The 144,179-nt window shown below is 45.3% G+C and overlaps 2 non-coding genes and 2 pseudogenes across 2 annotated transcripts; 3 read left to right on the plus strand and 1 right to left on the minus strand.

Moving 5' to 3' along the window:
- Window positions 1-32,913: 32,913 nt before the first annotated feature.
- LOC148143629 (uncharacterized) lies at window positions 32,914-33,810 on the plus strand (annotated as a pseudogene).
- Window positions 33,811-45,205: 11,395 nt separating this feature from the next.
- LOC148143630 (uncharacterized) lies at window positions 45,206-114,361 on the minus strand (annotated as a pseudogene).
- Window positions 46,423-46,496, plus strand: trnan-guu (transfer RNA asparagine (anticodon GUU)). The gene has a single exon. It is a non-coding gene; the product is annotated as a tRNA-Asn (tRNA).
- Window positions 53,085-53,156, plus strand: trnae-cuc (transfer RNA glutamic acid (anticodon CUC)). The gene has a single exon. It is a non-coding gene; the product is annotated as a tRNA-Glu (tRNA).
- Window positions 114,362-144,179: the final 29,818 nt, after the last annotated feature.

Below are 144,179 nucleotides of genomic sequence, written 5' to 3' on the forward strand. Positions count from 1 at the left end.
CAAAAGCTGGAAAATTATACACCGATTAGCCTAATCTCAATTGTAGATAAAATTCTAAAATCTATCGTTAAGGATGAGATTTCTAAATTCTTGGAAGTGCATGGTTGGATTAAAATAAGTCAACATGGATTTCGTCATGGGAGGTCGTGCCTGACAAACTTGAAGAGTTAACAAGTAGGTTAGACTTGGGAAACCCAGAGGATGTTATCTACCTAGATTTCCAAAAGGCCTTTGATAAGGTGCCTCATAGGAGGCTGCTGAGTAAAGTGAGGGTCCATGGTATTGGAGTTGAGCTACTGGCATGGATTGAGGATAGGCTGCCTGAGAGAAGGCAGAGAGTTGGGATAAAAGTTCCTTTTCGGAATGGCAGCTATTGACAAGTGGTGTCCCGCAGGACTCAGTGTTGGGGCTGCAGCTGTTCACTTTATATATTAATGATCTGGATAAAGGGACTGGAGGCATTCCCACGAAGTTCGCTGATGATATAAAGTTAGGCCGACAGGCAGGTAGTTCTGAGGAGGTGGGGAGTCTGCAGAAAGATTTGGACAGTTTAGGAGTGTGGTCCAGGAAATGGCTGATGAAATTTAATGTAAGCAAATGTGAGATCTTGCACTTCAGAAAAATGAATACAGTATGGACTACTTTCTAAACAGCGAGAAAATTCATAAAGCCAAAGTACAAAGGGATCTGGGACTGTTAGTCCAGGATTCTCTAAAGGTTGACTTGCGGGTTGAGTCCGTGCTTAAGAAAGCAAATATAATGTTGTCATTTATCTCAAGAGAGTTGGAATGTAAAAGCAGCGATGTGCTACTGAGACTTTATAAAGCTCTGGTTAGGCTCCATTGAGAATACTGTGTCCAATTTTGGGCCCTACACCTCAGTAAGGACATAGTGGCACTGGAGCGTGTCCAGCAGAGATTCACACGATGATCGCTGGTATCATAGGCCTAACAGACGATGAATAGCTGAGGATCCTTGAATTATATTCATTAGTGTTTAGAAAGTTGAGGGGAGATATAATAGAAACTTACAAGATAGTGCATGGCTTAAAAAGCGTGGATGCTGGTAAGTTTTCTTTCCATTAGGCAGGGAGACTAGGACCCATGGCCACAGCCTGATACCTAGAGGGGGTCAATTTAGAATGGAAATGAGGAGGCATTTCTTCAGCCAGAGAGTGGTGGGCCTGTGGAATTCATTGCCATGGAGTGCAGTGGAGACCGGGACATTAAATGTCTTCAAGGCAGAGATTGATAAATTCCTTATCTCAAGGAATCTTGGTATCTCAATGGGGAGAGTATGGTAAGTGGAGTTGAAATGCCCGTCAGCCATGATTAAATGGCGAAGTGGACTTATGACCTTACTTCCACTCCTGTGTCTTATGGTCTTAAGGAAGAGCTCTTTGCTATTCACTTTACCTCCATTCCTAATGATTTTATAAATCTTAGTAAGGTCACCCCTCAACCCCTTACACTCCAATGAAGACAGTCCCAACCTTTCCTTATAACTCAATCCCTCCTGTTCTGGCAACATCCTGGTAAATTTTTACGGAACCCTCTCTAATAGTATTCTTCCTATCACAGAGCCACCAAAACTGTACTCAGTACCCAGAAAGTGGCCTCACCAACATCCTGTACAACCTCAACGTGATGTCCCAACTTCTGTACTCAATGGGGTGGACAGTGAAGGGAATGGTGCGAAATGCCTTCTTTACCACCTGTTTACCAGTGATGCAACTTTCAAAGAACTATATACCTGAACCCCCTAAATCCCACCCCCCCCCCACCCACGCCGCCACCGCCAAAGTGTCTCTGTTCTACAACATGACCCAGGGACCTACCATTATCTGTACATAGCAATGCTGAAAATTCGTGCATTTTTCGCCTGAAGCCCACTGAAGACGTTACCCAGTAGATAACGAAACGTCTGGAAATGAACCTTGCAGCTCAGCAAGCAAACCTACATCCAAAACCTCAACCTGAGCTACAAATCTTCTCAAAACTCACTATGTCTAGCCCTTCCTTGTTTAGCAAAATGCAACCTCTCACTTTTATTCATACCTCTCTCATAGACACACACATACACCTCACAACGCACTCACAAGCTTAAACTCCATCACACTCACACTTCACTCTTACGCATGCACTCAAACACAAACTCACATACACACACACACACACACACAAAACTCGATGGAGTGAATTTGTATTGGCAGAATTATATTTGCAGATACTTTCAATTTTGCTCAAAAAGCATACAATCTGCAGGCAGTCAATCCATGCAATATTTTATAAATTCCTACTTTGGAAATAGAACCAGTCTGATTCAAGATTGGAATACTGACAGACTCGAACCTCACATCTTTAATGTATTTTCTGAGCTGAGATGTCACTTTTTTTTTAACAAAACATTAAGTCATCTCAAGAACGTGACTTTAAAGATGTTCTGGGATTTACATATTAATGAACCCAAACCTGCAACCCATTCTAAAAGATGAAGGACATAACAACAATCTAGGTTTGTTCAATATATCCTATCAGTCGCATGACACTGTGATCTTTTGCTTTCCAATCGGTGTGTTATTCCCCGGCTAACAGCTACCCAATGAAGGAACAGCACTCTGAAAGCTAGTGCTTCCAAACAAATCTGTTGGATTATAACCTGGTGTTGTGTGATTTTTAACTTTATCTACCCCAGTCCAACCCCGGCACCTCCACACCGTTTCCAGTGAACTCAGCCCACATCTCCCGCTGCTGCCAGTAAACTATACAATGCTGATGAAATGGGGCAGTACCTGCACTTCTGAAAAATTTACAATTTCTAACGATACTAGCTACTCATTCACTGCTTCATCTGATACATGGCATTGGAAACTTAGTTCAGGAGGCTGAAATGAAATGAGCAGCTTTAAAACAAAAACCTCTTGGAGCTCAAAGTCTTCAATGAGAGTCTGAGCCCGGCAATATGTTCAGGTAACCTATATTGTGTCCCAATGTTGTTACAGCTTCAGATCCCTCCCAGCATAAAGGTGTAGAAAAAGTAGCTGTTTTTTAAATAGCACAAGGACAAAGCGTGCACCCCCACCCCACACCACCTCACCTTCTTTACTATGGTCACCACCGACTTGTCAGTTTGTAATTGGATCCTTGGTATAGCCTTAACTGTAGGAAGTATTGCCTCACTCAGCAATTTCAACCCATACCCTGTAAACAAGTAAGTCTTTCCCCACTCAATGACCGGTGGCAGTGGTGGGCAATGAAGAGTCAACCATGCTGTTGTGGGTCTGGAGTTACGTGTAGGCCAGACCGGGTAAAGGATGCAGCTGGGACAACAGCAGTTTCCTTCCCTAAAAAGGGATGTGAGTGAATCAGATGGGTGATGTCCCCCAAACAATCATTTCTTCATTAGGTTCTGAACTCCAGATTTCTGACCGAAATCCAATTCCACCATCTGCCACTGCGGGATTCAAACCTGGCAGTCCCCGGAACTGTGTTGAGAGTCCAGTCAATCAGGCAGTTGGCTATCCCTCCTTTAATTCCCCTGCGATGGCACATGAACTCGCTGGTGCCTCTGCAGATGGGAAGCGCGGGTAAAGGCCTTCTCACACTGAGAGCAGGTGAACTACCTCTCCCCAGTGTGCACCTGCCGGTGGGCCAGCAGGATGGAGGAATTGCTGAAGGCCTTCCCACACTCATTGCAGAAGAACGGCCTCTCTTCGGTGTGCCCCTGCCTGTGGGCCAGCAGGGTGGAGGCCTGGGTAAAACCCTTCCCACACTTGGGGCAGCTGAAGGGCCTCTCCCTGTGTGGACTCGCTGGTGCCTCACCAGGTCGGAGGCATAGCTGAAGCCCTTTCCGCACTCGGGGCAGGTGAATGGCCTCTCCCCAGTATGACTGCGCTGATGAGTCTCCAGGACAGAAGGGACATGGAAGCCTTTTCCGCAGTCGCCCCACTTCCACGGTTTCTGCACGGGGCAGGATCCATTGGGTTTCTCCATGGCCAAAGCTTCAGCTGCAGACAAATGCATGTACAGCCCCTCCCTGCCGTGAATTCCTCTTTCCAGGCCGTATAACTGCTTCAGGTTCCACAATCAATGCGCTACAACAGTAGGGTCTCTCATCCAGTCCCATTGATGCTGAAGACGTGCTCCAACAGGAACCAAAAGGCTTTGCTCCTTCTCACAGAATCACAGTCAAAAATTGTTGCAGTCCTGATGGATTGAGTGACAGTCGGACATTGAAGTCGAAGTGAGGACAGCAGAAGCTGGAGAGTCAGAGTTGAACAGTGCGGCGCTGGAAAAGTACAACAGGTCCGGCAGCATCCGAGGAGAAGGAAAGTTGATGTTTCGGGCATCAGCCCTTCATCTGTTGATTTTGAAACTTCCGTCTTCAGATCATCAAATGCTTTGTAAAAAGAGATTACAAAAGTCATGACTGTCAGTGCAAGGAAGAAATTCAGAACAAGCAATTCTACTTTCTGCAGAACATTCTTTTCTTTTGTTATTCCACACTGAAAATTGAAAGCACCATCCCACTCTCCCTTCCCCTCTGTTCTCACACCGCTCTAACTAATTCTCCTCAAGGTGTTGATTCAATATCTTACAGGGGCAGAACAGCAAAACCTTCAAGACTGACATCTTTCTGAATTTTGGATAACTCCACTGCTGAGAGTGAGCAGGTCTGATTTTGGGAAGCTCAAAAAGTAGTGTCAGTTCAGGGTGAACCTGCAATGCAAGTTCTTGAGGAACAACCAGACATGAAGTGGTTAACATCCCTGGAAAGGAGAGAGCAAAATGAGACATCAAAGGCATTAACACCGACACCAGGAAGAAACTGAACATACAGATGTGGCAAGCCAGAGTCAGAGATATACAGCATGGAAACAGTCCAACTCGTCGATGCCAACCAGATATTCTAAATTAATCTAGACCCTTTTGCCAGCATTTGGCCCACATCCCTCTCAACCCTTCCATTTTATATTTCCATCCAGATGCCTTTCAAATGTCAAAATTGTACAAGCATCCACCATTTCCTCTGGCAGCTCATTCCTTACACGCACCACTCTCTTAATGACAGTGAATTGAGCACAGTGAATCCATCTTACCCATAGTGCCCAGGGGTGTGTAGGTTAAGTTAGCGCAGCCAATCCACTCTAACCTGCGCATCCCTCGACGATATGGGGAACAGAACATTGCCAATCCACCTGAACCCGTCCAAAACAGAACACTATGGGTCATTTAACATGGCGAATCCACCCCAACATGGACAAAGTTACATATAACACAATACCAGGTTATAGTCCATCAAGTTATTTCGAGGCACCGGCTTTCGGAGTGCTGCATCTTATTCAGTTGGTTGTGGAGTACAAGATCATAAGACACAGAATTTATGGAAAAACATTACAGTGTTCTGCCACTGAAATTATATACTGAACAAACCTGGATTGTTAAGTCTTTCATCTTTTAGAAAGGGTTGCAGGTACCAATAATATGCAAGTCCCAGAACTTCCTGTCAGACTCCTTCTCGAGATAACTTCAGGTTTTATAAGAAAAGGTGACATCTCAGCTCAGATAATGCATGAAAGGAGTGAGGTCAGAGTCTGTCTGTATCTCAATCTTGAGTCAGCCCGCTTCGATTTGCAAAGTGGAATTTACAAAATATTACATGTATTGGCTGCCTGCATTGTCTGCCAGCACATTGTGCATTTAGAGTTATACAGTCATAGATGGACAGCATGGAAACAGACCCTTCAGTCCAACTCATCCATGACGTCCAGATATCCCAACCCAATCAAGTCCCACCTGCCAGCAGCTTGCCCATATCCCTCCAAACTCTTCCTATTCATATGCCCATCCAGACTAGCCTCCACCACTTCCTCTGGCGGCTCATTCCATACACATACCACCCCCTGAGTGAAGAAGTTGCCTCTTTAGGTCCCTTTCACCCTAAACCAATGCCCTCTAGTTCTGGACTCCCCCACCCCAGGGGGAGTCCATTTGTCCATTTATCCTATCCAAGCCCCTCATGATTTCATAAATCTCTGTAAGATCACCCCTTAGCCTCTGACGCTCCAGGGAAAACAGCCCTAGCCTATTCAACCTCTCCCTATAGCTCAAATCTTCCAATCCAAGCAACATCCTTGTAAATATTTTCTGAACCCTTTCAGGTTTCACAACATCTTTCCGATAGGAAGGAGACCAGAATTGCACGTAATATTCCAACATTGGCCTAACCAATGTCCTGTGCAGCCGCAACATGACCTCCCAATTCCTGTACTCAATACTCTGACTATCAAAGGAAAGCAGACCAAATGCCTTCTTCACTATCCAATCACTATCCTTTTCTTCACTACCTGCGACTCCACTTTCAAGTAGCTATGAAACTGCACTCCAAGACCTCTTTGTTCAGCAAAACTCTCTAGGACCTTACCATTAAGTGTACAAGCACTGCTAAGATTTGCTTTCCCAAAATGCAGCACCTCACATTTATTTGAATTAAACTCCATCTGCCACTTATCAGCCCATTGGCCCATCTGATCAAGATCTCGTTGTAAGCTGAGGTAACCTTCTTCGCTGTCCACTACACCTCCAATTTTAGTGTCATCAGCAAACTTATAGCTGTACCTCTTATGCTCACATCCAAATCATTTATATAAATGATGAAAAGTAGTGGACTCAGCACAGATCCTTGTGGCACTCCACTGGTCACAGGCCTCCTGTCAGAAAAACAACCCTCCACCACCACCTTCTATCTTTGAGCCAGTTCTGTATCCAAATGGCAAGTTCTCCCTGTATTCCATGAGATCTAACCTTGCTCACCAGTCTCCCATGGGGAACCTTGTCGAACACCTTACTGAAGTCCATATAGATCACATGTATTCTCTGCCCTCATCAGTTCCCTTCATTGGTTCTTCAAAAAACCTCATTCAAGTTTGTTAGACATGATTTTCCACAAGTAAAGCCATGTTGACTATCCCTAATCAGTCCTTGCCTTTCCAATACATGTTGTCCCTCAGTTGGATTCCCTCCAACGACACCGACGTCTGGCTATAGTTCCATGGCTTGTCTTTACCACCTTTCTTTAACAGTGGCACAACGTTAATCAACCTCCAGTCTTCCGACACCTCACCTGTGACTATCAATGATACAAATATCTCAGCAAGAGGCCCAGCAATCACTTCTCTAGATTCCCACAGTGTTCTAGGGTACACTTTTTCAGGTCCTGGGGATTTATCCACTTTTATTCATTACAAGGCAGCCAGCACTTGCTCCTCTGTAATATGGACATTTTTCAAGACGTCACTATCTATTTCTCTGCATTCTATATCTTCCATGTCCTTTTCTACAGTAAACTCTGATGCAAAATACCCGTTTAGTATCTCCCCCATCTCCAGCGGTTCCACACAAAGGCCACCTTGCTGATCTTTGAGCGGCCCTATTCTCTCCCTACTTATTCTTTTGTCCTTAATGTATTTGTAAAAACCCTTTGGATTCTCCTTAACTCTAGTTGCCAATGCTATCTCATGTCCCCTGTTTTCCCCTCCTGATTTCTCTCTTAAGTATACTCCTACTGCCTTTATACTGTAAGGCTTCACTCGATCTATCCTGTCTATACCTGACATATGCTTCCTTCATTTTCTGAACCATAGCCTCAATTTCTCCAGTCATCCAGCATCCCCAGTACCTACCAGCATTTCCTTTCACCCTAACAATAATGTACTTTCTCTGGATTCTAGTTATCACAGTTCTGAAGGCTTCCCATTTTCCAGCCGTCCCTTTACCTGCAAACATTGGTGCACAATCAGGTTTTGAAAGTTCTTGCCTAATACCGTCAAATGTGTCCTTCCTCCAATTTAGAATTTTTGAGCAAAATAGAATGTATCTGCAAATGTAATGCTGCAAATACAAATTCATCCCCATGGAAAGTGTGGTTGTGTGTGTGTAATAGAGAAACCCTGTTTCCATGCTGTATATCTATATGTCTATTTGATTACAGATGCTTTATTTCTGTTGGTGCAAGTATGGTTGTAAATCATAGCTGGATATTAATAGTTAGATGTAAGGGAGAGAGAATTCCTCAGGTAGAGCACTATCAGAATCCTGGGAGACCCATACTTCAGATTTACTTGGACTGGTTGACAGTCTGGGAGATTATGGATTGGGTCTCGATTGACTAAATATTTTATTTTTCCCGAACGTGTAAAAGGGGGCGTTAAAGCTTCAGCAGAAATCCAGCAGAGCTGAGAACAGACCAACATCTTACTCTGTGAGAACAGGGAAATCAACAGAGGACAGAGAAATCCGGACCTGAAATCCAAGCTGACACCAGACTACCGTGTGATCAGTGCTTTGATGAGCAGCACCAACCCTCTCCCTTTACTGAGCTTCCCATTTGACTACCCCCTCAATATTCAGGATCCAGTCCTTGCAATCCAGAAGCCATGTCCCTGTAAGGAGTCTCAGATCATAATTATTCTCTTCAATGTGTTCAGTCTATTCATTCACTTCTGTTACAATGCAGCTCACATTCAGTTTTTAGTTTCAGTTTTTGTGATCTTCTGAATCCAGTTTTGATTGCTGGTATATTAACTCTCCTTGTCCCTTTCTATCATTCTCTGATGTTCATTTCCACATCACGACATTGCTCACCAGCCTTGATTTGGATTTGCCAGGCTAAATTGACCATTGTGTCCAGGGATGTGCAGGTTAGTTGGGTTAGCCTTGGGAAATGCAGGGTTATAGGTTCATAGTAATAGAAGCAGGAGTCAGCCATTTGGCCCGTCCTGCCTGCTCTGCCATTCATTAAGATTATGGCTGATCTATCCATCATCTCAACTCCTCCTCCCTGCAGTGTCCCAACTATCCTTAATTCCCCAATTATGCAGAAACCCATCTAATTGTGTCTTGAATATACTTAACGAAGTTGCCTTCTCTGCTTCATTGGGCAGAGACTTCCATAGTTTCACTACTCTCCAGGAAAAGCAGTTCCTCATCATCTCTGTCCTAAATCTACTTCCCTTAATCTTGGGGCCTTGTCTCATCTACCAGCAGAAATGACTGGAATAGGGTAGGGTTTCATCCCCACAGTGCAATGAATTCCCACTTTCCACCAAATCCCAGATGTACTCACTCACTCACTCAGTTGCTGTCTCACAAATGAAAGATTTCATTGTAACTTCTTCAGCTCTGAGTAAGGGCAAAACATTTTTGAGAGCTGCTCTGAAAGTCCAGTCTTCACAACAACATTTCTGCTTTCACTGAAGATGATTAAAGTCATACAGCACAGAAACAGACCGTTTGGCCCAACTCATCCGTGCCAACTATATATCACAAACTAATCTAGTCCCATTTGCCAACATTTGGCTCATCCCTCTAAATCCTTCCTATTCAAGTACCCACCCAGTGGCTTTTAAATGTTGTCATTGTACCAGCCTTCCCACTTCCTCTGGCAGTTCGTTCCATACACGTTCCACCCTCTGTCTGAAAATATGTTGCCCCTCAGGTCCCTTTCCCCACTCACCTTAAGCTTCTGCCTCTTTAGTTCTGGACTCCCTGACCATGGAGAAAAGACCTTGGGTATTCACCCTATCCATGCCCCTTATAAACTTATTTAAAGGTTACCACTCAGCCTCTGATGCTCCAAAGAAAATATCTCCCTGGCCTATTCAGCCTCTTCCTGCAGCTCAAACCCTCCAAATCTGGCAACAGCCTTCTAAATATTTTCTGACCCCTCTGAAAGTTTCATAACATCTTTCCTACATCAGAGAGACCAGAATTGAATGCAGTATTCCAAAAGTGGCCTTACCAATGTCCTGTACAGCAGCAAAATGATCTCCCAGTTCCTATACTGAATGCTCTGGCCAATAAAGGAAAGCATACCAAACGCCTTGTTCACTATACTGTCTATGTAAGACTCCACCTTCAAGGAACTATGAACCTGGACTCCACGGTCTCTTTGTTCTGTGGCACTCCCCTTAACTGTGTCAGTCCTGCCTGGATTGCTGGACCAAAATGCAACATCTCACATTTCTCTGAATTAAACCCCATCTGCCACTCCTTGGCCCATCCGATCAATTCTAATTTATGCTAAACTCTCTTTCCTCTCTTATTCCCTCGAAGCTGAAAATCTCTGTCCCACATACTCTCCCTCCATTTTCTCATTGCTGAACCTAATCCCTGCTGTACCTCATCCTGAAGGGTCTGTTTCATGCTGATTAATAGGCCCACACTCAGGGGGATCTAATGGAAACATACAGAATACTGTATGGCCTGGACAGAGTAGACTTTCAGAGGATGTTTCAATTGGTAGGAGAGACTAGGACCGGACGGCACAACCTTCGAGAAAAGGGAGGGCGTTTTAGAACGCAGGTAAGGAGATACTTCTTCAGTGAAAGAGTGGTGAATCTATGGAATTCATTTCTATAGAAGGTTGTAGAGGCTCGGTCACTGAGGATATTTAAGACTGAGGTCGATAGGTTCCTGAGTATCATGGGGATGGAGAGTTCCAGGGAGAGCGCAGGAGAATGGGGTTGAGAAACCTATTGGCCACGATTGAATGGTATGAACAGACCTGATGGGCTGAATGGCCTAATTTCTGCTCCTATGTCTTATGGTCTCTTGCTGTCCTGGCCACAGTGAGAGAATTGGGAGCAGGAGTTGGCCATTTGGTCTTTCGAGCCTGCACAAGCATTGCACTGATCATTTTTATTTAATAGGTTAGCAGGAAGTCATTCAGCAATTTTACTGCCTTCCTTTTCTCAAGCAGCCTGAACATTTCATTTTCATATCCTTGATTCAGCTCCATTTCCAGCATCTTTGTAGGCAGTTTGTTCCATGTTATTGTCACTGAAATCAACTTTTCCTCCATGCACAGCCCAGGCTATCTGGCTGCATGAATGTTTTCAGGTTTCTGTCGCCTGGATAATATGTGATCAGCAGACATCTCGCAATCTACAGGAATTGCCACCTTTGTTATGTTCATTAACTGTACTGACAGTGATCACTTATTTTGTGATTTTTCTTTGTAGGAAGACGTGCAGAAAGAAATCTTATCGCAAATGACACATCAACTTCTGACAGAGCCACTTGATTCATTGGGACTTGAATATCAGCAATCATTCCAATCAAGAAGGCATGTTTGCTTTTGTTTGTTTGAGAGATTTTGGACAGTCCTGTGGCAGGAAGAATACTGAGACACCGAGTGAGGGAGATTCAGTGCGCTGACTGTGAAAAGTGCTTCAAACCATTTACTCATCTTGGAGGAATCAAAGTCTCACCCCGAAGGTGGGAAAGGCTATGTACCCGTTCTGTTTGTAATTTCAATCCCAGAGCAACACAAGGAAAGCTCCCTCCAAAGGGGAAACCTTGGAAATGTGGGGTCTGTGGGAATGGATTCCCTTCCCCATCCCTGCTGGAAACCCACAGACGCATTCACACCGGGAGAGGCCATTCACCTGCTCGGTGTGCAGGAAGGGTTTCAGTCGGATCAGCCATCTGCAGACGCACGAATGAGTCCCCAAGGGAGAAGCCATTCACGTGCCCCATGTGCGGGAGGGGTCTCACTCAGTCAGCTGCACTGCTGACCCACCAGTGGGTCCACCCTGGAGAGAGGCCATTCACCTGCTGTAAGTGCCGGAAGGGATTCACCTGCTCCTCCCAACTGCTGAGGCACCACCGAGTTCACGCGCCATGGCAGGGGGATTGAAGGAGCGATGGCCGAGTGCCAAGTGCTTATGCACGAAACGTCGATTCTCCTGCTCCTTGGATGCTGCCGGACCTGCTCTGCTTTTCCAACACCACAATCTCGACTCTGATCGCCAGCATCTGCATTTTTCACTTTCTCCTTGAGGGCAATGTTGGACTTGTCTTTTATTCACTCATTCACTCCTTACAGCCTGTCCTTTGTTGTGGCCTAACTGAACATACATCAATGGAAGTTTCAGAAAGATTTCTGCAGCTTTTCTTTTGAAAAAAATAACATTCTCCTGACTTGAACGAAGTTTCTGAATTTATGGTTTTAGTTATTCTCAATTTTAAGAATCAGCTATTTCTCACATGCCGTGTTTCCCAGGTAAAGTCATCACCATCCATTCTCTCTCTTCCCTGAGAAAGACTTCATACAGCGATCAAAGAGGGCTGAGGCACGAGAAAGCACGATTGTGGGGGTGGGGGGTGAGGGGGTCGCTGGTGGTGGTGGAGAAGGGAGGGAAATGGATAGGGGAACAGACTGGTGTTCAGAGGGTTGGGGGAGAGAATAGAGGGTGCAGTGTGTGGAGAGACAATGGGCAGGGGGCAGTGAATGGGGAGAAAATGGACAGGGGGCAGAATGTGAAGAGAGAGACAGCACAATTGCCACCTTCTCCAGGACTGGTGGCAGTGTCCCACGAACTGGAACCCACTCCTCCCACATTTCTCAAAATACGCGTGGCTAAGGCAGTGGAACCATATCATCCCAACAGGCCATTCACACCGACCTTTCCAACAGCATCCCACTTAGACTCACTCGATTACGCTACAGCCCTGCAGTTCCCCATGGCTATTTCCTGACGAAGGGTTTTGCCCGAAACGTCGAGTCTCCTGCTCCTCGGATGCTGCCTGACCTGCTGTGCTTTTCCAGCTTCACACTCTCGACCCTAATCTCCAGCATCTGCAGTCCTCACTTTCGCCCAGTAAGTGGTGAATGTTCTATTCCGAGTCTTTTAGATCTTTTAAAATCTTTCCCCCACACCCTAAACCTTTACCCTCTAGTTTTGGAATACCTCTACCCTGGGGAAAAGATAGAAACGTTGAGCAGCCAGACAAAATGCAAAAGAAATAAAATGTGGAGGCACAGGGAAAAGAAATCGGCAAAATAAAATAGCTTCGGCATTTTTCTCTCGTATTCGCATTTGGACGCTTAATATTTGTCATGATCGGGAGGTGCCCGTGTTGCACTAAGGTGTACGAAGTTAAAAATCACACAACACCAGGTTACAGTCCAATAGGCTTGTTTGGAAGCACTAGCTTTCGGAGCGCTGCTACTTCACCAGGTGGTTGTGGAATATAAGATCGTAAGATCATAAATTTTGTGTCTTACAAATTCCTTCATACTGAGCATGCTCCACGGTGTCAGCAAGTACTGCGCGTGACCGCCAGTGTCAGCAAAGCACTGCGCATACTCTTGGGAGCGCGCGAGCTCCTTTCACGGAGCAATGTAGAACCTTGGAGGACCGGAAGGAGTCTGGTCCTCCTGCCAATCAGAGGCGGCCATTGTCGAAATGCGGAGGTTGGATCATGAGCTCTGAAGATGCTGCTGCTCTTTTCTCTCTGAATAAGGTTAAACTTCACCCCGGATTGTAACTTCCTTCTTCTGTCTAACATTTGTGAGTACAACAGTGTTTTTCTCACCACTTTTTCATTCTGGGGTTCAAGAGTGAACCGAAGGAGGGACCAGACTCTGGAAAAGTTGATCCAGGTCCGTGTGTCAACTTGCAAACACATGGCAAATGCAGTACCACAATGTGAAGTTATAGCCTTTGCAGTGTAAAAAAAAATAGCAGAAAGGAGGTGCATTGTTTAAATGGTGATATGTTGAGATATGGAGAAAGTGAGATGCTGGAGATCAGAGTTGAATATTGTGGCGCTGGAAAACCACAGTTGGTCAGGCAGCAACTGAGGAGGAGGAGAGTCGACGTTTCGGGCACGAGCACTTCATCAGGAGTGATGTGTGGATAGACAAAGGGCCCTCAGTGTCCTTCCACACCAGTCACTGCCAGTTGTCAGAAAGTGCAGCAAGCAATGAGCAAAGCAAGTGGTATATCAGCAAGAGGCATTGAGTTCAGAAGTGGGGATGTCTTCCTGCAGTTAGGTCGGTTATCGAATGTATTCAAGGCTGAGTTCATGTGACTTTGAAGAACAAAGAAGTTATGGGAGAAGGCAAGAAAATGGTTTTAAAACCAGTACAGAACATTTACAGAGTCATACAGCACAGAAACAGACCATTCAGTCGAGCTCGTCCATTCTGGCGGTGTTCTGAAACTAAACTGGTCCCACCTGCCAATGACTAGCCTATATCCCTCCGAACCTTTCCTATTCATGTACTTATCCAAATGTCTTTTAAACATTGTAACTGTACCTGCATCCAGCAACTCCTCTGGACATTGATTCCTCACACGAACTACTCTTTATCTTTAAAAAAAGGTGCCCCTCATGTCTTTTTAAAATATTTATTTCTTCACCTTCAAAATTTGCTCCCTCATCTTGAACCACACTAGGGAAAGAATACCTGTCGTTCACGTCATCAATACCTCTTATGATTTTATAATCCTCTCTAAGGTCACCTCTCAACCTCTGATGCTCCAGTGAAAAAGGTCCTGGCCTATCCATCTAGATGCAGGTATATTTATATCCAGTTATGAACTGTTCAATACTGGTGCCAGCTGGAAAGACAAATGACCTATTCCTGTTTCCAATTCTCTCACTGTGTCCAGGACAGCAAGAGACCATACGACATAGGTGCAGAAATTAAGCCATTTAGCCCATCAGATCTGCTCCACCATTCAATCACGGCTTATACGTTTCTTGACCCCATTTTGAAATATGGATTTTGGAAAGGCAGATCAGGGCAGGATCTACACATTTAATGGGGAGTGTTGTTGAATAAACATACCATGGAGTGCTGATTCATAGTAGAGTCGCAGGTAGACAGGATAGCAAAGAAGGTGTTTGGGAGATTTGCTTTTATAGGTCAGTGCATTTCAATACAGATGTTGGGAGGTCATGTTGCGGCTGTACAGGACATTGATTAGGCCACTTTTGGAATACTTTATTCAGTTCTGGTTTCCCTGCTACAGGAAAAGTGTTACGAACGTTTGGAAAGGATTTGGAAAAGTTTTACAAGGCTATTGCCAGAGTTGGAGGGTTTGATCTATTTGGAGAGGCTGAATAGGCTGGGGCTGTTTTCTCTGGATCATTGGGGGCTGAGGGGTGACTTTATAGAAGTTCATAAGGAACATGGATAGGGTGAATAGCCAAAATCTTTTTCCCCAGAGTAGGGGAGTCCAAAACTAGAGATCACAGGTCTGAGGTGAAGGGGAAACATTTAAAAGGAACTTTACAGGCACCTTTCTCACGCAGAGGGTGTTGTGTGTATAGAATGAGCTGCCAGAGGAAGTGGTGGAGGCTGGTATATTGAAAGCATTTCAAAAGGCATCTGGTAATAGGGAGAATTGAGAGGGGTATGGGTTATGTGCTGACAAATGAGACGATGTTATTTTGGGATATCTGGTCAGCACGGACAATTTGGACTGAAGGAAAGCAGAAGTGTCATTGTGAAGACTGGACTTTCAGAGCAGCTTTCAAAGATGTTTTGTCCTTACTGGGAGCAGAAGCTACAGTGAAATCTTTCATTTGTGAGACAGCAATTGAGTGAGTGAGGACATTCAGGATATTGGTGGAAAGTGGGAATTTGTTGCAATGTGGAGTTGAAGTGACTTAAGTAAAGTGTGCTGAGCAGGAAACCTGTTGAAGGGTTAGATGAGTTTTTGTTTTAAACTGCTCATTTCTTTCAGCCTCCAATGCTGTCCATCAGTGGGAGTGGTGAATCCGTAACTGGTATCGTTAGAAGCCTTATGATTTTCAGTACTGCAGGTATAGCATTGTCTCATCAGCTTTGTAAACGTTGCTGGCAGCAGCGGGAGGCGTGGGCTGGATTCACTGGAAATTATTAAGCAGTTTGATAACCTACGTACAAGAGGGCAGGGTGGGACTTGTCTTTCGATTTGCAGAAGGTGGGAGGTCTGGTGCTGCGGTCCATGGCAAACACAACTGCGGCAAATCATAGAATCACTACAGCGTGGAAGCAGGCCATCCATCCCATCAAGTCCACACTGACCCATCCGACGAGCTTGCCAGCCAGACCCACCCTATCTAGTCGTTTCTGCCGGTGAGTGAGACAAGGTCACAAGATTAGGGGGAGTAGGTTTCAGACAGAGGAGAAGGAACTGCTTTTCCCGGAGAGTGGTGAATCTATGGAACTCTCTGCCCAAGGAAGCAGTAGAAGCAGTCATATTCAAGACATCGTTCGATGGGATTTTGTATGGTAGGTGAATTTAGGATCGTCAGGATAATGCAGGTAAGAGGAGCTGAGACGATGGATAGATGAGCCATGATCTTTATGAATGGTGGAGTAGCTCGATGGACCAAATGACCTACTCCTGCTTCTATTACTGGGAATGTATGAACATGCATTTTTTATGGCCAATCCGAACCAAGGCAGGTGAGCAATGTAGTGGTGTGGAAATGAACATCAGAGAATGATAGAAAGGGACACGGAAAGTAAATGTCCCAGTCCAAAGATGTGCAGGTCAGATCAAATGACCATGCTAAATTGTCCATAGTGTTAGGTTCATTAATCAGAAAGAAATGCGTCTGGGAGGGTTACTCTTCAGGCTGTCGGTGTGGACTTGTTGGGCACATTGTAGGGAATCGAATCTAATCAATCAAATCTGAATTCTACAGAACACAAGAATTGAAACTGAAGACTGTGTGGCTGAATGTATGCTGCAATGTAACACAACTGAATGAATTGACTGCACACATTGAAGAGAACAATTATGATCTGAGACTCTTTACAGGGACGTGGCTTCAGGATGACAAGGATTGGATCTGAATATTGAGGGGGCACGTGGTATTCAAGTTGAATAGGAAGCGAGGTAAAGGTAGAGGGTTGGCACTGCTAATCAAAGCACTAATAACATGGTACTCTGGTGTCAGCTCGGATTTCAGGTCCCGATTTCTCTGTCCTCTTCTCCCTGTTCCCACAGAGTAAGATGTTGTCTGTTCTCAGCTGAGCTGGCTTTTTGCTGAAACTTTAAGCCCCTTTTACACCTTCCAGAGCAATAAAACATTCAGTCAATCAAGGCCCAATCCACAATATTCTCAGCCAGACAAGCATCCAGACTGAGAGAGTCATCGGAGCAGGGAATGAAACAAGACAAATGAAACAAAAGTAGACATAAATGCACATTTGGTGCTTAAAGTGTGTTCATTAGATAGTAAACCAGAATTAGGAGTGTCACAGGATTCTTATCATCCCCTACTTGAGGAATTCTCTCTCCCTAACAATATTTATATCAACAGAAATAAAGCATCTGTTATCAAATAGACATAGAGACATAAAGCACGGAAATAGACTTTTTGATCCAACACATCCATGTTGACAAGATGTCCTATATAAATCTAGTGTCCCATTTGCCAGCATTTGGCCCATATCCCTCCAAACCTTTCCTATTCACACATCCATCCAGATGCCTTTTAAATGTTGTAATTGTACCAGCCTCCACCACTTCCTCTAGCCTATTTACCCTATCCATGCCCCTCATGATTTTATAAATGTCTATAAGATCACCCCTCAGCCCCCGACCCTCCAGGGAAGCAGCCCCATCCGATTCAGGCTATCCTTATACCACAAACTCTCCAACCCTGGCGACATCCTTATCAATTTTTTCTGCACACTTTCAAGTTTCACAACATCGTTCCTATCCTACAGTAGGGAGACCAGAATCGAATGCAATAATCCAAAAGTGGGCGAACCAATGACCTGCACAGCTACAACATGACCTCCCAACTCCTATTACCAATGCATTCAATGTGCCAAATGGCCTCTTTCTGCACTGCAGCGATTTAATGATTTGATTTTGTATCAGAGTCAATTTCAGGCACTATCTCTGGTTTATGGTGTGTCAGGGTGGGATCACTGGTACCAGAATTGCATGCAATACTCCAAACGTGGGCTAACCAATGTCTTCTACAGTCGCAACATGACCTCCCGACTCCTGCACTCAGTGCACTGACCAATAAAGGCAGGTATATCAAACACCTTCTTCACTATGCTGTCTATGTGCGATTCCCCTTTCAAGGAACTATGAACTTACCATCGAGTCATACAGCATGATCATGGACCTTTGGTCCAACCAGTCCATGCCAACCATAATCCCAAACTAAATCAGTCTCTCCTGCCTGCTGTTGGCCTGTAATCCTCCAAACCTTTCCTATTCATGTACTAAAACAAATGTATTTTTAGTGTACACGCATCCACCCCTTCCTGAGGAGGTTCATTCCACACATCAACCACCCTCTGTGTAAAATTAGTATTTGAATGGCAAGGATGAAGTTAAATTGAGATGGTTCATTAAAATAAATAGCTTCTACCAAACCCCTACAGCAGGTATTGTAGAAACTCCAACTCTCGAGTCTCACAAATCGGTATTTCCATGGAGTGGAGGGGGGAGTAAAGTGTTGGATTCACAGAGGTGGGGGTCTTCTGAGAGTGTAAAGCTAAAATTAAACCCGTGCTTTGCTTGAACTCAAACCGCATTGATGTGGAGGAGATCGAAAGGAGTTTGCAAAGTGTCCTCCCCTCCCCATGTGCCTCAGCTGCAGGGCAGCGCAGGGGCAGTGCGTCCCCACCCCATTGTGGACGTCTCAACGTGGAGGTAGCCCTGTCCATTTCAGAGTGAAAGTCCCTCCCTCTGGGCAACATTTGGGAGCAAAGCAATGTCTCCCCCTTTCCATTCCTCAAACTGGGAGGGGGAGAGAGAGAGGTGTGGGGGTGTGTGGGGTGGGGTGGAGACTGTTCACTTGTAGCAACTGGACTGACTCCATGGATTGAGCAGGCTCTCCAAAGGTGCTCAGATGCTCTCTGTCCCTCTCAAAGGTATTTTCCTTGTGTATTCCCTCGGTTTGGCACGTATAGAATTTGCACACTGGAAAAGGTTTACTTCTTTCATCATGTTCAGAATTATAAGGGTAGTTTCTCATGGAACTGAGCAGTATTTAAGGGATTGGCACATTGATTTCAAAGGTAGACATCTATTGCTTCATATGGTGTATATCTGATATTGTTGGCTGTTATAAAAACTTTGTGGCTATGATTTTTCATCTTCTAATGCAGTAATAGAGTTACGTTCTATATCTCTTGTCTCTTTTTTATTTACTAGGACAGCAGGAAGTCATTAAGTAACTTCACTGGCTTTCTTTTCCCAAGCAGCCTTGACATTTCATTATCATATTCTTGATTCAGCTCCATTTCCAGCACCTTTGTCAACAGCTTGTTCCAGGTTATTGCGATCTAAATTAAGTTGTCCTCCATACACACTTAAGGCTATCATGTTGCATGAGGGTTTTCTGCGTCCTGCATAATATATGGTCAGCACTCATCTAGCAATCTACAGGAATTACCATCGATGTTATGTTCATTTAACAGTACTGACAGTGATCACTCAGTTTGTGATTTTTTTTTGCAGAAAGAAATCTGAAAACAAATAATGCGTCATCTTCTGACAGAGCCACTTGAATCAATAGGGCTTGAATATCAGCAGCCATTCAATTCGAGAAGAAATGTTTGCTTTTGTCTGTGTGAGAGATTTTGAACACTGGTATGGCTGGAATAATACTGAATACTGAGACACCCGAGTGATGCAGATTCAGTACGCTGTCTGTGAAAAATGCGTCAAACAATTTACTCAGCTTGGGGGATCAAAATCTCACCCCTCACAGTGGGGAGAGACTATGTATCTATTCTGTTTTTAATTTCAAACCCAGTGCGACACAAAGGATGCTCCCCTCATGGGGAAACCATGGAAACGTGGGGACTGTGGGAAAGGGTTCCCTTCCCCATTGGGGCTAGACACCCACAGATGCGTTCTCACTGGGGAGACGCCATTCTCCTGCTCAGTATGCGGGAAGGGATTCAGTTGGCTGTGCAGCCTGCAGACACACCAGCGAGTTCACACCAGAGAGAGACCTGCCGCCATTGTGGGAAATGATTCATTCAGTCGTCCCACCTGCAAACACACCAGCAGGTTCACATCAGGGAGAGGCCGTTCTGCTCTCTGTGTGGGCAGCGATTCATCAATGCATCCCACCTCCCGAAACGCCAGCGAGTTCACCTGGGGAAGAGGCCGTTCACCTGCTCTGAATGTAGGAAGGGACTTGTCGATTCTTACACCCTGCTGTCCCACCAGTAGGTCCATATCGGAGAGGCGCCGTTCACCTGCCCTAAGTGCGAGAAGAGCTTCAGTCATGTGGGCAACTTGTGGAGGCACCAGCCGATCCACACCAGGGAGAGGCCGTTCACATGCTCTGTGTGCGGGAAGGGGTTCACTCTAAGACATTTACACTGTAATCTACATAAGGGTCCATATCATGGAGAGAGCATTCATCTGTTCTCAGTGTGGAAAGGGCTTCACCCACTCCTCCCACCTGCGGAGCCACCAGCGAGTTCTGGAATTTTTTGAGGACGTAACTCTGAAGATGGACAAGGGAGATCCAGTAGATGTAGTGTACCTGGACTTTCAGAAAGCCTTTGATAAAGTCCCACATAGGAGGTTAGTGAGCGAAATTAGGGCGCATGGTATTGGGGGCAAAGTACTGACTTGGATTGAAAATTGATTGGCTGACAGGAAACAAAGAGTAGTGACAAACGATCCCTTTAGGAATGGCAGGCGGTAACCAGTGGGGTACAGCAGGGATCAATGCTAGGACTGCAGCTTTTTACAATATATATTAATGATATAGAAGATGGTATTAATAGTAATATTAGCAAATTTGCTGATGATACAAAACTGGGTGGCAGGGTGAAATGTGAGGAGGATGTCAGGAGATTACAGGGTGACCTGGACAGGTTAGGTGAGTGGACAGATACATGGCAGAAGCAGTTTAATGTGGATAAATGTATGGTTATCCACTTTGGTGGCAAGAACAGGAAGGCAGATTACTACCTAAATGGAGTCAAGTTAGGTAAAGGGGTAGTACAAAGAGATCTGGGTGTTCTTGAACACAGTCAATGCAGGCAAGCATGCAGGTACAGCAGGTAGTGAAGAAAGCTAATAGCATCCACTTTGGTGGCAAGAACAGGAAGGCAGATTACTACCTAAATGGAGTCAAGTTAGGTAAAGGGCTAGTACAAAGAGATCTGGGTGTTCTTGAACACAGTCAATGAAGGCAAGCATGCAGGTACAGCAGGTAGTGAAGAAACCCCTTGCACTAAGTTTCCAATATCGTATATCAGAAGGAGCAGTGAATGAGTAGCTAATATCGTTAGAAATTGTAAATTTTTCATCTCTGCAGGTATTGCATCGTTTCATCGACATTGTAAGGTTTACTGGCAGCACCGGGAAGTGTGGGATGTATTCACAAGAAACAAAGTTAAAAATCATACAACACCAGGTTATAGTCCAACATGTTTATTTGGAAGCACTAACTTTCGGAACACTGCTTCTTCATCAGGTGTTTGTGGCGCAGGATCATAGGAGAATTTATAGCAAAAGATCGCAGTTTCATGCAACAGAAATAATATATTGAACAAACTTAGATTGTTGTGAATTCTTTCATCTTTTAGAATGGGTTGCAGGTTTTGGTTCATTAATATGTAAATCCCAGAACTTGTTTGAAGACACATTCTCGAGACAACTTAAGGTCTGTATCCCAATCTTGAGTGAGACTGGTTCTATTTCCAAAATAGGAATTTATAAAATCTCACATGGATTGACTGCCTGTAGATTGTATTTGGCTCAAAAAGCGCACAATGTATCTGCAAATACAAAATCACACCTAAGCCTTATATGTAAGTGAGCATGCATGAGAGTATGTGTGAGTGATAGAGTATCAGCCTGTGAGAGGGTGTATATGTGTGTGTGTCTGAGAGAGGGATCTGTGTGAATGTGAGTGTATGTGCTTTGTGTGGGTGTGAGAGCGCGTGACAGTGAAGTGGGGTTACCTGTCATGTGACATGAACCCAAGGTCCTGGTTGATGCCATCCTCTTCTGTTCCGAAATTGGTACCAGCCTCTTCTGGGCCACTAAAACTGAATAAGCAGTTACATAGCACACATTGGAGGGGGCAGGGTGGGACTTGTCTTTCGATATGCAGAAGGTGGGAGGTTTTGGGTGCTGGAAACTCGGGAAAACACATGCTGGAGAAACTTCGGCTCAGAGAGATGCAGCTGGAAGCCAGGGTGCAGACACGTTGGGGGAAATCATCAAACCCCCGACACTGTGGAAACAGGCCCTTGGGCCCATCAATCCATACTGACCACCACTCCCCCACCCTTAGACCATCCCAAACAATAACCTCCACAGCAAATCCCTGAATTTAGAACACCCAATCCACTCTAAGCTGCACACCTTGGGAAGAAATCAGAGCACCCAGAGATGGGGGGGTGGGGGGGGGGGGGTGAGTGCAAACTCCACACAGACAATCACCCTCAGGGTGGGATCGAACTCAGGTCCCTGGCACTGTGAGGCAGCGGTGCTAACCACTGAGCTGCTGCCGCACCACCTACAGTCTTGGATTGAAGGAATCGATTGACTTCATTCCAGGATTGAAGGAATCGATTGGCTTCATGCCAGTCCTGGTGACACTCCAGCCCGTTTGGGGAATTGAATTTGCTTCCACAGAGTTTCCACGGTACAGGGGTCATTGCGTCTCAGCAGCTTCAACGATCCAAAGAAGGGCTCTCTACAGCGAGAACACTAATCCACATTTCGCTACAGAGTTAAAGTTCTCTGCACAGCCAGAACCCTGGAACACTCCCACGCAGGCTGCGTGTAATCACGGGGCTTCTCAAGTCACGTTGATGTTTGAAATAACTTCCCCTCCTGGATTCAAACGCTGCTGATATTCAGACCCTGAGTAAATTTCTTGTGCACGCCTGAACAGCAAATCCTCCTCTGCTAATACCTTGAGAAAACAGATCAGTGCTGTCAGTGCAGGGCAGGAAATAGGATAGGAGAATTCTAGTTTGTACCGAAACGTTTGTACCGAACAGCCTTCCCTATCTCCTACTCGAAATCTCTGTCTCCCATTTCCTCCACCTTTCAATGGATTCCAACTCGAATTCATCCTTCCATCCTACTGATTTTGCCCAGCTCCCCTCACCGGAAAGCGCTGACTCTCGGTTCAGTTTCTTAGTCACTTCTTGCCATTCCCAGTATATTGCCCACATCTTTATTTAGTTTTTAAAACAGAAAGGCAGTGGTTTGCTGATGCCAGGATCTGAGGGTAATTGCGCTCACGCTCCAGATTCTCGTGTCATTCACAAAAATCTGCACTGCACATTTGCAAAGAAGGGGATGCTGGGAGTGGGTGGGACGCATTCACCAACTCCCCATTCAATCAAGACCCAATCATGCCCACAGGGCCCCCTGTCTATTCTCTCTCGCTATCCCTAGCTTCCCCCCTCTCACACACATGCCATCCTCTCCGTCCATTCAATCTCCATACCCTCTTCCCCCTGTCTAGTCCAGTCTCTCGTCCACCCTCTGCCTTCCTCCATCCAGTCCCTCTCCCCACACTCATTCTCTCTCTCCTCCCACTCTCTGCCCCCCTCCATTCTCTCTCTTCCCCCACCCTCTGCTCTCCATCCATTCCCTCTCTTTACCCCACCCTCTCCTAACATTCATTGTTGCTCTCTTTCTCCCTCACCCTCTTCCATTCTCTCCCTCCACACTCTGCACCCCCATTCTCTCTCTCTGACAAACGCTCTGCCCGCCCATCCTGTGCACCCCCAGGGTTTCTTTAACTCCAATGCTCAGTCCCCGTGTCCATTTCTCTCTCTCCATTCCCCCTAGCCTCTGTTTCCCGTCCAATTTCTCTACCCGCACCCCCACTCTCATCCTTTCTTGTGCCTCGAGCCCTCTTTGATCACTGTATTAGCCCTTCTAAGGATAGAGAGAGAGCGGATAGTGATGACTCTACCTGGGAGATGGGAGGGGGTGGTGTGAGAAATGGCTGATCTTTAACATTGAGAATCGCTAAAAAGATATTTTCAAAAACATCAGTAAAGGTTGAAAGCAAAGTCAGTTATTTTTAAAAAAAGCTCCAGACATTTTTCTGAAACTTGCATTGAAATCTGTGCAATTAGGCCACAGTTGAGGACAGGCTGTGAGGATGGAATGGCCAATTCCTCGTCTTGTGAAGTTGGTTCAGATTAATTAGAAATAGAGTCATAGAGTTGCAGAGCAGGGAAACAAACCTTTCGGTGCATGCCAACCACATATTCTAAATTAATCTGGTGATCCATTTGCCACCATTTGGCCCATATCTCTCTCAACCCTTCCTATTCATATACCCATCCAGATGCCTTTTAAATGTTGTAATTGTTCCAGCCTCGACCACTGTCTCTGGCAGCTCATTCCATACATATACCACGCTCTGCATGAAAATGTTACCATGTCGGTCCCATTTAAACCTTTCCCCTCTCACCCTAAACCTATGCCCCTCCAGTATTGGATTTCCTCGACTCTAGGGAAAAGACATTCAAAAATTGAGCAGCCAGACAAAATGCAAAAGGGATAAACTGTTGAGCCCCAGGAAAACAAAAGTGTGGCTCCAGCCTTTTTTTCTCTCCGATTGGCAGTTGGACCAGCATCTCCACTGGGCATACTGCGCATGCTTCTCGATGTCAGGAAGCATTGCGCATGTATGCTGGTGTCAGCAAAATACTGCACATGCTCTTTACTGTCAACGGAAACGGCTCGCAACATTCTTCTGATCGACCAATGGGAAGCTCTGAAGGACGGGAAGGAGTGTGGTCCTCCTGCCATTGAGAGCCTCCCCCCCCTATTGTCGGAATGCGGAAGTTGGACCATGCGCTTGTGAAGGTATTGCTGCTCCTCTCTCTATGAATGAAGATTTAACTTCATCCCAGACTGCAACTTCTTTCCTCTGTCCAACATCTGTGAGTACAACACACTCTTCTCACCCCCTTTTCCATTTTATTTTTTCAATCTGGTGTTCAGTTCTTAACTTGCAGCAAAGTTGGTTCAGGTCTGTGTCTTAATTGGCAACCACATGGTAAATGTAGTAACGCAGTGTGAAGTTATAGCCTTTCCTATGAAATAAAAACAGAAAGGAGGTACATTGTTTAAATGGTGATATATTGGGATGTGGAGTCAGTGAGGACTACAAATACTGAAAATCAGAGTCGAAAATTGTGGCGCTGGAAAAGCACAGCTGGTCAGACAGCATCCGAGGTGCAGAACAGTCAACGTTTTGGGCAAAAGCCCTTCATCAGGAATGATGTGTGGATGTACAAACGTGCCTCAGCTACCTTCTGCTCAGGCTTTCTACTCCAGTCAATGCCAGTTGTCACATAGGTGCAGCAAGCAATCAGCAAGGCAAGTGGTATATTAGCAAGAGGAATTGAGTTCAAAGTGGGGGTGCCTTCCTGCAGTTAGGGAGATATTGAATATATTCAAAGCTGAGTTCATCTGACTTTTGAATGTCAAAAATAGTTTTGGGGGAAGGCAAGAAATTTTGAAAAAAAAATTTATTAGAAACTTTTTCAAATCTCTCACAACACCACTATATACAAAAAAGAACAATAACAAAATACAGAAAAATAGCAGTACAACAATGTCATATTATAATACTATTAATAATGAGCTACCTATTATTCTACTAGAACAAACTTAGCTTAAACTAAACTACAATCAAATTGAATAAAAATAAAATTAAACATAATTTAAGTTAATTTGAATTCTATCACATTACTTTATTCTATTTCACTCACCACACCTCCATTAAGGCTCCTATCCATGGGAGCACCAGTTATTGCACCTGTATTCCTTTCACCCAGCCTTGCCCTCCCAGGGCCCCATGAGCGCCCAGACTGATTCCCACAGTAATACCACGGCTCTAATTAATATTGCTGATCAGTCTGCATCAATATAATTTAGAAAGGGCTGCCACGTCTTGTAAAACTACTGTTTGGTGGTGCACCATATTTGTGAGGTCATCTTGGGGGATGCTCCATCACCAGCATATGCCACCACATAAGCCCTGGGGTTTTTTTCCAACGTCCAATTAATTAAAATGTTCTTCCTTGCACAGTGCATAAGAATGTTACAGTCTGTTCCTGTGTTCTCCGAGAGAAGGCAAATTTGGCAACCCCAGAAGAAGAAATACCGGATTCACTTTAACTTCAATCCCCCAGGATGTCCTTCAGCTCCCTTACTATCGCACTCCAGCATCCCTGGATCTTACAACATGACCAATAGCAGTGTGTGAGTGCCTATACTAATTTTACATTTGGAACACCCTGGTGATACGCCTCTCTTGAACTTAGCTCGCCTCTCTGGCACCACATAAGCCCTGTGTAAACTCTTCAACTGCATGTCCTGTGCTTTGTTACATATTGAAGTTTTCCTTATATTTTCGCATATATCTTGCCATACTTACAATGAAATATCTTATCCTAGCTCCCGATTCCACATCCTAGAGAGTCCCTCCACATCCCCTAAGGTACATCCCTTCTGTAAATGATACAACGTACTAATTGAAAGAGCGCCTGTACAGCAGAGTACTCTTTATTCCACATTTGACCTGTAATGCTGAGCCAGGAGGGTGGTCTTCCTCTGTATATAATCCCTTAGCTGAAAGTACCGGAAAAGGTCCCTATTAGACAATGCATATTTCTGACTTAGCTGGCTAAATGACATCAAGACGTAACCCTCGAATAAATCTTCCCTACAGGAGATTCCCTTCTTCTCCCATGACTTAAAGCCGGAGTCCATTGCCCCAGGTTTAAATCCTTGGGGTGCCACCAGTGGGGTAATCAGTGAGGTCTTCAGCCAATTGCCCTTGTCTTGCCTCATTATCCTCCAGGCTTTCACTGGATTTAAAATGATTGTACTCTTACACTGCTCAGTCTCGGATTTCATCTTATCAATGAATAATAGATTAACTAGGGGACATCTCGACTGCAATGCTTCAACATCAAGCAAAATCGACCCGAGTCCCCTCGTTCCCAGTCACACACATATGCTAAGAAAGTGCTTATTTGATATCTCCAAGTCCAAAAGGTCCACTCCTCCTCACCCTGTCAGAGCTGCAATTTGCTAAACTTAATTAGGGGGAGGCTGCGACACCAAATAAAAGAACCTAGCCAACCATTGAACCTCACTAATACTCATCTGGGTAGCAACAACAGGAGCATTCTCATGGGGTACAACACAAGAGGAAGAACATTCATTTTAATCAGAGCTATTCGCCCTAACCATGATAATGGTAATCCGTCCCACCGCTGCAAATCCTGCTTTATCCTCTCCAGTAATTGTACATAGTTAGCTTTATACAGCTGGTGGAAGGCAGGGGTAATAAAAATTCCCAAATACAAAAACCCTTTGGACGACCATCTAAATAGGAACTGCATTCCATCCTTCAGATCAGGCACCTCCACTAATTCTCCCCCCACATCGGCATGGCTTCTGATTTTGTAAAGTTGATCCTGCAGCCCACAAAAACAGTCAAATAAATTAATTGTTTGAATCAGTCGAGGAACGGACTCCTCCAGATTGGCCAACAGCAAAAGGACATCATCAGCATATAGGGTAATCTTATGTTCCCCCATTCCCACTCCTGGCGCCACTATTTCAGGAATCCTCCTGGTAGCTTCAGCTAATGGCTCAATTGGCAAGGTAAATAGCAGTGGTGAAAGAGGACACCCCTGTTGACTACCTCTCCCAGTATTAAAGTTATCTGACTTAGTGCCATTTGTGATGACTGCTGCTTTAGGATCATTATACAACACCACCACCCACCTAGCAAAGGTTGTACCCAGACCAAAGCGCTTGAGGACCCCAAGCAGGTACAGCCATTCTATCTGGTCAAATGCCTTTTCTGCATCTAGGGAGGTCACCGAACCCAGGATCAACCTTTGCTGGCATACCTGCACCATGTTCAGTACCCTCCTGATATTGTTGGAGGAGCTACGGCCCTTAACAAAACCCATCTGATCTTCTTTCACAATACAGAACAACACCTTTTCCAACCTCAGGGTCAGCGTCTTGGGTAGAATTTTAAAATCTACATTCAACAGTGAAATGGGTCTGTATGAAGCACATTCTTCGGGCTCTTTCCCCTCCTTTAAAATGAGGGAGATATTAGCTTTCCTAAGAGAGGGCGGAAGATAATCCTGTGCATATGAATAGCGATACATCCCCACCAACACATTTATGAATTCCGTATAGAATTCACTTGGGAATCCATCTGACCCCAGTGCTTTGCCACCTTGGAGATGTTTTATTGCATCCTGCACCTCCTGTATCGTCATAGGCCCATTCAACAGGAAACCTGTTCCGCGTTTATACTGGGGAGATGCAGGATCTCAAAAAAGGCCTGTATTCTCGCTGCACCATGTTCATCTCCCTCCGACCGATATAACCCTGCAAAGTATTCCCTAAATCTTCTTTAACTCACGGGTAACTGTACCAGCCTTCTCTCTAACAGACATAATAGATTGGGAAACATTTTTCTTTCTGGCCAGATATCTACTTGGCGTATCTACAAAATCAAACAATCTTTGTTGAGCAAAGCAGACCTTTTTTTTCCCCAGTGTATGCAATGAGTTGGGAGCAGCCCGGAGAGCTGCAGCCTATTGTAATATACTTCCTCAGCTATCTGCAGACGGGTCTCCAACATCTGTTGTTACTCCTTCCTCTGCGTCCTTCTCGTCATTGAATAAAAAATAATCAGGCCTCATAAAGATGCCTTAGTGGCCTCCTACAGTATTTCCGGATTACTGGCCGTACCCGAGTTGATATCCCAGAAGGCTCTGAACTCTTGTGATGTACTCAACAGATTTGCTATCCCTTAACAGGAATGGGTCCATGCACCAGTGCTGTGCATCCATTCCACCACTCTTGATTTTACCATCTAATTACACTGGCACATGGTCCGAGACAGCAATATTGCCAATTTCACAAGCCAATGTTCTGTCCAAGCAATCCAATGGCATTAAAACGTGTCAGTTCCCATGTGGTACTTGTGTGGGTTGGAAGAGAAAGTAAAGTCTCTTCCATTAGGGTGGAGATGCCTCCACACATCCACTAATCCCAACTCCTCACACATGTCCACCAACTGCTTAGGTTGCGCGGGTGTACCTGCCTGGCCCCTTGGCACCCTGTCTACCTCGGGATCTATTAGGCGATTAAAATCCCCTCCAGTGACCATGCGGCGTACCCCAAGACTCATTAATTTAGCAACTGCATCAATTAGAAATTTAAGAGGGTGCACCGGGGGGACAATACACATTCAGGACGCCATACTCTTCACCATGTATGAGAGCTTTAAGAATGACGGACAGTCCATGTTTGTACTTAATTTGCTCAATTACCTGGAAAGGGAGGTTCCTTCTTACCAGTATAGCCACTCCTCTACACTTGGAGCTAAAGGAGGAGAATAATACCCTATCATAACCTCCTTGCTGCAGTTTCAGATGTTCCTTATCAGTTAAATGTGTCCACCCTTTCCTTCCTGAGGCTTGACAGCACCGTCTTTCTTTTTAATGGGGGAATGGCTCCCTTTTACATTCCAGGAGCACCACCTGAATGAATCAGTAGCCATGGTCATCCAGGGCAGCCCGTGGTTTCCTAAGAGGAGGAAGCTTATCTGAGGTGTGGTGAGCAACAAAGACATTAACTCTATAAAGTCTAAAAACTGCTCCTATTCAAAACTACTATAAATAAAAATCTAACCACCACATATAACTTAAGCAAATGCGCAAATAACCCCCAATTATGTAGAGATCTCCCCCCTCAACCCCCCAACCCCACCATTGCCACCATCCTGCCTCCTTCCCACTGAGGCTGTGCCCCAAACTCCAGGCAATTCACAGATTGAAAAAAACATGTTATTTACATTCTGAGAGTTAACAATGGTTGCCCATCTCCCCACACCACTTCTCCATACATCTTAAGCACAGGTATAGCCACCCCCAATCCAAACACAAAAGGACAGCAGTAAAGAAATGGCCTCAGACAATACCTAACTGACTGATATACTATATAATTCCAGTTTTACTTCAAGGCAGTACGTATAAAGCCGATAACCACAAGAAAAGGGGCAAAAAAGTAATGATGTCCCTCCCGCCTTCACCCCGACTCGATTTCTTTAATTCAGAGAATTTGCAAAGTCCTTCGCCTTTTCTGCTGAATCAAAATTATATACCATCCCTCCATGAGAGAAACGCAATACGGTCAGGGACCTCAAAGAATATTTTCTGTTCAGATCCCTTAATTAACTCTTAAATTCATCAAATGCCCTTTTCTTAATCCAGGCTCCCGAGAAGTCCTGAAAATATATTATTCTTGAGCCTTTGTGCATTAAAGCCTGTGGATCTCTTCCCAGTCTTCTTGCTGTTACAATCACTAACTGTTTTTCTCTTTTATGCAGGAGGCCCACTCGGACCACGCGGGGCTGCGGGTCCGACCCGGACGTGCGCATTTCGATCTGGTTGGCCCGCTTCACACTCAACAGGCCCGACTCCAACTCCAGCCCCAGGAATCCAATAAAGTCTTCGCCTCCCTCACATTCCGGAAGACCCACGAGTTGTAAGATATTTCTTCTACTTTAGTTTTCCAGGTCGTCCACTTGCTCCTGAAGGACCCGAACCTGGTCTTCCAGCGTTTAGATCCTTCCTCCTGAGACCTCCGCCACGGTCTTGATGCCACGGTCCTCTTCTCCGCTGCCTATTCTCTTCGGGCCAACATTTGAATTTCCTGCTCCATGCTTTTCCAGTGTGGCAGATAGCGGTTCCACCGCTGCTTCAATCTTATCTCAGAGTTTGGCAAACACCGAGAGTAACTGCTGCTGCCCCATTAAACCCAAAGGGTCTGCCCTGGGAGTTTGAGCAATGGCTCCAGGCGCCCCCGATGCAGTAGGGGAGTGCCCTACCTGCTGCACCCCTGTCGGCCCTTTTCCTTCATTTGCTTTCATTCTGGTCCTAAAGCTGTCAAACCACAATTATAGCAGATCTAGACGTTCAGTAAGTTTATATTAGCGATTGTTTTCTCCTACGGATGGTTAATGAGGTGGGGGGAGGGGGTAAAAGTCCACCTTGCCGGGGGTATGGCACAGAGCCCAGCACAGCAGACCACTCAAACCACCGCCATCTTGGATTTCCAAGAAAACGGTTTTAAGACTAGTACAGAACAGCTGCACGGTCATACAGCACACAAACAGACCCTTCGGACCAACTAGTCTATGCTGACTATGTTCTCAAACCCAACTAGTCCCATCTGCCAGTGATTGGCCCATATCCCTCCGAACCTTTCCTATTCATGTGCATTTCCAAATGTCTTTTAAACATTGTCACTCTACATGCATCCACTACTCCCTTTGGACACCCATTCCACACACAAACCGGAGAAAGAAATGGAGCTCTTCATATCTTTTTAAAATCTTTCTCCTCTCCCCTTCAAAATTTGCTCCCTAATCTTGAACGCCCCACCCTAGGGAAAGGACACCTGCCTTTCACCTCATCTGTACCCTTCATGATATTATAATCCTCTATAAGGTCACCTCTCAGTCTCCTCTGCTCCAGTGAAAGAAAACCCAATCTATCCACCTGGCTGTAGTTATATTCATATTCAGTTATGATGTGTTCAATGTTGGTGCAGGCTCAAATGGCCAACTCCTGCTCCCATTTCTCTCACTCTGTGTCCAGGACAGCATTAGGAGATTGGGAAAGGGGAGGGATAGATATCTCGTTTGTTTTTATTTTTAAAATGCACTTGATTCCCACAAATAAAATCAACAGGTACAAGTACAGCACATGCAGTGTTCCTCATTGCAGCTTCAAGGTTTTGTGTCCTCTTCTTACGCGTTGGCTCCAGCACATTCAGCATACTTCCCCCGCCCACCCACCCCCCCCACCCCTCCCCATCCCCGCCCTGAGCCGTTGATGCTTCCATTGTTTATAAAATCAAGAGAGGAATGGATAGGGTAAATAGACAAGGTCTTTTCTCTGGGAGTGTAGAACTATAGAGTAAAAGATTGAGGGTGAGTTGGCCCGGGGAGGGGGCGAGGAATTTAAAAGGAACCGAAGGGGCAATTCATGCAGAAGATGGCGCGTGTAAGGAAAGAGCTGCCAGAGGAAGTAGTAGATGCTGGTATAATTATGACACATTTAAAAGGCATCTGGATAGGTTTATGAATAGGAAGGGTTTAGAGGGATATGGGCCAAATGCTGGCAAATGAGACCAGATTCAGTGAGGATATCTGGTCAGCATAGACCATTGGACCAAAGGACCTGTTTCTGTGCTGTATATCTAGATGACTCTGGTTTGCCATGCCAGTCTGTTCAATTTCTCTCTGGTGTCATAGCCTTGATGTCTCATTCTAAAACTCCCCTGTGGGGGCACGTTTACCATTTTGTGTCTGATTGGTTGCCAAGAAGCTACATTGCCGGTTCATCCTGAATTTACACACTATATTTTTGCTTCCAAAAATCAGACCTGCTCACTCTCAACAGTATCCCAATGTCGTGGAAGATATTAATTTTCAGGTGGAGATATCCAAAATTCAGAGAGATGTCAGTTGTGACTGTTTTGCTCTTCTGTCCCTGTCAGATCCTGAATCAGCACTTTCAGGAGAATTAGAATGGAGTGAGAACAGAGGGGGAGAGAGAGAGAGAGAGGGATGGTGCTTTCAGTTTTGTGGAATAATAAAAGAAAAGAATGTTCTGCAGAAAGTAGAATTGCATGTTCTGAATTTCTACCCTGGACTGACAGTGTTGACTTTTGTAATCTCTTTTCAGAGTATTTGATCTGAAGATGATGTTTCAAAATCAACACATGAAGGGCTGATGCCTGAACCATTGACTCTCCTGCTCCTCAGATGCTGCCTGACCTGCAGTTTTCTACTCTGATTCTCCAGCATTTGTGAGTCACTCAATCCACCGGGACTGCAACAATTTTCAACTATGATCCAATTGGTTCCTGTTTCAGTACATTTTCAGCATCAGTGGGACTGGAAGAGAGACCCTACTGTTGCAGCAACGCACTGAGTGTGGAGCCTGAAACAGTTATCTGGCCTGGAAAGAGGAATTCGAGGCAGGGAGGGGACATACACGCGTTTGTGTGCAACTGTAGCTTCGGCCATGGAGAAACCATGGAAGTGTGGCGACTGCGGGAAAGGCTTCCGTGTCCCGTCTGCCCTGGGGACACATCGGCGCAGTCACACCAGGGAGAAGCCATTCTCCTGTCCTAAGTGCAGGAAGGCCTTCAGTGATTCCTCCGCCCTGCTGAGGCACCGGCGGGAGCACACTGGGGAGAGGCCCTTCAGCTTCCCTAAGTGCAGGAAGAGCTTCAGTGATTCCTCCGCCCGGCTGAGGCACTTGCGGGTTCACACGGGGGCGAGGCCCTTCAGCTGCCTCAAGTGTGGGAAGGCCTTCAGCGATTCCTCCGCCCTGATGAGGCACCAGCGGGTGCACACAGGGGAGAGGCCCTTCCGCTGCCCCGATTGTAGGAAGGTGTTCACTCGCTCCTCCCACCTCGTGATTCACCGGCGGGTCTACACCGGTGAGAAGCCCTTCCCCTGCCCCAAATGTGGGAAGGCCTTCAGCGATTCCTCTGACCTGCTGGCTCACCAGCGGGTCCACACCGGCGAGAGGCCATTCACCTGCTCTGTCTGCGGGAAGTGCTTTACACGCTCTTCCGACCTGCTGAAGCACCAGCGGGTCCACACTGGGGAAAGGCCCTTCAGCTGCTCTGTGTGCGGGAAGGGCTTTGCTGTCTCCTCCACTCTACTGACGCACCAGCGGGTCCACACTGGGGAGAGGCCGTTTGCCTGCCTCGAGTGCGGGAATGGCTTTGCTGTCTCCTCCACTCTACTGACGCACCAGCGGGTCCACACTGGGGAGAGGCCGTTTGCCTGCCCCAAGTGTGGGCAGAGGTTCACAATGTCCTGCAGCTTGAACAAGCACCAGCGGAGGCACCAATGCTCCTAACAATCAGATTCTGCCGGTAACGCTGCTGAGGGTCACCCCCAGGACTGATCCTCCTGCCCTTTCTAACAGTGGGGGTAGTGGGAGAGTTGGTAGGCTTTTTTGCTTTCTACTGGGGGAGTTGGGGGGGGGGGAGGGAGGGTGGTGGCTCAGTGGTTAGCACTGCTGCCTCATAGCGCCAGGGACCCAGATTTAATTCCATCCTCAGGGTGACTGTCTGTGTGGCGTTTGCATGTAATTCCCCGTTGTGTCTGCGTGGGTTTCCTCTGCGTGTTGCAGTGTCTTCCCAAAGTGCAAACGTGCGCATGTTTGGGCGAATTGGCCAAGCTAAATAGTCCCATAGTGTTCAAATATGTGTAGGTGTGGTGCATTAGTTAGGGGTAAGTGCAGAGTGATAGGGTAGGAAAATGTGTCTGGGTGAGTTACTCTTCAAAGGGTCGCTCTGAACTTGTTGGGCAGAAGGGCCCGTTTCCACACTGTAGTGCCTCTATATTTCTATGAACCTTGCTTCCAGTGGGCGCTGCTGCTCATTGAGCCCAAGACCCGCACAAACCTACGACCGCAAAACCATTGGAGCAGAAGTTAGGATATTTTGACCCATCGAATCTGCTCCACCATTTATTAGAGACAAAATAAAAAACTGCAGATGCTGGAATCTAAAATAGACAAACAGGAGGCTGGGCACAATAAGGCAGGCAGCACCAGGAGGTGGAGAAGTCAGCATTTCAGGTATTATCCCTCAGGACTGAAGAAGGGTTCTACCCGAAACGTTGACATCTCCATCAGAAATGATTTATCAGTATGTTGTTAGAACTAGAGGGCATAGGTTTAGAGTGAGAGGGGAAGGATTTAAAAGGGACCTAAAGGGAAAACTTTTCACGCAGAGTGTGGTGCGTGCATGGAATAAGCTGCCAGAGGAAGTGGAGGAGACTGGTAGAATTACAGAATTTAAAAGACATTTGGTTGGGGACATGAATAGAAAGGGTTAGAGGGATTTGGGCCAAGTGCTGGCAAATGGGACTAGATTAATTAAGAATATCTGGTCCGCGTGGACGAGTTGGACTGAAGGATCTGTTTCTGTGCTGTACCTCTCTATGACTACCGGTCCTGATGTAAGTTTCGAATTTAGTAACTTTGAATAATTCAATCTTGTTGAATTCACCTCCTGGAAGGTTTCAAATGAACCCCTCCAAGCGATATGATTTAACTACGCCGAGTTGGATAAAGTATCCCATCAAGTACAACATGAATGCGCAGTTGAAGAAGTTGAAGTCAGAAGTCACACAATACCAGGTTTCAGTCCAACAGGTTAATTTGAAATCCCAAGCTTTGGGAGCATTGCTCCTTTATCAGTGCTGCTCCTTCATCACTTCACCTGATGAAGGAACAGTGCTTCGAAAGCTCATGAGTTCAAATCAATCTATTGGGATTCTCACCTGGTGTTGTGTGACTTCTGACCTGTCCACCCCCAGCACCTCCACATCAGAGTCGACGAATGAGATCAGACTTTATTCAGCATGATTTAGTGAGATATTCATCTGGATGTCCTTATGCCTCCAACATCGATTCTCCTGCTTCTCGGGTGCTGCCTGACCTGCTGTGCTTTTCCAGCACCACACTCTCAACTCTGAGCTCCAGCATTTGCAGTCCTCACTTTATCTTGGTTCATGTGGATACTCAACACTGTCAGAGTTACAAAGAGATTCCAGTCATAGAGTACTATAGCACAGAGACAGGCCCTTCAGCCCAAACTGGCCCATGCTGACCAAAATGTTTGTCAACACTAACCTCATTTCCCTGCACTTGGCCCATATCTTTCTAAAGCTTTCCTACCCATGTATTTTTGAAACGCCTTTTCAACGTTGTTAATGTACCTGCTTCAACCACTTCCACTGGCAGCTGTTTCCCCAGGCGAACTACACTCTGTAAATATTTTGCCCCACATCTTTTCTTCCATCTTTCTCCTCTCACCATAAAACGCGTCCTTGCTCTTGAAATCCTTCCTCTAGTGAAGAGACAGCTACCATTTAGCCAACTCTACCCCTCATGGTTTGAAAATATTGCCTCTCAACTTCCTCTACTCCAGTGGAAAAACATCCCAGCCTATCCAGCCTAAATTCTAATTTGATAATAATGGCAGTGATGATTTTGGCTGTGTGTGTGTCAAGGATCTCTCCTTTCTAAGCCAATGCTGTGCCTCTTAAGTTCATCTGATCTTAAAACGAATGGCACCCCATTCATTTAAAATGTCCATGTTTTCTGTGTAAAGTCGGTCCTGGTCGGCAAATAGGCAGTGGTGTCTTATATTCCCGTAGACTTCTTTTGACCGGGTTCATATGCTCTGTTTTGAGATGTATGAGTAAATCTTCAGAACAAAAGATTAATGCAGCCTTTATTCATGTCTCATTATTAAAAACACTTTCTCCATTTACAGATGTGATTGAGAAGCTTCTCCCAATGAATCTTTGACTGATAACAGCATTTGTCAGGCTTTTGAAAGTCACTGCAGCTCTGTCATAGCACAGGGGAGGGCTCTTTCAGACACAACGCGTCATGTAGAAAATTCTCCCACATTAGTCGAGCAAAGTAGACGTCTTTTTAAGACATTATGAAACTTGAAAGGGTTCAGAAAAGGTTTGGAAGGTGTTGCCAGGGTTGCAAGGTTTGAGCTACAGGGAGAGGCTGAATACGCTGGTACTATTTTCCCTGAAGCTTTAGAGTCAGCCAGAAACATCTGTTGAATCAGAAAACATGTCTTTCTGCAGCAGCTTCAGACAGACTGCTTGCCAAAACCAAAACCAGGGGAAAAGAATGGGACAACTGCCCTTTCATTGTAGAAGCGTTTTAGAAAAATAAAATGTCAAACCCTTTTCCCGGATTGTTGCCTTAGCCAGTATCTGTTAACCATTAGTGAAAACCTTAATCCTAGATGAATGGGAAGCCTTTTACAACCCCTCCTGAAAATAAACCAACAACGTAATCTTCTTAAAGGAGGAACATGATCACAACAAAAAGCACTTGAACTGAAACATTTGTAACAAAAGGCTGTACAGTTAGCAGGACAAGAAAACGGTTTTCAATTTCACCAATCAATTTAAATCAGCCCCATTGGCTACCAAAACTTTATTAAATTTAAATCCTAAAGTTTTGACAACAGGACCAATCCTATCATAAAGAATTGGCGCTCTCAGTCATCTGTGTATTAGATAAAGCATCATTTAGAAAAACAGAGAAGGGAATTCCTGACAGAGGAATCGGAGGAGGCATCCCCGACAGAAAATGGCGCAGAATATTCCGGAAGACACATAACCTGGTTGTAATCTGAGAGATTAAATTCTATTTTGTGTCATCTGAGTGGGACATGTATTGATTGGAAAAGCATACCAGAAGAATCTTGATTTATTCCAGAATACTCAGTAGTTAAGAAGGATTTATTCAGTTTGTTAGTAGTTTTGTTCATTTGTTCACCGTGAGAGTTGGTGAAATAAATTGCTGATTGTCGGTTGTAAAGTGTCAGGGATTTACTTTTAACACTACAGCAGGTTACACCACTTATCACACTGACTTTACAGATTAAAGGGCAACGTGCCACTCTTTGGACGTTTCAGTTTGAGATCTTGGTGAGGGGGAGGGGGGGATTCAGCCTTCGCTTTGTAACAGTATTGATGACATTCTCTTGAATGCAATGGAGTCAATATTAATCCAAGCCTCTTGTTGTGGTTGTGGGTGAATCACCTTAATTTGGCTCCTGACTCAGAAACCGCACAGACAATCAACTGCTGAAACAATGATTTGCACTTTATTGCACGTCGCAACCACAAATAAAACCTCTCAAGTTCATTCAGCTTCACTCCCCAAACTTGGCTATCACCCAGTTGATGTCTGAAGTTAACTGGTTTTCCACCGACGGTGCCCATCTCTGGAAGTTCCAGGGGTTTGATGCAGTATTATTCTTCTGAGTACTGCTGCGGCTGCATCATTCTGGAGTTGAAGTTTGGTGGCGTTTCCTCAATTTCCAATCTGTGGTGTGACTTTTGTTTTTAAGACTCTAACATCACCTCACATTGCTGGAGACCTCAGGTCTGCAGCTTACCTTCTTATCCTTGAGGGTTAGCTGTCTGTTTGAAACAGCCTGCCCTGCAATTAACCCCTCTATATCAGGGCTTTCCTTCTGCAGGCAGAATTAATTGTTCTTTTGTCACACCATTATTAAACAACATTATCTTGCCTGTCCCAAGAAACAACATATTGTGTTGCCTCCTTCTTCCCATGGATGTTCATTAGCAGAAATTAAGCCATTTATCGTATTGAATCTGCTCTTCCATTCAGTCATGGTTGATATTTTTCTTAATCCCATTCTCCCTGTAACCTTTGTCCCCCTTGATACTCAAGAATGAGTGAATGGTGGAGCAGACTCAATGGGCTGAATGGCCTAATTTCACTTCCTGTGGTGTCACAGTTTCTCGTCGGCCCTTTCGTTTCTTGGTCCAGAAAGAGTTATTGTTGACTCGTGAAGTTTGGGAAGCTCTGGAGTTTACAGGTGCACACCACTCTCCTCTCTGCCTCCTCCCAGAATAACGATTCCTCCTGAGATACTGGCAGTTCTTGAGATCCCTGGATATCCAGGAATACAAATCAGTGTGTCTGGAAGTCTCTGCTGCTACCCTGGAACAGAAGGATTATGGGGAGAAAATTCAGAAATCCGAAGAGCAAAGAGACTTGGGACTTCTAGCCCAGGATTCTCTCAAGGTAAACTTACAGGCTGAGTCAGTAGTTAGGAAGGCAAATGCAACAATGGCATTTATTTTGACAGGACTTGAATATAAAAGCAGGGATGTACTTCTGAGGATCTTTCAGGTTCCAGTCAGGCCACAATTGGAGTACTGTACACAGTTTTGGTCTCCATATCTCAGGAAGGATGTACTGGCCCTGGAACATGTTCAGAACAGGTTGATGAGAAAGGTCCCAGGATTGAAAAGCTTAACATATGAAGAACATTTGAGGACTCTTGGTCTATACTCAATGGAGTTTAGAAGATGACAAGGGAACTAATTGAAACCTACAGCATACTGAATAGCTTAGACAGAGTGGATGTTGGGAAAATGTTTCCATAGGTAGGAGAAACGAGGACCCGAGGGCTCAGCCTTCAAGTAAAGGGAAGACCTTTTGGAACGGAGATAAGGAAAACTTCTTCAGACAGACAGTGGTGTATCTATGGAATTCACTGCCCCAGAAGGCTGTGAAGGCCAGATCGTTGAATACATTTAAGCTGGGGATAACTAGTTTCTTGAGTATCAAGAGGATCAAAGGTTATGGGGAGAATGGGGTTGAGAAACTTATCAGCCATGATTGAATGGTGGAGCAGACTCAATGTGCTGAATGGCATAATTTCTGCTCCTATAATCTTATCATATGCTGATGTGTGGAGGGGTGAGAATGGGGGAAAAGAGATAAAGAGGGGAACACAATTAAAGTGAAGCTGGGTACAGATACATAGGAAATACAATAATTGAACGATAAATTTCAGACCACATAGAAGCACTCGCATACAGAGGGATCTGGCCATATAGATCTCCAAAATTGGCAATACAGGCGGTTAACGTGATCAAGAAGGCACACAGCACGTTTGCCTTGAGTCTAAGAGTTGACGAGTTATGTTACAGCTATTTATTCCGGCCACATTCAGAATATTGCTTGCAGTTCTGGTCCCTACACTCCCAGAAGGACATGGATGCTCTGCGAGAGGGTATAGAGAAGGTTCACTAGGACACTGCCTGGTCTGGAGGTCTCATTATGAGCAGAGAATGTGATAAACCTGGATTATTTTCACTGTGAAGATGGGGCAGAGAGATAACCTCAACAAAATGATGAGACACACAGATTGACTGGACGGGGGTGGCATGGTGGCTCAATCATTAGCACTGATGCCTCACAGCACCAGGGAAACTGGTTCGATTTCAGTCCCAGGTCACTGTCTGTGTGGAGTTTGCACATTCTCCCTGTGTCGATATGGGTTTCCTCCGGATTCCTCTCACAATCCAAATGTGTGGATTCGGGTGGAGTGGCTATGCTAAATTACCCCAATGCCCAGGGATTGGCAGGTTAAGTTGGATTGTCCGTGCTTAAATTGCCCCACAGTGTTCAGGAATGTGAATGTTCGGTACATTAGTCAGGGGTAAATGTCGAGTAATAGGGGTAGGGAAATGGGTCTGTGTGGATTATTCTTTGGATGTTTGGGGTTGGTCCAGATAGTCTGTTAGATAGTCAGAGGCTTCCCCCACCCCACCCCCAGGGTGGAAAAGTCAATTACAAGAGGGCACAAGTTCAAGGCGAGAGGGGGACAGTCAGGGGGAGAATTGAAAGGGAAGATTTTTCACACAGTTGGATGGTGGATGCCTGGAATGCACTGCCAGTGGACGAAGTGGAAAAAGGCACCTTAGCAACACTTAAGGTGTATCTGGACAGACACATGAAGGGGAGGTGAATACAGGGACAGAAACCATGCATCGGCAATAAATAGCAGGTCGAAGTTAGGATTAAGAATTGGCACAGGCTTGGGCGGGGAGGGGGTAGGGGGTAAAGTCAACTTTCCAAAAGCAGGGGATACCTGTATGGTGATGAAGGGGTGGGTGGAGGCTCAGGTGGAGCATAAACACTGACAGAGCCCAATTGGATTGACTGTGGTGGAGACTCAATGGGACAGAGACAAATGTATCTATTTCAGATCTCCCTGCACTTCAGCCGCTTCTGTGGACTGTTTCCGTAGGGAAGGTGCAATCCCAGGCTCAGAGAGCATCAGCCCTCACTGGAAGTAAAGTGGGTGAGAGAGCGGCCATTCAGCATAAAGGAACCCCTTGCCCCTCCCACTTCACCCACTAAACAGGGTTTAAGATGAGACTCTCAGCAGCGGTAACAGCAGAGTCCAACCCGAATCCCTGCGCCATCTAACTTATGAAGTTGCTGGTGTCTCCACAAGTTGCACGACTGGGTGAAGCCCTTTCCATACACTGGACAGGTGAACGGCCGCTCCTTGGTGTGGATGCGCTGGTGTTTACGCAGGGTGGAAGAATCACAGAAGTCATTGCTCCACACGGGACAGGTGAACGGCTTCTCCTCAGTGTGGCAGCGGAAGCTGAGCAGCAGGTGATACGACTGGGTGTAGCCCTTCCCGTGCACAGAGCAGGAAAACGGTTTCTCCCCGGTGTGCATCCGCTGGTGCGGCAGTAGGTGGTGTGACTAAGTGTAGCCCTGCCCACACACGGGGCAGATGAACGGGTTCTTGCTGGTGTGGACCCACTGGTGTGCCAGGAGGTGGTGTAACTGAGTGAAGCCTTTCCTGCACTGAGTGCTGGCGAACAGCCGCTGCCCGGTGTGCAAACGCCGATGAATCTCCAGTGTAGATGGCGAAGGGAAACCATTCCCACACTCCCCACATTTCCACGGTTTCTCCATGGTGCAGGTGCCCTCGTCTGTCTCAGACCATAACAATCAGTTGAAAACTCACTCGCGCTTACAGCATGTGTGTGGTGTTACTGGTGAACACTCTGATAATTGGAACACTCATTCAGTCTGTAAAGCTTGTTCCAGTCCCTACTCTGGTGTGAGGGTATGCGAGACTCTGAGTTTCCAGTCACACTTACGTTTAAAACCTAACTAAGCAGACAGGCCTTTTCCCCTTTGTTTTCACGGCCATCAATATCCACGTCCTCGTGAATCAAGTGACTGTCAGACTTTGATGTGATGTTTGGTCTGAGATTTCTGCCGCCAAATTCTTCTCTTGTAATATTCCAGTGAAGTGCTTGCAAGGGTCATCACAGTCAGTCCATGATAGAAAATCTGAACGTAATTCTAGCTACTGTGAAACATTCTTTCCTCTCAATCCCAAAGATCTTTGTGTCGATCTATATGTAACTGTAAACCGACAGGGTTATGGGGCAGACTGCATACCTCCACGAAGAGTTCACATGGACTCAAGTTGCTGAACGGATATCTTTAGTGCAGTATTGACACTCTTACTGAAGATCTACAATATGCTGCAGTACGATATTACAAGCCCAGGAACAACTGCAAATCAGACAAGGTCTTTTCAGAAGTTGGACCCTGAACTTCTGAATCTGCTGCTGCTCTTCCTCTCTCTCTCTCTCTGAATGAAGATTGATCTTCACCCAGACTGCAACTTCCTTCCTCTGTCAAAATATTTGTGAACAAATCCATTTTTTTGAAGGATGGCCTGTTTCCTGATCATCACAATTAAAAGGGTGTCTCCCCCTGATATGCAAAGGGACAGTCAGTCAGGGGAGGGCAGGGTCACGTCTTGTGTTGTTGTGTGGAATCTGTGACAGCTGCAACAATTCATCCCAACTCCTGTACTCAGTGCTCTGACTGGTGAAAGCAAGCATGCCGAAAGTCTTCTTCACTGCCCTGTCTACCCATGACTCCACTTTCTAGGAGCTATGAACCTGCACCCTTACATCTCTTGGTTTGAAATACTGCATATGAAACAGATTTGGTGTTTGTTGGTATGTGTTATTATTTGGTGCTTATCTCGGCTCCAATTCGGTATTTTATACTGAATGCCATGACTGATGAAGGCCAGTGTGCCAAACGTTTCTACCTGTGACTCCACTTTCAGAGAACTGTGAACATGTACTCCAAGATCCCTCTGTTCCACTACACTCCTTAAGGTCCTGCCATTCACCATGAAATTCCTACCTTGATTTGACTATACAAAATGTAAGACCTCACACTTATCTATATTAAACTCCATTTGCCATTAACCTTCAACCTATGCCCTCTAATTTTGGACTCCCCGAACCCCAAGGGAGAAGACCTTTCCGATTTACCCTACCCATGTCCCTCATGATTTTATAAATGTCTTTAATGTCACCCCTCAACCTCCAAAGCTCCAGAGAAAATAGCTCCAGTCTATTCAACCTCTTCCTGTAGCTCAAACCCTACAACCCTGGCAGCATCCTTGTAAATGTTTTCTGACCCTTTCAAGTTTCACAACACCCTTCCTGCAGCAGAAAGCACAGAATTGCATGCAGTATTGCAACAATGATGGCACCAATGTCCTCTCTGAAGAGGGTTTTAAAACAATATTTATGACTACAAGCAAATCAGGTTAGTTGGGCATGACTTTCCCATAGCAGTTGGTTTTGGTTGTCCTTCATTAACCTATGCTTTATAATATATAAGAAAATATTTTGAGGGATGGGATTGTTGCTCGCACGTCCAACATTTGCTCCCCATCCCTCATGGCCTTTGGACTGAGCAATTGGCTACATGCTAGAAGGCAGTTGAGAGTCAACCACATTGTAGTAGGTCTGGAGTCACGTGATGTGAGCGTGTGCACGCGTGTGTAGGGTTGTGAGTGGTAGATTTCCCTCCCTAAAAGAACACTTTCACAACACTCTATAATGATTGGACAAAAATAACAGTTCTGGTAGCATCTATGAGGAGACGACAGTGTTACTGTTTTGAGTCCGGTGGCCCTTCAAAATTAGGCTGGATTCAAAACATTAACTGTTTTCTTTCCACAGATGCTGCCAGACCTGCTGCATTTCACCAGCAATTGTGCCTTTTGTTGCTGATCTCCAACATCTGCAATTCATTGTCTTAGCCAATAATGGTTTCCTGGTTGCCAGTACAGAGACAAACTCTCACTTCCAGATCTTTTTATTCGTTGAAAATAAAGTCCACTAGCATCCATGATGGGATTTTAATTTTTGTTCTCAGAAGACCGAGATCTCTGGGCTACTTAACCAGTATCACTAGATCACACTCTTCCCTTCACTGACAGTGACATTGACAATCTTGTCCTGAATATTTTTCTTTATTCATTCATGGAACGTGACACTTGGTCTACCAAAAAATAACCAAGTGCCAATTCAGAGGGCAGTTAAGAGTCAACCACATGACTTTCGATTAAGGGTGACACATTCACCAAACTGGGACAGGACTGAAAATTTCCTTCCTTAAAAAAAAGGTTATTAGTGAACAAGATAGGTACTTATGACAATTGATAAGATCACCAAAGCAGCGATAAGTTTATATTCCAGATACATAAATTGATTTCAAATTGCATCGGGGCCATAGCAGCATCAATTTGAAACTCCAGATGTTAAATCCAGTAACAATTCCCAAATGCCACCAACTCACTACAATCTCTAGGCTTCCCAACACTGACTGGTCTGTAATTGCCAGTTGCATCCTTTTCCTCCTTACTATTTACTATTCAATTCAGCCCATTGAGTTGACTCTGCCATTTATTCAGATCACGATAATTCTGGGAAACATTTACTCCATTTTGCTGCCATTTCCCCATAATCCTCAATTCCCTTACTGGTTAAAAAAAATCTATCTCAGCCTTGAATGCACGTAACAACCCAGGCTCAACAGCCCTCTGTAGTATCAAGTTCCACAGATTTACTGCCCTCAGGAGAAATTCCTATCTGTCCTAAACATGCAATCTCTTATTTGGAGGTTACTTCCTCTGGTCCCAGACTCACCCACTTTTCCACGTCTAGCCTGTCAAGTCGCCTCAGAATCTTGTACGTGACAGTAAGGTTACCTCTAATTCTTCTAACTTCTAATAAGCACAGGCCCAACCTATTCAGTTCTCCTCATAAGACATTCTTTCCATCCCTGGTATCATCATGGTCAACCTTCTCTGGACTGCCTCCAATGCCAATATATCTTTCCTCAGGTAAAAGGCCCTAAACTGTTCACAGTATTCAGTTGTGGCCTGACTAATGCCTTACATAGATTCACTATAACCTCCCTACATTTCTACTCTATTGAAAAGGCCAACCTCCAATTAGCCTCCCTATTACTCACTGAAAGTGGATGAAGAGATTCGTGGTTGTGATTCCAAATCCCTCTATCTAATGTCATCCTCACCACCTGCTTTCACATCAACTGTGTCTTCTGCAAATTTAGCAATAGTACCTTCACTTTACTTATCCAAGTAATTCGTATATATATTGTAAATAATGTTGGCGCCAGTGCTGATTCCTGTGGTACACCACTAGTTACAAGTTGTCATCCTGAACATGTCCCTTACCACAACTGTGGTAGTTAGCCAATCCTCTATCCATGCTAACATACAGCCTCCCAACACTGTGGGAGATGTGAATATCATTGGCTGTGCCAACAACTCTTCCCAAACTGACTTTGAAAAGGTGGTGCCGAACTGCCTCTTAAATTGCTTCACAAATATGATGTGGTCTGCAACAATGTTCAGGAGTGATTTCCAGCATTTTGGTCAATAACAAAGAAACAATGCGACATATCTTGCAGTCGGAATCCTGTGTTCACACTTGTCTGTTCTTGGTGGTTGAGGTCATGACTTGGAAGGTGCTTTTGAAGAACCACCACTCATGCAATCAAGCCAAACTAATAGATTGTGGCCCGAGACCCTGCCATTTTGACTTCCCTCATCAATCTACGTTCTTTCCAGCGAAGTTTCAGTCTCAACCCGCCACGCAATGCCATCTGTTACGGCTTAAAAGATAAGAATACACATGATTACCAACCGTATTTTGGGTTGTATAAATATTTGCCTGCCAGAATTATTTTCCAAAAGACTTTAATTAAACTGGGTGACTGCATGAAATGGTTTGTTGGTCAGACTATAATCATCATCATCCAAGGAGACAATGCCAGGAATACGATTGAACCCTTTTTGTTTAAAAAGCACAAGTTCTTGATTTATTTTTACAACTTACTAGCATTCACACCTGCATATTCAATGTCAAACTCAGACAACATAAATGAAATTACACCATTAATTTTGTTTTACAACAATCCAACAGATTAATTAATGATACACAGTGAATACCAAGGCTGATTAATGCGAAATGAAATTTGACTGAAAATGTAAAATCGAAATGAGAGATAACAAATGGAGGAAGGGCAGAAGGCAGGAAATGCAGCATCAGAGAAGGTGCTCCTCCAGGGAGTGTATTTTATAAACTACAACTGCAAAATATAAACAAACACTCTGACATGATCCTCTGGTTTTCATGTAAACCATACTCCCTTACAGTAGGTACTATTTAAATAAGTTAATAGATACAAGCCTTGAGCAAATCCAGCCTCCAGCCGGGCCCGCAGCTTCTTGGAGCTCAGAGAGGGGTTCCCACTCATTCATTCAACAGGAGGCGGCTCAATTTATTGTAATGGGCAAGGAGGGTACAGTGGTCGTGTATCATGTTGAGGAGGAAGCTGTTTCCTCTCATTCAACAGAAGTGGACCTATTTACTAGAGTTTTTTTGTGGTGCAGCTGTAGTCTCCCATAGAGCCCTGAGGCTCAGGTTCAAATCCCACTGGTCCAGTGTGTGTAATAACATTACTGCCCAAGCCACGTGCCAATTGGCAGAGGGATCAGAAATTTAAGGAAGTAAACACGTCAACCTGTTCAATGCTATCTCCAATCATTTCACTTCCTCTCCAATTCGTACTACAGGGAGCCCAGCCTCGTTTGACGGAGGTTCTTTTTGAAAAGTTTAATCGGGCATTTTTGCACAAGTCAAGTTAAGAAAGCCGGGATCTCTCGCAAGACTGCGCGGGAGACAACAATTGTAATTCGAGGCGGGGTGTCTGAATTATGAATTCACTAATAGCCTCATCTAAGCGATGGTGCAGCCCTCGCCAGTGTCTGTCTCTGTGGCGCAATTGGTCAGCGCGTTCGGCTGTTAACCGAAAGGTTGGTGGTTCGAGCCCACCCAGGGGCGGTGTGTTCGCTGTTCTTCACTGGCTTCGAAGCTGAACGCTTTTAATGGGGTCAGGAAAATGTTCCCCAAACGAAAATCCTCTCCACAAAGGGGTTTCTGAATTGAATTAATGTCTAACGGAAGGGACTGCGGATGCTGAGAAGCCGAGACAAAAAGAGAAACTCGGCAGGTTTGACAGTACCTGTCGGAGAAAACAGAATTTTGAAATGTTGTCTCTGATTCTTCCCACAGATGTTGCCTGACCTGCTGAGTTCCTCCTGCAATTTCTCGTGTTGTTTTTAACGGAAAGTTCATTTCACCTTTTGGGATGAAACACCTAGACTCGCCATGTGCAGATATTTATTCCTTTCGAATCACTGTGAAGTGATTGGATTCAAACAAACTCTGCGATGATTCACTCTTTCTCAGCTCCACAGGCAGACAGACCTGGGAAGTGAAGTTGTCAGTGTGGTTCTGTATTCGTGGGCCGAATGGTTCATGCGATGGACTTTAAATCCATTGCGGTTTCCCCACGCAGGTGTGAGTCCTGCCGAGTACAAAATGAGAAATGTCGTCGAAAAGAAAGGGAGCTTGCTCCCCGGCTTCTTCTTTAAGATTCAAATCAGTGGAGGGGGGAAAGTATTTCACTCACATTGGGACTGGTGGGTAACTGCAACCCACTGCCTGTTCGGGTGGAACAAGCAGATACCCGCAGACCTTCTTTTGAGGCGATGAGCCAAGTGTTTGGAAATGAGATTAGAACAGTGAGGGGCTTGAAATCGTGATCGAAATGAAGCAGGCACCTGCGGACAAGGGTATTTCCTTTGCCAGTGAAAGATACTGCTTCACAAAGTTGGGCCTGTGGAAGGGAATCAGTGACGGTGATTATCTTTGGTTGTTCACCTTGTGTAGGTTCCCATTGCTGCGCATGTCCGTGTTAACGTCAGAACTCTGCAGCATGGCGGCGTGAGATACGCACAGGGCCGCGGCGCAATGGATGACGCATCTGACTCCACCGACCTGTTTGAAGTGCAGCTCACAGTTTCTTCACACACCCCAATTAATCTTTCTCATTGTCCTGAAGCCGGCATACGGTTTGAATTCCCGATCTGCGGGAATGAGAATCTTTTCACTGTCTCGCGTCAGTAAATGTCCCTGAGAACATCGGAGTCACGTCACAGCGCTTTCAGATGAGGGGAAGCTGAAATAGCCCCACACGCTGCTCACGGACACACTTTCCTTTCCCCAACTCACCGCCTCAATCACTGCGGCTCCTGGGAGTGGAAAGGAAACAATCACCAAAACCCAGTCTTAGCTTTGTGTATCTTCAGAAAATAAGCAAAGGTTCATCCCTTCGGATTTTCTATCCTGGGATGACAGGGATGGGTTTTGTCACTCTTTTGTAGGACATTGCAAGTGGATGTTTTGCAGAAAAGCACCACAATGCAATCTGATTAATCAGGACTTGGATGTTTTCGGTCTTTGAATGTAAGTGTTGTGCTCCAGAACTTTGTTGTTCACAGTTTATAATACTTATCTTCCCAGTCCCCTGTATCACTTATCGAAAATGTTTAATTTGCATCTTGTAATCCTTTCACTGTCTGCTAATGAGGATAGCGTTTCCGTGTTTTACCTAAATTATCTTGACCTTGCATACCTCAAGCCACAAGCTAATTTCACGAGAATACTTTTCCAGTTCAAAAGCCAACTGTTAATGATGGCTCTGTTTCTTGTCACGTATCCAATTTCAGATCGATGTTGTTAATGTCCCTTTTATTCCTTCAGATCCAGGTTTCGCTCACAGGGCTAGAACAGAACTGTCACCAAATACATTTACCAATCTACGTTCATCCTATCGATTGTATTAGCATCATCAACACTTCTCATCAAAATAACTCGAGAGACTTTCACCACAATTTTCTGTGAACAGTTCCACATTAGCTTTGCTGAATGAACCCCAAATTTCTTGAAGTGGCTCCTTATTTTCGGCCCTGATTATTAATCTCTCTATGCATGGGAATGGATCCTTCCCACCTGTTCTATCACTCATCAATGTGTGTAGTTCAGTTTGATCTCCCATCAGCCTCCTCTGTCCTGATCAAATCCAGGGGAACAGGATACGTTGGGACTATGGCGCGGACAGGAAAAGCCCAATACTCACCTTTCCTGTTAGAACCATTCCATGAGAAATTTTAGACCACAACTTTGGGCGTGTAGTTGTCGCCGAACACTTAAGGTGCTGGCGTAGAGATCCTTTGGGGCTCCCCCGCTCAGGGTGGTAACCTGCTGACTATGCTTTCTTCACTGGCGATTTTAAATGACTTCCTGTTGGCTGCATTATCGCTCAAACTTCACAAAACCCGTCTCGATAAAATCCAGTTTTCTCATGTCTGGGAATTGATTGCCATGCAGGAAAGTCGGGTTGTGAACAAACAACGTACCAGCCTCACAACGTCAGCTCTGTTTACCTTTCCACAGATGCTGCTCGACCTGTTGGCTTTCTGCAGTATTCTCTATGTTTATTAGGCACAAGTGCTGCTTTTCATTCAAGAACTTCAATCCCTGTCCTCTGGTAACTGACTCTGGTCAGTGGCAATTAATTCTTCTGATCATTAATCTGCCCATTCCCACCGCTTCTTCTCCCATCATGATCAACAGCCCCAGGAAATCTCCAGTTAACCTTCTTTGCTCCAAAGCGAACATTCGCAACCTTGGGAATGTCTCTCCAAAATGGAAATTCCTCATCCCTGGAAATGAATCATGGCGTACAATTGGGAAGATGTTTTGGCAAAATATTGTCAGTTACGAAATGGAAAAATGTTCATGAAGCAAAACAGAAATCCCAGTCTCCAGCTTTGTGAACCTTTAGAAACTCTTTGGGAAGCGGATTTCGAGGAGAATGAAAGATGAACTGTCCGACTGAGTAGAGACAGTCCAGACACCGTCCCCTTGTTGAAGAGGCCGGGAGATTGACTCTGATGTTCTCGGGACATGAAATGATCTGAGACATTGAAAGAATTGTCGTTCCTGCACATCAGGAATTCAAACCCCTTCTCGCCTCCGAGCCAATGAGAGAACTCGGGAACAGGCAAAACACGGAAAGGCTCGAAGGGTGACGGCCCGGAGTAAGAAAGCTAGTTCCTCCTGACATGGATGTGTCTCCAGCCTGTCCCCGGTGTCTCCACAATGAATGTCCCAGGCTTTATTATGGAAAAGTAAAACTGATAGACGACAACTGGAATTCGAGGCCAGGAGGCTGAATTATGAATTCACTAATAGCCTCCCCTAAGCGATGGCGCAGCCCACGTCATCGCCTGTCTCTGTGGCGCAATTGGTCAGCGCGTTCGGCTGTTAATCGAAAGGTTGGTGGATCGAGCCCACCCAGAGGCGATGAGCTTCTGGTTGCCTGTCACTTTAACACACCGCCCTGTTTCCTGGCCCACATCTCTGTCTCAGACATGCAGCAGTGTTCTAACAAAGCTCCGCTCCAGATGGAAGACCAGCGCCTCATTTTCCGTTGGGAATCCTCCAGTCTTCAAGATCGAGTTCAATGTTATTTGGACCCGAACTCCCGCATGCCCTTGATCCCTACCACACCCACACGAGGCCGTGTTATCACATCGTCTGCTGTTACACACGACTTATTGTTAGCCAGGAATAGTCTCCATGAACAGTTCGTCACCCTCCGACACAGATCGTTATTCTCTCCTTTGTCCCTCCAATGTTCTCCCTCTGAACTCGTGGCAAAGAGAGCAATGTGGATTGATATCCCTGAGCCAGCTCTTTGTCCCATTTCCAGGAACAGGGTTCTCTCCACTGGCGGTAATTAAACCACTTTGTTGTTGCGTTGACGTGAGGAGATTGTATAAATGTAAACTTTTCTAAATCCCCACCTTCCGTTGATTGAACTGTGAGTTCACTCTTAATCACAATACGTGTCAGCGCAATTTGAGGCCCACATTAGCTCTGCTGGTTCGACACAGCAAGTAAATGAGAGTCTCTATTCGTATCATTCTCTTGCCTTCGCCCTGTAAATCTCCACATTGTTACTTTGGACATGACCACCGAATTCCCTTTGTGTTCTTGAATCTGCCTCCTTGTCACGGTCAGACAGGGACAAGAAAGTCTTCTTCCTAATGTCACTTTTACTTTTTTTTCCAAATGCCTTGAAATCTCTGCCATTTTTTTGGGAAATTGAAAGGATTCTCATTCCTGCACATGAAGCTGAATTGATTTAATATCTAACGTAAATGACTGCGGGTGCTGAGAATCAGAGACACAAAGAGGAGCTGCTGGAGAAACTCAGCAGGTTTGGCAGTACCTGTGGGAGAAAACAGAGTTCTGAAATATTCTCTCTGATTCTCTTTCCACCGATGGTGCCTGACCTGCTGAGTTGCTCCTGCAATTTCTGTTTTTGCTTTTAACTGAAAGTTTATTTCATCTTTCGTAATGAAACAACCAGACTCGCCATGTGCAGATATGTAACCCATTCGAAACCTGTGAAGTGATTGTATTCAAACAAACCCAGCAATAACCCACTATTTCTCAGCTCCACAGGCAGAGAGACCTGGGAAATGAAGCTGTCAGTGTGGTTCTTTATTCGTGGGTCGACTGGTTAATACGATGGATTTGAGATCGATTGCGGTTCCCCACGCAGGTGTGAACCTTGCCGACTACAGTTGAGAAATGTCGTCAAAAAGAAAGGAAGACTGTTCCCCGGTTTCTTATTTAAGATTCAAATCAGTGGAGGGGTTGGAAATCTGCAACCCACTGCCTGTCAGGGTGGAACAAGCAGATACCCACAGAGCTGCTTTTGAGGATATGAGCCAAGTGTTTGGAAATGCGACGAGAACAGTGAGGGGTGTGAAGTCGTGCTCGAAATGAAGCAGGCACCTGAGGACAAAGGTGTTTTATTTGCCATTGAAAGATACTGCTTCACCAAATTGGGACAATGGAAGGGAAGCCATGATGGTGATTATCTTTGGCTGTTCCTCTTGTGAATGTTCCCATTGCTGCGCATGTCCGTGTTAACGTCAGAACTCTGCATCATGGCGGCGTCAGGTACGCACAGTGCCAGGGCGCAATGGATGACGCATCTGACTCCACCTACCTCTTTGAAATGCAGCTCACAGCTTCTTCACACTCCCCAATTAATCTTTCTCATTGTCCTGAAGCCGGCATACAGTTTGAATTCCTGATCTGCAGGAACGAGACTCTTTTCACTGTCTCGCGTCAGTAAGTGTCCCTGAGAACATCAGAGACACGTCACAGCGCTGTCGGAGGAGGGGAAGCTGAAATAGCCCCACACGCTGCTCACGGGCACATTTCACTTTCCCCAACTCAGCAGCACAACCTCTGCGGCTCCTGGGAGTGGAAAGGGAACAAATACCAAAACCTAGTCTCAGGTTTGTAAATCTTCAGGAAATAAGAAATCTGTTCATCCTGTTGGATCTTCCATCCTGGCCTGACAGCGTTGATTGTAAATAGCTGTCCAGTCAGTGCCGATTCGTTTTGGCTGAAAAAAATCTTCCTTATCTCATCCCAGCATTTCTTGCCACAGAGAACTGTGCGGCAGAGTTCATGTATATATTTCCTTGTATGGTATTTTGTAAATAACATTCGTTTGCGGGTTGTTTGTACAGGCTATTCCAGGTTCATTAGCCGCTGTTTAAGTGTATTGGTAGGTTTGTGGGCTACCATGATGCTGAGAGCGTTGAGTTGTCTGGACATAATTTCCCAGATGTCTTTTATGTAAAGTAATGTGGCTAGGGTTTCTGCACACGTTGTGTCTGCTTGTGTCAGTTTGTTGATGTAAAATCGACACACTGGGTTTATTGGGTAGGCAAAAGTGCGGATTGCAGATGCTGGAAACCAGAGTTTAGATCACAGTGGTGCTGGAAAAGCACAGCAGATGAGACAGCTTCCGAGGAGCAGGAAAATCGACTTTTCGGGCAAAAGCCCTTCATCAGGAATGGAAGCAGGACGCCTCCAGGGCGGAGAGATAAATTGGGGGGTGGGGGTGGGGGTGTGCTGGGCCGAAGGTAGCAACGAGTACAATAGGTGAATGGGGGTGGGGATGGAGGTGAAAGGTCAGAGAGGAGGGTGGAGCAGATAGGTGGGAAGGGAGATTGGCAGGTAGGACAGGTCATGAGGATAGCACTGTGCTGGAAGTTTGGAACTGAAGTAAGGTGTAGGGAGGGGAAATGAGGAAACTGGTGAAGTCTACATTAATGTTCTGGGTTTGAATTTATCCGAGGCGGAAGATGGGGCGTTCTTCCTCCAGGCATCGGGTGTGGAGGGAGCGGCGATGGAGGAGGCCCAGGACCTGCATGTCCTCGGCAGAGTGGGAGGGGGGTGTTGAAATGTTGAGCCAAAGGGTGATGGGGTTGATTGTTGCGGGTGTCCTGGAGGTATCCCCTCAAGCGCCGTGACTGGACTCTGGAGGAGTCTCCAGCCTCCCCAATGTAGAGGAGACCGCATCGGGAGCAATGGATACAAGAAATGACATTGGTGGATGCACAGGTGAAAGCCTTCGATCTCCCGCGGCCCGGGTTCGTTTTTCGGGCAGGTAAGTCATTTTCAGTAGATCTGACATCATGCATTTACATCTCCCTGGTGGTCTAGTGGTTAGGATACGGCGCTCTCACCGCCGCGGCTCGGGTTCGATTCCCGGTCAGGGAAACCTTTTTCAGGGGTGCAGGCTACCCATTCTTCTTAAATGCTCTGTGTAATTATTAATAGTCGTTCCTGGGTGCTGCAGTGTGTCGTGGCTCGTTGAAATAGTGTCCTGATTCAGATTTGTTTGTATGTGGAGGGATGATTGCTTCTGGAGTAAAGTACTTGGTTCGTGTGCGTTGTTTTCCTGTAGAGGCTGTTTTGAATTTACCATTGACTGTTTGCTCTACTGTGACATCTAGAAATGACACTTTGTTGTTGTTCTCCTCTTTTGTGAATTGTATGTCAGCGAGGATATTGTTGATGGTGTTGTAGGTTTCCTCTAATTTGTTTCATTTTTTGATGACAAAAGTGTCATCACTGTAGTGGACCCAAAGTTTGGGTGGATCGTTGGAAGGGCTGTTTGTTCGAGTCTCTGCATTATTGCTTCTGCGACGAATCCTGATACTGGTGGTTTCATGGGTATTTCGTTGATTTGTTTGGAGGGCTTGTTACTGAATATGAAGTGGGTGGTAAGACACAGTTCCACGAGCTGGATAGTGCTATCTTTGCTGATGAAGTTGGTGCTGTGTTTGTGTCTCTGGTTCTTCGAGTAGTGTCTTCAGTTTTCTTTGGCCAAGTTGATGTTAATGGATGTGAACAGGGCTGTTATGTCAAAGGACATCATTATTCCATTCTCTTCCATCTTAGTGTATTTGGTGTTCAGGAATTCTTGGATGGAGTAAATGGAGTGGCGTGAATCTTCGACTTGGTGTTTTCAGTGGAGGCCTTTGACTAGTCTGTATATTGGTGTTCCAAATTGTGAAGCTTTGGGCCTGAGGAGGGCTCCTGGTTTGAAGAGGAGAACAACAACAGCGTACCATTCTTAGATGTCACAGTAGAGCGAACAGTCAATGGGGGAACTTCAAACTAGCGTCTACAGAAAAACAACACACACAAACCAAATACTTAACCACAGAAACAATCATCCCAACACCCACAAACGTTGCTGCATCAGGACATTATTTCAACGAGCCACTACACACTGCAGCACAGAGAAACTACGAAGAGCAGAAGAGGAATAGGTATATAGTGTATTCAAGGAGAACGGGTCCCCAATAAACCCAGTCCGCCGATTTCTCATTGATGCTTCCAAGCTGACTTTCAAAAATTCGTTTGGGCCTCCATTCTTTCCTGTTTGTTTTTTGCGGGTTTTGAAAGCTTTCGCAATCCTCTGACTGAGTATTGGAGTTGGGAAGTTATGTTGTGGCTGTACAGGACATTGGTTAGACCACTTTTGGAATATTGTGTGCAATTCTGGTCTCCTATCAGAAGGATACTGTGAAATTTGAAAGGGCTCTGAAGCACCAGTGGGTCCACAGAGGGGAAGAGGCCCTTCTGCTGCCCTGAGTGTGGGAAGGCCTTCAGTGATTCCTCTGCCTGCTGCCGCACCAGTTGGTCCACACCGGGGAAGGCTGTTCTCCGGCCCCAAGTGCGAGATGGCCTTCAGCAGTTCTTCCCACCTGCTGAGACACCAATGGGTCCACACTGAGGAGAGGCCGTTCTTCTGCCCCGAGTGCAGGAAGGGCTTTGCTCTTTCCTCCGAACTGCTGGCCCATTGGTGAGTCCACATGGGGGAGCGGTCGTTCAGTTGCCCTACGTGCAGGAAGTCCTTCAGCAATTCCTCAGCCCTGCTGAGGCACCAGTCCGTCCACACCGGGGAGAAGCCGTTCTCCTGCCCCGAGTGTGGGAAGGGCTTTATCCGCTCCTCCACACTGCGGAAGCACCAGCTGGTCCACACGGGGGCGGGATGGGGGGTTGGGGGAGAGGCCATTCTGCTGACCTGACTGCGGGAAGTCCTTCAGCAATTCCTCCACCCTGCTGAAACACATGTGTGTCCTTCAGCAATGGGAGGCCCTTCAGCTGGCCCGAGTGTGGGAAGAGGTTCATGTTTGCTTGCAACTTGCGGAAGCACCATCGGGGGCACTGCTGCTCATTGAGCCAGGGACTGCACATTGCCAATGAAATGATCCAAATAAACCTCAGACCGCAAGACCATCGGAGCAGAAGTTAGGCCATTGGGCCCGTCGAGTCTACTCTGCCATTCGTTAGAGACAAAATTAGTGCAGATGAGATTAGCTACAGGAAATAGGCCATTTGTCCCAACAAGTCCACACAAACCCTCCGAAGAGTAACCCATCCACACCCATTTCCCTCTAACTAATGTACCTAACTCTATGGGCAATGAAGCATGGCCAATCAACATGACCTGCACATCTTTGGTTTATGTAAGAAGACAGGATCGCCCAGAGAAAACCCATGCAGACACTGGGAGATTGTGCAAACTCCTCACAGACAGCGATCCAAGGCTGGAATCAAACCTGGGTCCCGTGCGCTGTGAGGCTGCAGTGGTAACCACTGAGCCACTACATATTGCAACCCGAAGTTGCAAGCAGGAGGTTGGGAGAATACAGCCTCAGAATGTGGAGTAGTCAGCGTTTTGGGTATTAACCCTTCTTCAGGATTGAAACGTTAACTTCTCCATGAGAAACGATTTATGGGAATGATGCTGGGGGTTGTAGGGTTTGAGCTCCAGGGAGAGGCTGAATAGGCTGGAGCTGTTTTACCTGGAGCATCGGAGGCAGAGGAGTGACCTAATAGAGGTTACAAAATCATGAGGGGCATGGACAGGGTAATAGACAAGGTCTTTTCTCAGGGGTGGGGGAGTCCAGAACTAGAGGGCATAGGTTTAGGGTGAGAGGCGAAATATATTAAAGAGACAACGTCTTCATGCAGGTGGTGGTACATATATGAAATGAGCTGCCAGAATATATGGGTCAGGTGCTGTCAAATGGGACTAGATTAATTTAGGATATCAGGTCAGCATGGACAAGTTGGACTGAAGCGTCTGTTTCCATGTTGTACGTGTCTCTGACTACTGGTCCTCATGTAATTTTAAAATAGGGTCCAAGTAACTTTGAATAGTTCAATCTTATTGAGCTCACTTCCTGAAAAGTTTCAAATGAATCATCTGAGCGATACTGTTTAAACATGCTAAGTTGGACAAAGTATCCCATCAAGTTCAACACAAACCCAGAGTTGAAGAAGTCAGAAGTCAGAACACCAAGGGGACCAAACTGATCACAATATTCCAGGTGCAACCTTATCAACGTCCTGTATAACTAAAACATAACTTGCCAATATCTATACTCAATTCCCTAATTGATGAAGGCCAGTGTGCTGAAACCTTTCTTCACTGCCTTGTGTACCAATGTAATCAGAGATATAGGACCTACTTTAAACTGATCCACAATCCAGCTACTGGGAGCCCAGAAGCAGAGTAGTGCTGCGTGAGTGTGCTGGGCACATAACCCAGAGGTCGATGGGTAAAAACCATGTGATCCTATTGCCCAATGTCTCCGTAAGCTGCTTTCATTTACAATGTTGCTCTGTTCTGTATGTTGCCTTTGCATCTGCTTCCCACAGCTTCTTCAGTGGAGGAGTGGCAGCTGGAGCCCAGGAGTTCAACGACCCGCAGGAGCTTGAGGAAGGTCCAAGCTCCAAGAAGCGGGGGGTAAGGCTGGAGGCAGGATTTGCTCAAGGCTTGTATTTTTAACTCATTTAAATGGTACCTACTGTATGGGGCTATGGTTTACATAAAAACCGGAGGATCATATCAGAGTGTTTATATTTAGCAGCGGTAGTTGGTAAAATACACTCCCTGGAGGAGCACCTTCTATGATGCTGAATTTCTTGCTTTATGCCCTTCCCCCATTTCTTATCTCCCAGCTTGGTTTTATGTTTTTTTGGTTAAATTTAATTTCATATTAATCAGACTGGGTATTGACTGTGTGCTATTAATTTGCTTCTTCGAATATTGAAAGTCAAAATTCATGGTGTAATTTCATTTCTGATGTCAGAGTTTTACACTGAATGTGCAGATGTGAAGACCAGTAAGTTGTGAAAATACATCAAGAACTTGTGGTTTTTAACAAAAAGAGCAGTTCACTGATATTCATGGCATTGTCTTATTTGGGAGTGATGATTCAAATCTGACCAACAAACCGTTTCATGCAGTCACCCAATTTAGTTAAAATTTTCATTAATTTAATTAAAGAAAAGAACTCTGGCAGGCTAAGATTTATGCAATCTATTTATAAGACTATGTCCATTGCTTGCAATATGGTCTCATCCACATTGGGGAAACTAGACGCCAACTCGCGGAACGTTTCAGGGAACAGCTCTGGGACAGTAAAACTAAACGACCGATGCCCTGTGGCTGAACGCTTTAACTCGTTCTCCCATTCCGCCAAGGACATGCAAGTCCTGGGCCGCCTCCACTGCCAAACTCTTGCTACCCGACGCTTGTAAGAAAAACACCTCACCTTCTGACTTGGGACCCTCCAACCACATGGTATCAATGTAGATTTCGTCAGTTTCCTCATTTCCTCTCCCCCACCTTGTCCCAGATCCAACCTTCCAATTCGACACCAACCTCTTGACCTGTCATACCTGTCCACCTTGCTTCTCACCTATTTGCTCCACCCTCATCTCTGACCTATTACCATCAATCCCTACCTCCATCTACCTATTGCATTCCCAGCTGCCATTCATCCAGCCCCACTTCCTTCCCATTTACCTCTCAGCCCCCTTGGGCCACCCTTTATTCCTGATGAAGAGCTTATGCTCTAAACCAAGACTGTTATGAAACAACATTCTCAACAAATAGGAAATAGCTCCCAAGTCAGATTTCATTCCCTCTTCTGTTTCCCAGTTCTTTCAGAAACAAGAAATATCTTTTTCTTCCACTAGAAAGTGATCTTCCACTTTGCGCTGTCTGAAGTGTTATGCCACATTATTACTTCAGCCACCTTTTAAGAATCGTTTCAACCTGTTTTTCTCACAATTGTGGAGGTGACCAAAAGCAAACATTTCACTCCTCCTCAATGCCCCATTTCTCCTCCTATGAGCCACTTTGTCATGTTGTCTATGTTACAAGCAGCCGAGTGCACTTGGTTTCTGAATTGAAATTTGGCCATTGAAGTGATCAGAATTAATATATATCGATGGATAGCTGTGTTTGCACTAACTGTAATTATCCACCAATATGATGTCGGTTGTTCCACCAAAACTGGAAACAATGATCTATGTTTATATTGCAGTCGGATGTAGAAAATCATCCCAGCGATCTTCACGTTATTATAGTTTACTGTGGCCATACAGCATTGCGAGGCAGTTTGATGTGACTAAAATTTGGATGGAAAGAATGTAGATTGATGAGAAGGCAAAATGGCAGTGTCTCTGGCCACAATCGATCTGTCTGGCTTGATTATATGAGTGGCGGCTGTTCAAGAGCAACTTCCACTCCATCACTTCAACCAGCAAGAGGAGACAAGTGTGAACACCACATTCCAACTATGACATATACGCATTGCTTCGATGTTATTGATCAAAATCCTGGAATTCGCTCCTGAACCTTTATTATAGACCACATAATATTTGTGAAGTAATTTAAGAGGTAGCTCACCACCACTTTTTCAAGGACGGTTTGGGAAGACTTGCTGGCAGAGCCAATGATATGCACATGATCTTGGAAACAGTCGAATCGTATGGATAGATGATTGGCTAACCAATGATACAGGAGGGATAAGGGGCATGCTGAGGATCGCAACTTACAACTAGCAACGTTCCACAGGGATCAGTGCTGGGGCACAAAATTATTTACTATATTTATATGAATTACTTGGATAGGTAAAGTGAATGTACTATTGCCAAGACTGCAGTAGATACAGTTGATTAGAATGCAGGTGGTAAGGATGACATGAACTCTTCATCCAAGTTCAGTGAGTAATCGAGAAGGCAAAAGGGAGATTGGCCTTTAAATGGAGTACAAAAGTACGGAGGTTATAGTGAACCTCCGCCTGGAGGTTTTGATTGAAAGTGCAGTGAAGATTCAACCAGCTGACAGTGGATCTGAATCACATGTAGATCAGACCAGGTTTGGACAGCAGGAAACCAGATAAGTTTTTACAACAAACCACAACGATTTCATCATTTGACTCTTAATTCCAGATTTATATTGAATTCAGATTCCACCATCTGCCGTGGCAGGTTTTGAACCCAAGTCCCGTGAACATTACCTGGGTGAATGGTCTGGTGACAATAAAGTGGCCATCGCCTCCCCTGAACACATTGGCATATTGTGTTCAGAGGTAACAAAGGAGCAAGAGGTTTCAGCAGCTGCTAAGTTGTTGATATTACACAAGGGAACATCAGCACTCTCAGTAATGGCACATACTGAAGCCAGGGCCCTGTATCAAAGGTAAGGGCTCGGGATCCACAAGAAATAGGAACAGCAATACGCCATTCAGCCTCTTGAGCCTGCTCCTCCATTCAGTAGGATCGTGGCTGATCTGGCATTCCCCACATCCACTTTCCTGCCCTTTTCCTGTAACTGTTCATCCCCCGACTGATCACGAATCTATCGATCCTAGTTTTAAATGTGACAAGAAGGATGTCAACAGAGTTACTGAGGTTGGGGGAGGGGCGGGGGGTGCTCAGGTCGAACTTGGGGACTAAAACAATGGCTTCACACTTCACAATATTGAACTAAGGGAATGTTTATGGTTATCCAATGCTGGAAATTGGGCAGGCATTCAGATGAAATTATTGGTAAATTATGAATGACAGAGGAGTCGGGAGAGAAGTGGTGTTCAGGCACAGTTGGATATCATCAGTATAGATGCCAACACCAGCAGCTACGGTTAAATAAATAAGAACGGAAGACACTAAAAGCAGACCCTCCCAGAGCATACAGCGATATTGGAGAGGGTCAGTACTGTCATTAACTCTGATCCAGGCTGTCCGCAGGTCGACGAGGGAATGTTCATCGCTGTCACCGTTACAAAGGATGTCAAATATGACCTTGATAAGAACTGTTTCAGGGGTAGAAACCAGACTCGAGGGCTTTAAACACAGAATTCTGGAAAAGCTGGGAATGGCTTATTCAACAATGTAACATCCAAACCAACACTTCCATTGGTGCGATAATTATAGAAGTGTTTTGGTTTTTATTTAGATGATTCTCAGCAATACTGAGTAAGAAGCAACAAAATTAACACAAGAAATATTGCAATTGCTACAATATGCCTGCTCCCAATAGGAGACCACCTGGTGTTCACTTCACTGTCTGCAAGGCGCAATATTGGAAAGGAATTATCCAGTTCATAGCTATAAGAGGGGAGACACAGACTGCTTGATACAAAGGGCGGGAGTAGGCCACTCGGCCCTACGAGCCTGCTGCAACATTCAATAAGATCATGGCTGATCTGAATACAACCTCAGCTCTACATTCCTCCACATCCCCGACAATCTGTTACCCACTTGGTTAGCAAGAACCTGTCTACCTCTGCCTTAAAGATTTTGAATTCACTGCCTTTTGAGGAAGACACACAACTATCAGAAAGAAAAAAAATCATCCTAATTTTTGTCTTCTACTTTTAAAATATGACCCTCTATTTTCAGATATTAAGATAGGGATACAAGCTGCATTGAAATAATACCTGTGGTACAGTTAACTATCTCAAAGTGCTTCACGTGAACATAATGAGAATTCCTTTAAAAATCACAAGAGTGGAGCACAGATTAGGACAGGTGGCCAAAGACTTGGTCAAAGGGGCAGGTTTACGGCAATCTTTTAAACAGGTTCAATTTCCCAAACATCTGAGGACTAAGACATAAAGAGCAAACACAAAATAGCAAAGGATGGGAAACAACAGTGTGGACATAATGTCACAGGATGAGTAATCCAGGGAACATGAGTTCAAATCCCACCACAGCAAGAGGTGAGATGTGAATAATTCGAATCATAAATGGGGAACACAAAATTAGTCTCAGTATGGTATCGATGGCACTGACGTCAATTGTCATAAAATCCCATGTTCACCAATGTCCTTTCAGGAGGGAAACTGCCATGCTGACCTGGTCTGGCTTACATGTGACTCCAGACACACAGCAATGTGGTTGACTCTTAAATTGCCCTCTGAATTGGCATAAGCAAGACACCTTGCACTTAAGGATGGATAACAAACATCAACCTTGTTAAAGTGTCAGAACAGAAATTGCTGGAGAAACTCAGCCAGTCTGGCAACAACGGTGGAGAGAGAGAGAGAAAGAAACAGAGTCAATATCCTGGCATGCGTCCAGAACAGTTGTGAAGAAGGGTCACAGCACTTGAAATGCTAACTCTGCTTCTCTCTCCACTTGTGCTTCCAGTCCTTTTGAGTTTCTCCAGCAATTGGTGCATTTTTGTGTTTCAGATCTCCAGCATTGCAGTTCTTCATTACACTGACTTAGGGAAGCTCAAATCCGATAAAAGAATAAAGCAGAAGGGCTGGAATTACTCAGCAAGTCTGGCAGCAGCTATTGAGATAAAAACAGTTAGTTCTTCGGGTTATTGAATGATCTTACATCGGGGACAAACTTTTGGCAAGCTGCAAGAGTAAAAGGCACTGGTGTAACTTCAACATCTGGGAGAACTCTCTCAGCCATGGAGGTCAGACTGACTCAGCATTCTGGTCCTGCTCATTACCTGTTAACTTCTCCATTTGTTGTTCTTGTTATATTTCTACATGGTTGACACATTCCTATGTTTTAAAATGATATTCCAAACTGACAGGAATTTTCCATGTAAGTAATCATACATTAGAGGGTTTGGAACGTGAATGTAAGTTTTAAACAAAAAGTATTTATTCATGCATAGTGTGTGGGCATCGCTGGCAATGCTTGCATTTATACCATCCTTAACCACCCTGTGGTTGGTTGGAAAAGTGAATGAAGGTGTCTGAGATTGTCTTGATTAGCACAGCAATCTCAAAGATGGGTGTGCTCAGGTAGAAGTACCCTCCACTCCCACAGCAAGTCTGCATTCACTTCAATTACAGATGCCATCTCACACTCCCAGGACAAGGACAGCATGGGATTACAATCAGAATAAAGCTTCCTCTACTCTTAAATTGAAAGTGAAGCTACCTCAACACTGTCCCCAACAAACACTGTCAAGACAGAGAGAGCATTGGGTTAGATACAGAGTAAAACTCCGTCTACAGTTCCCCATTCATTCAGTCCATGGACAATGACAGCAAAGGGTTAAATAAACAGTAGAGCTTCTTCCATTATGACTGACACTTAGTACGTTCTACACCAATCCTCAAGGATAATTCAGAACTGAGACTATTATCTGGTACTGAATTCACACACCCTAATGGGAATGACAGCAACAGAAAATCAGGTCAAACACACACAATGTACAACAAAACTATACCGTTATTGGGATCTAAGATATTTAAATGAGAGGAGATATGATCCCTGCAATGATCTGAATGTGAGCTGAACAACTTTCTCACTTGAACAATATTCTCTGGGAATGCAATGTCCATCTCACTGCTGTCTATTCAATTCCTCTGCTCTCGTTCAGGGCTGAGTTGCGGCTGACCACATGGTGGCGTGGGCGTCAAGAGGTGAGACAATTAAGGTCAACTTGGATTGAGGGCATCCTGTGTCATGCCAGTGAGGTCGAGGGTCGCTGATTTACTCAACTTATAATCGGGGACAAGGGGATGTCAGGCTGGGCTTGTATCAATTTGCGTTTAGAAGAAACAGATGATCTGATGAAGCAGTATAACATCTGGAGAGGACTTAATGTAAATGTAATGTCCACTCATTTCTAGCCAGAGACTAGCCTCTCATTTAAGATAGGAGAGTTTTGTTTTTCTCTCAAGTGTTCCCAAGTCTTTGAAATTCAGTTCTTTAGAGAGCAGCATGTGGTGGTGGCACGGTGGTTCGCACTGCTGCCTCACGGCATCAGTGATCTGAGTTTGAACCCACCCTCGGGCCGACTCTTTGTGAGGAGTTTGCACATTCTCCCCTTGTGTCTGCGTTGGTTTCCTCTGGTGCTCTGGCCTCCTCCCACAGTTCAAAGGATGTGCAGGTGAGTGTAGATTGACCATGGGAGATGCAGGGTTACAGAGATAGAGTAACGAACTTGTTTTGGGTGGGACGGTCAGTCAATGTTGACTCGATGGGCTGAATGGCCTACTTGCACGCAATTGACCTATATCAATCAACAGTATAATCTTGCTTTATGGTTACCGACATCAAATTACATTCGTGGTTTGGGTTATTTCATCTCTTATGTCATCATATTCAACCAACTGCAGCATCTCGAAACTTGCTTAATTACAATATCCAATATCAGCAGAGTACTTTTTCTTTTTGTCACGACCATTTTCTTGAAATCTGACGTGTGACATCTTCATTGCTGTCAAAGTTCCTTATTTGTCCCGACATTGTCATGGTTTTACTTTGTCGAATGACTTCCTGGCTTTTGCATTTAAGACCCTATATTCTGTCCTCGTCAACACTTTCCCTTCCAATTCTGTACTAAAGATTTCATGAAAGACCTCAGAGTGTGGTGAGACTGTGGAACTCACTCCCACAGTGAATAGTTGGGGTGAAAGACATTACAACTAAGGGTAAGCAACCAAATACAAATGAATGTCACTCTCACCAGATTCACAACACAGTGAAATTAAAACATGCAATGTCCCTCAATTTCTCAACTGTTCCTAACCAGACTTGATGAAGAACGGATCTTGCACATCAACATTATAATTTAAACAAAAACCAACAATTATAAATACGGCAACTTTTCTAGGCCAAAGTTAAGTAGATAATCTAATTAATAGCAATGAATTAAACCCTTTGATCAAGTCCCCCATCATCTCAGAAATAGAAATTTCAGCGGCAAATTAAGAAAGAATTTTTTTTTAAAACTTACCAATTCAAACAAACAGTTTCCAACAATGTATTGCCAAGCCTTTGTGCAATACTTGGACTATGAGTTTTTCACAGACACGTCACTGTAACTCCAATCTAAAAGTCACTGCTGAATGTGACGAGACACCCCAAAGTATTCAGTCATTTCTTACAGGCTGGGACTCATTCCCAGAAAGAGCCAACAATTCTTTAACTGGACAGTAGAATCTCGAGAGAACAGCTCCTGGGCTCAACAAGCAGCAACGCCCAATGGAAGCAAAGTTGGCGGCGGGGCAGGGCGGGGCAAGGGCATAAAACAAAAAAGCCCACTGACTCTCCCACTGCACAAACACACTGTCAGAATGCACAGGGGCTCAGTCCTGGGAGTGACCCACAGCAGTTTCATCAAGAGGGCCACACTTGATGAACAGATCTTGCACACCAGAATTATAATTTAAACAAGAACAAACAATTATGAATACCGCAAATTTACTAGGGCAAAGTTAAACAAGATAATCCAGTTAATAGCGATGTTTTAAGCCTTATGATCAAGTCCTCCACCATCCCATAGACACAAAATTAAGGGGTAAATTAAGGAAGAGAATTTTTAAAATTATCAATTGAAGCAATCAATTCCCAACAATGGATTGCCAAGCCGTTGGGCAATTCTTCGATGATGAGTTGTTCACAGGCACATAACCGTAAATTTAATTTCAAAGTCACTGCTGAATGTGAATGGACACCCTGAAGTATTCAGCTATTTCTTCCAGACTGGGGCTCGTTCCCAGACAGAGCCAATACTTCTTTAACTGGACAGAAAACACTAGAGAGAACAGCTCCTGGTCTCAACGAGCAGCAGTGCCCACTGTAAGCAAAGTTGCTGGGGTGGGGAGCACGACGGCATAAAACAAAAAAATCCGACCCACTCTCCCGCTTTCAGCACTGTCAGAATGGGCAGGGCTTCAGTCCTGGCAGTGACCCACAGCAGTTTCACCAGCAGAATCAGATTGTTGGGAGCACTGGTGTGCCCACTGGTGCTTCTGCAAGGTGCAAAATGATGAGAACCTCCGCCTGCACTCGGGGCAGGTGAACGGCCTCTCCCCGGTATGGTCCCCGCCTGTGCCTCAGCAGGTGGGAGGAATTGCCGAAGGCCTGCCCGCACTCTGGGCAGGGGAAGGGCCTCTCCCCGGTATGGACCCGAAGGTGGGATGCCTGGTTAAAGCCCTTCCCGAACTTGAGGCAGGAGAACGGGCTCTCCCCGGTGTTGACCCGCTGATGCCTCAGCAGGGCAGAGGTATCGTTGAAGGCCTTCCCGCACTTGGAGCAGCTGAAGGGCTTCTTCAATATGTGGACCCGGCAGTGGGTCAGCAGGACGGAGGAATAGCTGAAGGCCTTCCCGCATTCGGGGCAGGAGAATGGTCTCTCGCTTGTGTGAACCGCTGGTACCTCTGCAGGACAGAGGAAATGCTGAAGGTCTTCCCGCCCTCAGGGCAGCTGAAGGGTCTCTCCCTAATGTGGACCCGCTGATGGCTCTACTGGCGGGTGGAATTGCTGAAGCCCTTTCAGCACTCAGAGTAGGAGAACAGTCTCTCCCCGGTGTGACTGCGCCCATGAGTCTCCAGGTCAGATGGGAAACGGAAGCCTTTCCCACAGTCGCCACACTTCCACGGTTTCTCCACGGGACGGGATTCCTTACGTTTCTCCATGACCGAAGCTTCACCTGCACACAAAGGCGTGTACAGTACCTCTCTGCCGTGAATTCCTCTTCCCAGTCTGTATAACATTTACTGGCTCCACAACCAAAGTGCTGCAACAGTAGGGTCTCTCTTCCAGTCTCACTGATGCTGAAAAGTACTGAAACAGGAACTAAAACGCTTGGTTCCTTCTCACAGAATCATGGTCGAAAATTGTTATAGTCCTGATGGATTCAGTGACTGTCAGACATTGACGTGAAATTGAGGACAGCAAATGCTGGAGAGTCAGAGTCAAAGTGCAATGCTGGAAAATCACAGCAGATCAGGCAGCATCCGAGGAGCAGTCGAGTCAATGTTTCAGGCAAAGCCCTTCAGCTATTGATATTGAAACTTCCGTCTTCAGATCTTCAAATAATCTGTAAAAAGAGATTACAAAAATCATCACTGTCAGTCCAGGTTAGAAATTCCAAACAAGCAATTCTACTTTACGCAGAACATTCTTTTCTTTTTCCACAAAATTGAAAGCACCATCCCATCCCCTCTCACCCCTCTATTCTCACTCCGCTCAAACTAATTCTCCCCATGGTACTGATTCAGGATCTTACAGAGACCGAAAAGTGAAAACATCCAGACAGACACCTCTGAATTTTGATACCTCCACCTGAAAGTTAGTATCTTTCACGATATGTAGGAGTGAGTAAGTCTGATTTTGGGAAGCAAAAAAAGTACCAATTCAGGATGAACCTTCAATGCAGCTTCTTGAGAAACAACCAGACACGGAATGGTTAACATCTGGTGAGGTGGAGGAAATGAGATATCAAGGCATTGGCACCGACACCAGACAGAAACTGAACATATAGGCATGGCAAACATTACGGGTAAGCCAGAGTCATTGAGATACACAGCACAAAAACAGGTCCTTCAGTCCAACTCATCCGTGCCGACCAGATAGCCTAAATTAATCTCGTCTCATTTACCAGCACTTGGCCCATATCCCTCTGAACTCTTCCTATTCATATATCCATCCAGACGCCTTTTAAATGCTATAATTGGACCTACATCCACTACTTCCTCCGGTAGATCATGCCTTACACTTGCCTCTCTCACGCCAAACATACTACCCTCCTGTTCTGGACTTCTCCCATCCCTGGGAAATGGCTTTGTCTATTTTACCTATCCATGCTCGCATGACTCTATAAACGTCTGTAAGGTCACCCCTCAGCCTCTGGTATACCGGGGAAAACAGCTCAAGTAATGCACTGCGTGTACTTTTAGCTTCACTGGTGCGGCCACATCTGGAGTATTGTGTGCAGTTTTGGTCGCCATACTATAGGAAGGATGTGGAGGCACTGGAACGGGTGCAGAGGAGGTTTACCAGGATGTTGCCTGGTATGGTAGAAAAATCGAATGAGGAAAGGCTGAGGCACTTGGGGTTGTTTTCATTGGAGAAAAGAAGGTTTAGGGGTGACTTGATAGAGGTGTATAAGATGATTAGGGGTTTAGATAGGGTCGACAGTGAGAATCTTTTTCCTCGTATGGAGTCAGCTATTACAAGGGGGCATAGCTTTAAATTAAGGGGTGGGGTGGGGGTAGGTATAGGACAGATGTTAGGGGTAGGTTCTTTACTCAGCGAGTCGTGAGTTCATGGAATGCCCTGCCAGTAGCAGTGGTGGACTCTCCCTCATTATGGGCATTTAAGCGGACATTGGACAGGCATATGGAGGATAGTGGGCTAGTGTAGGTTAGGTGGGCTTGGATCGGCGCAACATCGAGGGCCGAAGGGCCTGTACTGCGCTGTATTCTTCTATGTTCTATGTTCTATGTTCTATGTTCTATGTTCACACTCGTTGAACCTCCCTCCCGTGTAAAACATTGTTTCCCTCCCCAACACTGTCAATGGGAAAAGCCAAGAGTGCTGAGACTCTGGAGTTGGGGGAATGCCACGTAGAATTCCTACAATGTGGAAACACGCCATTCAGCCAAACAAGTCCACACAGACCATCCAAAGTGTAACCCATGCATACAATTTCCCCTATCCCATTACACTACACTACACTACACTTACTGCACACTCTGGGCCCATTTAGTATGGTCACTTCTCCCGAAACCGCACATCGTTAGACTTTGGGAGGAAACCAGAGCAGCCGGAGGAAACCCACGCAGACACGGCAGGGAGAATGTGCAAACTCCACACAGACAGTCGCCCCAAGGCTGGAATCGAACGCTGGTGCTTGGTGCGGTAAGGCAGCAGTGCTCTCCACTGATCCATCATGCTACTTAAGTATGCAAAAGGAGGTGGGGCCGGGGAACTTTGTTAATTGTACCACACAGTGGATTGTTGAGTAAGGTTAAATCTCACGGGATCCAGGGACAGCTAACCAACTGGGTACAAAATTTAGAAGCGCGTTGTTGTAGATGCTGGAATCCTTCCTGAAAACAACAAATGCTGAAGATCACAGTGGGTCAGGCAGCGCTGTGCCACTCTATGACCGGATAGTGTGGATGTGGAGATGATGTTTCCACGAGAAGAAGGGTTGAGGATGCCAAGTCATTGAGGGCATTTATGACAGAGATAGGTTCTTGATTAGTAAGGGGTCAAGAGGTATGAGGAGAGGGCAGCAGAATGGGATGGAGAAATATATCAGCCATGATCGACTGGTGGAGTAGACTCGATGGGCCAAATGGCCTCATCCTGCTCCTGTGTATTATGGTCTTAAAGCGGAGCAGTAGTCTTAAGAGGTTCTCACAAACTATTTCAGAATCCTGAAGAGGAGTTGTTGGACTGGAAACCTTAACTGTGCTTTTTCTCCACATATGCTTCCAGTCCTGCTGAGTTTTTCCAGTGTTCTCAGTTTTTGTTTCTGTTTTCCAGCATCCACAGTTCTTTGTCTTATTTATCACAGTCATTTCTTGCCTTTCCCAAGTATCTGGAACTTCATCTCCCTGATCTACAAACTGTTCAGTTACCCTAGAAATGACCACTACCTCCTTATCAGAGTAGACCCCTTTGTTGCAAAATGATTGTTCAATTCTGTGACCAAAATAATTGCATTCGTAATTACTTACAACAGGGACTCTCAATATCTCAGGCAAGAACACAGCCAGATTTTTTCAGACAGTACATTTATGTGATTTGATACAAATCCCTATTCCCTACTTTACCAGCGTGCTGCTGGGAATGGAGGGTTTGAGTTAAGAAGAAGCTGGGACATTTTTCCAACGAAGCCTAGCAAGTTGACAGATAACTTTATAGAGATTTTTAAAATCAGGAGGGGGAAAAATAAGGTGTCATTTCCTGGAGGCTCAGAATATTTTATTGCTCCAGAAGGTGGAAAAGGGGGTCAAAGATTCAGCAGAAATCGAGTAGACCTGAGAACAGACAACATTTTACTCTGTGGGAACAGGGGGACCAGAGGACAGAGAAATCAGGACCTGAAATCGAGCTGACACCAGACTACCATGTTATCAGTGCTTTGACAATGGTACTTCTGTGCGGGGCAGGTTGAATTATGAATTGAATAGTAACTTCCTCAAGGAGTCTGTGCAGGACGGTACGGGCCTGTCTCTGTGCCGCAACTGGTCAGCGCGTTCGGCTGTTAACCGAGAGGTTGTTGGTTCGAAGCCACCCAGAGACGGTGCGTTTGTTGTTCTCGCTCCAACCGCTTTCTTGGCTGCAAAGATGCGCGTTTTTAATGGTGTCAGGAAAATGTTTCCCAAACGGAAATCTTTTCCACTGAGGAAGCACAAAGGGGTTTCTGAATTGATTGAATTTCTAACGTAAAGGACTGCGGATGCTTACAGTCCAAGACAGAAAGCGAAACTGCTGGAGCAACTGAATGAGGAAAAAAAAGTTCTGAAATGTTGTCTCTGATTCTCTTTCTACAGATGCTGCCTGACCTGCTGAGTTGCTCCTGCAATTTCTGGTTTTGTTTTTAACTGAACGTCCATTTCATCTTTCGGGATGAAACACCCAGACCCGCCATTTGCAGATATTTAACCCTTTCGAAACCTGTGAAGTGATTGGATTCAAACAAACTCTGCAATGATTCACTCTTTCTCAGCTCCACAGGCAGAGAGACCTGGGAAATGAAGCTGTCAGTGTGGTTCTGTATTGGTGGGCCGAGTGGTGAATGCGATGGACATGAAATCCATCGCGGTTTCCCCACGCAGGTGTGAACCCTGCCGACTACAGTTGAGAACTGTCGTCAAAAAGAAAGGGAGATTGCTCGACGTTTTTTTTAAAGATGCAAATCAGTGGAGGGGTTGAAATATTTCAATCACATTGGGACTGGTCGGGAATCTGCAACCCACTGCCTGTCAGGGTGGAACAAGCAGATACCCGCAGAGCTGCTTTTGAGGATATGAGCCAAGTGTTTGGAAATGAGACGAGAACAGTGAGGGGCGTGAAGTCGTGGTCGAAATGAGGCAGGCACCTGAGGACAAAGGTGTTTTATTTGCCAGTGAAAGATACTGCTTCACAAAGTTGGGTCGATGGAAGGGAAGCAGTGACGGTGATTATCTTTGGCTGTTCACCTTGTCAATGTTCCCATTGCTGCGCATGTCCGTATAACGTCAGAACTCTGCAGCATGGCGGCGTCAGGTACGCACAGGGTCCGGGCGCAATGGATGACGCATCTGACTCCACCTTACCTGTTTGAAATGCAGCTCACAGCTTCTTCACACACCCCAATTAATCTTTCTCATTGTCCTGACGCTGGCATACGGTTTGAATTCCCGATCTGCAGGAACGAGACTCTTTTCACTGTCTCGCGTCAGTCAGTGTCCCTGAGAACGTCAGAGTCACGTCACAGCGCTGTCAGAGGAGGGGAAGCTGAAAGAGCCCCACACGCTGCTCATGCGCACATTTCACTTTCCCCAACTCACCGCCCCAACCACTGCGGCTCCTGGGAGTGGAAAGGGAACAAACACCAAAACCCAGTCTCAGCTTTGTAAATCTTCAGGAAATAAGAAAACTGATTATCCCTTCCAATCTTCCATCCTGGCCTGACAGCGTTGATTTTAAATGGCTGTCCAGTTAGTGCCGATTCGTTTTGGCTGAAAAACATCTTCCTTATCTCATCCCAGCATTTCTTGCAACAGAGAACTGTGCGGCAGAGTTCATGTATATATTTCCTTGTATGGCATTTTGTAAATAACATTCGTTCGCGGGTTGTTTGTATTTAAGGTTCACTAGCTGTTGTTTAATGCTGAGAGGGTTGAGTTGTCTGGACATCAGTTCACAGATGTCTTTAATGTAAAGTAATGTGGCTAGGGTTTCTGCAGACCTTGTGTCTGCTAGTGTCAGTTTGTTGATGTGAAATCGTTACACTGGGTTTATTGGGTAGGCAAAAGTGAAGACTGCAGATGCTGGAAACCAAAGTTTTGATCAGAGTGGTGCTGGAAAAGCACAGCGGGTCAGAGAGCTTCCGAGGAGCAGGAAAACCGACGTTTCGGGCAAAAGCCCTTCATCAGGAATGGAGGCAGGACCCTTCCAGGGATGACGAGATAAATTGGGGGGGGGGGGGGCGGGGGGGGGTGCTGGGCCGAAGGTAGCAAAGAGTACAATAGGTGAATGGGGGTGGGGATGGAGGTAACAGGTCAGAGAGGAGGGTGGAGCGAACAGTTGAGAAGGGAGATTGGCAGGGAGGACAGGTCATGAGGACAGCGCTGAGCTGGAAGGTTGGAACTGAGGTAAGGTGGGGGGAGGGGAAATGAGGAAACTGGTGAAGTCCACATTGATGTCCTGGGGTTGAATTTATCCGAGGCGAAAGGTGGGGCGTTCTTCCTTCAGGCATCGGGTGGGGAGTGAGCGGCGATGGAGGAGGCCCAGGACCTGCATGTTCTCGGCAGAGTGGGAGGGGAGTTGAAATGTTGGGCCAGAGGGTGATGGGGTTGATTGCTGCGGGTGTCGTGGAGATGTTCCCTCAAGCGCTGTGACTTGACTCTGCGAGGAGTCTCCAGTCTCCCCAATGTAGAGGAGACCGCATCGGGAGCAATGGATACAAGCAATGACATTGGTGGAAGCCTTCTCACGATCGTGGCCCAGGTTCGATTTCCGGGCAGGGAAGCAATTTACATTAGAGCTGTGAAAGGGCACTGCTGTCTCCCTGGTGGTCTAGTGGTTAGGCTTCGGCGCTTTCACCGCTGCGGCCTGGGTTCGATTCCCGGTCAGGGAAGTATTCCTCATTGGGTCTTTTGCCTACCCATTCTCCTTAAATGCGCTGTACAGTTCCTTATTGGTCTTCGTCGTTACTGGCTCCTGCAGTGTGTATTGCCTCGTTGAAATCGTGCCCTCATTCAGGCTTGTTTGTATGTGTAGGGATCATTGCTTCTGTAGCTAAGTACTTGGTTCGTGTGTGTTGTTTTCCTGTAGACGCTGTTTTGAATTTACCATTGACTGTTCGCTCTACTGTGACATCTAGAAATGGCACTTTGTTGTTGTTCTCCTCTTTTGTGAATTTTATGCCAGTAAGGATATTGTTGATGGTGTTGTAGGTTTCCTCTAATTTACTTCATTTTTTGATGACAAAAGTGTCATCACTGTGGCGGACACAAAGTTTGGTTTGGATCGTTGGAAGGGCTGTTGGTTTGAGACTCTGCATTATTGCTTCTGCTAGGAATCCTGATACTGGTGGTTTCATGGGTGTTTCGTTGATTTGTTTGAGGCTTGTTACTGAATATGAAGTGGGCGGTTAAGGCACAGTTCCACGAGCTGGATGGTGCTATCTTTGCTGATGAAGTTGGTGCTGTATTTGTGTCTTTGGTTCTTCGAGTAGTGTCTCCAGTTTTCTTTGGCCACGTTGATGTTAATGGTTGTGAACTGGGCTGTTATGTCAAAGGACATCATTATTCCATCTTTTTCTAACATAGTTCTTTGGTGTTCAGGAATTCTTGGATGGAATAAATGGAATGGCGTGAATCTTCGACTTGGTGTTTTAGACTTCAGTGGAGGCCTTTGATGAGTCTGTATATTGGTGTTCCAAGTAGTGAGACTAAGGCCAGAGGGGGGCTCCTGGTTTGAAGAGGAGGAGAACAACAACAAAGTGCCATTCTTAGATGTCACAGTAGAGCGAACAGTCAACAGTGAACTTCAAACTAGCGTCTACAGGAAAACAACACACGCAAACCAAGTGCTTAACCACAGAAGCAAACATCCCAACACCCACAGACGAAGCTGCATCAGGACATTATTTCAATGAGCCCCTAAACACTGCATGTAGAGGATTATAAAATCATGAGGGGTACGGATGAGGTGAACAGCAGGTGTCCTTTCCCTCAGCTGGGGTTTTCAGGATCAGGGAGCAAATATTTTGAGGTGAGTAGAGAAAGATTTTATAAAGACAGGACAAGGATCGTTTTTTAAGAGAGTGGTCTGAGTGCAGAATGAATGTCCAGAAGAAGTCATAGAGTCATAGAGATGTACAGCACAGAAACAGACTGTTTGGTCCAATTTGTCCATGCCGACCAGCTATCCCAAAACAATCTAGTCCCACCTGACAGCGCACGGCCCCATATCCCTCCAAACCCTTCCTATTCATACACCTAACCAAATGCCTTTTAAATGTTGCAATCGTACTAGACTTCACTACTTCCTCTGGCAGTTCATTCAATAAACGTACAATCCTCTGCGTGAAAACGTTGCCCCTTAGATCTCTTTTGTATCTTTCCCCTCTAACGCTAAACCCATGCCCTCTCGTTCTGGACTCCCCCACCCCAGGGAAAAAGACTTTGTCTATTTATCCTATCCATACCCCTCATGATTTTATACACGCACAGTTACAACGTTTGGATAAGTACGTGAATATGAAAGGTTCGAAGGTTTATGGGCAAACACTGGTCGGTGGGACGAGTTTAGTTTGAGAACAGACTCAGCATGGACGAGTTGGATGAAGGGTCTGTTCAGTGCTGTCATACTCTGTGACTGACCTGTACTGGTCTTAAAACCATTTTCTTACCTCCCCCCATAACCATCCACTTCTTTGTTGTTCAAAACTCAGATGAATTTAGCCTTGAATATGTTCAATGACCCCACTTCTGAACTGAATTTCTCTTCGTAATATACCACTTGCCTCGCTCATTGCCTGCTGCATCTGCCCGACAACTGGCATTGACTGGTGTGGAGGGACTCTGAGACCCCTTTGTACATCCATACATCATTCCTGATGAAGGGCTTGTGCCCGAAACGTTCACTGTCCTGCTCCTCAGATGCTGCCTGACCTGTTCTGCTTTTCCAGTGCCACATTTTTCGACTTTCACCTCTAGTCCTCACTTACTCCACATTCCAATATATCACCATTTAAACAATGCACTGCTTTTTTTTAAACAGCCAAGGCTATAACTTCACATTGCGGCACTGCACTTGCCATGTGTTTGCCAATTGAGACACAGACCTGGACCAACTTCGGGAAGAGGCAAAACACTGAGTTCTGAACAAAAACCGTAGCACACTCAAAACGTCGGCTCTGTTTACCTTTCCACGGATGCCGCTCGACCCGTTGGCTTTCTGCAGTATTCGCTGTGTTTGAACTGAGAGAAGACAATGGTAATTCTGGGCGGGGCAGGTTGAATTATGAATTGAATAGTAGCTTCCTCAACGAGACTGTGCGGGCGATGGGCGGACCTGTCTCTGTGGCGCAATTGGTCAGCGCATTCGGCTGTTAACCAGCAGGTTTGTTGTTCGAGACCACCCAGAGACGGAGTGTTTATTGTTCACACTCCAACCGCTTTCTGGGCTGCAAAGCTGCGCGTTTTTAATGGTGTCAGGAAAATGTTTCCCAAACGGAAATCTTTTCCACTGAGGAAGCACAAAGGGGTTTCTGAATTGATTGAATTTCTAACGTAAAGGAATGCGGATGCTGACAGTCCGAGACAGAAAGCGAAACTGCTGGAGCAACTCAGTAGTTTTGGATGTTCCTGGATGAGGAAAAAAAAAGTTCTGAAATGTTGTCTCTGATTCTCTTTCTACAGATGCTGCCTGACCTGCTGAGTTGCTCCTGAAATTTCTGGTTTTGTTTTTAACTGAACGTCCATTTCATCTTTCGGGATGAAACACCCAGAATCGCCATTTGCAGATATTTAACCCTTTCGAAAACTGTGAAGTGATTGGATTCAAACAAACTCTGCAATGATTTACTCTTTCTCAGCTCCACAGGCAGAGAGACCTGGGAAATGAAGCTGTCAGTGTGGTTCTGTATTGGTGGGCCGAGTGGTGAATGCGATGGACATGAAATCCATTGCGGGTTCCCCACGCAGGTGTGAACCCTGCCGACTACAGTTGAGAACTACCGTCAGAAAGAAAGGGAGATTGTTCCATGGTTTTTTTAAAGATGCAAATCAGTGGGGGGGTTGAAATATTTCAATCACATTGGGACTGATCGGGAATCTGCAACCCACTGCCTGTCAGGGTGGAACAAGCAGATATCCCCAGAGCTGCTTTTGAGGATATGAGCCAAGTGTTTGGAAATGAGACTAGAACAGTGAGGGGCGTGAAGTCGTGGTCAAAATGAAGCAGGCACCTGAGGACAAAGGTGTTTTATTTGCCAGTGAAAGATACTGTTTCACAAAGTCGAGTCGATGGAAGGGAAGCAGTGACGGTGATTATCTTTGGCTGTTTACCTCTACCTCAAAAATTCGGCAGAATTTTTAAGTCACAATGAAAAGAAGTAAAAGTGACATTAGGAAGAACGTTTTCGTACAGGGAGTGGTTAGGGTCAGTAAGTCCCTGTCTGACACTGACAAAGAGGAAGATTCAATGGGCACAAAAGGGAATTCGGTGGTCACGTTCAGATCTGCAGATTTACGCTGAGAAGGCGAGAGAATGAAACGAACAGAGACACACGTTTACTTAAGTGGAGAACCAGCAGAGCGAAGGTGGGCCGCATGGCCTCCGTCTGCGCTGTGACACATGTTGTGATTCAGTGTGAAATCACAGTTCGACCAACAGAATGTGGGAATTTAGAAATAAGTTTATATTTACACAGCCTCCATACGTCTGCGAAACAGCATATTACACGACAGCAGTGGAGGTCTTTGACATCAGGCTCGAACGTGCCTGCCGCGTGCCAGACGAAAACCTGAAGTGTTCTGTGGAAGGGGCGCCGCGTGCAGTAGCAGAGTGGCGCAGCGGGAGCGTGCTGGGCCCATAACCCAGAGGTCGATGGATCGAAACCATCCTCTGCTATTGTTCAATGTCACCTCGAGCTGCTTTCCTTTGGATCAGTGCTCTCTTCTGCAAACTGTCTTTGCGTCCACTTTCCGAGTGTCCAAATGTAGCATACCGATGCACTCACTCAATTCAAGTGGCATGATTTTAGAGGTCTCAGTGGTATTCTGTACTTCGTCTGTTTCCTCTGAACTGAATCGCAAACCCAGTTCTCTGCGATGCCAATCAGCTGGTAAAGTTGAAACACAAGCCTTGCGGTTTCGTCCATTCCTTGCAGTAATTCGCCACCCTGGTTCAGACGAGATGACAAGCACGTCAGAAACCGCATCACGACTCAGACATAGTCCCCTACAAGTAGGACGGATACCACCGATTGTGAATAACCTCAGAGAGAGAGAGAGAGAGAGACAAGTGACAGATAGTCGCCGTGGACTCGATGGGCTGAACGGCTTCTGTCTGCGCGAGAATGATGCTACGTGTTTATGCCATCCCACTGCCTGTCTCTGGGACAGAGAGGCTGAGGGAGCAAAACTGGTTCATTTTTAACCGTCCCTTCCGTGTTGGACTGCCTGCAGTCCCTCAGCTCAGAACCGTGGGGATGACTCTCAGTTAGTGAAGGTTTCACTCGGATTCTCTTCATCTGGGACACTTGGGGCTCAGATGTTAACTGCTGCGCGATTGCAGCAAAGAAAGCAATGCCCACTTTGCAATAGACTTTCCGTAAGATTGCTGCGTGAAGACGATTTCTGAACACCAAGAAGGCTGCACAACAATGTGAATTTACCTGGGCGAAGAGTCCTCGGTGTCCATTTCTTTCTGTCCTGCCAAAACAGCATCTTTCTATCTCTCCGATAACAGACCTTTGGAGAAAGTTCACAATCAAAGTTGTTCATGTTCCCCGCATTAACGTAACTGAGACCTCTCACCCCAAGGGTTTCAGAGAGAGAGAGGGAGCAGAAGAGCGAATGGACTCTACCCGCCCCCCGCCCTACACCCCGTCCCATCCCCCAGAACAACGTGCAAGTAGAAATAAAATGGTTTAATTATCCACCAGTGGAGGTAGTCCAGTTCCTGGGGATGAGACAAAGTGGGCATTCTGCCCCGGGGACAGAATGACAAGCAGATGTTCTGGAAACGCTTTGCTGCTTGCAATTCTTGCAACAATGTGGAATGTACTTCACACTGAGCAAGTTTCAGCTGGCTCAGATTCTCCGATGTACATTGCTGTGTTTGCCGCCAGCTCAGAGAGAGAACAATAGGAAGGACGTAGGAGTGAATAACGATCCGCGTGAGAGGGCGAATAACTGTTAATGGAGACTGTTAGCGGCTAACAATACGTAGTGTGTCATAGCAGACGATGTGGGAACAAGGAGTCGTTTGTGTGATAAGGGTCAAGGATATGGGGGAGTTCAGACCCTAAAGTTCTGGAACTCGATATTGAAGACCGGAGGGCTGTAAGGTCTCCAAGTGGAAAATGAGGTGTTGTTCTTTCATCTGGAGCTAGAACACTGCTGCAAGCCTGAGACAGAGATGTTGGCCAGGGAACAGGGTGATGTGTTAAAGTGGCAGGCAACCGCAAGATCAGGGCCGTTTTCCTGCGGGCAGAACCGGTATGTTCTGCGAAGCAGTCACCCAGTTTATGCTTCATGCTACATTGGGGAAACGACACTGTGAGCAGCGAATGCAGTGGACTAGGTTGTGGCAAAAGTGCTGCTTCACCTGGCAGGTATGTTTGAGCCCTTGGATATTCAGGAGGGAGCAGGTAAATGGGCAGGTGTTACACATTCGGCGGTTGCAGGGGAAAGTGCCTTGGCACTATGGGAGGTGGGTGTGGGGTGTTGCGAGTGAAGGAAGAGTGGAACCGAGGTGGAACCCCTGGCACAACGGGTGCGTGTTGGGACCATAACCCAGCTGAGAAAGCATTCTCTCCTATTCACTCAATGTCGTCTTTAGCAGCTTTCCGGTATAACAGCGCTCTGTTTTGCACCTCGCCTTCTCATCTGCTGCCGAAAATAGCTTGGACATAAATATTTCCCAGTGATATACTGGCCCAATGTGCACAGTCGAGTTGATACACTCGTGGAGGTTTGCGTGGTCTTCTCCTGTTCTCTGTACCCTATGTTGAGGAGGGCAATGCTTGTCACTGGCCACTCGGGTGTCAGAGAAAGGTTTCGAAGCAAAATGGTTGAATTATCTGCCAGTGGAGAGAGCCCGGTTCCCGGGGACGGGACAAACAGCAGCAGGGAGACTGAATGAGAAGCAGCTGTTCGGGAAACTCTTTGCCGCTTGCAATTCTCAGAGCAATCTCAAATGTATTTCATACTGAGCAAGTCTCAGGTCGCGCAAGCGATGTGGGGCGTTCGATGTGTGTGCTGGCTCTCTGGCCCGTTGATCTAGGCGTATGATTCTTGCTTCGGGTCCTTTTTCGTGCCGAGTTGCGAGAGGTCCCGGGTTCAAATCCCGGACGAGCCCGCGTTTTTTAACTTGACTTGTGCAAAACTGCCTGATAAAGTTTCTCAAAAAACATCCATCATGAAACGAGGTTGGGCTGTCTGGAGTACGAATGAGGCGGAAAACAGGGAAGTGAAATAGTTGGAGATAGTGTTCAACAGGTTGACGTGAGTGGTGCGGTGTTTGAGGAATGTCAACAATCAAGGGAGATTGGAAAATTGGGACAGCTCTCCTCGGAGAACCGAACTTTTCCAAGTCATGAGGGATCTAGAAACAGGAAATAATGTTGTGAAAATGCTCCCACACCTGAAAGGATCCACAACGATTCGGCAGAATTTTAAAGTCACGAGGAAAAGAAGTAAAAGTGACATTAGGAAGAACGTTTTCGTACAGGGAGTGGTTAGGGTCAGTAAGTCCTTGTCTGTCATTGACAAAGAGGAAGATTCAATGGACACAAAAGGGAATTCGGTGGTCACGTTCAGATCTGCAGATTTACGCTGAGAAGGCGAGAGAATGAAACGAATAGAGACACACGTTTACTTAAGTGTAGTCCCAGCAGAGCGAAGGTGGGCCGCATGGCCTCCGTCTGCGCTGTGACACATGTTGTGATTCAGTGTGAAATCACAGTTCGACCAACAGAATGTGGGAATTTAGAAATAAGTTTATATTTACACAGCCTCCATACGGCTGCGAAACAGCATATGACACGGCAGCAGTGGAGGTCTTTGACATCAGGCTCGAACGTGCCTGCCGCGTGCCAGACGGAAACCTGAAGTGTTCTGTGGAAGGGGCGCCGCGTGCGGCAGCAGAGTGGCGCAGCGGGAGCGTGCTGGGCCCATGACCCAGAGGTCGATGGATAGAAACCATCCTCTGCTATTGTTCAATGTCACCTCGAGCTGCATCCCTTTGGATCGGTGTCCTCTTCTGCAAGTTGTGGAGGAGGATCATAAGACACAAAATATGTAAGAAAAGATTATAGTGTCATGTAACATCATGTTGTATTGAAGAAACCTAGATTGCTATTGAGTCTTTCATATTTTAAAACGGGTTGTAGATTTCGGTTCATTAATCTGTAAATCCCAGAACTTTTTAAAAGTCACATTCTCCAGGTAACTTTAGATTCTATAAAAGGAGGTGACACCTCAGGTAAGACAATGCATGAAAGCTGTGAGGGTAGGGTCTATCTGTATCCTAATCTTGAGTGAGACTGGTTCTATTTCCAAATATATAATCCTGCAAACGCAGATTCACCCCAAAGACTTCGATATGTGAGCGCATGCATGAGAGAGAGCGTGTGTGTGCGTGTGCGTGTGCATGCTGGGTACTGTGTGTGTGTGATGGAGTACAAGCATGTGAGATGGTGGGTGCGTAGGTTTGAGTGTGGGGATGTTTTACTGTGTGTCTGAGAGAGAGCATGTCTATCAGAGAAGGTCTGCACGAGCGTGTGAGTATGTAAGAGAGTGTGCTTGTGTGTGAGAGAGTGTATTGTGTAGCTGGGTCTCCTGTAGTGTGCCTTGAACCCAGGGTCTCGGCTGAGGCCATCCTCATGTGTTCTAAACTTGGCTATCAACCTCTGCTCGGCCACGAGATCAAAGACGGCTGAGGCACGAGAAAGGACGGGCGGGGACACTGGTGGTGGTGGAGATGGGAGAGAAATGGAGAGGGGACAGAGGTTGGGGAGTAGAGAATGACTGGGGTTCAGAGGGTTGGGGAGAGAATCGGGGTGCAGTGTGAAGAGGGGAGAAAGGGCGGGGGCAGTGGGTGGGGAGAAAATGGACAAGGGGCAGAATGGGAAGCGAGAGACAGCACAAATCCCACCTTCCCCAGGACTGGTGTCAGTGTCCCACGAACTGGAACCCACTCGTCCCACAGCAGATTTGGGGCAACCATTTCTCAATATACGCATGGCTAAGGCATATCATCCCTGCAGGCCATTCACACCGACCTTCCCAACAGCATCCCACCCAGACCCACTCGATTACGCTACAGCACTGCAGTTCCCCATGGCTATTTCCTGATGAAGGGTTTTGCCCAAAACGTCGATTCTCCTGCTCCTCAGATGCTGCCTGACCTGCTGTGCTTTTCCAGCACCACACTCTCGACCCTAATTTCCAGCATCTGCAGTCCTCACTTTCGCCCTGTAAGGGGTGAATGTTATATTCCGAGTCTTTTAAATCTTTTAAAATCTTTTCCCCTCACTCTACACCTATACCCTCTAGTTTTGGAATACCTCTACCCTGGGCAAAAGACAAAATGCCAAAGGAATAACATGTCGAGGCACAGGGAAAAAAAAACATTTCGACAAAAAATTGCTTTGGTATTTTTCTCTCGTATTCGCATTTGGACACTTAAAATTTGTGGAGGTGCCCGTGTTGGACTGGGGTGTACGAAGTTAAAAATCATACAACACCAGGTTACAGTCCAATCGGCTTGTTTGGAAGCACTAGCTTTCGGAGCGCCGCTCCTTCATCAGGCGGTTGTGGAGTATAAGATCATATATTCTGTGTCTTACGATCTTATACTCCACAACCACCTGATGGAGGAGCAGCGCTGTGAAAGCTAGTGCTTCTAAATAAGTCTGTTGGACTATAACCAGGTGTTTTCTGATTTTTGACTTTAAAATTTGTAATAAATTCCTGCACACTGAGCATGCTCCGCGGTGTCAGCAAGCACTGCGCATGACCGCCAGTGTCAGCAAAGCACTGCGCATATTCCTTGGTGCCCGCAGAAACTGCGCGTCAGCTCCTTTCCATGGACCAATGGATAACCTTGGAGGACCGGAAGGAGACTGGTCCTCCAGCCAATCAGAGCCGGCCATTGTCGAAATATGGCGGTTGGACCGTGAGCTCTGAAGCTGCTGCTGCACCTTTCCCTGTGAACTTCACCCCAGACTGTAACTTCCTTTCTCTGTCTAACTTTTGTGAGTACAACAGTCTGTTTCTCAGGACTTTTTCCATTTTTTGTTTCATTCCGGGGTTCAATTATTAACTTGCAGCAACTGAAAGGAAAGAGTGAATCGAGGGAGGGGACAGACTCTGAAAAAGTTGATCCAGGTCTGTCTCAATTTACAAACACATGGCAAATGCAGTGACACAATCTATAGCCTTTGATGTTAAAAAAAAGCGCAGAGTGGAAGCGCATTGTTTAAATGGTGATATGTTGAGATGTGATGAAAGTGAGATGATGGAGATCAGAGTTGAAAAGTGTGGCACTGGAAAACCACAGCAGGTTAGGCAGCAACTGAGGAGGAGGAGAGTCAATGTTTTGGGCACGAACCCTTCATCGGGAATGATGTGTGGATGGACAAAGGGCCCTCAGCGTCCTTCTGCACCAGTCACTGCCAGTTGTCAGACAGGAGCAGCAAGCAATCAGCAAGGCAAGTGGTATATTAGCAAGAGGAATTGAGTTCAGAAGTGGGGATGTCTTCCTGCAGTTAGGTCAGTCATTGAATGTATTCAAGGCTGAGTTCATTTGACTTTGAAGAACAAAGAATTGATGGGTATTGGGGGGAGGTAAGAAAATGGTTTTAAGACCAGGATAGAACAGTTACAGAGTCATACCACACAGAAACAAACCATTAAATCCAACTAGTCCATGCTTACTGTGTTCTGAAACTAAACTAGTCCCACCTGCCAGTGTTTGGCCCAGACTCTCTGAACCTTTCCTATTACAATTGCAACATTTAAGAGGCATTTGGATGGTTATATGAATAGGAAGGGTTTGGAGGGATATGGGCCGGGTGCTGGCAGGTGGGATTAGATTGGGTTGGGATATCTAGTCGGCATGGATGGGTTGGACCGAATGGTCTGTTTCCATGCTGTACATCTCTATGAATCTATGTACTTATCCAATGTCTTTTAAACACTGTAACTGTACCTGCATCCACCACCTGCTCTGGACATTGATACCACATGAGAACCATTCTCTGTCTTAAAATAAAAAGGTGTCCCTCATGTCTTTTTAAAAGATTTCTCCTCTCATCTTCAAAGTTTGCTCCCTAACCTTGAAACACCCATCCCAGGGAAAGAATACCTGCTGTTCCCATCTTTGATACCCCTGAAGATTTTATAATCCTCTCTAAGGTCATCTCTCAACCTCCGATGTTGCAGTGAAAAAAATCCCACCCTGACCACCTAGATGCCGGTATATTTATATCCAGTTATGAACTGTTCAATGCTGGTGCCGACTGGAAAGACGAAATGACCTATTCCTGCTCCCAATTCTCATACTCTGTGTCCAGGACAGCAAGCGACCATATGACATAGGTGCAGAAATTCGGTCATTCAGCCCATCAGATCTACTCCACCATTCAATCACAACTGATACGTTTCTCAACCCCATTTTGAAATTTTGATTTTGGAAAGGCAGATCAGGGAAGGATCTGCAAAGTTAATGGGGAGTGTTGTTGACCAAAGATACCTTGGAGTGCTGGTTCATAGTTTCTTGAAAGTGGAGTCGCAGGTAGACAGGATAGCAAAGGAGGTGTTTGGTATGCTTTCCTTTATAGGTCAGTGCATTTCAGTCCAGATGTTGGGAGGTCATGTTGCCCTCGTACTGGTCATTGATTAGGCCACTTTTGGAATACTGCGTTCAGTTCTGGTTACCCTCCTACAGGAAAAGTGTTGTGAACCTTTGAAAGGGTTTGGCAAAGATTTACAAGGCTATTGCCAGAGTTGGAGGGTTTGAGTTATAGGGAGAGGCTGAATAGGCCGGGGCTGTTTTCCCTGGAGCATTGGAGGCTGAGGGGTGACTTTACAGAAGTTCATATGGAACATGGATAGGGTGAATAGCCAAAAACATTTCCACATGGTAGGGAAGTCCAAAACTAGAGGGCATAGATTTGAGGTGAGAGGGGAAAGATTTAAAAGGAACCTTGTGGACAACTTTCTCACACAGAGAGTGATGCAAGCATGGACTGAGCTGCCAGAGGAAGTGGTGGAGGCTGGTATAATTACAGCATTTTAAATGGCATCTGGTAACAGGGTGAATTGAGAGGGATATAGGCTAAGTGCTGACAAATGTGACTATGTTAATTTGGGATATCTGGTCAGCACAGACAATTTGGACTGAAGGAAAGCAGAAGTATTGTTGTGAAGACTGGAATTTCAGAGCAGCTTTCAAAGATATTTTGTCCTTACTGGGAGCAGAAGCTACAATGAAATCTTTCATTTGAGAGACAGCAACTGAGTAAGTGAGGACATCCAGGATTTTGATGGAATGTGGAACTTGTTGCAATGTGGGGTTGAAGTGTTTTAAGTAAAGTATCCTGAACAGGAATCCTAGTGAAGGGTTAGGTGGGTTTTTGTTTTAAACTGCTCATTTCTTTCAGCCCCCAACAATGTACGTCCAATGCTGTGCATCAGAAGGAGCGGTGAATCAGTAACTGGTATCATCAGAAGCCTTACGGTTTTCAGTACTGCAGGTATTGCATTGTTGCATCAGCATTGTAAAGGTTACTGGCAGCAGTGCGAGGTGTGGGCTGTATTCACTGGAAGCGATGAAGCAGTTAGATAACACACATATGAGAGGGCAGGGTGGGACTTGTCTTTCAATTTGCAGAAGTTGGGAGGTTCTAGGAGCTGTAGTTCTGGGCAAACACAACTGCAGTAAATCATAGAAGCCCGACAGTGTGGAAGGAGGCCATTCAACCCATCAAGTCCACATTGACCCATCGAACAACTTGCCACCCAGACCCACCCTACCTCGTCGTTTCTGCTGGTGGGTTAGACTAGGTAACAAGACTATAGGGATAGATTTAAGGCAGAGGCGTAGGGACTACGTCTCCTGGAGAGTGGTGAATCTAAGGAATTCTTTGCCCAAGGAAGCAATAGAAGCAGGCATATTCAAGACACAGTTCGATGGGATTTTGGATGGTAGATGAATTTAGGGTAGTCACGATAATGCAGGTAAGTGGAGCTGAGATGATGGATAGATCAGCCATGATCTTAAAGAATGGCGGAGCAGGCTCGATGGGCCAAATGGCCTCTTTCTGCACTGCAGGGATTTTATGATTGCTTCATATGGTGTATATCTGATATTCACTGTTGTACAAGCTGCATGGCTATGATTTTTCACCTTCTAATATAGTAATGGAATTACATCCCGTATTTCTTGTATTCATTTTTATTTAACAGGTCAGCAGGACGTCTTTCAGCAACTTTACTGGCTTTCTTTCCTGAAGCAGCCTTGACATTTCATTTTCATATCCTTGATTCAGCTCCATTTCCAGCACTTTTGTAGGAAGGTTGTTCCAGGTCATTGTCACCTAAATGAAGTTTTCCTCTTTATATACTTAATGCTATCTGGCTGAATGAGGGTTTTCAGTTTTCTGTGTCATGAATAATATATGATCAGCAGGTATCTGGCAATCTAAGGAATTGTCAGCGATGTTATCTTCATTTGACTGTACTGACCGTGACTTATTTCATGGTTTTATTTGCAGGAAGACATGGGGAAAGAAATCTGAAACCAAAAGATACATCAGCTTCTGACAGTCATTTGATTCATTGGGACTTGAATATCAGCAGCTATTCCAGTCGAGATGAAATGTTTGCTTTTGTCTGCTTGGACACTGGTGTGGCAGGAAGAATACTGATACACCAGAATGAGGGAGATTCGGTGCGGTGACCGTGAAAAGTACAGGACTTCACACCATTTACTCAGCTTGGAGGATCAAAGAGACCGTTCACTTGCTCTCTGTGCGGGAAGGGCTTCATCTGCTCCTCCCACCTGCAGAGACATCAGTGAGTTCACCTCCCATCGCAGGGGGATTGAAGGAGCTTCGGCTGAGTGCCACTCTCGACTGCATTAATAACCCAGTTCTGGGGACTTCCGGGTTTGAATCTCACCATAGCAGATGGCGGATTTGGAGTTCAGTCAGAAATCTGGAGTTCAGAATCTCATTATGAAACCATTTTCGGGGAACAAACACCACAATCTGATTCACTCATGTTTTAGGGGAGGAACCTGCCGTTGTGGGAAAGGATTCACTCAGTCGTCCCAGCTGCATCCTTTCCCTGGTCTGGCCTATATGTGACTCTAGGCCACAACAGTGTGGTTGATTCTTGACAGCCCATCTGCAAATGCGCGGGGGGAATCTTATTTACATACAGGCTATGGGTTGCAATTGCTGAGTGAAGCAATACTTCCTCCAGGCTAAGGCTGCACCAAGGATCGAATTACAAAGGGACAACTCAGCTGACCAATAGAGAAGAAAGTGGGATGCAGGGGAGTGTGTGTGTGTGTGTGTGTGTGTGTGTGTGTGTGTGTGTGTGTGTGTGTGTGTGTGTGTGTGTGTGTGTGTGTGTGTGTGTGTGTGTGTGTGTGTGTGTGTGTGTGTGTGTGTGTGTGTGTGTGTGTGTGTGTGTGTGTGTGTGTGTGTGTGTGTGTTTAAAAAAAAAACGCTACTTTTTGTGCACCTTTTTGCTGGGACGATCTGAAGCTGCAACAAAGTTGGGTCCCAACAAAAGTTACCTGAACTTACCGTCGGACTCAGACATTGAAGGCTATGAGATCCAACAGGTTTTTCTGTTAAAGCTCCTATTTTTTTTCAATCTCCGGCGCGAGGTTTCCAATGTCTTATATCAGAAGGAGCAGTCAATGTGTAGCTCGTATTATTAGAATTGTCCATTTTTCAGGACTGATGGTTCATTGTTTCCTCAGCATTGTAAAGTTTACTGGCAGCAGTGGGAGGGGTGGGCTGTTTTCACTAGAAACATAGTTAAAAATCCAGTTATAGTCCAACAGGTTTATTTGGAAGTACTAGCTTTCGGAGTGTTGCTCCTTCGTCAGGTAGCTGTACAGCAGGATCATAAGACACAGAATTTGTAGCAAATTGATACATTGAACAAATCTCGACTGCTTTTAAGTGTTTCATCTTTAGAATGGGTTGCAGGTTTCATTTCATCAGTATGTAAATCCCAAAACTTCTTTTAAGTCACAGTCTCGAGATAACTTCAGGTTTTAAAAAGAGGTGCCATCTCAGCTCAGACAATGCATGAAAGATGTGAGGTTCGAGTCTGTCTTGAGTCAAAGTAGGAATTTATAAAATATTACATGGATTGACTGTCTGCAGATTGTGCACTTTTTGAGCAAAATAGAATGTATCTACAAATATAATTCTGCAAATGCAAATTCACCCCATAGTCTTATCTATGTGTGCATGCATGAGAGTGAGTGAGTGTGTGCATTTCCGTGAGTCTGGTGAGAGAGTGTGTGTTTGCGTGTGTGCATGCTTGGTAAAGTGAGAGTGTGCAGGAGTATAAGTCTGTGAGAGGATGTGTGTGTGGGTGAGAGTGTGGGTGGGTACATGTGTTGTGCATCTGAGAGAGCGCGTATATCTGAGAGAGTGGCTGCGTGAGTATTTGAGAATGTATGGCTGTGTGTGAGAGACAGAGAGACAGAATGTGTACAGTGTAGTGAGGTCACCTGTAGTGGAACATGAACCCAAGATCCTGGTGAAGGCCATCCTCATGGGTTCCAAACTTGGCTATCAGTCTCTGTCCGGCCACGAGAAATGATTAAGCAGTTACACAATAGACACTGGAGAGGGCAGGGTGAGACTTGTCTTTCAATTTGCAAAAGGTGGAAGGTTCTGGATGATGTGATCCATGGGAAACACAACTTGGAGACCTTCGGCTCAGAGGTGGAGCTGGAAGCCAAGCTGCTGACACGCTGGGAAGGCAAGGCGGAAAGTTAATCAGATGTTTTTTATTCCGGGAGATGGTCTTTCCCTCCGTAGAGAGCCTTCCGATAAGGGACAGAATAGTGATGCGGATTGCCTCCGTTCTCTGCAGTTGGCAGCAGAAGCACAGATGGCATCAGAATCTGGTGCCAGGATTCAGGAACCGCTGTGCTCTGGGCTGGAGAAGTGGGAAAGGGAGGTGCAATGGGTGTGGTCCAACGATGTCAGCAGGAGACAGCCTCTGCTGAGGGCGCATGAGAAGTTAAAAGCTGCAAAGACAAAGCAGAACCTCAAAGCACTGGGTGGAGTGGTGGCTCAGTGGTTAGCAATGCTGCTTAATAACGCCAGGAGCCTGGGTTTGATTCCACCCTTGGGTGACTGTGTGAAGTTGGCATGTTCTCTCCCCCTTGTGTCTGTGTTGGTTACCTCTGGGTGTTCTGGCTTCCTCCCACAGTCCAAAGATCTGCAACCAGTTCTTCATCCAGACACCCCCTCTGGACAAGCCCTTCGCATACATAGGATCTGTTCAGGTGAGGAGGCACACTACGCAATGTTCTTCACAGCCTGCAGCACATTATTGATGAGGATGAGCACCTCACCAAGACCTTCCCCACGCCTCCACTTACCCCCTTCAAACAACCGCCAAACTTTAAACAGATAATTGTTCGCAGTAAACTGCCTGGCCTTCAGGACAACATGATACAACTCTGTCACGGCAGATAATGAAAGACGTATCAGAATGTTGACACGATTACCACTATTACATGTGGGGAAACCACCCACCATGAGTGCAGCAGGTACTCATGTGACTCAGCCAACATTGTTTATCTCATATGCTGCAGGCAATGATGCCCTGAGTCTTAGTATATTGGTGAGACCGAGCAGAGGCTATAGCAACAGATGAATGGACACTGCACAACAATCACTAGCCAGGAGTGTTTCCTCCCAGTCAGGGAACAGTACAGCGGTCTGGGACATTCAGCCTTGGACCTTCGGGTGACTATCCTTCAAAGTAGACTTCAGGATGGGCAACAACGGTAAGTGGCTGGGCAGAGGCTGATAGCCAATTTCAATACCCTTTGATACGGCCTCAACCGGGACCTTGGGTTCATGTCACACTACACGATACATTCTCTCTCTCTCTCATACACACGCGCGCGCATGCATTCACACACACCCTCTCGCAGACTTATACTCCATTATACACTCTCTCACACACACACACACACCCACACCCTCTCAGACTTATTCCCCATTACACTCTCTCACACATACATGATCACTTGGTTTCTCCTGCACACACACACACACACACATACATAAAAGTTTGTGGGTTGAATTTGTACTTGCAGAATCGCATTTTATTTTGCTCAAAAACTCATACACGTAAGATTCTGTAATACAACGATAGAAATAGAATCCGTCTGACCTAACATTGGGACACAGACAGACTTTAACTTAACACCTTCAATGCATCATCTGATTGAGATGACACGTATTGTTAAAAGCTAGCTTGACAACGTAACTTTTGAAAAGTTTTAGGATTTACATGTGAAGGAATCGAAACTAACATAGTCATTCTAAAAAATGGTCGAGGTAAGCTAAAGTTGTTTAATATTCCATCCCATGTCACTGCAATCCTGGTGCGATAAAGTATGTGTGTTATGATTCTGCTCCACAACCAACGGTGAAGGAGCAGCGCTTAGAAAACTAGTGATTCCAAATAGACCTGTCGGGCTATAACCTGGCATTGTGTGATTTTTAACTTTGAAAATCTGCAGTAATGCCAACATCTCCATACTGCGCATGCTACTTGGTGTCAGCAACGCACTGCGCATGTTCCACGGTGTCAGCAAACTATTACGCATGCTCACGCAACAAGCGGAAACACTCCGTGACCTTGTTTTGATGGACCAATGAGAAGCTCTGGAGGACCGGATGTAGACTGGTCCTCCTGCGAATCACAGCAAACCCATCGTCTGGATGCGGAAGTAGGACCATGTGCTTCTGAGGTGGTTGTTGCTGCTCCTCTCTCTCTGAATGAAGATTGAGCTTCACCCCAGACTGCAACTTCCTTCCTCTCTCCAACATCTGTGAGTTCAACACACTCTTTTCTCACCCCTTTTCCATTCCGGGGTTGAGCTGTTGACTTGCAGGAACTGAAGGGAAACGGAGTGAATCCAGGGAGGGGACAGAATCTGGCAAAGTTAGTCCAGGTCTTTTTTTCAATGGTAAATACAGGAGAATTGACATTTCAGGCTCGAGCCTTTCATCAGCAATGATGTGTGGATGAACAAAGGGGCCTCTGCGTCCTTCTAATCCAGTCAATGCAAGTTGTCAGACAGGTGCAGCAAGTAGTGAGCAAAGCAAGTGGTATATTAGCAAGAGGAATTGAGATCAGAAGTGGGGACGCCTTCCTGCAGTTTGGGCGTAATTGAATATATCCAAGGCTGAGTTCATCTGATTTTTGAACAACAAAGAAGTGATGATTATGGGGGAGGCAAGACCAGTGCAGATCACTTACTATGCTGACTATGTTCTCAAACTAAACTGGACCCACCTGCCTGTGTTTAACCTATATCCCTCTGAACTTTTTATATTGGAGTCATAGAAATGTACAGCACAGAAACAGACCCTTTGGTCCAATTTGTCCATTCCTATCAGTTATCCTAATCTAGTCTGTTTGCAGCCCTGGGCCATAAACCTCGAACCCCTTCTATTATAGACCAATCCAAATGCCTCTTAAATTCTGTAATTATACCAGTCTCCACCACTTCCTCTGGCTGGTCATTTCATATATGCACTACAGTGTGAAAAGGCTCCCCTTTGAGCTCTTTTATGTCTTTCCCCGTTCGCCCAAAACCTTTAGTTCTCCACCCCAGGGAGAAGACTTTGTCTATTTACCCTATCCATGCCTCTCATGACTTTATAAACCTCTAAGGTCATCCCTCAGCCTCCGACGCTCCAGGGAAACAGCCGCAGCCTATTCAGCCTCTCCCGAGAGCTATTTTTTTTCAAATCTGGCAACATGCTGGTAAATCTTTTCTGAACCCTTTCAAGTTTCACACCGTCCTTCTGATGGGCAGGAGACCAGAGTTGCATGCAATATTCCAAGCACGCAATATTCCAAATGTGGTCTCACCAATGTCCTGTAGAGCTGCAACATCACCTACCTCCCAACTCCTTTACTCAGTGCTGTAACCAATAAAGGAAAGCATACCAAATGCTGCCTTCACTATCCTACCTACCTGGGACTCGACCTTCAAGGAACTATGAACCTGCACTCCAAGGTCTCTTTATTCAGCAACACTCCCCAGGACCTTATACACTTTATGCTAAGTCCTACTTTGATTTGCTTTACCAAAATCCAGCACTTCACATTTATTTAAATTAAACTTCATCATTCATATACGAATCCAAATGTCTTTTAAATGTTCTAACTGTATCTGCATCCACCCCTTTGTCTGGAAATTCATTCCACACACAAACCACTCTCTGGGGGGAAAGAAATGGCGACCCTCATGTCCTTTTAAAATCTTTCTCCTCTCTCTCTTTCAAAATTTGCTCCGTAATCTTGACCCCCAGCCTAGAGAGAGGATTTTGGCCGTTCACCTGATCTATACCCCTCACGATGTTATAATCCTCCTCTGCTCCAGTGGAAAAATTTCCAGCTTATTAACCTGAATGTAGGTATATTCATGGCAGGTCAGGCAGCATCCGAGGAGCTACCTGATCTGCTGTGCTTTTCCAGCACCACTCTAATCTAGACTCTGGTTTCCAGCATCTGCAGTCCTTGTTTTAGCCTTTTACGTCGGTATACTCAGATCTACTTATGATCTGTTCAATGCTGGTGCAAGCTCGACAGGCTAAATGCCCTATTCCTGCTCCCAATTTGCACACTCCTAGTCCAGAACAGCAAGAGACCATAAAACACAGGAGCAGAAATTAGGCCGCTGAGCCCATCAGGGGTGCTGCACTATTAAGTTCTGGCTGATAAGTTTCTCAATCCCATTCTCCCACTTTCTCCCTGTAACCCTCCATCCCCTTGATACTCAAGAACCTATCTATCTCCATCTTAAATCTACTCAGTGACCTGGCCTCCACAGCCTTCTGTAGCAATGAATTCCACATATTCACCACTCACCGGCTGAAAATGTTTCACCTTATCTTTGTTCTAAAAGATATTCCTTTTACTCTGATGCTGGTCCGAGACTCTCCTACCAATAGGAACATCTTCCCCATGTGCACTTTGTCCAGGCCATTCAGAATTCTGTCTGTTTCAATTAGATCTCCACTTCCCCCGAGTGTGGGTCTGTTAATCAGCATGAACCACACCCTTCAGGATGAGTTACAGCAGGAATTAGGTTCAGCAAAGTCAGAACGGGGGGAGTGTGTGTGGGATGGAGATTCTCAGCTTTTAGGGGATGAGAGAGGAAATAAAGTTCAATATAAATTAGAATTGATCGGATGGGCTGATGGGCCGAGGAATGGCAACATGAATTTAATTTAGATAAATGTGAGATGTTACATTTTGAAAGGCAAATCAGGGCACGACTTACATAGTTAATGGGGAGTGTTGCTAAACAGTGTCCTTGCAGGTTCATAATTCCTTGAAAGTGGAATTGCAGGGAGACAGGATTGTGAAGAAGGCATTTGGTACGCTTTCCTTTATTGGTCAGAGCATTGAGTACAGGGGTTGGGAGGTCATGTTAGGCCACTTTTGGAAAACTGTGTGCAATTCCAGTTGCCCTCCTCTAGAAGAACGTTGTGAAACTTAAAATGGTTCAGAAAAGATTTACAAAGATGTAGACAGAGTTGGAGGGTTTGAGCGATAGGAAGATGCTGAATACGCCAGGGATAATTTCCCTGTAGCATTAGAGGCTGATGGGTGACCTTACAGAAGTTTATAAGGGGTATGGATAGGTTGGATAGACAAATTCCTTTCCCCATGGTAGGCAACTTCAAACCTAGAGGGCATAGGATTCGCGTGAAAAGGGAAAGATTTAAAACGGACCTGAGGGGCAACTTTTTCACACAGAGGGTAGTGCATGTTTGGAATGAGCTGCCAGAGGAAATGGTGGAGGCTGCTACAATTACAACATTTAAAAGGCATCTGGATGGGTATGTGAATAAGAAGGATTTAGAGGGATACAGGCCAAATGCTGGCAAATGGAATTAGATGAGTTTAGGATATCTGGTCGGCATGGATGAGTTGGACCGAAGGCTCTGTTTCTGTGCTGTATGACTTTAATCATCTTGTGTGAAAGCAGAAGTGTTGTTGGGAAGATTGGACTTTCAGAGCAGCTTTCAAAGGTGTTTTGCCTTTACTGGAAGCAGAAGAAGTGACAATGAAATATTTCATTGGTGAGACAGCAACTGAGTACGTCTAGGATTTTGGTGGAAATTGGGAATCATTGCACTGTGGGGGTGAAGTGCTTTAAGGCTTACCAGCAGTAAGGACAGTGTGCTGATTGGGGTGCCCAGTGAAGGGTTAGGTGGAATTTTGAGTTAAACTGCTCATTTCTGCCAGCCTCCAACATTGTATTTCCAATGTTGTCCATCAGGAGGACGGTGAATCAGTAACTGGTATTGTTAGAAGCCTTACGATTTTCAGTACTGCAGGAATGGCATTGTTTCATCAGCATTGTAAACGTTACTGGCAGCAGAGGGAGGTGTGGGCTGTATTTACTAGAAACAATTAAGCATTTAGATAACGTACATACGAGAGGGCAGGGTGGGATTTGTCTTTCGATTTGCAGAAGGTGGGAGATTCTGGGAGCTGTGATCTGAGGCAAGCACAACTGCGGTAAATCATAGAAGCCCTACAGTGTGGAAGCTGGCTATTCAGCCCATCAAGTCCATTCTGACCCCTCCGAAGACCATCCTGCTCATACACCCCTCGCGCCCCCACCCCTTAGGGAATCAAGAGTTTGAGATAACACAAGTAAGAAGAGATGAGATGATGGATAGATCAGCCACGATCTTAATAAATGGTGAAGCAGGCTCAACAGGCCAAACGGCCTACTTCTACTTCTATTACTATGAAACAATAACCCTGCATTTCCCATTGGCTAACCCACCTAACCTGTAATCCCTGAGCACGATGGGCAATTTAGCATGGCCAATCCAAATCAAGGTTGGTAAGCAATGTAGTGATGTGGAAAATGGACGTCAGAGAAAAATAGAAAGGAACAAGGAGAATAAAAGTACCAGCAATTAATACTGGATTCAAAAGATTACAAACAATAAAACTAAAAGCTCAGTATCTGAATTTGTGCTTGTTATGAAGGGTTAGAGGTACTGTACCTTGAAGGGGTAGAGGTACTGTACCTTGAAGGGAGTTAAAAAGCTGAGCAGAACAAAGTGTTCTCAACAAGATGAGAATGTAATATTTGGTCAACACAAATAGAGCAACTGGGTTGCCATGAGGCACAAACAAATTCAAATTTGGCCAATCAGTTTAAATTTTGCCCCAAAGTCCAATCAAGTTTGAATTAAGTATTTTGATAATATTGATACCAATAAAATGATCCGATGATTTGGACTATAAAACCCGGCATTTTTGTGAGTTTTAATACTCTGTGTTGGGCATAAAGAGTAAAGTTGTTAATTCTTACTTTAAATATTTACCTCTGGGATAGTACTTTGCCTCTCAAACTTTAACATATTACTGCGTGGGGTGAATCATTTCTGTGTTTCTGGTTTAATTTAGCAGAGGGGGTTACTCTGTGTCGTAATAGCGCTGCAACATAACAAAAGTGAATGAATTGACTGCACACATTGAAGAGAATAATTATGATCTGGGACTCCTTACAGAGACATAGCTTCAGGATGACAAGGATTGGATCATAAATATTGAGGGGAGATGTGGCATGCAAGTCGAATGAGAAGCTAGGTAAAGGTAGCGGGTTGACGCTGCTAATCAAAGCACTGATCACAGGGTAGTCTGGTGTCAGCTCGGATTTCAGGTCCTGGTTTCTTTGTCCTCTATTGATCTCCCTGTTCCCACACAGTTGTTGTCCGTTCTCAGCTCTGCTTCATTTCTGCTGAAGCTTTAACCTCCTTTGACACCTTCTGGAACAATAAAAGTCAATCAAAGTCCAACCCACAATCTCCCAGCCTGTCAACCATCCAGACACACAGTATCATACCAGAAAATATAACAAAAAAGGCGAAAAGTTAGAATTAAACAGGTGCATGTGTCTGTTCATTGGCAAGTAAACTAGAAATAAGGGTCTGCCAGGATTCTTATAGTGCCCTGATTGAAGAATTCTCTCTCCCTTACATCTAAGTATTAGTACCCAGCTATGATTTATAATAATATTTACATCAACAGAAATAAAGCATCTGTTATGCAATAGACATAGAGATATACAGTATGGAACTAGACTTTTACTCTCTCTCGTGTGTGCGCGCGCGTGCACACACACACCGAGGTCTATGGGGTGAATTTGTATTTGCAGATACCATCTATTTTGCTCAAAAAATGCACAATCTGCAGGCAGATAATACATGGAATATTTTATAAATTCCACTTTGGAAATAGAACCAGTCTGACTCAAAAAATGGGATACAGACAGACTCTGGCCTCACACCTTTAATGCATTGTCTGAGCTAAGTTGTCCTCTTTTCTTATAAAACCTTAAGTTATCTCGAGTAGGTGTCTTATAAGAAGTTCTGGGGTTTACATATTAATGACACCAGCAATTCATTCTAAAGATGAAAGACTTCACAATCCAGGTTTCTTCAATGTATCATTTCAGTGGCATGACTCTGTAATGTTTTGCTGTAAACTCAGTGTCTTATGATCTTATACTCCACAACTACCTGATGAAGGAGCAGTGCTCCGAAAGCTAGTGCTTCCAAATAAACCTGTTGGACGGGCGTCATGTGATTTTTAGCTTTGCCAAGGTTCGGGTGGATTGGCCCTGCTAAATTACCCATGGTGCTCAGGGTTTTGCAGGTGTGGGAGAATTGTTAGAAGCGATTTGATTCCACCTTCTCATGACTGTCTGTGTGAACTTTGGTATGTTCTCCCCCTTCTGTCTGCGCGGGTTACCTCTGGGTGCTCTGGTTTCCTTCCACAGTCCAAGGATCTGCAGTTTCGGATGGATCGGCTGTGCTAAAGTGTCCAGGGATGTGCAGGTTAGAGTCGGTTAGCCATGGGGAACTGCAGGGCTGTAGAGTAAGTTGATGAGTCTGGGTGGGATGCTGTGTGGAAGGTCGGTGTGAATTTGATAGGTGAAATGGCCTGCAGGGATTATATAATTCTTCTCCTTTAGCCATATGTGGATTGAGAAATGACCTGCTGTGGGAGGAGTAGGCTCCAGTTCATGGGACACTGCCCCAGTCCTGGGGAAGGTGGAATTGTGCTGTCTCTCTCCCCACCCACCGCCCCCATCCATTCTCTCTCACCCCGCAACTCTCTGCCCCCCATTTTCTCTCTCTCCCCGTCATTCTCTTCCTCCACCCTTTAACCCCCGAGTCTTTCCTTTCAGCCCCCACCACCCTCTGTTCCCCCCAGTTTCGCAATGGCCCACACACTCTGTCACCCTGTCCATTCTGTATCTCTTCCAACTCCCACTGAACTTTCTCATGCCTCAAGCTCTCTTTGATCGCTGTATCAAGCTCTTAGAAGAGAGAGAGAGAATGGTTGGTGATGAAACTGCCTGGGAGATGGGGGTGCACGAGAAATGGCTGATCTTTCAAATTGAGAATAGCTAACATAATATATTCAGAAACAGCATTAAAGTTTGAATGCATGTTCAATTTTATATGAAGACAAAGCTGCAGCCATCTTTCTCAAACTTGCTTTGAACTATGTGCAGTTGAGGACAGGCTGTTCGGGGTGAATGAGGCTTTTGCTCGAAATGTCAATTTTCCTGCTCCTCGGATGTTGCCTGACCTGCTGTGCTTTTCCAGCACCACATTCTTGACTCTAATCTCCAGCATCTGCAGTACTCACTTTCTCCTGTTAGGGGTGAATGGCCGAACCCTAGTCTTGAAAAATTGGTTCTGTTAGAAGATGTAGAGGTGTATTCTACCTTCAAGAGAGTTGAAAAGCGAGCAGAACCACCTGACGTAGCACCAAGCATTCTGAACAAGGTAACAGTTTAACATTTGGTCGAACAGCTCAGTAGCTGGGTTGCCTGGAGACAAAAACATACTCAATTTTGGCCAATCGATTTAAAATCTTGCCCCAAAATACTGAATTCCAATCAAGTTTGAATTTAGTATTTTGAGAATATTGGTTAGCACTGCTGCCTCACACCACCAGGGTCGATTCCAGCCTTGGGTGACTGACTGTGTGGAGTTTGCACATTCTCCCCGTGTCTGCGTGGGTTTGGTCTGGGTGCTCCAGTTTCCTCCCACAGTCCAAAGATGTGCAGGTCAAGTGAAGTGACTATGCTATATTGCCCGTAGTGTTAGGTGCATTCGTCAGAGGGAAATGTGTCTGGGTGGGTTACTCTTTGGAGTGTCAGTGTGGACTGGTTGGGCCGAAGGGCCTGGTTCCGCACTGTAGGGAATTTAATCCAATCTAATATTAACACCAATGAAACGATTTGATGCTTTGGAGTACAAAATCAAAACAAAAAGTTGAACAGTTACAGGAGAACTGCCAAAAGACCAATAAATGTAGGCTGCTAGTGAGAACTCCTGAGAGGTACCTGTCCAGAGAAGGAGTCTGCACAGAGAAAAAACATCGACACTGACCTGGAGAGCAAATCTACAGAGGAAGGTACAAAGAGAAGATTTAACAGCTGGCTGGGTTTAAAGTTTGAATCTTTCGGTAAATCTTAATCAGGGTTTTTATTGGACTGGTATCATACAGGGGAAGGTAGAAGATAGGTTAGAGACAGGAGTTGTAAATAGTTGTTAATTAATTATTCTCCGTTAGACGTTAATAAATAAAGTTGTTGATTTTTACTTTAAATACTGACCTTTGGGAATAGTTTCTTGGTTCTTGAATTTTCTCCGATTACCACATGGGTTAAACCTTCTCTATGTTGCTGGTTTAAATTAGGTAGGGGAGGTTGCACCCAGTGTTGTAAAATTTGGGGGCTTTCGTCCGAGATTTGAACTGGTTTAGACAGATTTGAATAGATTTGGCGGTACGAAAAATCCCAGCAGATTTAAACACTTGCAAGTTAGTGTCCTAGATCATTAAATAAAACTTTAAATAGTGACTTTTAGAAACAGTTCCTTACCTCTTGAATTTTCACATTACCACATGGGGTAAATCTTTTTTGGGTTTAAATTAGTTGGGGGGCGGGTGGTGCAGTCCGTGTCATAACAGTTCTGACTATATAGAAACAGTAGTGGAGCGTGGAAACAAACTGTTTGTTCTGTGCCAGTCGGATATCCTAAATTAGTCTAGGCCCATTTGCCAGCTCTTGGCCCATATCCCTCCAAACCTTCCTGTTCATAAACCCATCCAGATGCCTTTTGATTATTGTAATTGTACCAGCCTCCACCACTTCCTCTGGGAGCTCATTCAATCCACACACCACCTGCTGCGTAAATTAGTTGCCCTTTAGGTCCCTTTTAGTCCTTTCCCCTGTCACCCTAATATAAATCAATTGCTGCTTTTTCTGAACAGGCTCAGTGGCTGGCACTGCTGACTTATAGCGCTAGGGACCCGGGTTTGATCCCAGTCTCGGGCAACTGTCTGAGTGGAGTTTGCACCTTCTCCCCATGTCTGCGTGGGATTCCTTTGGTGCTCCGGTTTCTTCCCACAATCCAAAGATGTGCAGGTTTGGAGAGGGCACTTGTGGGGAATTAACTTTCACACTTTTTTTCTACTCCTTAGGTCCCTTTTAAATCTTTCCCCTCTCACCTTCAACCTATGCCCTCCAGTTTGGGAATCCCCTACCCTGAGGAAAAGATGAGTAGTCAAATAAAATGCAAAAGGAATAAAATGGTGGCGGGGGGGGGGGAGCAGAAAGGAGATGCATTGTTTAAATGGTGATATATTGGGATGTGGAGAAAGTGAGGACCGCAAATGTTGGAGATCAGAATCAAAAAGTGTGGTGCTCGAAAAGCACAGCAGATGAGGCAGCATCCAAGGAGCAGGAGAGTCAGCGTTACAGGCACGAGCCCTTCATCAGGAATGTGTATAAAGGGGCCTCAGCGTCCTTCCATACCAGTTAATGCCTGTTGTGAGGTAGGTGCAGCAAGCAATGAGCAAAGCAGGTGTTATCTTAGCAAGAGGAATTGAGTTCAGAAGTGGGGATGTCTTCCTGCAGTTATGGGATCATTGAATATATTCAAGGCTGAGTTCATCTGATTTTGGAACAACAACGAAGTGGATGTTTATGGGGGAAGGCAAGGAAATGGTTTTCAGACCATTGCAGAACAATTACCGAGTCAAACAGCACAGAAACAGTCATTCAGTCCAACTACTCCATGCTATGTTCTCAAACTAATCTAATCCCATCTGCCAGTGTTTGGCCTATATCCCTCAGTCACAAAGCTGGTCCTTTTTACTAAAAGCTGGTCCTTTTACTAAAAGCTGGTCCTTCTTCTCAAGGATGCTGTGTCCTTGGTTTTTTTTCAGAGGGGTGGTAAAAAAAAACCCGGGCTCCGAAGTGACTGGTTTAGTACAGAGATGAAAAACAGTATTGGGAGGCATTTTTGGTTATATGTGAACAGATGAGACTTGAGGCCAAAGCTTTTATGTTTTAGAAGTGACCTGTACAATGAAAGGGGAGTGGTCAGTCCTGAAAGCTGAAGTCTCGTTTGGGTGAGTTAAGCAGTGGACTATGTGGAGAAAGGCTGCTAACACTGTCTCCTTCTGCCCTTCTAACTTCAACTGTAAGCCTCTGTTCAGTTTTACTTTGTTTAAGGGATTTGTTTTTTTTTTCGTACTGTTGTGAACCAGCATTGTGAAGAGTGTTAAGAGTTTCTCCGCAGCTTGTACTGTACTTAATAAAGTTTGGTTGTTCACAGAAGTTGGCGTATTGCAGTGTAAGAAGCTCAAGCAAAAGAACTCAACAAAGGAACCTAAGGGATAAGTCTTTCATGCAGAAAGTGGCGTGTTTAAGGAAAGAGCTGTCAGAGTAAGTGGTGGGTGCTGGTACAATTATGACATTAAAAGGCTTCTGGATGGGTATACGATTAGGAAGGGTTTAGACGATATGGGCCCAAATGCTGGCAAATTGGCCGAGATTAGGTTAGGTTATCTAGTTGGCACGCATGAATTAGACCGAAGGGTCTGTTTCTGTGCTACATATCTCTATCACTCTGGCTTGCCACTAACATTTGCCACATCTATATGTACAGTTTCTCTCTGGTGTCAGTGTCAATGCCTTGATATCTCATTCTTAACTGGACTGGCAGTACTTGAAATATAATGCAGCAAAATGAGGGCAATTCACATAAAACATCCCCCTATGCCCCGATAGTGGGAGCATGGGGATTCCAACCGGGGTTTACAGATGCCACTTTTAAACTCTGGAGATCCAGGGGTATTTCATGTTTAGGGGATCTATTTAAAGATGGGGTCCTGATGTCTTTTGAACAGCTGCGTCAGAAATTCGGATTACCTAATGGAGACCTCTTTCGATACTTCCAAATTCGAGATTATATACAGAAGAAGACCACGTTATTAGATAGTCTTTATAAATCAGATAGAGAATGTAGTGTCCTACGACCAGTGGGGGTATCTTCCGTCAGTACTATTTATCATTTACTACATGATGAAGTATCGGGAGATATGGATAATCTGCTTAAAACATGGGATCAGGATTTGGGACTAGAAATCTCTATAGAAACGTGGAATTATATTTGGGAAAATGCTAGAAGAATTACTAGCTGTAACAGAACCCAGGCTATCCAGCTGAAGATACTTCATAGGGCCCATATAGCACCGTTTCGATTGGCAAAATTTAAGGCAGGAGCATCTCCAATGTGTCCTCAATGCAAAATAGAGGTGGGCACTCTTATACATTGCCTATGGACCTGTCATAAGATCCGTAGATATTGGACTAAAGTAGCAAGTACCCTGACAGAAATTTTAGGAACGGAAATTAAAGTGGACCCTGTATCTCTCCTCTTGGGCTTTTCGAACCTTCCCTCCCTGGACACCGACAGGAAGAGACTATTTTCTATTCTTTCTTTCGTGCAAGGAAAAATATTTTGGTGAACTGGGCGGCTGAGGGCCACCCTGGACTTTCAAATTGGCACAGATTAATTATGGAATGTATTCCCCTTGACTTCCTTACAAATATGGTGCACCGAAAGACCGAATTATTTTATAAAATATGGCAGCCCTTTTTGAATTACACAAATACAGATATTTCGGCTATCCTAACAAGGGCTTTTATTTAATTGAGATTACAAACCTGGCTGGTCCGGGGCCCCTCGGGGGAGGAATCCCGCACGAATACGGGTTTTATTACATCTGATGTGAACACATTCCGAGCGTGTAAGAGACTTAAATATACACTCTGGTTAGTTGTAGGTTAGATTAGTAGATAGTTGAGTTTTGTTTGTTTTTTCTTCTTCTTTTTCGTTTTTTTTCTGTTTTTTGTTAAATTTTGACTATTGTATATTTGAGTTAATTGTATATCAATGTTTATATCTGAGAGTTTTGTTTATTTTTGTAAACTTGTTAAAATGTTAAATTTCTAATAAAAATATCTATAAAAAAAACTGGACTGGCAGTGATGACTTTTGTAATCTTTTCTTACAGACTATCTGAAGACAGAAGTTTCAAGTCAACAGATAAAGGGCTTATGTCCAAAATGTTGATTCTCCTGCTTCTCTGATTCTGCTTGCCGTGCTGCCCTTTTCCAGCGATGCAGTTTTTGACTCTGACTCTCCAGCGTCTCCAATCCTCACTTTCACATCAATGTCTGATAGTTACTCAATCCATCAGGACCGCAACAATTTTTAACTATGATTCTGTGAGAAGGAGCAAAGCTTTCTTTTTGGTCCCTGTTTGAGTACGGAGGCACTGGTTGAAAGACCCTACTATTGCAGCGCACTGAGTGTGGAGTTTGAAACAACTCTACTGCCTGGAAAGAAGAATTCATGGCAGGGTTGTACTCGTGTGTGTGCAGCTGAAGCTTCGGCCATGGAGAAACCCGAGGAAACACGCCCTGTTGAGAAACCATGGAGTTGTGGCGACTGCGGGAAGGGCTTCCATGTCCCACCTGTCCTGGCGGCTCATCAGTGCAATCACACTGGGAAGAGGCCATTCTCCTGCCCCGAGCGGGCAAAGGGCTTTACTTGCTCCTGTGTCCTGCTGGCCCACCAGCATATAAACACTAGTGAGAGGAAATTTTACTGCTCCATGTGTGGGAAAGGATTCACTTGGGTGGACAACCTCCAGACCCACCAGCGATTCCACGCAGGGGAGAAGCTCTTTAGTTGCCATGAGTGCGGGAAAGCCTTCAGCAATTCCTCCAACCTGCTGACGCACCAGCGGGTCCACACGGGGGAGAGGCCATTCAGCTGCCCTGAATGCGGGAAGGCCTTCAGCGATTCCTCCAACCTGCTGAGGCACCGGCGGGTCCACACGGGGGAGAGGCCCTTCAGCTGCCCATAGTGTGGGAAGGCCTTCAGCAATTCCTCCTCCCTGCTGGTCCATCAGCGGGTCCACACGGGGGAGCGGCCCTTTAGCTGCCCAGAGTGCGGGAAGGCCTTCAGCAATTCCTCCTCTCTGCTGACCCACCGGCGAATCCACACGGGGGAGAGGCCCTTCAGCTGCCCAGAATGTGGGAAGGCCTTCAGCAGATCCTCCAACCTGCTGAGGCACCAGAGGCCCTTCAGCTGCCTAGAGTGTGGGAAGGCCTTCAGCAATTCCTCCAACCTGCTGGCCCATCAGCGGGTCCACACGGGGGAGAGGCCCTTCAGCTGCCCAGAGTGCGGGAAGGCCTTCAGTAAGTCCTCCAACCTGCTGGCCCATCAGCAGGTCCACACAGGGGAGAGGCCCTTCAGCTGCCCAGAGTGTGGGAAGGGCTTCAGTAAATCCTCGGACCTGCTGAGACACCGGCGAATCCACACGGAAGAGAGGCCCTTCACCTGCTCTGAGTGTGGTAAGGCCTTCAACAATTCCTCTGACCTGTTGTCCCACCAGCGGGTCCACGCCAGGGAAAGGCCATTCAGCTGCCCCGAGTGCGGGAAGGGGCTCACCCACTCCTCCAAACTGCTGGCCCATCAATGGGTCCACACCGGGGGGAGGCCGTTTGCCTGCCCCGACTGCGGGCGGACGTTCTCATTGTCCTGCAACCTGCGGAGGCACCAGTGCATCCAACAATCAGATTCCACCAGTGACACTGCAGTGGGTCACCCCCAGGGCTGAACCTCCCGCCCATTCTGACAGTGGGTGCAGTGAGCTTTTGCGTTTTGTGCTGGACTCACCCCCACCAAGCCCACCTACGTGGCTCAGGGGTGGCATGGTGACTCTGTGGTTAGTACCACTGCCTCACGATGCTGACCTGGGTTCAATTCCACCCTTGGGGAGACAGTCTGTGTGTAGCTTTCACATTGCACGCCCCACGTCTGTATGGGTTACCTCTGAGTGCTCTGGTTTCCTTCCCCTGGTCTAAAGGTGTGCAGGTTAGGATGAATTGGCCCATCTAAATTGTCCCATAGTGTTCAGGGATGTGTAGGTGTGGTGCATTAGTTGGGGTAAATGTAGAGGAATAGAGATAGGGGAATGGCTGGTTTACTCTGCGGCGGGCCAGTGTGGACTTGTCTGGCGAAAGGACCTGTTTCCATACTGTAGGGAATCTAATCTTTAAAAAAAAGAATTCCTCCAAGCAATCTTGATAAAATATGCCGAGTTGGACAAAGTATCCCATCAAGTTTGAGTTGAAGAAGTCAGAAGTGACACGACACCATGTTACAGTGCAACAAGTTTATTTGAAATCACAAGCTTTAGGAGCATTGCTCTTTCATGAGTGCTGCTCCTTCACCACTTCATCAGGTGCCATGTGACTTCTGACCTTGTCCACCCCAATTCAACACCAGCACCTCCGCATCAGAGTTGACGAATGAGATTGGATTTTATTCGGCCTGATTGTGAGATGTTCCATTTGGAAACTCAAAACTGTCTGACCAACAAAGAGATGCAAATCATAGAGTCCTACAGCAGGAGACAGGCCCTTCGGCCCAACATGGTCCACACCGACCAAACTGTCCATCAACACTAAGCCTATTTCCCTGCAGTTGGCCCATTTCCTTCCATTCCTTTCCTATCCACGCATTTGCCCAAATGCCTTTTAAATGTTGTTAATGTACCCACCTCAACCACTTCCGCTGGCATCTCATTCCATATGTGTACCACCGTCTGCGTGAAAAGAAACGTTGCCCCTCACATTCCCTTTTATTCTTTTTCCTCTAACCTTAAACTGATGCCCTCTAGCCCTCACTTCCCCAACCCCGTGCATTCACCCTCTCACGATCACTTCACTTCTCTCAGGGCCTCTCTCAGACTCTTAATGCTCTAAATAAAAATATCTTAGCTTGTCCAACCTCTCCCTTTTACACAGACCCTTGAATCCTGGTAACATCCTTGTATATGTCTTCAGCACGCTTCCAAGTTGAATAACATATTTGTTATAGACACTGCCCTGTCTACCTATTTTGTTGGAAATATAGGACCTAATCCAAACTGGATAATTTGGCTGATGGGGCAGGAAACCACTTCCTTTCTTGAGAGACAAGTCTCCTGGAGAGAACTGGCTGGCTGACTGATCTACTGACCCTCAGTGTCCCACTGCCCTCAGTTATCTGGAGGGAGTCCACACATTTGCCTAAGGTGGTGCTTGAAACCTTTATCATCTTTGGGATGGATCCCCATTCATTCCGTGCTATGGAGTCATGCAGCCTGGAAACAGACCCTTCAGACCAACCAGTCCATGATCCCCAACTAAACTAGTGCCACCCATCTGGTCCTGGCCTGTATCCAGTATGTTAATACTTTTGTTCATTTGTTCACCGTGAGAGTTGGATAAATAAATTGCTGATTGTTGATTTTAAAGTGTTGGGGATTTATTCTTATCACTAGAGCAGGTTACATCACTTTTCATGCTAATTTTACAGATTATTGGGTGACACGCTCCTCTGGGTGTTTCTGTTTGAGAGAGGTGTGGCTGTCAGCCTTTGCTTTATAAAAGTATTGACGTAATGTACTGCTGAATGCAATGGAGTCAACATGAATCCCAGCCTCTCACTGTGGTTGTGGGTGAATCGTCTTAATTTGGCTCTTAACTCAGAAACTGCACACAATTAACTGCTGAAACAATGATTAACACTTTATTGTATGTAGCAACCAAAAATAAAACTCCTCAAGTTTTCATTGGAGAAAAGAAGGTTTAGGGGTGACTTGATAGAGGTGTACAAGATGATTAGAGGTTTAGATAGGGTTGACCATGAGAACCTTTTTCCACATATGGAGTCAGCTATTACAAGGGGGCATAGCTTTAAATTAAGGTGTGGTCGGTATAGGACAGATGTTAGGGGTAGATTCTTTGCTCAGTGAGTAGTGAGTTCATGAAATGCCCTGCCAGTAGCAGTGGTGGACTCTCTCTCTTTATGGGCATTTAAGCGGGCATTGGATAGGCATATGGAGGATAGTGGGTTAGTGTAGGTTAGGTGGGCTTGGATCGGCGCAACATCGAGGGCCAAAGGGCCTGTACTGCGCTGTATTCTTCTATGTAACCAAGTTCAACCTCACTCACAACTTGGCTATCACCCAATTGATGGCAGACTTTAACTGAGTTTCCCCCAACAGTATCTGTCTCTGGAAGTGTCCAGGGATTCAGTGCATCATTCTTCTTCCAAGTACTGCTGCTACATCATTCTGGTTGAATTCTGGTGGAGATTCCTCGCTTTCAAATCTGTGATGTGATGCTTCTTTAGATTCTAACACCACATCCCCACACTTCTGGAGATCTCCGGTCTGTAACTTACCTTCTTATCCTCGAGGTTTAGTGGTTTGTTTGATACAGCCTTTCCTGCAAAAAACCCCTTTACGTCAGGGCCTTCCTTCCACAGACAAACTTAATTGTCCTTTTATCATGAGCTTATTAAACACTTCGCTCATCTGTCCCAGGAAACATCTTGTTGTTTTGCGTCCTTCTTCCCAGGGATGGTTAACTACCAGAAATTAGGCCATTCAGCCTATTGAGTCTGCTCCACTATTGAATCGTGGCTGATACGTTTCTCAACCCAATTCTCCTTGTAACCCTTGATATTTAAGAATGATTGAGTCTGCTCCACCATTCAATAGGCTGAATGGCCTAATTTCTGCCTCCTGATGTAGCAGTTTCTCAGTGGCCCTTTTGTTTCTTGGTCCAGAAAGAGTTCCTGCTGATTCAGGGAGTTGCAAAGTTCTGCAGTTTACAGGACCACACCACATTCCCCTCTGCCTCCTCCTGAGATACTGGCAATTCCCAAGATCCCTTGGTATCCCTGAATACAATCGAGGTGTCTGGAAATCTCTGCTGCTACTCTGGAACAGAAGGATTATGGGGAGAAAATTCAGAAATCTGATATGCAAAGGGACTATGGAGTTCTACTCCAGGATTCTCTCAAGGTAAACTTACAGGTTGAGTCAGTAGATGGGGAGGCAAATGCAATGATGGCATTTATTTTGATCAGACTTGAATATAAATGCAGGGATGTACTTCTGAGGCTCTGTAAGGCTCCAGTCAGCCCGCAATTAGAGTACTGTATGTAGATTTGGGCCCCATATCTCAGGAAGGATGTACTGGCCCGAGAACATGTTCAGAGGAGGTTCACAAGAATCGTCCAGGATTGAAAAATTTAACATATGAAGAACATTAGAGGACTCTAGGTTTATACTTAATTGAGTTCAGAAGGATGAGAGGGGATCTAATTGAAACCTACAAAATAATGAACAGTGTGGATGTTGGGAAGGTGTTTCCATTGGTAGGACAGACTAGAACCTGAGGGCTCAGTCTTCGCGTCAAGGGAAGACCCTTTAGAACAGAGGGAAGAGAGGCTCCTTCAGCCAGAGTGTGGTGAGTCTATGGAATTCACTGCCACAAGGCTGTGGAGGCCAGGTTACTGAATATATTTAAGACGGAGATAGATAGGTTCGTGAGAATCAAGGGGATCAAGGGTTAAGGGAGAGAATGGGGTTGAGAAACTTATCAGCCATAATTGAATGGCGAAGCAGGCTCAATGGGCTGAATGGCCTAATTTCTGCTGCTATGGTCTTATGATATGCTGATGTGTGGAGGGATGAGAAAGGGGGATAAAGAGATAAAGAGAGAAAGACAGTTAAGGTGAAGCTCGATAGAGATGAAGGAAATATAAGAATTGTATGATTAATGGCAGAACACATAGGAGCACTGGCATACAGAGAGATCTGGGCATATAGATCCGTGGAAGTGGTAATGCAGGTGGGCACGGTGGTCAAAAAAGCACACAGCACACTTCCTTGAGTGTAAGAGTTACGTTACAGCTGTTTATTATGGCCACATTCAGAATATAGTGTGTAGTTCTGGTCACGGTGCTACTGGAAGGATGTGGGTGCTCTGGCAGAGGGTACAGACAAGGTTCACCAGGACATTGCCTGGTCTGGAGGGCTCTCGTTATGAGTAGAGGAGGCATAAACCTAGATTGTTTTCTTTGGAAAAACAGAGGCTGAGAGGAGACCTCGACAAAATGCTGAAATACACAGATTGGTTGGACAGGGGTGGCAGGGTAGCTCAGTGGTTCGCACTGACGCCTCACAGTGCCAGGGACCTGCGTTCGATTTTAGTCTCAGGCAACTATCTGTGTGGAGTTGGCACATTGTCCCTGCACCCCACCTCCTATATCTGTGTGGGTTTGCTCCAGGTGCTCCGGTTTCCTCCTACAATCCAAACGTGTATAGGTTAGGGTGGATTACTGAAGCTAAATTACCCATAGTGTCCAAGGAGAGGCAGGTTAAATTGGATTGTCTGTATGTAAATTGCCCCAATGTTCAGGGATGTGTAAGTTCGGTGCATTAGTCAAGAGTAAATGTAGATCACAGGGGTAAGGGAACGGGTCTCTATGTGTTAATCTTTGGAGGGCCGGTGTTCACTTGTTGGGCTGAATGGTCTGTTTCCACGCTGGAGGGATTCTATGATAGTCAGAGGCGTTTTTTCCCTCCAAAGTGGAAAGGTCAACTAAAAGAGGGCACAGGTTCAAGGTGAGAGGGGGATGTTTGGGGGACAAGTGGTGAGGGTGGGGATTTTGTACAGAGTGGTGGTGGGTTTCTGGAACGCACTGCCAGTGGAGGTAGTGGAAGCAGGCACCTTAACAATGTTTAAGGTGTATCTTGATAGACACATGAAGGGGAGGTGAACAGAGGAACAGAAACCACACATGGGCAATAAATTGCAGGTCGAAGTAAGGATTAAGAATTAGTACAGGCTTGAGGGGGTGTGTGTGCCTAAACCAAGTGAGAAGGGCCTGTGACTGTGCTGTATTGTATTGATACAGCTTTCCCCCACTATTTGAAAGTAGAGTGTTCCTTTCATAAGCTGAAATGGCCTCAAGCGAAGAAGCAATTACCATGAATTAATTTATATTATGCCTTTCTTTGTAAAAGCGACAATCCTCTTCGGATTTCTTTCGGTTTGTGAGAACAGGTATTAATGTAGGTCTTTTGTAAAAGTGAAGTAGTGTAAAGTGAACTTTCGAAATGTGGGGGATGCCTTTATGTTGATGGAGGGGAGATGGGGGAGCAATGAAGAGGGGTAGATGGAGGCTCAGATGGAGAATAAACACTGAGACACCAATTGAGCAGCCCAGACTGGCCCTGTTGTGGAGACTCAATGGGACAGAGACAAATGTATCTATTTCAGGTATAACTGCAGTATGCTCCATCCAGGATAAAAAAAAATGTCCTTCATCTGCTTCATAATATAGGGCAGATGAGCAGTTTCTCCCCAATGTGGACCAGGAGGTGATGCGACTGAGTGAAGCCTTTCCTGTGCTGAATGTAGTGAATGGCCGCTGCCCTGTGTATAAATGCTGATGAATATCGGGCAGGTGGGGAAGGAAAGCCGTTCCTACACTCCCTGCATTTTCATGATTTCTCCATGGTGCAGGTGTCCTCTTATTTCTCCAGGTTCAACAATCAGTTGATACTCGCTCACACTTACAGCATAGGTGTGGTGTTACTGGTGAACTGGTAATTGGAGGACTCTCATTCAGTCTGTAAAGCATGTTCCAGTCACTACTCTGATGTGTGGGTATGTGAGACTCTGAGTTTCCAGTCACACTGACGTTTAAAACCTAACAAAGCAGACAGACCTTCTCCCCTTTGTTTTCAAGACCATCAATATCCAAGTCCTGGTGAATCAAGCGACTGTCAGACTTCGATGTGATGTTTGGTCTGAGATTTCTGCCTCCAAATTCTTCTCTTGTAATATTCCTGTGGAAAGAGATTGCAAAGGTCATTGCTGTCAGTGCACAATAGAAAATCAGAACACACAATTCTAGTTTGTGTAGATCATTCTTTCCTCTCTTAATACCCAAGATCTTTGTGCTGATCTATATGTAAATATATACAGCAGGGTAATGTGGTGGATTGCATACTCCATGAAGAGTCCACTCAAGTTGCTGAATGGACATCTATCATGCGGTATTGACGTTCTGACTGAAGATATACAATATGCTGCAGTGCAATATTATGAGCCCAGAAACACTGAAAATCAGGCTTTTAGAGCCATAAACATTCCATCAAATATGTACCATATACCCCAGACTTAGCTATCTTATATTAACGCACGGTTGTCTTAGATTCCCAGAAGACTCGGATTTACGTGAGAGTTTCTGTAAAAGAAGCCGTCGTTTTGGACTCCTTCCATGCCATACTGACTATTACTGGAAATACAGCCATACTACACCAGGATTCATTGATCAATGTTGTGAGGTTTATCTTTACCCTCTTATAATTTTCTGTTGCATAAATGTTTCGACGAATGTCAATGCTTTTCACCAGTCATCCAGTCAGAGACATAAAGCACAGAAACAGATCCTTCACTCTAACTTGTCCATGCCGACCGGATATCCAAAATTAGTCTAGTTCCATTTGCCATCACTTGGTCCATATCCATCTAAACCCTTCCTTTTCATATACCCATCCAGATGCCTCCACCACTTCCTCTGGCAGCTCATTCTATACACGCATCACCCTCTGCAAAAAAAGGTTGACTGCAAGGTCCTTTCAAATTCTTCCCCCCTCGCCCTAAACCTATGCCCTCTAGTTCTGCACTCCCCATATCCCAGGGAAAAGACCTTGTCTATTCACCCCATCCACACTCCTCAATTTTCATAAGCCTCTTTAAAAAACACACACTCAGCCTGCGATGCTCTCGGGAAAACAGCCCCAGCTTATTCAGCCTCTCCTTGTGGTTAAAACCCTCGACCCTGGCAACAGCCTTGTGACTCTTCCCTGAATCATTTCAAGTTTCACAACATCCTGCCTATAGGAGGGAGACCAGAATTGCACACGATATTCCAGAAGAAGCCGACTGAAACTGACTTTTGCAGAGTCTGATCCCTGCTTGGATTCATATTCTCTGCCTCCCGTTGCTGCAAGTGAACAGTGCGTCCCCCCTTCTCTTTCCCTCCCAGGATAAGGAATGGAAAGGGGGAGACATTGCTTCATTCCCAGAAGAGCCCCCCTATTGTCTGAATGCGCAAGTTGGACCATGAGCTTTTGAAGCTACTGCTGCTCCTCTCTTTCTCTGAATGAAGATTGAGCTTCACCCCAGACTGCAACTCCCTTCCTCTGTCCAAACATCTGTGAGCACAGCACATTTTTGTTGAAATAAGGCATCTTTCCTGAATGTTTGAACGGGTGTCTTCCCCCTGATAATCAAAGGGATGGTAAGTCAGAGAAGGACCACGCCTTGTGTTGTGTGGCATGTGTGACAGTTGCAACAGGATGTCCCAACTCCTATGCTCAATTCAAAGTTTGTGAGAAGATTTGTAGCTCGGGTGCTCGTTGTTGTGGTTCTGTTCGCCAAGCTGGGAATTTTTGTTGCAGACGTTTCATTCCCTGTCTCGGTGACATCCTCTTGTGAAGCGCTTCTGTGATGTTTCCTCCAGCATTTATCGTGGTTTGTCTCTGCCACTTCCGGTTGTCAGTTCCAACTGTCTGCTGCAGTGGCCGGTATATTGGGTCCAGGTCAATGTGTTTGTTGATAGAATCTGTGGATGAGTGCCATGCCAGAGAACAGCCATGGAATTCCTAGAGGCATGGCATCTAGGCATTTTTCCAGCGCCACATTTTTCAACTCTGGATCTGGGACAAGGTGTGTGGTATGGTGGGGGGGGGGGGGGGGGGGGGGGCGGGGATAAAGAAACTGGTGAAATTTACATTGATCCTATGTAGTTAGTGGGTCCCAAGGCAGAAGACGAGGTGTTCTTCCTACAAGTGTCAGGTAGCTAGAGATTGAAGGGGGAGGCAGCAGAGTACTTGCGTGTCTTTGACAGATTGGGAGGGGAAGTTAAAGCGTTCAGCCACAAGGCTGTGGGGTCGTTTAGTTTAGGTGTCCCAGAGCTGTTCCCTGAAATGTTCTGCAAGTTGGTGTCCAGTCTCCCAATATGGCAGAGACCACATCGAGAACAACGGACGTATAAATAAATCTTATAAACAAATTGTACAAATCTTAGCCTGCCAGGGTTATTTTCTTCAATTAAGTCAAAGAAAATTTTAATTAAATTGGGTGACTACATGAAATGGTTTGTTGGTCAGACTCAAATGAGACAATGCCATGAATATCAGTGAACTGCTTTTTTTGTCAGAACCACAAATTCTTGATTTATTTTCACAACTTACTGATATTCACATCTGCACATTCAATGTCAAACTCTGACATCAGAAATGACATGACACCATTGATTTTTTTCTTACAATAATCCAACAAACAAATTAATAACACACAGTGAATACCAAGTCTCATTAATATGAAATTAACTTTGACCAAATAAAATGTAAAATCAAATGGGAGATAACAAATGGGGGAAGAGCAGAAGGCAAGAAATGCAGCATCATAGAAGGTGCTCCTCCAGGGAGTGTATTTTACCAACTACAACTGCTCAATATAAACAAACACTCTGACATGATCCTCCAGTTTTAATGTAAACCATAGCCCCATACAGTAGGTACCATTTAAATAAGTTAATAGATACAAGCCTTGAGCAAATCCAGCCTCCAGCCGGACCCCCCGCTTCTCGGAGCTCGGACCTTCCTCCAGCTCCGGGGGGTTGTTGAGCTCCTGGGCTCCGGCCGCCGCCGAAGAAACCGCGGGCGCCGGCTCTCTCTCCTCCACCGCCGACATTTTTAATTTGTTTTCTCGTTCACCCGGTAACCGTCACCTCCCCCTTCCCGGGCCCCGGGAATTATACACAAATAAACAATAGACCCCACCGGGGACTGTCTCCTTTTCTTCACAACTTTTGTTTGAAAAGGTCCGACTTTAATTTGAAATGTATTTTAAAGGTATTTTCTGAGGTAAACGATGCCTGTCTGCGCCCTCCCTCCGTCAGAAACCGCCCGCTGAGTCGAAGAGAAAACCGCAGCCTCGCGCCGCCATCTTTGTTTTTCTTCTTCTTTCCGTCTCCTCCTTCAGTGACGCGCGTCATCCGCGTCCCCTCCAATCAGAGCGCACCTTACTCCACCTGACCAATGGCAGCTGGCATTCCGCGTCGTGTTGGTCCAACCTTCTGTAATCTCTCTCTCCAATTAGTCGGTACCGACCACAAGCTTTGGGATTGGTGGGGAATTTCACAATCATGTCAGTGTATCCGCTCTTTTCATTCCCGTTCATTCATTCAACAGCAGATGACCCAATTTACTGCAACGGGCTTTGGGTCTATAGCGGTAGTGTCACATATTCAGGGGGAAGATGTGATTTTTAACGTTATCAACCAATTCAACTCTGGCACCTCCGCATCCATTCATTCAACCGAAGAGGCTCAATTTAGTGTAATGGGCTCTGAGGGTATAATATTTGTATCCCATGTTGGGAAGAAACCTCTCCCCATTCATTCAGTAGAAGAGGATCTATTTGCTGCAGAGGGTTTTTATGGCGCAGTGGTAGTGTCCCTATCTTCGAGCCCTGAACTCCCACTGCTATGAGGATGCGGAACAACAAATGTTTTCGTCATAAGTCACATGACACCAGGTTATAGTCCAGCAGGTTTGTTTGGAGGGGATCTTACAGAAATATATTAAATTATGAAAGAAATAGAAATAGGATGTTGCATTGGTAGGTGAGACTGGGATAAGAGCGCATGGCCTCAAGATGAGAGGAAGCAGGTTTAAAACTGAACTGAGCAGAAACTTCTTCACCCAGAGGGTTGTTAATCTATGGAATTCCTTGCCCAGGGAAGTATTTGACATTACTTCAGCAATCACTGGAAGCAGTAGATACGTTTTTGAAAAATAAAAGAATTAAGGGATATGGTGAAAACGCAGGGAAGTGCAGCATAGTCCACGAAAAGATTAGTCATGATCTTATTGAGTGGTGGGAGCAGACTCGAAGGGCCTGAAGGCTGACTCTTGCTCCTCGTTCTTATGCTCTAATGTTGAAATCACAAGCTTTTGGAGTGTAGTCACTGCAGCAATTGAAGTCATGAAAAAACAAATGCAGGAAAGAGAATTTAGATAAATGAAAGACAGAGCATCTCAACGGTCAATTACTTACTCCCATACCTATTTCTGATTATCTTACTACACAGCAAGTTGTGATTTCCAAACATTAATTTTATTTCCATTGTTTAAAATCAAACATTTAAGATGAACAGTTTGTTTTTCCTCGCTTGGACACACTGTGACCCACAACAATTTGAATATCATAAACCCTCTCATGAGATATCACAGGAACAATTCATAAACTAGATTTGTCACTGAGTCACTCAAGTAGATACTAGAAAGGAGAAAAATTCCCAACATGTGCAGGATGCTAACGAAAGGTTAGCAACCTGAAATGGTAACAGGAGCAAGTGAACAACCCCAATCAGGAAACACATATTCTGACATCCACTACAGTACCTTGTACTATTCTTCACTGAACACTGCAATTGCTTTCCTTTTCAGTTTAATGATCCATAATTGAATCTGATCCAACACACTCTCTGGCAGACAGTTCCAGAGGTCAAAGTTTTTCAATCATTAACTAAGTAAGTTTTGGATCCATCCCAAAGACAATTCCGATGGACTTCTGCTTCCATGCATTTACAGTATGTTCGTGGTATGGACACATTTCCAACTTAGTAGGTTTATTCAAATTTTATAACATATTGGGGTGGCACACTGCTTAGCATTGCTACCTCACAGCATAAGGGACGCAGGTTCAATTCCCGCCTCATGTTTGCATGTTTTCCCTGTCTGCACAGGCTTCCTTCTACTGTCCGAAGAGGGGCTTTGGTACATCTGTGTGGACCTCCTCCAGTTAACTGAGGGCAAAGGGGCACTTGAGGATCAACAGATCAGACAATCAGTCAGCAACTTCTCTCCGTGAGAATTGTCTCAAGAAAGGCAGCGGTTTCTTATCTTATCCATTCTCCTACCCTCCACAAACTCCAAACAGACAGTCGCCCCAAGGGTGGAATTGATCCTTGGTTCCTAGTGCCATGAGGCAACAGTGCTAATCACTGAGCCACCATGCCACCCCTGAGCCACCATGGGGTTGCAGTCCAAAAGAAAACAAATACAGTGCACCAACTCTCCCACTGCACCCACTGTGAGGAGAATCAGTCCTGGGGGGGGGACTCATGGCAATGTCAGCGGTGGAATCTGATTGTTGTGAGCGCTGGTGCCCCCGCTGGTGCTTCCGCAAGTTGCGGGAAAACGTAAACCTCTTCCTGCACTCAGGGCAGAGGAATCGCTGAAGGCCTTCCTGCACTCAGGGCAGCTGAATGGCCTCTCCCCCGTGTGGACCCGCCAGTGGGTCAGCAGTGTGGAGGAGCGGGTAAAGCCCTTCCTGCACTCGGTGCAGGAGAATGGCTTCTCTCCGGTGTGGACGTGCTGGTGCCTCAGCAGGGTAGAGGAATCGCTGAAGGCCTTCCTGCACTCAGGACAGCTGAATGGCCTTTCCCCTCTGTGGACCCGTTGGTGCTTCAGCAGGTCCGAGGATTTGCTGAAGGCCTTCCCACACTTAGAGCAGGGGAAGGGCCTCTCCCCAGCGTGGACGCTCTGGTGGGCCAGCAGGTGGGAGGAGTAGGTGAAGCCATTCCCACACTCAGGGCAGGAGAATGGCTTCACCCCAGTGTGGACTCGGCGGTGGTCCAGCAGGCGGGAGGAGCAAGTAAAGCCTTTCCCACACTCAGGGCAGGAGAATGGCCTTTCTCCGGTGTGACTTCGCTGATGAATCTCCAGGACAGATGGGGCATGGAAGCCTCTCCCACAGTCGCAACACTTTCACGGTTTCTCCACGGTGTGGGATTCCTCTGGTTTCACCATGGCTGCAGCTACAGCCCTGTGTACGGCCCTTGCCCACAGTAAGTTCATCTTTCCTGGCTGTATAACTGTTTCAGGCTTTACACACAGTGCGCTGTAACAGTAGAGACTCTCATTCAGTCCCACTAATGCTGAAAATGGTCTGAAACAGGAACCAAAATGTTTTGCTCCTTCTCACAGAATCATAGTTCAAAATCGTTGAGGTCCCGATGGATTAAGTGACTGTCAGACATTGATGTGAAAGTGGGGACTGTAGACGCTGGAGAGGAGTTGAAAATTGCGGTGCTGGAACAGTACAGCAGGTCAGGCAGCATCCAAACAGCAGGAGAATCGACGATTCAGGCATAGGCCCTTAAAAGTTGATTTTTAAACTTCAGTCTTCAGATCTTCAAATACTCTGGAAAAAGAGATTCCATAAGTCATCACGGTCAGTCCAAGGTAGAAATTCAGAACAAGCTACTCCACTTTCTGCAGAACATTTTTTTCTTTTGCGGTTCCACAAAATTGAAAGCATCCCTCACTCTCTCTCTTCCTCTATTCTCACCCCGCTCAAATTAATTCTCCTGAAGGTGCTGATTCAGGATCTTACAGGGACAGAAAAAGCAAAAACACCAGGACTGACATCTTCAAATTTTGGATAACACCATGTGAAAGTTAATATCTTTCAGGATATTGGGATATTGCTGAGAGTGAGCAAGTCTGATTTTGGGAAGCAAAACAAGTGTAAATTCAGGTTGAACCTGCAATACAGCTTCTTGATAAAGAACCAGACATGAATTGGTTATCGTCCCTGTGGTGGTGGTGGTATGTGGTGGGTGGAATGAGACATCAAGGCATTGACACAGACAACCCCGAGAGAAACTAAACATACAGACATGGCAAATGTTAGTGGCAAGCCAGAGTCAGATCTACAGCACAGAAACAGCCCCTTCAGGCCAACCAGATATCCTAGCCTAATCTAGTCCCACTTGGCCCATATCCCTCTAAACCTTTCCTATTCATATACCTATCCAGATGCCTTTTAAATGTCATAGCTGTATCAACATCCACCACTTCCTCTGGCAGCTCATTCCTTACACACACCACCCTCTGCATGAAAAGGTTACTCCTTAGGACCCTTTTAAATCTTGCCCTCCTCCACCCTAAACCTTTTACCCTCTAGTTTTGGACTCTCTCACCCAGGGAAATGTCCTTGTCTATTTACCTTATCCGTGCCTCTCATGATTTTATTAATGACTCTCAGTAACCCCTCAGCCTCTGATGCACGAGGAAATACAGCCCAGCCCATTCAGCTCAAACCCTGGCAACATCCTTTTAAATGTGTTCTGTACCCTTTCAAGTTTCACAACATCATTCTGATAGGAGCAAGACCAGAATTGCACACAATATTCCAAACGTGGTCTACCCAATGTCCTATCAGCCACAACACAACCTCCCAACTCCTATCCTCAGTCAGAGGATTGGGAAAGTTTTCAAAACCCACAAAAGACAGCCAGGAAAGAATGCAGGGACAAACCAAATTTGAGGGTCAGCTTGGAAGCATTAATGAGAAATCGGCGGACTGGGTTTATTAGGTATCCGTTCCTCTTGAATACGTATACGTATTTCTCTTCTGCTCTTCGCAGTTCCTCTGGGCTGCAATGTGTGGTGGCTCATTGAAATAATCACCTGATGCAGCTTCGTTTGTGGGTGTTGGGATGATTGCTTCTGTAGTTAGGTATTTGGTCCGTGTGTATTGTTTCTTGTGGACACTAGTGTGAAGTTCCCCATTGATTGTTCGCTCTACTGTGACTTCTAGGAATGGCACTTTGTTGTTGTTCTCCTCTTCAAACCAGGAGCCCCCCCTCAGGCCATAGTCTCACTACCTGGAACACCAATATACAGACTAGTCAAAGACCTTCACTGAAGACTAAAACACTGAGTAGAAGATTCATACCACTCCATTCACTCCACCCAAAAATTTCTGAACACCAAAGACACCAAGATAGAAGAGGATGAAATAATGCTGTCCTTTGACATAACAGCCCCGTTTACATCCATTAACATCAACGTGGCCAAAGAAACACTGACTACACCAAAGACACAAACACCAAACAGCACCAATTTCATCAGCAAAGATAACATTGTCAAGCTTGTGGACCCGTATCTTATCACCTACTTCACATTCAATAACAAGCCCTACAAATAAATCAACAGAACACCCATGAGACCACCAATATGAAGGATCCTAGCAGAAGCAATAATGCAGAGACTCGAACAAACAGCCCTCCCTCCGCTCCAACCCAAATTTTGGGTCCGCCACAGTGATGACACCTTTGTCATCACAAAATGAAACAAATTAGAAGAAACCTACAACACCATCAACAATATCCTTACTGGCATAAAATTCACAAAAGAGGAGAACAACAACAAAGTGGCATTGCGAGATGTCAGCAGAGCGAACAGTCAATAGGGAACTTCAGACTAATGTCTACAGGAAAACAACATACACAGACCCAAGTACCTAATGCAGAAGCAAATCATCCCAAACAGATCTGCATCAGGACATTATTTCAACGAGCCACTACACACTGCACCACCCAGGAACTACGAAGAGCAGAAGATAAATACTTATACAGCATATTCAAGAAGAACGGTACCTAATAAACCCTGTCCGCTGATTTCTCAACAACAAACTCAAACAAGCAGACACATGCGCAGAAACCCGAGCCACATTATCTTAAATCAAAGACATCTGTGAAATGATGTCCAGACAACTCAAACCTCTCTGCATCATGGTAGCCCACAAGCCTACCAACACACTTAAGCAGCAGCTAATGAACCTGAAAAAACAAATGTTATTTACAAAGTAACATGCAAGGAAATATAGGCATGGACTCTGCTCCCATAGTTCTCTGTGGCAAGAAATGCTGGGATGAGATAAGGAAGATTTTTTTCAGTCAGAAAGACGTGACTCTGTGGAACTCATTGCCACTGAAACGAGGCAAGTAACTGAGTGCTTTTAAAACAGATACAGATAGGCTCTTGATTAGTAAGGAAATCAATGGTTACAGGGGGGAGGAAGGAAAATTGGGTCGAGAAACATTGGCCATGATCGAATGGTGGAGCAGATCCAACGAGTCGAATGGACTGATTCTGCTTCTGTATCTTATGGATCAGTAACCACAAAGACCTGACTTAATTTTCACTACTTTTACTGTGCTCCTGTCGTATTTATGGCAAGCGTGTGGCAATACGTTGTAGATTTCTCAAGCTAGATCTTCTAATTTCATATCAAATATTGATAATTGGAGCTAATATTAGAGAGAGTAAAGGTGCTTATTTCTTGGATAAATAAACCTGTCATGCATTTTAAGCTTAAACCTTGCATACGTGCAAAATTAGAGTTGCCATTTTGCCCGCTGTCATCAAATCTCCAATAATACTTCCCTTTTACTTGATAACCCATTTTGGGAAATTATAAACATAACTGAGGTTTCGTGTTTTATGCAAGCGCTTTAAGCTTTTAATATAATGATTTTAAGCCATCTACACAGAGTGTGATTGAATTTCTAAACTTAAGTAACAGCCTTAAAGTATTGTTATTTGTATCACTCACATAACTTTAGTGTAAATATTGAATTAAACTTATTGAAAAGAACATACTTGCTGAATTAGAGTCAGCATTGTTTTCATTGCTTTGTCCATTATTCCCTTTCACCTCATTACCTATTTTAGAGAAAGAAAAAGATTGCATATGTTGGAACATTTACTTTTTTTTGGCAATATTATAAAATGGAGAAAGCAGTTCAGTCAACTTCAATCTTCATCCGGCCACTTTTTAGAAAAGGTTTTGAGCACAGTTATAAAATAATAATGCAAGATTACCCAATTTGCAGCATTGCTTGAGACAGATTTAATAGTACAAGAAGTTATGATCTCCATTCAGTAATGTCTTGATTTGAACATAGTTTAAGTTAAGCTAAGGGCGTTGGAGGAATTGAAGTCATTGTGAAAATGTTACCAGGGAAAACATTGGATTAAAAAAAAATTCTGGTTTGAGTTTCTTCTTTGGGTATAAACAGATACCGGATCCAAGTAACCTCCCAATCTTCTTAAAATATCCCACAAAATAAACACATAGCAACCTAAATAAATCAGGCCCAAAACAAATTCAGAACCCACACTAATATATGGCAAGGAGGAAAGTTTTAGACTACAGGGCAATAAAGATGGGTTGGTCAAACTGATGCAGGAGGCCTAGTGATGGGAGATAAGGAACTAGCAGGAGAACTTAACAAGTACTTTGCGTCAGTCTTCACAGTGGAAGACATGAGTAATATCCCAAAAATTAAAGGGTGTCACGGGGCTGAGTTGAGTATGGTTGACATTACGAAAGAGATAGTGCTAGAAAAGTTAAAAAGTCTTAAAATTGATAAATCTCCTGGCCCCGATGGGATACACCCTAGAGTTCTGAGAGAGGTGGCTGAGGAAATAGCAGAGGCATTGGTTGAGATCTTTCAAGAGTCACTGGAGTCAGGAAAGGTCCCGGATGATTGGAAGATGGCTGTTGTAACCCCCCTGTTCAAGAAAGGATCAAGGCAAAAGATGGAAAATTATCGGCCAATCAGCTTAACCTCGGTTGTTGGTAAAATTCTAGAATCCATCATTAAGGATGAGGTTTCTAAATTCTTGGAAGAGCAGAGTCTGATTAGAACAAGTCAACATGGATTTAGTAAAGGGAGGTCATGCCTGACAAACCTGTTGGAATTTTTTGAAGAGGTAACAAGTAGGTTAGACCAGGGAAACCCAATGGATGTGGTCTATCTAGACTTTCAAAAGGCCTTTGATAAGGTGCCACACGGGAGGCTGCTGAGCAAGGTGAGGGCCCATGGTGTTCGAGGTGAGCTGCTGGGATGGATTGAGGATTGGCTGTCTAACAGAAGGCAGAGAGTTGGGATAAAAGGTTCTTTTTCAGAATGGCAGCCGGTGACGAGCGGTGTCCCGCAGGGTTCGGTGCTAGGGCCACAGCTGTTCGCATTATATATTAATGATTTGGATGAGGGAACCGGGGGCATTCTAGCGAAGTTTGCCGATGATACGAAGTTAGGTGGACAGGCAGGTAGTACTGAGGAAGTTGGGAGGCTACAGAAGGATCTAGACAGGTTGGGAGAGTGGTCCAGGAAATGGCTGATGGAATTTAACGTGAGCAAGTGCGAGGTCTTGCACTTTGGCAAAAAGAATAAAAGCATAGACTACTTTCTAAATGGTGAGAAAATTAATAAAGCCAAAGCACAAAGGGATCTGGGAGTGCTAGTCGAGGATTCTCTAAAGGTAAACATGCAGGTTGAGTCCGTGATTAAGAAAGCGAATGCAATGTTGTCTCTTATCTCAAGAGGGTTGGAATATAAAAGCAGAGATGTACTACTAAGACTTTATAAAGCTCTGGTTAGGCCCCATTTGGAGTACTGTGTCCAGTTTTGGTCCCCACACCTCAGGAAGGACATACTGGCACTGGAACGTGTCCAGCGGAGATTCACACGGATGATCCCTGGAATGACAGGTCTAACATATGAGGAACGGCTGAGAATACTGGGATTGTATTCGTTGGAGTTTAGAAGATTAAGGGGAGACTTAATAGAGACATACAAAATAATACATGGCTTGGAAAAGGTGGATGCTAGGAAATTGTTTCAGTTAAACGAGGAGACTAGGACCCGTGGACACAGCCTTAGAATTAGAGGGGGTCATTTCAGAACAGAAATGCGGAGACATTTCTTCAGCCAGAGAGTGGTGGGCCTGTGGAATTCATTGCCACGGAGTGCAGTGGAAGCCGGGACGCTAAATGTCTTCAAGGCCGAGATTGATAGATTCTTGTTGTCTCGAGGAATTAAGGGCTACGGGGAGAACGCTGGTAAGTGGAGCTGAAATGCGCATCAGCCATGATTGAATGGCGGAGTGGACTCGATGGGCCGAATGGCCTTACTTCCACTCCTATGTCTTATGGTCTTATGGTCAGATGGGCAGAACAATGACAGATGGAGTTCAATCCTGAAAAGATTGATATGATACATTTCAGGAGGATCAACAGGCAAGGGAGCACATGATGAATCACAAGAATTTAGAATATACTGAAAATCAGAGAAAGGTATATGTGTTCATAGATTCTTGAAGGCAACAGGACATGTGGATGAAATGGTTAAGATGGCATATGAAATACTTGCCCTAAATAGTTAAGGCATTGAACATGAGAGCCAGGAGATCATGATGGAACCGTACAAGACATTAGTTAGGCCACAGCTGGAGTACTGGATCTGGTCGTCACATTATTAGAAGGATGTGATGTCAGAGATATTGGCTCATGAGAAGAACAGAAGAGGGTTGTTTGAGCTTATTGAGCAGTTTGTAGACTCAAACAAGGATCCAGAAAACAATTTTCTGTGGCACAGAAGCAAGGACAATTAACAAGGATTGATGTTGGTACTGTGTGTCCAAGTGTCTCAGTCTTCAAAGTTCTAGATAAGATAAGCTTCTGAAAAATTGAAGGTGTCAAAGGAAGATCAGTGGGGAATCAAGGGTTTTGGGGAAAAGGCAGGAAATTGGAATTGAGGGTTATCAGATCAGACATGATCTCACTGAATGGTGGAGCAGAATGGCCAATACTGCTATTTCTTGCGGTAAATCGATCTGGGTGTTGATAAATGCTTTTGTATGATTTTTCTTTGTAGTCAGCAACATTTTGTATTTGGAAGAAGTTGGCTTTTGTGTTGGATGTCAAATAACGCTGGAGGCTCCACTGAGGGTTGTTTAGCAACTGAGGTTACATATCATCATCAAGTTAAATCAAAATAAGCAGCAAAATATATGGTAAAACTGTAGGTGTGACTGCTGAAGGCCAAATAAAACATTTTCAGTCGCAAAAATGTCTTTACTCCATAATGTTTCCTTTTACATGCAGTCAGCGACAACCAATAAAGGTGTCGCAGAGTAAAGTTAGGTCTCACCAAGACAGCTGACATGTCCGTACAATACTGTTGTAGCGCTCTTTAACCACAGGGTATATACCAGTGATTCATTTATTTTGCACTTTCCCCAAATTGGGTTGAGGTTTGTGACAGCATCCTGATGGGAAGCCCGATGTAACGTGCTCAGATACTGCTGCAGTAGTGGGATGTGTTAAATTCCCAATGATTTTCAGAAAAAAGAGTGAAAGGCAGTGGTTGCTTGTGTTGACACCACAGGTATTATTTATATTGGCTTTGAGATAGGGAACAACCATCACCTCCCAAATTGTGTTTTGTTTGCACAGCAACTTTGAGTATGAAAAGCATTCTATTTTTAGACGGCCTAAATGCATACATCGTTTCTTATCAGTGTACCTTAAAATCAACATTAAAAAGCACAAACAATTCATTTTCACTGTAAATTACATATTTTAAAAACAAATATTGCAAGACGTACAAACACATCAAGAAGTCAAAATTTGTGAAGAAAGCACATCTTTCTGACAGTTCAGACAGGGAAAAACTTTGTTCTTGTGGTGGTCACTGGAGACTTACTCGATCAAATATTAACTACCAGTGTATCTCACATAGATGCTGTATCAATCAAGATCTTATTGATCACTGTTGACAAAATTAAACCTATTGACCTGACTCTTTACAAAATAAGAACAGATTTTAGTGCATAACATTTTCCCATAATACAGACATTTGCGGTAGTGCAGTTATGTGAAAAGAAACCTGCATTGTTAATTTAGTTTGTTGCTCCAATTCATAAATGTTGCTTTTATATATTTTGAAAAATCAACCCTTCCACTCTTTCTAAAGGTACATGACACTTTAATTTTCTTTTCTTTGCCAATTTTCTTTCACAATAAAAGCATTCACTTTTTTGGCATTGGGTGGGGGAGCTCTGCCAGCTGCCAATTTCTTCCTGAAATTGTTTCACTTGACATGAGTCTTGCCAATAAATGACAGCAACAGCAGCAGCTAATACTGATGATAACATTTCAACAAACGTATACCAAGGTGCTTCACATTATGTATCACCCAAGTTGGAGAAATGTGAGGATCTCCTTCTCGGCCTTTCCCCTCAGCTGAGGTGTGGTGACCCTCAAGATAAACCACCACCAGCCATCTCGAATGAGAGAGAACAGTCTAATCCTCTGGGAAGACTGTGATGAATGTGTTTAAAGTTGAAAGACTGTTGAAATATAAGTGGTTAGCACTGCTGCCTCACAGCACCAGGGACCCGGGTTCAATCCCATCCTGGGGCGACTGTCTGAGTGGAGTGTGCACAATCTCCCAGTGTCTGTGGTTTCCTCCGGATGCTCCGGTTTCCTCCCACAATCCAAAGATATGCAGGCTAAGTGAATTGGACATGCTAAAATTGCCCATAGTGGTACATAAGTCAGGGGTAATTGTAGAGGAATGGGCTTGGCTGGCATACTCTCTACAGGGTCGGTATGGAGCTGTTGGGCCGAAGGGCATATTCCCACACATAGGGATTCTATGACTGTAACAAACATGACATCTGACAAACAGGAATAAAACTAGCCACCAGGATATATGAACATCAACTAGCCACAAAAACACATGATCCACTATCACTAGTATCTTTACATACAGACAAAGGAGGACACCATGTTGACTGGGACCACACATCCATCCTATGACAAGCTACCATCCAATAAGCCAACCAGAAACACACACAAGACTTCCTTGGAACATGTCATTCCAACTGGAAATCTATTGATTTGGACCCCATCTACCATGCTCTGAGAAAAAAGAACGGAAATTATATCACCCATCCTAAAACCAAAAGACATAAATAGAAAGCAGGACATAATACCAGCGCTTCACTCGACTCACTGATGTTGTTACCCAGTATGGTGATGAAACATCTGAAAATGACCTTCCAGCTCAGCGAGCAAACTTACATCCAGAATGATAAAATTCTGGTTGACACAAAGGCTGCCACAAAGTTGGAATTCTCTCCCAGAAATGACAGTTGATGGTGCCCTCAACAAGATGGATGCTCCCCGCCCCAAGACAACATTCATCTTACCCTCACGAATATGGCGACCGGTTGCCCCCAGAGGTCCTTCCCCAAACAAAGTAAACACTGGGCCTGTAGAGCTTTTGTTCACGGCCTCAGGCCTCCCCTAGGAGTTTATAAACTCCTCAGTCTCTCTCCTCCTGCGGTTTCCAATCCTCTCCTGTCTCACTGTCTCCTCTCGGTAAAAACAATGACTGCAGATGCTGGAAACCAGAGTCTAGATTAGAATGGTGCTGGAAAAGCACAGCAGTTCAGGCTGCATCCGAGGAGCAGTAAAATCAACATTTCGGGCAAAAGCCCTTCATCAGGATTACAGGCAGAGATCCTGAAGGGTGGAGAGATAAATGAGAGTAGGGTGGGGGTGGGGAGAAAGTAACAGAGTACAATAGGTGAGTGGGGGTGGGAAGAAGGTGATAGGTATGGGGGGAGGGGGTGGTGGAGTGGATAGGTGGAAAAGAAGATAGGCAGGTAGGACAAGTCATGGGGACAGTGCTGAGCTGGAAGTTTGGAAGTGGGGTGAGGTGGAGGAAGGGGAAATGAGGAAATTGTTGAAGTCCACATTGATGCCCTGGGGTTGAAGTGTTCCAAGGCGGAAGATGAGGCGTTCTTCCTCCAGGCATCTGGTGGTGAAGGAGCAGTGGTAAAGGAGGCCCAGGACCTCCATGTCCTCGGCAGAGTGGGAGGGGGAGTTGAAATGTTGGGCCACGGGGCGGTGTGGTTGATTGGTGCAGGTGTCCCAGAGGTGTTCCCTAAAGCGCTCTGCTCGGAGGGGTCCAGTCTCCACATCTGGAGCAACGGATACAATGATATTGGTGAATGTGCAGGTAAAACTTTGACGGATGCGGAAGGCTCTTTTAGGGCCTTGGATGGAGGTGAGGGAGGAGGTATGGGCGCAGGTTTTGCAATTCCTGCAGTGGCAGGGGAAAGTGCCAGGATGGGAGGGTGGATCGTAGGGGGGCATGGACCTGACCAGGTAGTCAGAGGGAACGGTCTTTGAGGAAGGTGGAAAGGGATGGGGAGGGAAATATATCCTTGGTGGTGGGGTTTGTTTGGAGGTGGCAGAAATGTCGGAGGATGATTTGGTTTATGCGAAGGTTGGTAGGGTGGAAGGTGAGCACCAGGGGCGTTCTATCCTTGTTACGGTTGGAGGGGTGGGGTCTGAGGGCGGAGATGCGGGATGTGGACAAGATGCGTTGGAGGGCACTTTAACCATGTGGGATTGGAAATTGCAGTATCTTAAGGAGGAGGCCATCTGGTGTGTTCTGTGGTGGAACTGGTCCTCCTGGGAGCAGATACGGTGGAGGCAAAGGAATAGGAAATACGGGATGGCATTTTTGTAGGAGGTCGGGTGGGAAGAGGTGTAATCCAGGTAGCTGTGGGAGTCGGTGGGTTTATAAAACGCCGGTGTCGAGTCGGTCGTTATTAATGGAGATGGAGAGGTCCAGGAAGGGGAGTGAGGTGTCAGATGGTGCAGGTAAATTTAAGGTCAGGGTGGAATGTGTCAGTGAAGTTAGCTCAACCTCCTCGCGGGTGCACGAGATGGCGCCAATGCAGTCAGGAATGTAGCAGAGAAAGAGGTGGGGAGTGGTGCCGGTTTAGTTACGGAAAATGGACTGTTCTACGTAGCTAACAAAGAGACAGGCATAGCTGGGGCTCATACGGGTGCCCATGGCTGTCCCTTTGGTCTGGAGGAAGTGGGAGGATTCGAAGGAGAAATTGTTAAAGGTGTGGACCAGTTGAGCCAGATGAATGAGAGTGTCGGTGGAAGGGTACTGTTGGGGACGTCGGGAGAGGCAGAAACTGAGGGCTTGGAGGCCCTGGTCATGGCGGATGGAGGTGTAGAGGGATTGGGTATCCATGGTGAAGATGAGGCGTTGGGGGCTGGGGAAACGGAAGTCTTGGAGGAGGTGGAGGGCGTGGGTGGTGTCTCGAACGTATGTGGAGAGTTCCTGGACTCGGGGGGAATAGGACAGTGTCGAGGGAGGTACTCACTGTCCCCTCTCCCCGGGCGCTCAGGCCTGGCGACCTCTCCGGGATGTTTCCGAAACCTGTTTCTGTTCTGAAGGAGGATCACTGGACCCGTAACGTTTCCTCGGATTCTCTTGACACATGCAGCCAGGGCTGCTCAGTTTTCCCAGCGGGTCCTGTTCTTGTTCCTTAAGCCACCGGCGCCATTCCTCTCCCACACTCAGGAACACTGCCTTTGTCTCGCTACATGACCTACACTGCACATGCGCCAACTCACCAGGGGCTGGGTGACCAGACCGTGACGTCACCCCGCGTGTAGTGGGCGCGGTTCGACGAGGCATCCAACCAATCGGAGACAATGGGGGCGGGGCGAATGTGTTCCCTGTTCCCCTCGCCAGCCACCTGAAAGGTGGGTTTGTCTTTAAGTTTTAACGTTGTTTTAAACATTTTCAGTCTTTTCCGAAGTGTTATTCCAGACCTCGAAGGCTGAAACATTGGAAAACTTGCAAACATAAAACGAAGGGATACTAAAAAAAAGAATAAAGATAAATTACGAAAGAAACCTAGCGCAAAATATCAAAAATAGCAAAAGCTTCTGATGGCATGCTAAAGGGAACAGAGTCGCTATGGTCCCTTGGAAAATGAAACCGGTGAGTTAATAGGAGGAACACTGAAATGGCAGAGATGCTAAGTCAATCCTTTTCCTCAGTTTTCAACCTGGAGGACAATAGTACCATTCCTATTGGAACGGGCAAGTCAGAGGTGATAGAAAGGATAGAACTTAAACAATCCACGTTGAGAGGGAAAAGGTACACAGCAAACTATTAGGATTGAGGGCAGACAAGTCCCCTGGGCCTGATGGCCTACATGGCAGGGTACTAGATAGACTTTAGCAAGGCGTTTGACAAGATTCCCCAAGGGAGACAGGTTCACAAGGTTAGATATCATGGAATACAGGGAGAACTAGCCATTTGGATACAGAACCAGCTCACACGTAGGAAGATAGAGGGTGGTGGTGGAGAGTTGCTTTTCAGACTGGAGGCCTGTGACCAGTAGTATACCACAAGGATGGGTGCTGGGTCCACTACTTTTCATCATTTATATAAATGCTGTGGATGTCAATATACGAGGTATAGTTACTAAGTTTGCAGATGACACCAAAATTAGAGGTGTCGTGGCCAGTGAAGATGCTTAGCTCAGAGGATAACAGGACCTTAATCAGATGGGCCAATGTGCTGAGAAGTGGCAGATGGAGTTTAATTTAGATACATATGAGGCACTGTATTTTGGAAAAGCATATCAGAGGAGGACTTATACACTTTGTTTGGAATGCTTTCCTTTATTGGTCAGAGTATCAAGTATTGAAGTTGGGAGGTGATGTTGCAGCTGTGCAGGGCACTGGTTCGACCACTTTTAGAATATTGTGTGCAGTTTTGGTCTCCTACCTGTCAGAAGTTTGTTGTGAAACTTGAAAGGGTTCAGAAAAGAGTTAGAAGGACATTGCCAGGGTTGGAGGATTTGAGCTATTGGGATAAGCTGAATAGGTTGGTGCTGTTTTCCCTGGAGCGTTGGAGGCTGAGAGGCGACCTAATAGAGATTTATAAAATCATGAGGGACATTGATAGGATAAACAGACAAGGTCTTTTTCTGAGTTGGGAGGAGTCTAGAACTTGATGGCATACATTTAGGGTGAGAGGGCAAAGAAATAAAAGGGACTTAAGGGACAACCTTTTAACGCAAAGGGTGGTGTGGGTATGGAATTAGCTGCTTGAGGAAGTCATGAAGGCTGGTATAATTACAACATTTGAATGGAATCTAGATGGAAGGGTTTAGAGGGATATGGGCCGAGTGCTAGCAAATGGGACTAGACTGTTTAGGCTAACTTGTCAACATGGATGAGTTGGAGTGTTAAAGTAGGGAGTTGAGACAGCCCAGGGAATCCCTTGTGGAGTCAGACCTGTAGCCTCTCACGATTCGTCCCAGAGGTCGTACTCTTTGACAGTCTGGAATAAAATAAATTCTCTTACAGGCAGTTTAGTTTAATTTTAGTTCACCCCTTTATTTAGCAATAGCTCCACTGATACCGATAAGCTAAACTCGCTAGGGTCTAGAAACCTTGGAGAGTAGGGGACCAACTCTTCAAGTGCCCTGGCAGGTTACTCTGATGTACTGCTACAAAGTGGTTTCCTTTCCACAAAAGTTTACAAAAACATTGCATGTTCTTAATTCGTAAGGAAGAAAAGTTAATTGACAGGTCTCTGTATGTTTGACTAATCACTCCTACAGGCCCTAAGCAATTCATCAGGTGGGAAAAACATATCCAGCCGAGTTAGGTGCCTGCTAGCGAGATAAACTCCTATCATAAAGGGGTACTAGTCTGAGCTAATTGGAGAGTTCCTAACCTTGCACAGGTCACAAGTCAGATACAACTATTTTCCAAAACGGCTTCTGAGCAGGAGGGCAAACTTTTGACCATAAAATGGCTTCCTGACACATTGTGCCAGAATCTCTTCAATGTTAGGCCGAGAATAATTTCTAAGCTAGGAGCAGACTCCTGCTTTTTAGGCACCGAATCATACTGTACCCGAGGCTGAGATGTTACCAAAAGGTTGCATTTAAACTGATTCATTAGTCTTCGAATTAAACATGTTCTCTTTTCAGGGTTGTGATTCAAATAAGACATAAGATCTGATTAGTTGGAATTGACAGTGGGGCAGTCTGAAAGGTCTGTAGAGTGGTCTGCAAGAACAGCAAGTAAGTTAAAGCTTCGTCAACATTACCTTTTACAGAGTTCATATTTAATAACCGGTAATGGCTACTCAATACCATCATAAAGTCTCAAAAATGCAATTACGTTCAATCCAACGCAGGTAATTTTTTAATGGCTTCGGGAGCCCCAGCGCTATAATGGTTCCTCTCTCTTGTCCTTTTGAATTCTCAAGCCAGGGACTTTTAACAGCAAAGGTGTTTTTCCCTCTGTTTGCCTAGCTTGCAAAGGGTAATAAGAATCCATTATAATTCACAGGACCTGACTGCCAATTACAAGGCTTTTGACAGTACCAAGTTTCGTTTCGGGGTCAGAATCAAATGCTGTCATTAATTTCACAAGGGAACAGCCATGAATGTTATCACTCTTTGTCCTATTTGCACAGATTCACTGTTAAGGCAAATGTACTTAATTGCCTTAGGGCATCCTGTTATCACTTGGTTATCTTCTGCATACCTTGAGTTCTCCCCTTTTACCAAGCCTCCCTGCCTGTCTATTTTCTAGTGTGCAGCAAATGTGCTTTTATGGCTATAGACTTTCTTATTCCCTTCTTTTGTTATTTCATGACTACTACTTGGCTTATAACAATTAGTCCATTCAGTCAATTTGTTTTTCCAAATAAGTCAAGTGCCTCCTCTGCTAGGTCATCGTCCAGAGGAGCAGAGTCTGAAAGATACTGGATTTCAGCATGGAAGTTCGAGCATGGAGGTAGAGGGTTAGACAAGGGTCAATTAAGCAGACTCTTCTTTGGCTTAGGTGAAAAACAAATGTACAGTCCATTTCACGCATAAGCGGACGACAGTGTATATTCCTAGGATGAGACCAGGGACTATCAGTACAATCCACACGATCCATCCACACAGCGATCATAGCCAGCAAGTAAACTTCCATCCATATGAATCAGACGACAGTTGGGCAGGTATCTTCCCTGCATCTTGATCCGTTTTGTTGATCACATCTGTGTCGTCCGTAAGATCAGGACATGGTTTAGTAACAAGTTCATCTTTGAGAACACAATCATGGGGAGGATCAGGCAGTTCAAGCGGTTCTTCCTGTAGGAATGTAGGGGGGTTAGTGTTAGAGCAGCATTTAAAGGAGAGAAACGGATTCAGAAGTAATGAAATCTCACAGCGACTGAGACGAACCTTAACGAGGTGTTGAGTATATTTAGAAATCAGCAAGGATACTACAGAATGTGAGGTACAGACTTCTACATTTTGATGTAAAGTTATATTAGAGGCAGCCACTTCCATAGTATGGATGGCAGAGAGAATCTGGATGCAGGAAGGCATACCGTGAGCAACAGGGTCAAGCTTAGTAGAAAAATAGGCAATAGGGCGCCAAGAGGAGCAATGTTGCTGGGTGAGAACAGCTGAAGCACAGGTATCAAGGCTGGCAACATAAAGATGAAAGTGGCAGTCATACAAACGTCGGCCAAGCATGGGTGCTGAAGAGAGGGTAGTTTTAAGCTCCGTAAAGACTTGTAGTTGTTATGGGGTGAGTTCATATCGTTAAGGCTCACTAATCGACGACGGGGAGATAATTTTTGATCAGAAGGGCACAATTAGGAATCCATTGTCGGCAATAATTGATGAGGTCGAGAAACTACCGTATCTGTTTAGGAGTGGTTGGAGGGACAATACAAAGAATAGGATCAATACGTTCAGGTGTCAAGCACCGATCAAATTCAGAAATGAGAGTACCTAGGAACTTAACTTCTTTCTGATTAGTCTTAACTTTGCTTGGGGGTACAATATAGCCACATTGATGTGGATGGTTGAGAAAGGTAGTGGAGTCAGTGTGATTGGACACTTTGTCAGAGCTAGCGAGGAGGTCATCGATGTATTGAACTAGGGTAGTGTCTCCAGAAAATTCACATAATTCAAGCTGGGCGTGAAGAATCTCTGAATAGGGTGTCGGCGACTGAATAAACCCTTGAGGTAGCCAAGTCCACATATATTGGTGGCCCTTAAAAGGAGGCAAAAATGTATTGTGCTATTGGATGCAAAGGAAGACAAAAGAATGCATGTTGGAGGTCAACGATAGTGAAGAGCTTGGCATCAACTGGATCTTGGCTGAGGATAGTAGCAGGAATAGCAACTGGAGGATTATGAGCCTCAATGATTTTATTTACTTCACGAAGGTCGTGAACGACATTCAGGATGTCCCGGTTTAGGGATCGGAAAGATAGGTGTATTGACAGAAGAATGGCATGGGACTAGAAGGCCTTGCGGTAGAAATGAATCAATGACAGGTTGAATGCCAGCTTCACCTTCTGGTTTCAGGGGGTATTGAGATATAGACAGGAGGACAGAATTAGGTTTGATCAGAACAATGATGGGTGGGACCTTAGCAAGGCCCATTTGTGTTTTAGAGTCCACCCAGACTCCAGGATATACTACGTCCTGCGGGTGATGGTGGGCATAATGATGATGAAGGCTGCCGTGAAATGACTAAGGATGTGCATAAAATATTATTGATCCTTGAGTGAGCAGCTGAATTTCACGGCAAGTTTGATCAGCATGGTCAAAAAGAGTCTTAGCGTCAAAACCTACTTCTTGGGCTTTGTGTTTTGGGTTCAAGTGAGTGGTGACACAGGGGAAAATGAGAGGGCCAGTTTTCCAGCTATGAAGTGGAACTGACACGAAAAGAACGCCACCAGCTGGTGACCTGATCTCACCAATCACCCAAGCGTGCCGAGTAGGGCCCAGTAAGGGATTATAGTGTGTTCAAGCCTGAGATCATAAGCTAAAGTAATGTGGGGGTGAGGGACGTTATGTAAAATAGGATCAAAAGCATAAGGATCCAAATCAAATGACCACCATCGAGGAGGCTTTGGTTTGGTATTGATGCATTGAACAAAATGAGGTGGATCCTGAATCAGGATACCATCATCATGACATTCAATAGTAATATTTAGAGGACAGAGGAGATCTCTAGCGAGTAGAGGGATACGTAATCCATTAGTAACAGCAAAGCAAAAAGGGAGCGTGACACAAGTTTTCCACACCACTGTCAGAGGGACAGCGTATGCATGTTTATTAGAGGAACTATCAAAACATTGCAGGATTTCATTATCGTCCAAGATTTGAAAATCAAAAGCATTTGCAAGATGGACGGGAAGTGATGAAACAGTGGCTCCTGTGTCAAACATAAATTCAATATCATGGCCATTATGGTTAAGAATTAGCATAGGTCCATCCTCTGGGCTAGCGGTAAGTATGGGAAAATTCAAAGCAGGAAGCTGCCCTATATCCGGGAGTCAGTTTTGAAAAGGGTTTTGTGCAGTAAAAGGGCAACCTGCTGAGATCACTGGGGAGGGAGACCAGGAGAGGAGATTGTCTGTTGTTTTTACTGCGGTGATGAACCAGGGACTGCTATGGAAAGGGCAGTTCTTGGACCAATGTCCTGGTTCATTGCAATTGAAACAAAGGTGTAGTTGTTGGGGGACTCTCGGGGGTAGGGGAGGCAGGGAAGAGTAATGAGAGGGTGTATAGGGGCATCATGGACTGTTGGGGAAGGATACATAGGAGGACCGCAAGGTCCATTGGGATGTTGTGAATACACAGTACCATTTCTACTGTCGTGCCATACTGGACGTTAGTATGAGGGTTTCATTTGCTAGCTTGACTGACCTTGCAGACGAAAAGGTCTACTTTGAATCCTGGGTTTAAGTTTAGCCACTGTAGTTTGGGCAAGTTCTGTCTTACTCTTGGGATCCTTTCATTCTCAGAAGTAACAAACCTCTCGGCTGAATTGTGCAACCTCAGCATCTTGCCAGCGGATATTGTGGGTTTTAATAGCTTTCTGTACCTGATCAGGTAAGAGAGTCAAACATAGGGCATTAAATTGGGATGATCACCCTTGTAGGTAGTTAGCGTCACCAGAGGAAGCACCATAGCATTCCTTAAAACGGGTAAGGAACTCCTCAGCCTCTTCGCCTGAGCTAGGTTTACATGTTAAGACTTTACCCACATCAACTACACGATGCACTGCTTGGTGGAGACAGGTAATAATCCAATCTGATAGTTTCTGCCGGGTGCCGGACTACAGGCTGGATATGATTATTACCTTGTAAAATTTCTCAGAACTCGCCCATTTTTCAGGCAAAAGGCTGCATTCTGAGGTGAATTAGGTCTTGGGAGGCAGAATTATAAATGGTCTTAGTCCTGTTAATTACATGTATAAGGCTAACATCTGCTATTTTGTACGGTCAGTCAGGGAGGATCAGTCAGACCGATGTTGTATAATTATTCATGATTGGGGAACTGCAGGGATTGGGACTAGGACCCCAGATATTCACAGTATATGTCAGTGATTTAGATGAGAAACTAATTGGAATATATCACAAATTGCAGATGACACAAAGCTGGGTGGAAGGGTGAGCTGTGAGGAGGATGCAATGTTATTTGGACAGGCTGAGTGAGTGGGTAAATGTATGGCAGGTTCAGTTTAGTGTGGATAAATGTGAGGTAATCCACTTTGGTCGCAAAAATAGAAAAGCAGATTATTTCAATAACTGTAACCTGGGAGATGGGAATGTTCACCAAGAACTAATCCAAGATGGAGGCTGAGAAAATTTGTGGCTGTCAGAGCTGCTCTTTTTTAAAGATATTTTCAGTGTTGGAGGCTACTTCCTTGAATTCCAGGAGCAGCAATTACTGTTTTATATGCTGTTGCATTGTTTTGGAACTTTGGAGTAAAAAAATCAAGTCAACAGCACTTTTAAAAGAGAGAAAGACAGCTAATGGCAGTGAGCACATGGTCTGAAAGAGAGAGATAGAGAGAAAATCCTACACTGCTAGCTGACACAGCAGTGAATCTATGTAGTTACTGCCTTTGTTGTTTGAAATCATGTATCTCTGAACATTGGAGTGAGGCTAGGAAAAATTAACAAACACAAAATTCACAACTGGTCTTGGTGGAATCTGTGTGGGAGAGCTCACAGCACAGAAACAGACAAGTGCATAGTTTTTAATGTGTAACCTTGCTGTAAGTCTGCGGTAGTGAATAGAGTGGGTTCTTTCTTGATTATTTGTTTTGAGATTTTAGAAGCTCACCAGCGGGTCCACAACAGGGAGCGGCCAATCACCTGCTCCGAATGCAGAAAGAAATTCATTGATTCTTCCAGTCTGCAGACGCACCAGCGGGTCCCACACCAGAGACAGCCTGCTCACCTGCTGTCAGTGTGGGAAGGGCTTTACCCCCTCCTCCCACCTGTGGAGGCCATTGCAGGGTGATTGAAGGAATGACAGCCGAGTGCCATTATCGACTGGACTATCAACCCAGCTTTGGGGACTCCTGGGTTCGAATCACACTGTGGCAGATGGCAGAATTCGAATTCAGTCAGAAATCTGGGGTTCAGAATCTAATGATGAAACCATATTCTGGGAAAAAAATATCCCATGAGATTCACTCATGTCAAAGTCTGTTTGTATCCCAATTTTGAGTCAGACTGGTTCTTTTTCCATCGTAGAATTTATAACATATTACATGGATAGACTGTCTGAAGATTGTGCGTTTTTTGAGCAAAATAGAATGTACTTGCAATTAAAATCCTGCAATTGCAAATTCACACCATAGACTGATGTGTGTGTCTGTGTATGTGCGTGCTTGGTAAAGTGTGTGAGTAATGGAGTATAACCCTGTGAGAGGGTGTGTGCATGTGTGTGTGTGTCTGAGAGCGAGCATGAGTGTGAGAGTGAGAGAGAGAGAGTGTATAGTGTCGTGGGGTCACCTGTAATGTGACATGAACCCAATGTCCCAGTTGAGACCACCCTCATGGGGTTCCAAATTTGGCTATCAGCCTCTGCTCAGCTACCAGAAACGATTAAGCAGTTGCATAACACACATTGGAGAGGGCAGGGTGGGGCTTGTCTTTCGATTTGCGGAAGTCGGTACTGTGATCCAGGGCAAACACAGGCTGGTGGACCTTCGGATCAGAAAGATGCAGCTGGAAGCCGGGCTGCAGACACGTTGGGAGAAAAGGGGAAAGTTAACTGGACACTTTATTCTGGGAGATGGTCTTTCCTCTACGTACAAAGCCTTCTGACTGGGTCAGTGGACAGGGTCAGGAGGATGTCAGCAAAAGTCAGACAGAACGGGCGGCACGGTGGCACAGTGGCACAGTGGTTAGCACTGCGGTTAGCACTGCTGCCTCACAGCACCAGAGACCCGGGTTCAATTCCCACCTCAGGCGACTGACTGTGTGGAGTTTGCACATTCTCCACGTGTCTGTGTGGGTTTCCTCCGGTTTCTCCGGTTTCCTCCCACAGTCCAAAGATGTGCAAGTCAGGTGAATTGGCCATGCTAAATTGCCCGTAGTGTTAGGTAAAGGGGTAAATGTAGGGGTATGGGTGGGTTACGCTTCGGCGGGTCGGTGTGGACTTGTTGGTCCGAAGGGCCTGTTTCCACACTGTAAGTAATCTAATCTAATAAAGGGGATCTGAGAGCGGTCTGTACGAGCGAGGAGCTAACTGGCTGTGTGGTGGGAGTAAGAACAATGTTGGGGAGGGGGCAGTGGTGGTCAGGGAGAGAATAGTGGCAGGGATTGTCACCATTCTCTGCATTTGGCAGCAGAAGACCAAATTGCATCAGTGTCTGCCTGGCGCCAGGATTTGGGAACCGGTGTGCTCAGGGCTGGAGAAATGGAAAAGGGATGTTGCAGCGGGCATGGTCTAACAATGTCAGAGAGAGCCTCTGCTGAAGGCTCATGAGAAGTCAAAAGCTACAAAGACAAAGCAGAACTTCAAAGCTCTGGGTGGCACGGTGGCTCAGTGGTTCGCACCACTGCCTCACAGTACCACGGACTTGGGTTCAATTCCACTCTCATGTAGCTCTCTGTGTGGACTTTGGCATGTTCTCACCTTTGTGTCTGCGTGGGTGAACTCTGGGTGCTCCAGTTTCCTCCGACAGTCTAACCATCTGAAGTTTAGGGTGGATTGGCCATGCTGAATTGTCCAGGGATCTGCAACCTAGGGTGGGTTAACTATGGGGAACTGCAGGGAAAGTGGGTGGGATGCTGTTGGGAAGGTCAGTCTGAATTTTATGGGCCGAATGGCCCATAGGGATTATATGAATCTACTGTCTTGTGTCTATTGAGAAACGACTGCCCCCAAGTCTGCTGTGGATGGAGTGGGTTCAAGTTCATGGAACACTGACACCATTCCTGGGTAAGGTGGAATTTGAGCTGTCACTTCCCCAACCCACTGACCCCGTGCATTCTCTCTCTCTCCTTACAGTCTGCACTCACCAAATCTCTCTGTCCAGCCATTCTCTCTCTCCCCCCCCATTCTCTGTCCCCAAGTCTTTCTCCTCCCCTCCACCCTCTGTCCCCTGTCCATTTTTTCTCTCTCTCTCCCTCTACCCTCTGCTCCCCTATCCATTCTCTTTCTCTCTCGTTCCCCCCACCCTCTGCACCCCTGTCCATTCTCTCTCCCTTCTACCTTCCCCCCATCCTTTCTCGTACCTCGAGCCCTCTTTGATTGCTGTATCAAGCCCTTCTCGGGAAATAGAGAGAATGGATGTGATGACTCAACCTGGAAGACAGGGGAGCACAAGAAATGGCTGTTCGTTAAAATTGAGAACAGCTGAATTGATATATTCAGAAACATTGTTAATCTAAAAGCATAAAGCTGCAGACATGTTTCTGAAACTTGCATTGAATTCGGTGGGTAGAGTCATGCAGCACAGAAACAGACTCTGCAGTCCAGCTCACCCATGCTGACTGGATACCCTAAATTAATCTCGTGACCCATTTGCCAGTATTTGACCCCTATCTCTCTCATTGGTTCCAATACATATACCCAACCAGATGCCTTTTAAATGTTATAATGGTACCAGCTCCCATCACTTCCTCTGGCAGCCCATTGCACACACGTACCACCCTCTGTATGAACAAAATACAAATCTATGCCTTCCTCACTCCCTCGTTTTATCTGTACTGATACCTTCGGGATCTCTGGACTTGGACAGCAAGGTTCTTTTGTTCCTCAGCACTCTGTAGGGACCTACTATTTATTGATTACTTTCTTCCATTATTACATTTCCCAGAATGCCTGGAGATTAAATTCCATCTCTCTGCCCCATTTTCCAGCTGATTGGTATCAAAGTGTAGCCGGAGACCATCCTCCTCACTATCAATACCACCACCTTTCCAGAGTTTACTCCTAAACAGAGGGGGGCAGCACTGTCTCCGGCTGAGCAGTGGGAATTGTGTGTGTGTGTTGTGGGGGCTTGGAAACTTTGCAAACTCCCTTTCCTTCATTTTTTATTTCCCCCAAATCCATGCGATTTGAGTTTTTATAACAGAAAACAGCACAGGGTTTAATTTTAACTTCCCACTGGCTGAAACTTTGTCCTCCCCTCTAACGTCTGAGAGTAAAACACTTTCCTTCCCCTCCCCTCCCTCCATGTGTAACACAGAGTTGTGGGATTGGCACCTGTTGTTATTTTGTGATCTATTCCAAATGAAATTTTATCTCTGCGCAGGCACAAGTGAACATTCTGTTTCGTGCTTTCTGCGAGATCAGGCTAGCAGCTTTTAAATCCTTATGTTAAGCAGCAGAAGCAAACAGCAATTGTATTTTGAGAGTGGTAATCCTAGCCCTGGTAATCCCGTTGGGTCAACAGAGAGAGAGAGAGAGAGAGGATGTCACACCTAAAGTGCATACAGAAGAGTTGTTACACTTGTTCAGTCAATTGAGTTGGTTCTGCCCTCAGATGTGACTGGATGTTGCTTTTCATGGATCATAATTAAACTACAACGGAACACATTAAATTCAAGGAATTCAATTGAAAGCGCAGTTTGAGTGAATCAATGGAAAACTGCTTAAAGATGGGCTCCTGGTCTTTTACTTCACCAATTAGAAGTTGTTGGTTTGACAGCTCTCCTAATCATAGTATCCCTACAGTGTGGGAGCAGGCCACTGACCCTCCAAACAGCATCCCATCCAGACTCACAAAAATGTGCACCGCATGTGTGCAGAGAAGGGGATGCTGGGAGTGAGTGGGATGCTTTCACCACCACCATCTCCCTCCAAGACCCAAACATCCCCACAGCACCACCTATCCATTCCTCTAACACCACAGTGCCTCTGGCCTTACCCCCTGCCAACCACAGTGCCACTGTCCATTCTGCCTGCCACTCACAGCGCCCCCATCCATTCTCCCCGCCCCCCACAGCATCCCCTGACCATTCTTCCTGCCACCCACAGCACTCTGTCCATTCTCCCCCACCAACTACGGCACGACCTGCCCATTCTCCCCTGTGGCACCCACAGCACCCCCATCAATTCTCCCCCGCCATTCATGGCTCCCCCCTCTCCATTCCCCCGTTCCACCCACGGCACCCCTGTCCATTCCCTCATCACCCCCGGCACACCGTCCATTCTGTCTCTCTTTCTTTCTCTCACCCCCACCCTCTGCATCCCTGTCCAGTCCCTCTTCTCATCTTCTGACTCCCTATGCATTTTCTCTCTCCCCCAAACCCTCTGCTCTCCATCCCTCTGTTCCCCCATATATTCTCTTTCTCCACCCACGTTCTGCCCTCTGTCCATTCTCCTGCAATCCAATGAGTCCCATCTATTCTCTCTCCCCTCACCCTCTGCACTCCACTATTTCTCTACCCCACAATGCTCTGTACCCCATTCTCCCTTGGCCCCCTCCACCATTCTCTGCTACCCCATTCTCTCACTTTGCCCCCTACCCTTTGCCCTGCAGGTCTTTCTCTTCCCTCCCCCCCCACTAACCTCTGCCCCCCAATCTTTCTCTAACCCCACCCTCTGTTCCTGTCCATTTTCTGTTTCTCTACACACCACCCTCTGCCCTCTCATCCATTCTCTCTCTTTTCTCCCCATCCTTTCTCTTGCCTCGAGCCCTCTTTGATTACTGTATCAAGGCCTTTTCAGAAGAGAGAGAGAATAGATGGTGATGACTCAACTTGGAGTCAGGACGGGTGACAAATGGCTGATCTTTAAAATTGAGAATAGCTAAAATGATACATTCAGAAACATCATTAATGTCTGAAAGCATGTTCAATTTTTAAGAGTTGCTGAAATCTTCTGAAACTAGCATTGAAATACGCGCAGTTAGGCCACAGCTCAGGACAAGCTGTAAGGGGTGAATGGCCTATTCTTAGTCTCATGAAATTGGTTTTGACTATGTCAAAATACAGTTATAGATTTGTATAGCACAGAAACAAACTAAATTAATCTAGTGACCCATTTGCCAGCATTTGGCCCATTTCCCTCTGAATCCTTCCTATTCATAGCCCTATGAGAATGCATTTTAAATATTGTAACTGTACCAGCCTCCATCACTTCATTGCATACACATACCACCCTTTGTGCAAAAAGGTTGGCCCTTAAGATCCTCAGAAATCTTTCCCCTCTCATCCTCAACCTATGCCCTCCAGTTCTGGGCTCCCCTCCCCCCAAACATGCGGAAAAGACATACAAAAGTTGATCAGCCAGACAAAATGCAAAAGCAATAAAATGTCGAGCCACGGGGGAACAAAATTGTTGCTCTACCTTTGTTTTCCTATTTGCATTTGGACACTTAAAATCTGTCCGTAAAACTAGAACCCCACAAGAGTCTTTTGCCAATATTTGCTGGTGTCAGCAACGCAGTGCGCATGCTCATCGCTGCCAAAATGAAAGGCGCGCGACCTGTTTTTGATGGACCAATCGGAAGCCCTGGCGGACCAGTAGGCGATTGGTCTTCCTGCCAATCAGAGCCACCGCATTGTCTGAATGCGGAAGTTGGACCACGAGCTTCTGAAGCTGCTGCTGGTGCTCCTCTCTTTGGAATGTAGATTGAGCTTCACCCCAGACTCCAACCTCCTTTCTCCGCCCAACATCTGTGAGTATGGTAGTCTCTTTTCTCACCCACTTTTTCCATTTCACTTTTTCTCATTCTGGGGTTCGGTTGTTGACTTGCAGCAACTGAAAGGAAAAGGAGTGAATCCAGGCCGAGACATACACTGGAAAAGTTGGTCCAGATCTGTGTCTCAATTGGCAAAATACATCGGCAGGAGACTGCAAGAACACACTAAGCCAGGCAGCATAAGGAGGTGGACAAGGCGATGTTTTGGGTGTAAACCTTCTTCGTGGCGGAGTGGGCGGTGGGGGAGAGTGTAGGGGGAACTGTAGATGGGGCATTAAAATGGGTGGTGACTGGGAGGACCAGTCAGTCTCTGCGGACCCGGCTGCGATGTTCGGCGAACCGTTTTTCAAGTTTACTCTTGGTCTCCCCGATGTAGAGAAGTCCACAGTTGACAAACACATGGCAAATACAGTACCACAATGTGAAGTTATAGCATTTGCAGTAAAAAAAAAGCAGAAAGGAGGTGCATTATTTAAATGGTGATATATTGGGGTGTGGACAAAGTGAGAACTGGAGATCAGAGTCGAAAAATGTGGTGCTGGAAAAACAGCAGGTCAGACAGCAACGGAGGAGCAGGAGAGTCGCCGTTTTGGGCATGGGTCTTTCATCAGGAATGGACGTACAAAGGGGCCTCAGCGTCCTCCTACACCAATCAATGCCAGTTGTCAGACAGGAGCAACAAGCAATCAGCAAGGCAATGGTACATTAGCAAGAAAAATTGAGTTCAGAAGTTAACCAACCTCTGGACTTCTGGTACCTCTCCTGTGACTATTGATTTACAGATATCTCCGCAAGGGGTCCAGCAATCACTTCCCTAGATTCCCACAGAGTTCTAGAGGCACCTGACAAGGTCCCAGGTATTTATCCACCTTTGTGTTTCGAGACATCCAGCATCACCACCTCTTTAATATGGATATTTTTCAAGATGTCACCATCTATTTCCCTACAGTCTATATCTTCCATAACCTTTTCCACAGGAAATACTGATGCAAAATACTCATTTAGTATCTCCCCCATTTTCTGCGGTTCCACACACAATCCACCTTTCTGATCTTTGAGGTGCCCCATTCTCTCCCTAGTTACCCTCTTGTCCTTAATGTATTTGTAAAAACCCTTTTGATTCTCCTTCACCCGATTTTCCAAAGCTATCTCATGTCCCCTTTTTGACCTCCTGATTTCCCTCTTAAGTATACTTGTTTATACTTTGTACCTTTATACTCTTCTAAGAATTCACTCGATTTATCCTGTCTATACCTGACATATGCTTCCTTTTTTTTTAATCAAACCCTCAATTTCTCTAGTCATCCAGCATTCCCGACATCTATCAGACTTTCCTTTCACCCCAACAGGAATATACCATCTCTGGTCTCATTATCTAATTTCTGAAGGCTTCCCATTTTCAAGCCGTCCCTTTACCTGTGAACATCTGCTCCCAATTAGCTTTTGAAAGGTCTTGCCTAATACTGTCAGACTTAGGATTCCTCCAATTTAGAACTTCAACTTTTAGATCTGGTCTATCCTTTTCCATCACTATTTTAAAACTAATAGAATTATGGGCGCTGACCCAAAGTGCTCCCCCACTGACACCTCTGTCACCTGCCATGCCTTATTTCCCAAGAGTAAGTCAAGTTTTGCACCTTCTCTAGTAGGTACATCCACATACTGAATCAGAAATTTTCTTGTACACACTTAAATTCCTCTCCAACGAAATCTTTAAACCTATGGCAGTCCCGGTCAATGTTTGGACAGTTAAATCCCCTACCATAACCATATAAGGGGAAATAAGGGTCTAACACTGTGCACAATCCTCCAGGTCCAGCCTCAGCAATGCCATTTTTAGTTGCAGCAACATTTCGTTACCTTTTGTATTCTATTCCTTTCGCTATCAAAGCCAACATTGCATTCACTCACTTTCTGATCTACTGTACCTGCATGCTAGTTTTCTGTGACTCATTAATGAGGATACCCAGAACCCTCTGCACCAGAGCACCCCAAAGTCTCTCCCTGTTTAGACAGTAGGTCACCTTCCTTCTTTTTTTGACAAAAATGCATGACCTCACACTTATCCACCTTAAACTCCATCTGCCACATTTGGGCCCACTCTCCTAACCTATCTATATCCATTTGTAAGGTTCTTATTTCCTATTGCAATTTACTGTCCCACCTTTTTTTGTGTCATTCACAAATTTGGCAAAAGAGCCTTTTATCCCTGTATCCAAGTCGCTAATGTGGATTGTAAATAGCTGGGGCCCAAGGGCCCAACCCTGTGGAACCCCACTAGTTACATCTTGCCATCCAAAAAAATAGCCATAGATTCAGACTGTCTGTCTTCTGCCGATCAGCTAGTCACCTATTGAAGTTGATAAATTACCCCTAATCCCATATGATCCCACCTGTGAATTAACTTTTTGTGTGGCACTTAAGCAAATGCCTTCTGAAAGGCCACATGTATTACATCTACAGGGTCACAATTATCCACTTTGCTTGTTACATCTTTGAAGAACTTAGTCAAATCTTATTTGCCCTTCATAAAACCATGCTGACTCTGATGGATGGAGTTTTGACTTTCAGACGTTCTGATATTGCTTCCTTGATAATTGATTCTACCAGCAGGTGTTAAACTAACTGGTCTGCAATTTCCCACAGGTTGCCTCCCTCCCTTTTTGAATACAAGTGTTACATTAGCATTTTTCAAATCCACTGGAACCAGAAGACCATAAGATATAGGAGTAGAAATGAGGCCATTCAGCCCATCGAGTCTGCTCCACCATGGTTGACTGGTTTCTCAACCCCATTCTCCCACTTTCTCCCCATAACCTTTGATCACCTTGACAATCAACAACCTACCTATCTCAGTCTTAAATAAACTCAATGCATCTTTCTCACGTCTAGAGAACTTTGGAATATTATAACTAATGAATCCACCATCTCCACCGCACTTCCCTAATGTATTTTTAAGAAGCTATGAACCTAGACTCCAAGGTCTCTTTGTTAAGCAATACTCCCAAAGACCTTATCATTATGTGTTGAAGTCCTGCTAAGATCAGCCTAAATTGGACAACTGCATGATGCATCTCGGGCCATAGTCTGGGGTGTGGATTACCAGGTGCTGGGGATTTGTAAACTTTTAATCCCATCAATTTCTCCAACACCATTTCCCTACGACTACTCAGTTCTGCTCTCAATGGACCATGTGTTCCCCAACATTTTGGGGACGTTATTTGTGCCCTCCTTTTGTGATTATATCAGCAACATATGTGGTTAATTGGTCTGCCATCTTTGTTCCACATGAGAACTTTGCCTGTTTCTAATTGTAATTGTTTTCACCAATCCTTTTTTCCCTCTTCACAAACCCCATTTTCCCCTTTTAATCAATCCTTTTGTTGAAACCTGAACTGCTCCCAGTCTTCATACTAGCTGCTTTTTTTTTTAGCTAATTTGTATGCCACTTCTTTGGATCCAGTCCTGCCCATAATATCCCTTGTTAGCGGTGACTGGGCCACCTTTTGTGTTTTATTTTTCAGACAGGATGGAACAACTATTGCAGTTGCACCAGGTGCTATCTAAATGTTTGTCATTTCTTTCAATAATGTGCCCTCGTTTGTTGCAGCCTTTTTGTGCCTGTAATTTCCTTGCTTTCGATTTAAGTCCCCAGTCTCAGTATCAATTCTGTTGCTCTCCATCATAATGGAAAGTTCTCACTCAGTTCTTCACTCTTCCGCAAGGGACCTCTCACAGCTACATTGCCAATTATTCCCTTCTCATGAAGGAATTAACATTTTGGAATTAAATTGCCATAAGCCAACAGAACCATTGCAATTATTGGGAGATTGTGTGCAATTCGGGTCTCCCTCCTATTGGAAAGATGTGAAGCTGGAAAGGGTTCAGAAAAGATTTACAATGATGTAGCCAGGGGGTTTGAGTGATAGTGAGAGGCCAAACAGACTGGGGCTATTTCCCCTTGCGTGCCGGAGGCTGAGAAGTGACCTTATAGACGTTTATAAAATCATGAGAAGCATGGATAGGGTAAATAGACAAGGCCTTTTCCTTGGGATGGGAGAGTCCAGAGCTAGAGGGTAACAGGTTCAGAGTGAGGGCTGTGGGATGGGGGTGCAGATTTAAAAGGGACCTCGGGCATCTTTTTCATTCAGAGGGTGGTGCTTGCAACGAATGAGCTCCCAGAGAAAGTGGTGGAGGCTGGTACAATTACAGCATTTAAAAGGCATCTGGATGGGTATATGAATTGGAAGGGTACAGAGGAATAGAAGCCAGGTGCCAGCAAACGGGGCGATATTAATTTGGGATATCTGGTCGGCATGGACAAGTTGGACTGAGAGTTTCTGTGCTGTATATCTCTGATTCTGGCTTTCCACTAGACATTTGCCATGTCTGTATGTTCAGTCTCTCTCTGGTGTCGGTGTCAATGCCCTAATATCTCATTCCACTCTCACTTCCCGGGATGTTAACCATTTCGTGTCTGTTTTTTTTCTCCAGAAGCTGTATTGCAAGTTCAACCTGAATTTACACTTGTTTTACTCCCCAAAATCAGACCTGCTCACTCTCAGCAATATCCCAATGTTGTTGTGAAAGATATTAACTTTCAGGTGGAGTTATCCAAAATTCAGTGATGTCAGTCCTGACGTTTTTGCTTTTCTGCCCCTGTAAGATGTTGAATCAGCCCCTGCAGGAGAATTAGTTAGAGCAGAGTGAGAACAGAAGGGGAGGGAGAGTGGGATGGTGCTTTCAAATTTATGAAATAACAAAAGAAAAGAATGTTCAACGGCAAGTAAAATTCCTTGTTCTGAATTTCTACCCTGGACTGACAGTGACAACTTTTGTAATCTCTTTTAACAGAGTATTTGAAGATCTGAAGACGGAAGTTTCAACATCAGCAGATGAAGGGCTTATGCTCGAAACAGACTTTGCTGCTCCTCAGATGCTGCCTGACCTGCTGTGTTTTGCCAGTGCCGCACTTTCCGACTCTGACTATCCAGTGTCTGCAATCCTCACTTTGATGTCAATGTCTGACAGTCATTCAATCCATTGAGACCGCAACAATTTTCAACTATGGATCTATGAGAAGGAGCAAAGCTTTTGGTTCCTGTTTGAGTGCGTTTTCAGTATCAGTGGGACTGGATGAGAGACCCTACTGTTGTAGCGCAC

This window comes from Chiloscyllium plagiosum, unplaced genomic scaffold (assembly GCF_037043375.1).
Source record: "Chiloscyllium plagiosum isolate Xiang-an unplaced genomic scaffold, Cpla_swu_hap1 HiC_scaffold_27, whole genome shotgun sequence".
Lineage (NCBI taxonomy): Eukaryota > Metazoa > Chordata > Chondrichthyes > Orectolobiformes > Hemiscylliidae > Chiloscyllium > Chiloscyllium plagiosum.